The sequence below is a fragment of the Martes martes genome, assembly GCF_963455335.1.
Source record: "Martes martes genome assembly, chromosome: 11".
NCBI classification, from domain to species: domain Eukaryota; kingdom Metazoa; phylum Chordata; class Mammalia; order Carnivora; family Mustelidae; genus Martes; species Martes martes.
The window spans coordinates 18,667,946-18,812,124 of record NC_137899.1 but is presented as its reverse complement, the minus strand read 5'-3'; the positions used below and the strand labels follow the sequence as shown (position 1 = coordinate 18,812,124).

At 38.5% G+C, this 144,179-nt stretch overlaps 1 protein-coding gene, 1 long non-coding RNA gene and 1 gene segment (V, D, J or C); 1 reads left to right on the top strand and 2 right to left on the bottom strand.

Moving 5' to 3' along the window:
- Positions 1–35,897: 35,897 nt before the first annotated feature.
- Positions 35,898–39,271, bottom strand: LOC308352633. The gene is made up of 3 exons (XR_013967669.1): positions 39,032–39,271; positions 36,923–36,999; positions 35,898–36,792 (listed from the first exon to the last, which is right to left on the bottom strand). It is a non-coding gene; the product is annotated as an uncharacterized lncRNA (long non-coding RNA).
- Positions 39,272–39,433: 162 nt separating this feature from the next.
- Positions 39,434–100,841, top strand: STARD3NL (STARD3 N-terminal like). Of its 5 annotated transcripts, XM_080818854.1 has the most exons (11): positions 39,550–39,631; positions 40,338–40,393; positions 72,923–73,028; positions 73,847–74,114; positions 80,236–80,313; positions 82,968–83,045; positions 85,641–85,694; positions 85,808–85,925; positions 86,134–86,229; positions 97,614–97,689; positions 98,790–100,841. In XM_080818854.1, exons 4-10 carry the CDS (start codon positions 73,890–73,892, stop codon positions 97,670–97,672), a joined length of 708 nt encoding a protein of 235 aa, XP_080674980.1. In that variant the 5' UTR covers positions 39,550–39,631; positions 40,338–40,393; positions 72,923–73,028; positions 73,847–73,889; the 3' UTR covers positions 97,673–97,689; positions 98,790–100,841. The 5 variants fall into 5 exon arrangements, with proteins under 5 accessions (XP_080674976.1, XP_080674977.1, XP_080674978.1 ...); XM_080818851.1 differs by lacking the exon at positions 40,338–40,393 and having other exon boundaries at positions 39,443–39,631; XM_080818852.1 differs by lacking the exon at positions 72,923–73,028 and having other exon boundaries at positions 39,443–39,631.
- A 38,784-nt stretch (positions 100,842–139,625) lies between these two features.
- The window catches only part of LOC308352361 (T-cell receptor gamma chain C region C10.5-like), a 34,534-nt gene continuing 29,980 nt past the window's right edge, over positions 139,626–144,179 (bottom strand). The window contains exons 5-6 of the C gene segment in view: positions 143,854–143,901; positions 139,626–141,166 (exon numbers count right to left, since the gene is read on the bottom strand).

Genomic DNA, 144,179 nt, shown 5'->3' with positions numbered 1-144,179 from the left:
AATTGATGAATATTAAAAAAAAAAAAGCTATAGAAAGAGATACACCCCAAAGTACTCTAAATAAATCAAAATGGAATCCTTAGGAATGTTCAAGTAACTCACAAGAAGTGAGGAAAAAGAGAACAGAAAAACAAATAAACAAACAAAAAAAAACCCCATAAGACAAAGAAAAAATTACAAACTTAAGCCTTAACACATCAGCAATTACATGAAATGCAAATAGTCTAAATATGTTAACCTAAAGGCAGAGATTGGCAGAGTGGACTGAAAAACATGTCCCAACTGTATGCTTTCTACAAGGAACTCACTTCAGGTATTAGGATATAGGCAGGTTAAAAGTAAGATGATGAAAAAGATATAATATTCAAATATAAATGGAGTAAAAATAGAAGAAAAATTAAAAGTAGAAGAAAAATTAAAGTGGCTGTATTAAGTAGACCTCAAAGCAAAGAAAATTAACAGAGATGGAGAGAAATGTTTACAATGATAAAGGATCAAATCTGCCAAAGAGACACAGCATTCCTAAATGTGCACACACCAAAACCTGATAGAGCTGAAGTGAGAAATACATAAATCACAATAATTATCTGAGACTTCATCAGTCTCTCAAAACTTGATAGAGTCAGTAGACTAAAAAAAATCAGCAAGGATAAAGAATAATTCATCAACACTATCAACTAACACTATCTAATCAACACTTACAGAATACTTGGATTCAAAAATATCAAAATACATATTCTCTTCAAGTGCACGGAATCATGGATTAACATAGACCACAGACTATAAAATGACAAATGTAAAAGAATGTAAAATGTAAAATGTAAAATGTGAAAGAACTAAAATGAAAAAGAGTGTGCTCTCTGACCATATTAGAATCAATAATAGGAAATCTTCAAAGCCTTGAAAACTAAAGAACCCTTCTAAACAATTCATAGATAAAAGAGGGAGTCTCAAGAGAAATTTAAAAAAATCATTAAATTGAATGAAATGGAAATGCAGCATATCAAAAATTGGGGACATAAATAGAGCAATGCTGAAAAGAAATTTTACAGCATTAAATACACACTAGAAAAAAAGGAAAAGTTTCAAATCAATAATCAAAGCTTCTACTTCAGGAAAATAGGAAAAGAAGAGCAAAATGAAGCCAAATCAAGCAGAAGGAAGGAAGTAATAAAGATAAGAGCAGAAACCGATGAAATTGAAAACAGAAAAACAATAGAAAACACCAATGAAAGAAGAGATGGTCCTTTTAAAATGTCACTAAAATTGGTAAACTTCAACAAGACTGATAAATAGAGAAATGATACAAATTATCCATATCAGAATATCTCTACAGACTTTCAGGAGAATAAAAGGATAATAAAGAAATACTACAAATAGGGGGTGCCTGGGTGGCTCAGTGGGTTAAAGCCTCTGCCTTTGGCTCAGGTCATGATCCCAGGGTCCTGAGATTGAGCCCTGCATCGGACTCTCTGCTCAGCGGGGAGCCTGCTTCCTCCCCTTTCACTCTCTGCCTGCTGCTCTGCCAACTTGTGAATTCTGTCTGTAAAAAAAAAAAAAAAAAGAAAGAAAAGAAAAAGAAAAGAAAAGAAATACTACAAACAAATGCTATGCTCATAAACTGAACAATTTAAATTCTATAGACCTATTGCTTGGAAAAGCAAATTACCACAACTCCACCAGAATGAAATAGTTTGAATAGTCCTATAACTATTAAAGAAATAGAATGTATATTTTAAAAGAAATATCCAGATCCAGATGATTTCTCTGGAGAATTATAAAGCTACACTAAGTAAGACACTGTGTTATTTGTATAAAGACAGACATATAGATCAATGGAGTAGAATAAGGGTTCCAAAAATAGACCCACATACATAGAACCAATTGATTTTCAACAGAAATGTCAGAACAATTCAATGTGGAAAGGATAATTCTTTCAATAAATGGTGTTGGAATATTTGTATATCCACAATTAGAAGAGCCTCAATCTATAAAATAAAATAAAATCTAGAGAAAAACAAAGGATAAAATCTTACTGACCTAGGGTTAGGCAAAGGTTTCTTCAATATGAATATAAAATACACAAACAATTAAAAAAATAGGTAAATTAGACATTATCAACTAAGAAACTTTGTCTCCTCAAATGGCAGTCTTAAGAAAAGTGAAAAGGCAAACCACAGACTTGAACAAATTATTTGCAATACCTATATTCAACAAAGAATTTCCTTCCAGAATATGTACTGAACACTTGTAACTCAACAATAAACCAATCAACACAACTAAAAATTGAGTAAAATATTTAAGAAGATAGTTTAGAAAATAAGGTCTAGGGTTGGCTAATGATCACTTAAAAGGAAGTTCAATGTCTTTAGCCACTGGGAAAATGCAAATAAAACCACAATGAGAAATCACTATATGCATATTATCATGGCTCAAATAAAAATACCTATCAAGTGTGGAAAATACACAATTAGTATAAATTCTTGTACACTAAGCAACTGGAACTTTCACAGATTGCTGGTAAGAATATAAACCATACAGTCATTTTCAAAGTTTGGAAATCTCTATAAAGTTATACATACAGTGACTATATAGCCCAGAAACCCACTCTAGGTATTTGCCCACAGAAAATAAAAATTTGTGTTCCTGCAGAAACCTGCACAGATGTTTATAGCAATTTTAATAAACATCCAAATGGGAAGCACAAATAACCAAACAAGCCTTTATATATTTATATAATATAATACTGCATAATAAATAAAAAGGGACAAACTATGGATACATGAAACAATGTGGATTCATGTTAAAAGCATTATGCTATGAAAGAAGCCAAATAAAAAGTAGTACATACAGTATCATTCCATTTTCAAGAAATTCTAAAAGAGAAAAGTACAGTAATAGAAAGCAATTCAGTAGTTGCCAAGAGCTAGGGGATAGAGAAAGGGCATAAGGGAACTTTGGGGGTGACAGAAATGTTCCATATTATGATGATGATTATATTTGTCAAAGTAATCAAATCTGCACTTAAAAGTTATAAATTTTTTAAAAAGTTGTAGATTTTATGTACACTAGATCTCAATAAAATAATCTCCCAACACAAAACTAGTGAGTAAAAGAAGCAAATAGGAAAATGAGCAGTTCACCTACATTGCCTTCAAAAATAGACAAAACTTAAGTTTTGCTAAAGGATAAAACATACATAGGAAAAAAAGCAGTAAGAGTCGGGAAATAAGGAGTTAATATAAATTCCTGTATATTGATTATCACTAAAAACAAGGGAAGGAGAATAATCCAGGAGGGTACCATAAATAGATTTTAGGGATGATGATACACTTTTCTTTTTGGCCTTGGAATAGGTAAAGATGTGGACATTTTATAATTGTTCTTTAAACAAAATTAATATATTCTCATACACTTCATTTTTTAGAATGTTATATTTCTCTGTATTTTTTTAAAAAACTTAATGATAGGCATTGAGGAATAGAAATACAATCTGCAGCTTCAAAATTAATAAAGGGGAAAAAGGATTATAGAAACTTTATCGATTTGAGGCAGGGGAAGATAAAATATAAAAAGACACGGTTGATATTGAAAACAAGGCAAACATCTCTCTCGATCAGAAATTGAAAAAAACTTGCAAATGGTCAGCAGGGCTGAATCTACAGGCCTGCTGAGCTCTGGGTGTGGAAGCGGAGTCTGGGAGTTTCAGCTATGTAAGGTAACATACCAGAAAAAGATCCATCCAAGACAAGAAATTAGAGAGCTAGACTCATGACTGAATGCCAGGGACTGGAGTGGAGTTGCCTTGGTCATGAAAGTGCAATGAGAAGGGAAAAAAACAAATCAAAACAACCAACAAACCATGGCTGACCAACACACCATGTGGCCACAGCTTTTAAGAAGCTATGGCCTACACTCTGGGAAACAGTATGGAGGTTCCTCAAAAAGTTGAAAATAGAGCTACCCTACAACCCAGCAATTGCACTACTGGGTATTTACTGTAAAGATACAAATGTAGTGATCCAAAGGGCATGTGCATCAGATTATTTATAGCAGCAATGTCCACAATAGCCAAACTATGGAACAAACTTAGATGTCCATCAACAGATGAATGGATAAAGACGATGTGATATATATACATATATACATGTATATATAAGATGTAAGATTATATATATATATAATGCAGCCATCAAAAAACCCCCAAATCTTGCCATTTGCAGTGATGTGGATGGAACTAGAGGGTATTAAGCTAAGCAAAATAAGTCAATCAGAGGAAGACAATTATTATATGATCTCTCTAATATAAGGAATTTGAAAGGCAGGGCAGGGGGTCATGGGGTGGAAGGGAGGGGAAAAAATGAAACAAGATAGACAGGGGAGGGAGACAAACCATAAGAAACTCTTAATCTCAGGAAGCAAACTGAGGGTTGCTGGGGGGGGGGGGTTGGGGTAGGGACAGGGTGGCTAGGTGATGCACACTGGGGAAGGTATTGCTATGGTGAGTGCTGTGAATTGTGTAAGCCTGAAGATTCACAGACCTGTACCTCTGAGGCAAATAATACGTTATATGTTAATAAAATTAAAAAAAAAAAACTTAAAAAATCATACTGAGAAGAAAAAAAAAAAAAAAAAGAAGCTATGGCCTAAGGAAACAGGAAGACACCTAAACAGCCTCATAAACAAGAATGGTAACCAACCACCGTCTCAGATCTTGATCTGCTTTATGTCCATGTCACAGAAGAACATGAGCATTAACCCCTCATTATATTACACAGATTTGGTTCTAGACTGGGAAGCCATATGATTCTACTGCAGTCAACCACACACCTGAGACAAAAAGACTGAGAGACTGAGAGAAAAACCTTTCCACTCCAAATGAAGCTGCAAACTAAATTCTAAAACACAGAAAATAGCTAAAGACAGACAACAAAATCACTAATCAGAATGTTTTGACAAAATCTTTAAAATCAGTGTGTTCTGAATACCCACTGAAAATAGAAAGGAACAAAGTTCTGACACAAGCTATGATATGGATAGACCTCTAAGGTCTTATGCTATGTAAAGTAAACCAGATGCAAAAGGACATATGATTCCATGTAGGTATCCAGAATAGATACACCAATGGAGACAGAGAGTAGATTACTCATGATCAGAGCCACGGGAGGAGTAATGGGGAGTTGCTGCTTAATGGTTATGGAGTTTCTGTTTGGACTAATGAAAGTTTTGGAAATAGCAGTGATGGTTACATAATACTGTGAATGTAATTAATGACACTGAATGGTACTCTTAGAAATCATGAAAATTGTAAATTTTATGTTATGTATCTTATCATGATAAAAATATATAAGGCAAAAATGGAACTACAGGGAAAGAGTATACATCCACAATTATAATGGAGAATGCTTACATGTACCTATCATAAAATGATAAGAGATAGTAAACAAAAATTAGAACGGATACAGTACACTTAACTAACAGAATTAACTGCTTGATTTGGTATATTTACATAAATGTGTACATAAAGATTACTCCCCAAAACCACATAAAATATATTATTTTAATGCGTACATGGAATATTTAGAAAAGCTGCAATGCATTGCTGGTATCTGGCCAAAGAATCATTAGCATGTAAATTATGATCTTTGACTGTAATACAATAAAAGTAAAAATAAATTTAAGATTGTTTAAAAGGAAAATTTCCTTTAACACTCTGCATTTGAAACCTAAAAATGTAAAGAGGATATCATAATAGAATAATTATAAATGAACATCTGTGAAAGTACTATATTAAAGTTTATGAGATGCAGTTAAATGGAGTTTAGAGGTAAATGTATACAATTAAATAAATATATTAAAAAAATTAGATGATTTAAAATTAATTAGTTCAACATTCAAATAAGAACACTAGAGGGTATTATGCTTAGCGAAATAAGTCAATCGGAGAAAGACAACTACCATATGATCTCCCTGATATGAGGAAGTGGAGAGGCAATGTGGGGGATTTGGGGGGTAGGAAAAGAATAAATGAAACAAGATGGCATCAGGAGGGAGATGAACCATAACAGACTCAATCTCACAAAACAAACTGAGGGTTGCTGGGGGGAGGGGGGTTGGGAGAGGGTGGTGGGGTTATGGACATTGGGGAGGGTATGTGCTATGGTGAGTGCTGTGAAGTGTGTAAACCTGGTGATTCACAGACCTGTACCCCTGGGGCTAATAATACATTATATGTTTATAAAAAAGTAAAAAAAATTATTTAAAAAAACACTAGAAAAGGAACAAGAATAATACAAAGAGAATAATAAACTTGAAAGAAAAATAAGTGAAATAGAAAGTTTTAAAAACAGGGAATTCACGTTGCCTTTGTTTTTTGTTTCAGGTGTAGGATTTAGTGGTTCATCACTTACAAACAACACCCAGTGCTCATCACAAGTGCCCTCCTTAATGCTCATCACCCATTTAACCCACCCTCCCACACACCTCCCTTAAGCGACTCTCAATTTGTTTTCTATAGTTGAGAGTCTGTTTTATGGGGGCACCTGGGTGGCTCAGATGGTTAAGTATCTCCCTCTGGCTCAGGTCATGATCTCCAGGTCCTAGAATTGAGCCCCAAATCAGGCTCCCAGGTCAGCAGGAGTCCACTTCTCCCTCTCCACCTATTTGTGCTCTCCTGTCTCTTTCTCAAATGAATAAATAAAATCTTAAAAAAAAAAAAAGAGTCTGTTTTATGGTTTGCCTCTTTTTTCCCCCCTATATTCACCTGTTTTGTTTCTTAAATTCCAAATTTGAGTGAAATCATATGGCATTCATTTTCTCTAACTGACTTATTTGGTTTAGCATAATACTCTCTAGCTCTGCCTACGTCATTGCAAATGGCAAGATTTCATTCTTCTTTATGGTTAAGTAATAGTCTAGTGGGGTGATGTGTGTGTGTGTACCACATCTTCTTTATCCATTCAGCAGTCAATGGACATTTGGGCTCTTTCTACAATTTGGCTATTGTTGATAATTCTACTATAAATATCAGAGTATGTGTATCCTTTGAAGCAGTATTTTTGTGTCCTTCTGGTAAATACCTATTACTGCAATTGCTGGGTCATAAGGTAGTTCTATTTTTAGCTTTTTGAGGAACTTCCATAATGTTTTCCAGAGTGGCTGCAACAGTTTGCATTCCCACCAACAGAGTAGCAGGGTTCCCCTTTCTCTACATCCTTGCCAACATCTGTTGTTTCCCCTGTTGTCAATTTTAGCTATTCTGACCGGTGTGAGGTTATATCTCACTGTACTTTTGACTTCTATTTCCCTGATGATGAGTGATGTTGAGCATCTTTCCATGTCATATTGGCTTTTAACAGTACGCTAGTTAAAACAATAATAATAATAAAAATGTGATACAAGAATTGAGAAATAAGAGCCAAAACTGTTTCTATTTTAGATTCTATTTTTGGCTACATAGAAAATTCAAGAAAATTTACAGATAAACCCTTAGACTCAATAAGAGTGGTTAGTGATTTTGCTAGATACAAAGAAAAAAATCTATTGGACACACATATATATATATATATATATATATATATATATATGTCCAATTATATATTAGACTTTTCTACTACTATTAGGGTTGTAGAAAAAATATTCCATTTATAACAGTGGCCAAAACTTATGGGTGCCCAGAAAGAAATCTAATGGTTTTTTACAAAGTAAACCACAAAGCGCTTTTGAAGGATGGAAAAGAAAATCTAAATTAAGAGGAAAAAGTACCAACTCCAAAACCTGGAAACCTCTCCAGAAATTCTCATGGAGGACATTAGGAGAAGTAGAGGAAAAGTGAATTGGGGGAAGTTGGAGGGGGATACAAAGCATGAGAGACTGTGGGCTCTGAGAAACAAACTGAGGGTTTTAGAAGGGAGAAGGGGGGGATGGGTGAGCCTGGTGGTGGGTATTAAGGAGGGCATGTATTGCATGGAGCACCCGGTATGGTGCATAATCAATGAAGCTTGGAACACTGGAAAAATAAGATTAAAGTTTAAAAAAAGGAAAAGAAAATGTTCTGACACAAAAAAAGAAGAAATTCTCTTCATGTAAATCTACAAATTAAATATAAGCATAAAGTCTCATCAGACTTTTCCAAGGAAATTGACAAATAACCAAAGCTCTCAAAGACAAATTTGAAGAACAGGAAGAGAAACATGTTATAAAGCAATAGTATTTGAGATTGTCTAGGGATAGATAAATCAAGCAAATAAGACAGAAGTGAGCAGTAGACTCAAAATAGCCCTTCTCTCACATATATATGGAAAACATGAATGACAGATATGTGCAAATGGATTGAGCATTCAAAAAAGGGGGGGGGGTCCAGCTGATTATGAATACAGAAAGAAATCACACTACTACCTAACATAATACAGAAAATAAATCCCAGTTGAAAAAATACCTAACTGCAAAAGGAAAACTAAATGATTTAGAAAAAAAGATAACATATATATATCAGTATTGATATTGATAATTTTTATTTACATTGCAAGACTTGTGATAAAAAACAAAGACTATAAGATAAAATGACAGTCTACTGACATCTCCTAGCTCTTATTGTAGTAAAGCTTTTGAACAGGTGGCCTTTGAAGTTGCCAAGAAAGAGGAGCAGAGAGATGACAGAAGTTCACTGCTTTTAGCTGGTTTGGAAGTAACATGTACTTCCACTTCCACTCCATTAGTCATGATTAGTCCCAACTTCACTACAAGGGAGCAGGGGAAATGTAGGGGTGCACTTGGAACCTGGTTTGTAGGGGTGACTAATACCTGTCTCCTCTACAGGTTATTGATCTATGGCCTCTATATTTCATTTAATCAAACACTTATTAATTTTCTATTGTTGCTGTACCAAATTGCCAAAAATTCAATGCCTCAGAACACCCCAAATTTATTGCATTGCACTTCTGGAGGTCAGAAGACCCAAGTGGATTTCATTGGTCTAAAAACAAAGATATTGGCAGGGCCATATTCCACTGGAGTCTCTATGGGAGAATCAATTTTACTTGCCTTTTTCATCTTCTACAGACTGCCAATATTCCTTGAACCATGGCCTTGACCACCAATCAGATAACTCTAATCTCTTCTTCTATCATCACATCTGCCACTCAGACTCTCATGTATACCTCTTTCATTTATAAGGACCTTCATGATTAATTGGACATACCCAGGTAATATAAGACAATCTCCCCATCTTGGTATCCTTAACTTAATCATATCTTCAAAGTCCCTTTTGCCAGGTAAGGTCACATATTCACAAGTTCTGAGCATTAGGATGCGGACATTTTTGTAGAGCCATTATTCTGCCTACCTCACATGGTATGATCTCATTTTTGTAAAAAAACCAAAACCAAAAACCAGAAAAACCAGAAAAACATGCACACACATACATACACACATAACTGGAAATCTATATGTGCCCATAAATGCAATTCTATATGTGTAAGCAGGATGTTAAATTTAAATATGTGAGGTTATATTCTAAAAGGCTTACTAAACAATATTCAGAATTTGAAATTGGGTAAGTAAAACTGGTTAAAGTTGAGAGAAGATTTTGCAAAAAATAGTTCTTTAGAACAGACTATACCTGTCTGTGGAAGAGTATAGATTATTTTAGAAGATACTAACATTCTCAAGAAGGAGTCCTGTAAGAGCACTCAGAGGGCATGTTATGAGTTCTCTGGGAGTTGTGTGGTTGGGTGTCATAGAAAACTAATACCTGGCAAAGCCCTCAGAGCTCTAATGGAGAGAAGTTGTAGCTATCACCTTGGGGTTACAGAACTAAACATACACTGCTGTGGTGCAAAGGATGCAAGAGTATTTCCTGTGGATCACAACACACAGGAGAGAGAGCAAGCCTGGGACCTTTAAAAATCCTACTCATGAGGTTGACCTTGAGATGGGACCCCGGAAGAATATCAGAATGGAGTGCACACTAACAGAGACTGAGGAGTACAGAGATGCAAAGATAAGAATGCATTACTAGCCTTACAGGAATAGCAATTTTATATGTGTAAAGAGGATGTTAAATTTGGAGATAAAATAGATGTATATTCCAAATTACTTACTAAATTATATACAGAATTTGAAATAGAGAAAGTAAAATTGTCAGTGAATGAGGAACATATAAAGAACACCCATGCCCAGGAGTGACAACAGTATGATGGTAGAATAGGAAGCCCCAGTTCCCTGTTTCTGCATAGAGACACCAGCTCAATGATGTATTTGCTAAATTGCCTTTGTCAGAACTCAAGAAACCAGTTAAGAGTTTGCAGCACTCAATGAGAGCAAAGTCAAGAAGAGCCACAAGGAATCTGGTAAGAAAGTTTGTTGCATTGACCTGCCACATCTCTTCCCCTTCTGCAGCACAGAATAAGCATATTGGTAGAAAACTTCCAACTGATGGCTCTTCCCTAGGAAGAGTAGAGAAGAGTAGAACATCTATCAAACACATTGACCTTTCAGAGGGCTTTTCCAAGGACAGTTTTTGTCACTTAACTCAGTTCTGAAAGGAACTAATAAAGTTGGGATGACTTGGGGCCACCTAGAGCAAAGGCTAGGATGGTGGCTTGTTGCAACACCAGAGAGACTACATTACCACAGACAAGCAGGTAAAGCAAAATATTACAAGCTCCTGAAAAAGAAACAAGTTCGAGCTTCTTTAACACAGAAATTACATGCACAATCCCAGAGAAGTCACATATGCCTAAAACAGGTAAGATGCTCCAGAGTCTCTAGTCAGCTTGGTTGTTGAAGATCTTCCCCTGTACAAAGCCAGTCCATAAAGACAGGGAGAGGATGCTCTTTTTTCAAATGCCCCAATTTCAATAAAATCAGAAGACATGCAAAGAAACATGAAATATGGCAAAATCAAAGTAATAAAACAAATCTCCAGAAACCAACCTTAAAGAATTGGGGATCTAGAATTCCCCTGGGAAGCCAGGTGGCCCTGGACTCTTCTTTGTGGGGAGACTTTTGATTATTGCTTCAATTTCCTTCCTGGTTATGGGTCTGTTCAGCTTTTCTGTTTCTTCCTGATTCAGTTTTCATAGTTTATACATTTCTAGGAATGCATCCGTTTCTTCCAGATTGCCTAATTTGTTGGTATATAGTTGCTCAAAATATGTTCATATTTATTTATTACTTATTATTTTAAAAATTTTTTATTAAGTTCAATTAGCCAACATACAGTACATCATTAGTTTTTGATGTAGTGTTCAATGATTCATTAGTTGTGTATAACACCCAGTGCTCATCACATCATATGCCCTCCTTAGTACCCGTCACCCAGTTACCCCATCTACCTTCTGTAACTCTCAGTTTGTTTCCTGGAATCCAGAGTTTCTCATGGTTTATCTCCCTTTCTGATTTCTTCCCATTCAGTTTTCCCTCCCTTCCCCTATGATCCTATATGCTATTGCTTATATTCCACATATGAGTGAAACCATATAATTTTCTTTCTCTGCTTGATTTATGTCACTTAGCATAATCCTCCAGTTCCATCCATGCCGATGCAAATGGTAGGTATTCATCCTTTCTGATGGCTGAGTAATATTCCACTGTATAGATGAACCACATCTTCTTTACCCATTCATCTGTTGAAGGGAATCTTGGTTCCTTCCACAGTTTGGCTATTGTGGACATTGCTTCAATGAACATTGGGGTGCATGTGCCCCTTCTTTTCACTGCATCTGTATCTTTCAGGTAAATACTTATGTTCTTATAATAGTATTTCTTTGATGTTGGTTGTGATCTCTCCTCTTTCATTCATGATTTTATTAATTTGAGTCTTTCCCTTTTCTTTTTGATAAGTCTGTCTAGGGGTTTATAGATCTTAATTCTTTCAAAGAACAAGCTCCTGGTTTAGTTGATCTGTTCTACTGTTATTTTGGTTTCTATTTCATTGGTTTCTAGTCTAATCTTTGTTAATTCTCTTCTCCTGCTGGGTTTAGGATTTCTTTGTTGTTCTTTCTCCAGCTCCTTTAGGTGGAAGGTTAGGTTGTGTATTTGAGACCTTTCTTGTTTCCTGAGAAAGGCTTGTATTGTTATATACTTTTCCTCTTAGGACTGCCTTTGCTACATCCCACAGATTTTGAACAGCTGTTTTCATCTTCATTTGTTTCCATGAATATTCTTTATAAATTATTCTTTAATTTCCTGGTTGACCCATTCATTCTTTAGTAGGATGTTCTTTAACCTCCATGTGTTGTTCTTTCCACATTTACTTTTATGATTGAGTTCAAGTTTCAAAGCATTGTGGTCTGAAAATATGCAGGGAATGATCCAAATCTTTTGGATCATTGGTTGAGACTTGATTTGTGACCCAGGATGTGATCTCTTCTGGAGGATGTTCCATGTGTACTCAAGAAGACTGTATTCTGTTGCTTTAGGATATAATGCTCTGAATATATCTGTGAAGTCCATCCGGTCCAAGATGTCATTCAAAGTCCTTGTTTCCTTGTTGATCTTCTGCTTAGATGATCTGTCAATTGCAGTGAGGGGGGTGTTAAAGTACCCTAACATTATTGTATTACTATTGATGTGTTTCTTTAATTTTGTTAGTAGTTAGTTTATGTAACTGACTGCCCTCAAGTTTGGAGCATAAATATTTACAATTGTTAAAACTTCTTGTTGGATAGACCCTTTTAAGTATGATATAGTGGCCCTTTTCATCTCTTATTACAAATGTCTTTGGTTTAAAATGTAATTTGTGTGATATAAGATTGTTACCCCAGCTTTCTTTTTATGTCTGTTAGCATGATAAATGGTTCTCCACCACCTCACTTTTTTTTAATTGTGTTATGTCAGTCACTACACAATACATCATTAGTTTTTGATGTAGTGTTTCAAGATTCATTGTTTACATATAACACCTACTGCTCCATGCAATATGTGCCTTCCTTCATACCCACCAACAGGCTCACCCATCCCCTACCCCCACCCCTCAGAAACCCTCAGTTTGTTTCTTGAAGTCTATAGTATCTCATGGTTCATCTCCCCCTCTGATTACCCCACTTCACTTTTCCTTTCCTTCTCCCAGTATCCTCCATGTTATTCTTTATGGTCCACAAGTAAGTGAAACTATATGATAACTGACTTTTTCTGCTTGACTTATTTCACTCAGTATAATCTCCAGTCCCATCCATGTTGATGCGAAAGTTGGGTATTCATTCTTGCTGATGGCTGAGTAATATTCCACTGTATATATGGACCACATCTTCTTCATCCATTTTTCTGTTGAAGGGCATCTTGGCTCTCTCCACAGATTGGTTATTGTGGACATTGCTGCTATGAACATTGGGGAACATATGGCCCTTGTTTTTACTACACCTGTATCTTTGGGGAAAATACCCAGTAGTGCAATTGCCAGGCCCTAGGGTAGCTCTATTATTAATTTTTTGAGGAATATCCACACTCACTTCCTTACTTTCAATCTGGAGGTGTCTTTGGATATCAAATGAGTCTCTTGTAGACAGCACATCAATGGGTCTTGGTTTTTTTGTTTGTTTGTTTGTTTGTTTTTTTTAATCCAGTCTGATACCCTGTATCTTTTGATTGGGGTTTTTAGCCCTTTTACATTCAGAGCAAGTATTGACAGATATGAATTTAGTGTCATTGTGTTAACTGTAAGGTCACTGTTTCTGTACATTGTCTCTGCTCCTTTCTGGTCTATGTTACTTGTGGGCTCTTTCTTCACTTAATGGATCCCCTTTAATATTTCTTGCAGGGCTGGTTTAGTGGTCACAAATTCTTTAGCTTTTTGTTTGTCCTGGAAGCTTTTTTCTCTCTCCTTCCATTTTGAATGACAACCCTGCTGGATAAAGTATTCTTGGCTGCATATTTTTTTCTAATTTAGCACCCTGAATACATTATGCTAGTCCTTTCTGGCCTGCCAGTTCTCTCTGGATAGGTTTTCCTGCCAGTCTAATGTTTCTACCTTTGTAGGTTATAGACCTCTTGTCCCGAGCAGCTTGCAGGATTTTTTCTTTGGTTCTGAGACTTGTAAGTTTTACTATTAGATGATGGGTTGTGGACCTATTTTTATTGATTTTGGGGGGGTTCTCTGTGCCTCCTGGATTTTGATGCTTATTTCCTTCCCCAAATTGGGGAAGTTCTCTGCTATAATTTGCTCCAATATACCGTCTGTCCCCCTCTCTCTTTCTTCATCTTCTGGGACCTCAATTATTCTAATGTTGTTTCATCTTATGGTGTCACTTATATTTCACATTCTCCCCTCATGATCCAGTAGTTGTTTATCTCTCCTTTTCTCAGCTTCTTTATTCTCGAGCATTTGGTCTTGTATATCACTAATTCTCTTTTCTGCCTCATTTATCCTAGCAGTAAGAGCCTCCATTTTTTATTGCACCTTATTAATAGCTTTTTTGATTTCAACTTGGTTAGATTTTAGTTCTTCTATTTCTCCAGAAAGGGATTTTATTTCTGCAGAAAGGGATTCTCTAGTAACTTCTATGCTTTTTTCAAGCCCAGCTAGCATTTTTATAATCGTCATTCCGAAATCTAGTTCTGACATCTTACTAATGTCCATATTGATTAGGTCCCCAGCCACTGGTACTACCTCTTGTTCTTTTTTTGGGGGTGAGTATTTCCACCTTGTCATTTTTTCCAGAGGAGAATAGATGAATGAATGAACAAAATGCTAAAAGGGTAACAACGACCCCAGAAAAATATACACTTGCAGAAAGTGGTCACTTTTCTGTTCATAGAATTGCTGCTATTCTTTGAGTTTGTAGGTGTTTAGAATGGTTTGATAACTACCTAGCTAAATTCCTGGGACCAGACAAAATTTATGTCTCCTATTCCTCCACCATTTGATCCTCATGCTGTTGGTCTATTTTTATTGATTTTGAAGGGGGTTTTCTGTGCCTCCTGGATTTTGATACCTGTTTCTTTCCCCAAATTAGGGAAGTTCTCTGCTACAACTTGTTCCAGTATACCTTCTGTCCTTCTCTCTCTTTCTTCTTCTTCTGGGATCCCAATTAGTCAACATGGTTTTGCTTTATGATATCACTTATCTCTTGAATTCTCCCCTCATGATCCAGTAGTTGTTTATCTCTTTTTCTTAGCATCTTTGTTCTCCATCATTTTCTCTTCTATATCACTAATTCTCTCATTTATCCAAGCAGTCAGAGCCTCCATTTTTTTATTGCATCTCATTAATAGCCATTTTATCTTGACTTGGCTAGATTTAAGTTCTTTTATTTCTCCAGAAAGGGATTTTATTTCTCCAGAAAGGGATTCTCTAGTATCTTCTATGCTTTTGAAGAAGAATTAATACCTATTTTTCTAAGGCTGTTTTAAATAATAGAAATGGAAAATTTGAAAACTATTTCTATGAAGCCAGCAATACCTTGATCCCAAACCAGACAAAGATGCCAACTAAAGGGAGAATTATAGACAAATATCTCTGATGAACAATGATGCCAAAATTTTCATCAAGAAACTAGCCAATAGGATCAACAGTACACTGAAAGGATTATGTTAAAAATAGAACTACCTTATGACCCAGAAACTGAACTACTAGGGATTTACTGTAAAGATACAAAAGTAGTGATTCAAATGGGCACCTGCACCCCAATGTTTATAGCAGCAATGTCCATAATAGCTAAATTATGGAAAGAGCTGAGATTTCCATCAATGGATGAATGGATAAAGAAGATGTGTTATACACACATACACACAAACACACAGAATGGAATACTACTCAGCCATTAAAAAATGAAATCGTGCTGTTTGTAACAGTGTGGGTGGAAATAGAGTGTATTATGCTAAGCAAAATAAGTCAGTCAGAGAAAGGCAATGATCATATAATTTCACTCATATGTGGAATTTAAGAAACAAAACAGAGGAGCATAGGGGAAGGGAGGGAAAAATAAAAGAAGACAAAAATCAGAGAGGGAGACAAACCATAAGAGACTCGCAGCCATATGAAACTGAGGGTTGCTGGCGGGGAGGGCTGTGGGGGGATGGGGTAACTGGATGATGGATATGAAGGAAGGCATGTGATATAATGAGCACTGGGTATTATATAAGACTGATGAGTCACTAAACTCTACTTCTGAAAATATTAATACAGTATATGTCAATTAACTGAATATAAGTTAAAAAGAAAAGAAAATTTAAAAAGAAAAAAAAATAAATGGGATCTATGAATTACCTGACAATGACAATGAGATTAAAAATAGCCATTTTAAAGCTGCTTGATGAGTTAAAAGAGAATATTTATGGAAAAGTAAATGAAATCAGGAAAATAATGCATGAGTAAAATGAGAATATCAACAAAGAGATACAACCTATTAAGAAAGGGATCAAAGAGAAATTCTGAAGCTGAAGTATACAAAAACAGAACAAAAAATTCACTAGTAGGATTCAACAACAGTCTTGATCAAGCAGAAGAAAGAAACAATAAACACAAAGACAGGTCATTTGAAATTACACGTGAGAATTTTAAAAGAAAAAAGAACGAAAAGATGTGGTAGGAGCCAAGGGACTTACAGGACAAGATCAAAAGGAGTAATATATGCATTATGGGAGTCACAAAAAAGACAGGGAAAGGGACAAAAGGTCTGTATGAAGAAATAAAGGCCAAAAATGTCCCAAATTTGAGAAAGGAAATGGATATACAAGGTCAAGAAATAAAAAGAACTCCAATTGGGATAAATACATAAAGGGTCATGCTGAGACATATGATAATCAAATTGTCAAAAGTCCCAAAGAGAGAATCTTGAAAGCAGCAAGAGAAAAGTGACTCGTTATATATAAGGGAGCTCCCATGAGATTATCAGTGGATTGCTCAATAGAAATCTTGCAAGGACAGTATAGTCAACATGATGAAAGAAGAAAATGGCCAAACAAGAACATTGTAACTGGCAAAGCTGTCTTTCAAAAATGAAAGAGAAATTAAGATTTTCCTAGACAACAAAAGGCTGAAGAGGTTCACTGCTACAAGAACTGCCCTACAGGAAATGCCAAAGGTGTTTTTCAAATTGAAGTAAAAAGACACGGGACAGCAACATGAAAACCTACAAAATTATAAAGCTCTTTGGTAAAGATAAATATATAGACAAACATAGAATCCTCAAGTACTGTAATGTCAGCTCATAAATCACTTTTAATTCTGGCATAGAATTTAAGTGACAGAGGCATAAAAATAACTATAAACCTATATTAATGTATATACAGTATAAAAAGATATACATTTGTGATATCAAAAACATAAAGTTGGGTGAAAGAGACGTAAATGGATAGAGTTTTTGTATGCAATGTAAGGTAAATTGTTATCAGTGTAAGACGGATTGTTATGGGTAGGGGAGATGGATGAAATGGGTAAAGAGGATTAATGGTAGGATTAAGAGCACTTTATCTTGATGAGTCCTGAGTAATGTATAGAATTGTTGAATCGCTATATTGTACACCTGAAACCAATACAATACTGTATGTTAACTATACTGAAATTAAAATTAGGAAAAATAGAAAAGTAAAATAAAATGGATTGTTGTAACTTTAAGATGCTTTATGAAATCTCCATGGTAATCACAAATAAAGTACTATAGAAGATACATAAAAGGAAATGAGAAAGAATCAAAGTATGTAACTACAAAAAAAATCAATGAAACACAAATGAAGGTAGTAAGAGAGGAAGAGGGACAAAATAGGTACAAGACATATGGGAAACCATTAACAAATGGCGATAGTAAGTCCTACCCTATTATTAATTACCTTAAATGTAAATATCTTAAACCTCCCAATCAAAAGACATTGAGTTACTGAATGGGCTGAAAAAACACAAGATCCATCTATATGCTGTCTACAATACTCACTTTAAAATCTAAGGGTATACATAGGCTTAAAGCAAAAAGATAGGAAAATGCATAATGTGCAAATAGTCAATAGGTGGGGTGGAAATAATTATAATATAAAACAGGTAAGTCAAAAACTGTCACAAGAGATTAAGGACAATTTATAAAGATTAAAGGGGCAATTCATCAGAAAGATATAAGAATTATAAATATATGCACTTAACATCAGAGCTCCCATATATATAGGAAAAAAGTTGTCAGAATTGATGAGCGAAATAAACAGTAATAGAATTATAGTAGGAAATTTCAGCAGCCCTCTTTTAATAATGGCTAGAACAATCAGACAGAAAATCAATATGGAAACAGAAATCTTGAACAACAGTGTAGACCAATTAGACTTAACAGGCATATACAAAACATTCCACCCAAGCACAGCAGAATACACATTCTTCTCAAGTGCACATAAAACATTCTTCACAGTAGACCAAATGTTAGGCCACAAAACAAGTTTTAACAAATCTAAGAAAACTTAAATCTTGCCAAAGATCTTTTCCAACCACAATGAGATGAAACTAGAAATCAATAACAAAAAGAAAAACTGTAGTCTTAACAAATACATAAAACTTAACACACTCTTAAACAATCAATGGGTCAAAAATTAGTCACAATATCGTTAGACCAAAAAAAGAAAGAAAACAGCATACCAAAATTTATGGGATGCAGTGAAAACAGTATTAAGAGGGAAGTTTATGATAGTAAATAATTACATTAAAAATGAAGAAATAAATCACTCAAATCAACAACCTGACCTTCTACCTTAAGGAACTAAAAAGGATCAAACTTAATCCAAGTTAGCAGCAGGAAGAAAATAATAAAGATTAGAGAAGAAATAAATGAAATAGAGAAGAGGAAAATAGAAAAAATTAACAAAACATGCAGTTTTTTAAAAAAGAAATCAACAGGGCGCCTGGGTGGCTCAGTGGGTTAAGCCGCTGCCTTTGGCTCAGGTCATGATCTCAGGGTCCTGGGATCGAGTCCCGCATCAGGCTCTCTGCTCAGCAGGGAGCCTGCTTCCCTCTCTCCCTCTCTCTCTGCCTGCCTCTCTGTCTACTGTGATCTCTCTCTGTCAAATAAATAAATAAAAATCTTAAAAAAAAATCAATAAAATTGGCAAACTCAGCTAGACTGAGAAAAAAAGAGGACCCACATAAATAAAATTAAAAAATAAAAGAGAGGTGCCTGGGTGGCTCAGTGTTCAACTCTAGGTTTTGGTTCAGGTTATGATCTCAGAGTCATGAGATGGAGCCCTGTGTAGGGCTCCCTTTTGGGTGTTGAGTCTACTTAAGATTCTCTTCTCCCTCTCCCCCTACACCTCCCTTCCCCACATGTTCTCTTTCTCTATAAAAAATTGTAAAATAAAAGTACAAAAAAACAAGTAAATAAAAGAGGAGATATTACACCTAATGCCACAGAAATATAAAAGATTTTGAGACCACTATGAATAGTTAAACACCAACAAACTGGATAATCTAAAAGAAATGGATCAAATTACTAGAAAGATAGGCCCTAATAAGACTGAATCATAAAGAAAAAAAATCCAAACAGACCTATAATCACTAAGGAGACTGAATCAGTAGTCAAAAATCTCCCCAAAAAGAAAACTTCAGAACCAGATGGCTTCTTTGGAGAATTCTACCAATATTTAAAGAGGAAAATATGAATACTCTTTAAACTCTTCCAAAAAATTAAGGAAGGAACACTTCCAAACTCGGTTTGGGAGGCCAGAATTACCCTGAAACAAAGCCAGAGAAAGACTACAAGAAAACTAGAAGCAAAAATCTTTGATTAATATTGATATAAAAATCTTCAACAAAATACAAGCAAACTGAATTCAATAGGACATTAGAAGTACTCCACAATGACCAAGTGGGATTTATTCCTGAAATGTCAGGATGGTTCTACACATGAAAACCAATTAATTTAATATATGACATTAACAGAATGAAGGAAAAAAAACTCCACATGATCATCACAATTGATGAAGAAAAATCATACAACAAAATTCAACACACTTTCATGATAAAAACACTCATAAAATCAGGAATCAAAGCAAATTACCTCACATAATTAAGCCATATATGAAAAGTCCACAACTAACAGTATACTCAATGGAGAAAAACTGAAAGCTTTTCTTCTCAGATAAGGAACAAGAGAAGGATTCCCATTCTCATCTCTTCTATTCACCATATACTAGAAATTCTAACCAGAGGAACTGGTCAGGAAAAAAAAAAAGACATCTAAATAGGAAAGGAAAAAATAAGATTATCTCTGTTTGCCAAGTGACATGATCTTGTATGTAGAAAACTAAAGAATAAACACAGACACATACACACAGACACACATACATACAAATGCTGTTAGAATAAACAAATTCAGCAAAGTAGAAGGATATAAAAATAACACCTCAAAATCAGTTGCGTTTCTATAAATTAACAACAAACAACCCAGGAAGGAAATTAAGAAAACAATCCCAACTACAATGACATTAGAAAGAACAGCATACCTAGAAATAAACTTAACCAAGATGGAAAAAGATTATACACTTAAAACTACAAAGCATTGCTAAAAGAAATAAAAGAAGATACAAACACATGGAAAGACAACACATGTTTATGAATTGGAAGATTTCATATTGTTAAAATCTCCATATTACCCAAAGCAATCTACAGATTTAAATCAATCTCTATGAAAACCCCAATGATAGCTTTGTAGAAATAGAAGAAAATTCCAAAATTCAGATGGACTCTCAAGGTAACCCAAATAAATCTTGAAAAAGAACAAAGTTGGAGGCCTCACACTTCTTGACTTCAAAACATATTACAAAGCTACAGTAATCAAGACAAAGTGGTACTATGTAAAGACAGACGTATTGACCAGTAGAACAGATTAGACAGGTTAGAATAAATCCTCATGCATTTGGTCATATGACCTTGGACTACGTTGCCAAGACCACATAGAATAGTCTTCAACAAATTATGCTGTGAAAACTAGGTATTCACATGTGTTCTATATGTTTCTATGATTTGTCCCAGGTAACCAATCACCTGGACCTGCATGTACACAAGCAGGCTAAGAAATATTGTTTTTGAGACTCATGTTATATGAATAACCTGGGGAGCCTGGTTATTTCAAATATTTATTATCTGGCCTCCAGGTCAGAATTGGCCCTTCTATTCTGGACTCCAAGAACTACAAATCTTGTCTCACATCCCCTCCTGCTCCAGGCTGGGCTGGCCCCCCAGAATGGAATCCTGGAGGGGAGGCAGACACATACAGCTCAGCTACTTGAAAATATAAATACATGATAACATAGAAATACAGCTCACTCCAAACTGCACGTAGGCAGACTAATGTTTACCTTCAAACCCTGTCATTTGCCCTAAAAATATGGCCCTTATGAGGGATGGTCACTTGGAAGTCTCATTTGAGGTGAGGATGCTCCACCCAGGTCTCTCAATTGGGACTCCAGCTTGGGTGTTTCTATGGGGCTTCCCCAGCTAATGAGGTTGGATGTTGTAATTTGATGTAACTTTGCCTTATTCTCATTTATTGCCTACTACTACCTTCATCTATGTGTAGATTCTTTTTCTCTTCTGTTTCTACCAGGTTTCAATAATAATAATAAAGTTTTCTTTCCTTTTCAAAACCAAAACACAGCTGTTGTGAATCTTTTATTCAGAACATGCAAAAGAATGAAGTTGGACCTTTAGCTTATAGTATTCATGAAAATGACCTAAAAATGTACTAAAGACCTAGAGGTAAGACATAAATCTATAAAACTATAAAAAAATATGGGTATAACTTCATGACAATGGATTTGGCAAGAATTTCTTAGATGTGACACTAAATACACAGGCAAAAAAGCAAAAATAGATAAATGGGACTACACTAAACTTAAAAACTTCTGTCCATCAAAGGAAGCAATCAACAGAGCAAAGACAACCTATAAAATAGGAGAAAATATTTGCTAATCATATATATGGTAAGGGGTTAATATCTACAATATACAAAGAACTCCTATGACTCAACAACAATAAAAACAAAACCCTGATTTTAAAAATGTGCAAAGCACCTGAACAGACATTCCTCCAAAAGAGGAATATACACAGAAAATATACAGATGGCCAAAAGCATATGAAAAGATGTCGACCATCACTAATTATTAGAGAAATGCAATGAGGTATCAATAAAAAACCCAGAGAATAACAGTGTTGGTGAGGATGAAGAGAAATTGGAACCCTATGCACTGTTAGTGGGAATATAAAGTTTCTCAAAAAGTCAAAAATAGAATCATCGTATGACTCAGCCACCCCACTTCTGGGTATCTATCCAAAAGAATGAGACAAGGATTGAATACATTCTGCACACTCATGTTCATTGTAGCATTATTCACAATGGCCAAAAGGTGGAAGCAACTCAAATGTCCATTGAAGGATTAATGGATTAAGAAAAAAAGGGGCATATACATACAGTGAAGTATTATTCAACCTTTAAAAAGAAGGAAATCCCAATACACTCTATAACATAAATGAACCTTAAGGACAATATGCTAAGTGAATTCAATCAAAGAAGACAAAGAAATATATAGTACTTACAAGAAATATCCCATGTAGTCAAACTCATACAAACAGAAAGTAAAATGGTATTTGTCAAGGGTTGGAGGAAAGGGGATATGGGGAGCTGTTATTCAATGGTACAGTTTCCGTTTTGCAAAACGGAAGAGCTCTAGAGAGCAACTGCACAACAATGTAAACACAGTTAACACTATGGAATGGTACACTTAAAAATGGTTAAGATGGTACATTTCATTTTTTTTTTTTAATTTTTTATTTATTTTCAGCGTAACAGTATTCATTGTTTTTTCACCACACCCAGTGCTCCATGCAATCTGTGCCCTCCCTAATACCCACCACCTGGTTCCCCCACCCTCCCACCCCGCCCCTTCAAAACCCTCAGGTTGTTTTTCAGAGTCCATTGTCTCTCATGGTTCACCTCCCCTTCCAATTTCCCTCAACTCCCTTCTCCTCTCCATCTACCCTTGTCCTCTATATTATTTGTTATGCTCCACCAATAAGTGAAACCATATGATACTTGACTTTCTCTGTTTGACTTATTTCACTCAACATAATCTCTTCCAGTCCTGTCCATGTTGCTACAAAAGTTGGGTATTCGTCCTTTCTGATGGAGGCATAATACTCCATAGTGTATATGGACCACATCTTCCTTATCCATTCATCCGTTGAAGGGCATCTTGGTTCTTTCCACAGTTTGGCGACCGTGGCCATTGCTGCTATAAACATTGGGGTACAGATGGCCCTTCTTTTCACTACATCTGTATCTTTGGGGTAAATACCCAGCAGTGCAATTGCAGGGTCATAGGGAAGATCTATTTTTAATTTCCTGAGGAATCTCCACACTGTTCTCCAAAGTGGCTGCACCAGTTTGCATTCCCACCAACAGTGTAAGAGGGTTCCCCTTTCTCCACATCCTCTCCAACACACGTTGTTTCCTGTCTTGCTAATTTTGGCCATTCTAACTGGTGTAAGGTGGTATCTCAATGTGGTTTTGATTTGAATCTCCCTGATGGCTAGTGATGATGAACATTTTTTCATGTGTCTGGTAGCCATTTGTATGTCTTCATTGGAGAAGTGTCTGTTCATATCTTCTGCCCATTTTTTGATATGATTATCTGTTTTGTGTGTGTTGAGTTTGAGGAGTTCTTTATAGATCCTGGATATCAACCTTTTATCTGTACTGTCATTTGCAAATATCTTCTCCCATTCCGTGGGTTGCCTCTTTGTTTTGATGACTGTTTCTTTTGCTGTGCAGAAGCTTTTTATCTTGATGAAGTCCCAGAAGTTCATCTTTGCCTTTATTTCCTTCGCCTTTGGAGACATATCTTGAAAGAAGTTGCTATGGCTGATATCAAAGAGGTTACTCCCTATGTTCTACTAGAACTCATACAGCAATTCAGTAATGTAGCAGGATACAAAGTCAATGTCCAGAAATCAGTGGCTTTCTTATACACTAACAATGAAAATACAGAAAGGCAAATTAGAGAATCGATTCCATTTACTATAGCACCAAAAACCATAAGATACCTCGGAATAAACCTAACCAAAGAGGTTAAAGATCTGTACTCGAGGAACTACAGAACACTCCTAAAAGAAATTGAAGAAGACACAAAAAGATGGAAGACCATTCCATGCTCTTGGATGGGAAGAATAAACATCGTTAAAATGTCTATACTGCCCAGAGCAATCTATACTTTTAATGCCATTCCAATCAAAATTCCACCAGTATTTTTCAAAGAGCTGGAGCAAATAATACTAAAATTTGTATGGAATCAGAAGAGACCCCGAATTGCTAAGGAAATGTTGAAAAACAAAAATAAAACTGGTGGCATCACGTTACCTGATTTCAAGCTTTACTACAAAGCTGTGATCACCAAGACAGCATGGTACTGGCATAAAAACAGACACATGGACCAGTGGAACAGAGTAGAGAGCCCAGATATGGACCCTCAACTCTATGGTCAAATAATCTTTGACAAAACAGGAAAAAATATCCAGTGGAAAAAAGACAGTCTCTTCAATAAATGGTGCTGGGAAAACTGGACAGCTATATGTAGAAGAATGAAACTTGACCATTCTCTTACACCGTACACAAAGATAAACTCGAAATGGATAAAAGACCTCAACGTGAGACAGGAATCCATCAGAATCCTCGAGGAGTACATTTCATTTTTTTAACCACAATTAAAATACAAAACACCCAGGCCTAAATACCATGGAGCCTTCTTTTAAAATTCAATAAAAGTTAACACTTTCCTACCTGCCTACCTCCCACACTCATCTCTCTTTCTTCCCTATTTCCCATGCCCATGGCTCCAACTAGAGTGGGTCAAATATCACTGCCAGTAAGAGGGAAAGAAGTACTAAAAAGAAGGGAGAAGAGGGGCACCCTTTCTCTATCAGCAGGTGATCTACTGCCCAGTCAAGGGAAGGAGGGATGGCTTGTGTTTGGGAGACTGAAGTGCTGATCAACATATAGTGTTTAGCATCCTAATTTCTAAGATAGGATTATAATTTATAATTTAGAGTTAACTAGGAAGGAGCATAAGAGTTAATAGATATGCGCAGTTTTAACCTATTGACAGAGAAAGAAACTTGCCACTAAGCCTGTTTAAAGATACAACAGGAAACAAAAATAAAGATGTTTTCAATGTATATCCAATGTTTTTCACCCGTCCAGTATACCGGTTTCAAATGCTAATGTATATCTTGCTACTATACAGAGGAGGGGGAGGGGAGGATGGGTGAACCTGGTGGTGGGTATTAAGGAGGGCATGTATTGCATGGAGCACTGGGTGTGGTGTATAAACAATGAATCTTGGAACACTGAAAAAATAAAATTAAATTAAAAACATAAGAATCAAAAAATAAGAATTCTATAGGCAATTTGCAGCTGATTTTCAAATTATGGTATGTTATTGTCAACAAATCCAATAAAATCAATAAACTGTAAAAAAAAAGTTGGGAAGGCTGTATACTCAATGGATTAATAGACATCTTTAGGGAGCATTTGAAAGATTTTTAATCTTCATTCACTCTACATCTATAATATTTGGATTATTTTCAAGAAGCATGTATTCATATATAACTTATGTAAGTGATATGGGATTTTTAAAGTCAGAATTTGGAATTAACATATTATGCAGGTTTATTTCATACAGGTAATGAATCTGCCTAAATATTGTCCCCTTTGTTATAACCAGACATTAGAGAACTTCATGGGAAAGACAAACTTTTTTTGAAATTATTGGTATCCAGCATTTGAAAATGAGGCCAGGTGTGAAGACTGTGTTTTCTAACATTTTTTCTTTTTCTGTAGCAAAAGGAGGAAGAAGGAAGTAAAAAATAAAGTACAGAAGGAAGGAAGGGAGCATGAGTTAAGTCTAACCTTTTCCTATAAATTCTTAAACAGGAAAAAACAAAACAAAACCCTTACTAACTCTATCAGTTTTTGCTAATAGTGAATTTCACCGAGTGAACATTAGCATTACAGTTCTGTCTGTATTATTTCTTTAAAGCCTCTTTATGAATAGCACAACTTTATGGAGAAATTTTACATCAACATGGTGCTTTCAAGAATTACTAACAGTGCCTTTACTTCTTTTTTTTAACACAGAAAGGACATCAGCTTACTGACTCTTTTATAAAAAGACGAAGAGAACCTCCAGTAGGTCAAAAAAGCAATCTGGAAAACTTTCTTTGAACATAATTAATGATAAATGGTAAACATTGTTTTCCTGGATATTCTGCCATTATTTTGGCCTTTCCTCACATGTTACCACTAGAATCTTATAGGAGCTGCTTCCTGCCAACATAAGCATTGTGTGAAAACTTTAGAAACATCACTGGGAAGAATAAACCAATGACCTCTGTATGACTTCTTAACAACTTTGCAAGACAGAGGCCTAATTTGACATGTGGATTTGGTGGTTTGCCCAGCCTTGGCTAACATCAGGTCCACATGGAAGAGGGGTGTGCAGTGGCTTCATACCCCAGGGAACCAGCTCAGTCTCATGTGCCATGAGTCACAGTGGCAGAAGAGAGCCTCCTTCCTGGCTGTCTTGACTCACTGTGGAGCAGAAGAGGATGCTCATCGGGGTTGTGGTCCCATTACGTGAGAGACCGCGGTGAGCTAAACAACTTCACCAAGATGCAACCAAATCCCTCAAATTAGGAGAGAACAGGATGAGAAAGTTGGCAAGATTCTATGAAAGTCTAATATTAGCTCTGGGCTCATAAATCATGTTTTCCTGTCTTCTCGACTTCTAGTAATTAAATTGCTACAATTGAATTGTCTTTTGAATAAATTCTATAGGAATTTCCATTCTGTTTAAGAGTGAATCAACATTTAAATTCTATCCTGGATCAGACCTAATGCCCCAACTTGCCTCCAAATCCATGTCTCTTTGGATAGTACATATACTGCCCTTCCCAGTAGCCATCAATTATTGTGTTCTTCTCCAGTATTGGGGTATAGTTTTTTAAAATTAAAACCTCCAATGCCAGGTTTTTAACTTTTTACTTATATGGTAGTATCATTTTATGGGAACTAAACTGTACTGTATTCTCATGATTTGTCAAATTCCTAAATTACTAGAAGGATTGTCCCTTTAGATAAACTCTTCAGGCTGTTGTAGTTGCAAACTAAAAAAATAATAAAAGGAATATAAGGAAAACATTAGACCAAAATGTGTTAATCCCTCTTTTCATTGTATGACCAAAGATAGCTTCTCTCAAAATCTAAAATGATTTATCAGGTTAGATAATAAAGGGACCTATAGTTTTATGTATCATTCAGTCAAGGCTACCCTCAAGGCTGCTCACACATTGTTACATCCTTTTCTTTTCCTATAATCCTTGTTCTTCTTCATCTTCTGCTTACTTTCTTACTACTTTATATTACATCCTTAAGATCCAAGTTACAATTAATCATATATATATGTGTGTATATAATACATATACACACATACATACACATATATATACATATATATGTGTGTCTCTGTGTGTGTGTGTATTCATTTTAGAGAGAGGGAGAGAGACAGGAAGAGAGGTGGGGAGCAGAGGGAGAGAATCTTCAGGTAGACTTCCCACCGAGCAGGGAGCCTGATGCTGGACTCAGTCTCATGACCCAGAGATCATAACTTGAGCCAAAACCAAGAATCAGACAGTCAGCTGACTGAGCCACCCCGGGCTCCCCAAGTTACAATTAATCTCTTTAATTAAATATTGGCATAGGTGCCTCACTCTGCTAGGATTTCTATTCTGTATTCCCTTATTATTATTTTTGAAGTATAATTAACATATAATGTATTAGTTTCAAGTGTACAACATACTGGTTTGACAATTCTATACATTACTCAGGGCTTAGAGAATCACTGTACATGTTATTACAATATTATTGCTATATTCCTGATGTTGTACTTTTCATCAACATGACTTATTTTATAACTAGAAGTTTATACCTCTTAATCCCCTTTATCTACTCACCTCCCTTCTGGCAATCACCAGTTTCTTCTCTGAATTTAAGAGTCTGTTTGTTTCTTTGTTCATTTGTTTTGTTTTTTTAGATTCCACATACAAATAAAATCATACAAATAAATAATAAATAAATAAATAAATAAAATAATAAATAATAATAAATAAATTAATTAATGTTTTTTTAGATTCCACATACAAATAAAATTATACCTTCTAGGTCCATCCATGTTGCCACAAATGGCAAGATCTCATTCATTCTATGACATACAAGACATACAAGACATACAAATGGCCAATGAAAATGTGCTCAATATCAGTAATCATCAGGAAAACGCAAATCAAAACCACAATGAGATATCAGCTCACATCTGCCAAAATGGCTAGAATCAAAAAGCCAAGAACTAACAAGTGTTGTAAGGATAGGGATGCACTGTTGGTGGGAATGTACACTGGTGCACCTTTTTGTAGAAAGCAGTATGGAGATTGCTCAAAAAATTAAAACTAGAAATACCCTGAGATCTGATAATTCCACTCCTGGATCCTTACCCAAAGAAACACTAACATGAAAGATATATTCTGTATTCCTTTAATTCTTTCTCACTCTGATTTAAATCTTTACCACATGATCATTTTTAAAACATGGCTTTCTCTGGTCACTCATGACTCTTGGCACGTCTCTGATCTCTGAATTCACTGTGTCTAAGTTACCTTTTGGTCTCTTCTGCTTTCACCTACTCCTTAACTGATGATATTCTCAGGATTCTGCCCTGGGTTGTCCTCCTTCTCAATATGTGCTCTTCCTGAGTGATACCATCCTGAAGTGTCTCTCCTGAACTATGTAGGTTTATTTTATTTGTTTAAAGATTTATTTATTTGAGAGAGAAAGAGAAAAGGAGAAGGGGGGCAGAGGGAGAGGGAGAATCTTAAGCAGACTCCCTGCTGAGTGCAAAACACCACACAGGGCTGGATCCCAGGATCCTGAGATCATGACCTGAGCCAAAATCAAGAGTCAGACACTCAACTGACTGAGTCACCCAGGTGCCCCTGAACTCTCTCGGTTTATAATCTAGATGCCTACCAGACACAAAATTCCAAAAGAACCACAAATATTTCAAACAAAATGTTCAAAAGGGAGTTTATAACACAAACCCTATTCAATCCAACTTTATTCCTGAATTCCTGATGAAGTTAATGGTGAAATTCTCCAACAAATCCCCCCTTCTCTATTCTTATTTTCCCAAGTAAATAGTCAAATCTCGTCCATTCTATTTAACAGTTTACACACGTATTCATTGCTTTCTTTTCAAGCCATATGAATACATATTACTGATTTCTATTATAAACATAACTACTGCAAGCCTGCAGGCTTTCATCGTATCTAATAGAGACTAACTAGTGGCAGCATAGAGGACAGATTAAATGGAAGCATTGTATTGCATGAGCATTGTAAAATGCTTATTCATTGTATCAGCATTCAGCAAATATTCCTAAGCACCTAATCTGGGACAGAAAACAGGTGTAGCTAGCCAAATGGGAAGTCGGAGGAGGAGTGGCAGATAGGTTGGGCATACAGTGGTAGAATTTTCTGTATTAAGTTCTATTTTTACATTTACATTCTGCTGTAAATATGTTTCATGTAATTTAGGTGTAAATTAGACAATTCTTCCACATTTAAAATAGCTATAGGTCTTTCCACTACCTCAAATCCATGGATGTTTGGGAAAGAGATGAAAACTCTTTTAAACATTTTTCTTTGGAGTGGGGAGAGGTCATTGAATCACTACTTTTTAAACTGAAGTGAAATTCATATAACATAAAATTAACATTTTAAAGTAAACAATTCAGTGGTGTTTATGTACTCCAAACATTGTGCAACCACCATCTACCTAAAATTCTAAAACATTTTTGTTATTCCAAAGGAAAACCTCTTATCCCTCAAGTGCTTGCTCCCATTCTACTCCCCCTTCCCTGATAAGCATAAATGTACATTCTCTCTATGGATTTACCTATTCTGGATATTTCATATAAATGGCATTATATAATACATGATATTTTCTATCTGATTTTTTCACTTAGCATACTGTTTCCAGGTTTATTCACATTGCAGCATGTTTCAGTACTTTATTTCTTTTTATGACTAAATAATATTCCATTGTATGTATATACCAAATTTTGTTTTACCCATTCATTTACTGATGGGTATATTAACTGTTTCCACCTCTTGGTTATAGTGAATAGTGCTGCTGTGAATATGTGTGTACGTATATTTATTTGACTGTTTTTTTTTTAATTTTGTGAATGCACCTGTAAGTAGAAATGTTGAGTCATACCATGTATAAGTATTGAAGAATGCCAAACTGTTTTTCAAAAAAATTGCATCATTTTACATTCCTAGCAACAATGGACATGGGTTCCAATTTTTCCACATCCTTGCTAATACTTTTATTTTCCCTTTTTGTTGGGGGGGGCTGTTTTTGTTTTGTTTTGTTTGCCATTCTAGTGGATGTGAAGTGGTACTTCACTATGGTTTTGATTTTCATTTCCCTAACAATTAATGAAGGATATTGAGTATCTTTTCATGTCTCCTTGGCCAATTGTATATCTATTTTGAGTAAATGTCTATCAAATCTTTTGCCTATTTTTTTATTTGGGTTATCTTTTGTGGCTGAGTCATGGGAGTTCTTTATAAAATCTAGATACTAGACTCTTATCAGAAACATTATTTGCAAATGTTTTCTACAATTCTGCAGGCTGTTTTTTCACTTTCTTGATATTGTTCTCTGATGCACAAAAGTTTTTAATTTTGATGAAGTTCATTTTATCTATTGTTGTTTTTCAAAATTTTGTTCTCAAAGCTAAGGATCTACTGTTAAGACCAAGGACATAAAGATTTATCCCTATGTTTTCTTCTTAGAGTTTTATGGTTTTAGCTCTTATATTTAGGTTATTGGCTCTTTTTGAGATAATTTATATGTATGTGTGTGTGTGTGTGTGTGTACATATATGTACACACAAAATACATGTATTAGTGAGTTAGGGGTCCATTTCTATTCTTTAGCATATATATGCCCAGTTGTCCCAGACTGATTTGTTGAAGAGACTATTCTTTACCCTATTGAATGGTGTTTGCCTCTTTGTTGAAAATCACTGTGTTACAGATGTTTGGGTTTATTTCTGGAATCTCAATTCTATTCTATTGATCTATATGTCTCTATTCCAGTATCACACTGTCTTGATTATTGTAGTCTTGTTTTAAGTGTTAAAACCCAAAAATATGGGTTCCTCAAGTTTATTCTTCTTTTTCAAGACTGATTTGTCTATTTGGGGCCCCTTGCAATTCTATATAAATTGGAAGACCAGCTTTTCCTTTCCAAAAAAATGCTATTGATATTTTAGTAGAGATTGTACTCAATATGTAGATGATTCTGAGAAGTCTTCCATCTTAATAATACTAAGTTTTCAATCTATGAACATGAGATGTCATTCCATTTAATTAGTTCTTAAATTTCTTTCAGCAATGTCTTACAGTTTCCAGTATAGAAGCCTTTCACCTCATTGGTAAATTCATTCCTAGCTTTTTTAATGCTCATGTAAATGGAACTGTTTTCTTAATTCCATTTTTTTATTGTTTATGCTAGTGAATAGAAACACCTGATCAGAAACATACCTGATTTTTTGAGTTGATCTTGTGCCTGCAACTTTGCTAAAATCATTTATTAGCTCTAGTTATTAGCTTTACTTTTCTTCCTTTCTAATTTGGATACCTTTTATTTCTGCTCTGTTCTTTTTCTACCCAAGGACCAGGGTCCCATACTGGGAACACAGGTTCCCATTTTTAAGACCACTATAGAACCTGGAAGAGCCTGGTCAAGGGCAAGTGAAAACACCCAAAACTATTTTACCATTACAAAGTTTCCTTTTCCTTAATTCAGCAGGTGCTTGTGTTGTAAAATTTTGTCTGTTTTCCAGACTTCTGAGAGAGTTGATTCCAACAGTTTTTGCTTAATTTTTTAATGTTTCTGTAGGTAAGTAGGTTATTGGAGCTGCCTACTCCACCATTTTCACCTTTGCCATTCCAAATATTTTTCTTTTGGTGCACATCACTATTCTAGGCCAAGGGACACCAAAATAATATTATTCACACCTGTCAACATACTCGATCCATTTTGAGCTATAATTGACGATTTGGTATCAGACCAACTTCCTACCAAGAATAACCACAATGCTGGATTAAGTTTGAAAAGAAAACAGTTGCATCAGAGAGTAACCAAAACAGCCAGCAGAGACAGCAAAGGTATCTCATCTTAGGTAGTGCAGTAGAGATTTTTGTCACCAGCGGACATACTTTAAAACTTAACAAAGAATGCAATGATTTCAAATGTAATCCCAGAAAAGCAAAAAGTAATAAAAGGCAAAGTAAATGAAAATATATGGATAAATATAAATTCTTCTATGTGAAATAAAATAATATTTTGTTGGGTTTTTAAATTTAATAGAATTTAAAATACATGACAAGGGAATACCTGGGTGGCTCAATCAGTTAAGCCGCTGCCTTTGGCTCAGGTCATGATCCTAGGGTCCTAGAATTGAGTCCCACATCAGGCTCCTTACTCAGCAGGGAGCCTGCTTCTCCCTCTGCCTGCTGCTCTCACTGCTTGTACTCTCTCTCTCTGACAAATAAACAAATAAACTCTTTAAAAAATAAAATAGATGACAAAAAATGCCCCCAAACCAGGAGTTGGGTAAATGAAATTAATGTTCTAAAGTCCTTGAATTTTCCAAAAATTAGAAAAAGTATTAATTGTAGTACATTCTAGTAAAATGGATATTTTATAATGATAAAGTAAGCCACAGAGTAATAAAAATATACACAATACATATATCTGACATAGGAATCATATCTAAAATGTAGAAAAACCTGAAAACGACACAGGTAGTCTATTTTTAAATAAATAACATAAAGTATTATTTGTTTCAGGGGTATAGGTCTGTGATTCATCAATCTTACACAATACACAGCACTCACCACAGCACATTGCCCAATTTTAAATTGGGTAAAAGACTTGAACAAGTGGCATATAGACATATGAAAAAGTGCTAAACTCTTTTTGTCATCCAGGAAATGCAAATTAAATCTACAATGTGATACCCCTACATATGCATCAGAATGTATAACATCACAAAAAGACTTTCATGCAGTTTTCCATAGTGGCTGTACCATTTTACATCCCCATGGTGTACACGAATTCTAATTTCTCCATATCCCATCAACACTTGTTATCTTTTGTTAATATCCATCCTAACTGGTGTGGAGTGTATATCTCATAGTGATTTTGATTTGCATTTCTCTGATTAGTAATGTTAAGCATATTTTCATATATCTATTGGCAATCTGTATGTCTTCTATTGAGAAATGTCTACTCAAGTCTTTTGTCTTTTTTTTTAAAATTGGGCTTTTTTTTTTTTTTAATTAAAGAGTTGTAGGGGTTTTGTGGGGAGGGGGACTATATAAAGAGTTCCTTATATATATTTTGCAGAGGGGAGGTTAACACCTTATAAGATACATGGTTTTCAAATATTTTCTTCCATTTTTAGGTTGCCTTTCCATTGTGCTTTTTCCCCTTATTATGAAAAAGCTTTTGTTTAATGTAGTCCCACTTGTCTACTTTTACTTTTGTTTTGTTTTTGCTGTCCAGTCCAAATAGCCATGAAATCATTGCCAAGACTAGCATCGTGCAATTTTTCTCTAGAAGTTTTACAGTTCCAGGTCTTATATTTGAAGCTTCAATCCATTTTGAGTTGGTTTTTGTGTTTGTTGTGAGATAGGACTTTATTTTTATACTTCTACATGCAGATATCTAATTTTTCCAACCCTGTTTGTTGAAGACACTATGTTTTTCCCATTGTGTATTCTTGACACCACTGTTGAAGATTATTTGCCTATATATGTGTGGGTTTATTTCCAGGCTCTCTAGTATGCTCTATTAGTTTATAAGTCTTTTTATGCCAGTATCATATTAACTTCAGGTGCTTTGTACCTGCAGTTTTGTACCTATATTTTGAAATTAGGAAGTGTGATGCCTTCAGCTTTGTTCTTTTTCAAGGTTGGTTTGGCTATTCTGGGTCTTTTGCTGTTCTACATAAATTTTAGGATTATTTTTCTATTTCTGTATAAAATGCCACTGTAGTTTTGATGAGAATAGCACTGAATACGTAGATTGCTTTGGTAGTATGGTAATTTTCTTTCTTTCTTTATTTATTTATGTTTAAAGATTTTATTTATTTATTTGACAGAGATCACAAGTAGGCAGAGAGGCAGGCAGAAGAGAGAGGGAGCTTGATCCCAGGACCCTAGGATCATCACCTGAGCCAAAGGCAGAGGCTTTAACCCATTGAGCCACCTAGGTGCCCAAGTATGGTCATTTTAATAATATTAAGCCTTCCAATCTATGAACACAAAGTGTCTTTTCACTTTTTAATGTTTTCTTTAAAAAAAAGATTTTATTTATTCATTTGAGAGAGAAAGAGAGTGTGTGTGTGCATGTGCAAGAGAGCACAAGTTATGGAATGGGAGAAGCAGGCTGCCCATCCAGCAGGGAGCCTGATATGGGGCTTGATCCCAGCAGCCTGTGATCATGACCTGAGTTGAAGGCAAATGTTTAACCGACTGAGCCATCCAGGTGCCCCTGTGTTTTCTTTAATTGGTTTCTTTAGTGTGTTATCATTTTCAGTATACAAAACCTTCACCTCCTAAATATTTTATTGTTTTTGGTGCTAATGTAACTGAGAACATTAACCTAATTTCCTTTTTGGATAATACATTGGTAGTGTATGGAAATGCAAATTATTTTTTAAAAAGATTTTATTTATTTGAGAGAGAGAGAGAAAGAGAGTGCAAGCAGAGGAAGAGGGAGAAGCAGGCTCCCTGATGAGCAGAGAGCCCAATGCAGGACTCAATCCTAGGATCCCTGGATCATACCTGAGATGAAGGCAGATGCCTAACCAACTGAGCCACCCAGGTGCCCCAGCAAATGACTTTTATAAGGTGATTTAAAAAAATTTTTTTTAAGATTTATTTATGTATTTGAGAGAGAGAGCATGAGCAGGAGGGGCAGAGGAAAGGGGGAGAGAATCTCAAGCAGATTCCATGCTGAGTGCAGAGCCCAACAGGGATCTTGATCTCAAGATCTCAAGATCTCAAGATCTCAAGATTCAAGGTTCATGATCTCTTGATGAGATCATGACCTGAGCTCAAACCAAGAGTATATGGTGATTTTTATAACCTGCAGCTTTCCTAGATGCATGTATTCATTCCAACAAATATGTGTGTGTGCATGCATGTATGTATAATCATTAGGGTTTTATATATATGATCATATGTGATCATATAATCTGCAAACATAGACAATTAATTTATTTCTTTTTGAGCTTGGATGCCTTTTCTTTCTTTTTCATGTTTAATTGCTCTGGCTAGGTCTTTCAGTATTATGTTGAATAGGAGTGGTTGGAAAGGACACCTTCATCTTGCTCCTGATCTTAGAGGAAAGGTTTTTAGTTTTTCAGTATTAAGCTGGAGTTTAGCTGTGGGCTTGTCATATATGGCCTTCATTATGTTGAGGTGTGTTCTTTCTATACCCGATTTAAAAGTTTCAACAACATGAAGGGATATTGAATTTTGTCAAATAGATTTTCTGCATCTACTGAGACAATCATATGATTTTTATTCTTCATTCTGTTAAAGTGTTTTTCAACACATTCTGGCATCCCAGGAATATATTTTATTTGATCACAGTATATGATCCTTTTAATATGCCATTGAATTCTGTTTGGTAGAATTTTTGTCACAAATTTTTGCATCTAGACTTTTTTTTTTTTTTTACAGATTTTTGCATCTATGTTCATCAGAGAATTGGGCCTGCAGTTTTGTTTTCTTGTAGTGTCTTTTTCTGGTTGGTTTTGGTGTCAGTGTAATGCAGGCTTCATACCATGAGTTTGAAAGTGCTGCTTCTCTTTAATTTTTTGGAAGAGTTTGAGAAGGAATGGTATTAATCCTTTATACATTTGATAGAATTCACCAGTGAAGCTATCTGGTTCTGGCCTTTTCTTTGTTGGGAGGTTTTGATTATTGATTCAATTTCCTTTACTTGTCTATTGGTCTGTTCATATTTTCTATTTCTTCTACCATATGACCCAATAATTCCATTTCTGGGTATATATCCAAATTGAAATCAGGATCTCAAAGAGATATCTGTACTGCCATGTTTATTGCAGCATGATTCACAAGAATCATGATTTAGAAGTAGTCCAAATTAACATCAGCAGATGAATGAGTAAATACATTGTGGAAGATGCATACAATACAATGTTATTCAGCCTTAAAAAAAAAGAAGGATATCCTACCATTTGTGACATCATGCATAGACGAGAAAACATGTATTTTTTAAGCATTTAACAAGAAGTGCATATTATCTATACCTCTACATTTTTATCAAAATCCATTTCTCATTTTAAATGTCCTTTCATCTAAGTAACAATTGCTTTGAATCAAAAGCTAAAGTGCTAATTCATGCATTTCTGGGCTTACAAATTTAATTGGGTAAGAAATGATTGCATTATCTAGTTCTAATTGCTTAAAAGTGGCCTATCATGTGATAGGCCAGTTACACAACCAGAGACATGTTCTTACCCTGATTTGTTTTACTCAGTTCAATCATCACTTTTTCTTTACAGCATCTGGCTTGCCCAGGCAATTCCTAGGGATTTCTGGAATACAAAATCCAAGGCCAAAACTTGTCCCGGACATCCAGGCAAACATGGATCCCTGGAGCCTGAACCAGGAAGGAGCAGAGAAATTTTCAGGCTTAGGTGGTAGGTCTGGGGAAGTCGGAGGTGAGGGATAAGAGGGGCTGCAAATAGAAAGGAGTAGAAGGTGACCGACTGCCACCACAGCCCTCTTACCTGCTGTGATTCCCTCACAATGATTATCCTCAGGACAGACACCGAAGACCAGCCCAGTTTGGGGCTTTCATGAGCTTCTGTGTGAGGAACAGGAGATATCATATCACCATGGAAAACATTATGCCTGGAAATATGTCAGTCACAGAAGAACAAATGCTGCATGATTCCACTTACATGAAAAATCTATGCTAGCCCATAGTTAACAACAGGGTGCTATGCACTTAAAAACTTGTTAAGAAGGTAGATCTTATGCTATGTTCTCTTACCAACAAGAGCAACAACAAAAGCAAGGGACACAAGAAATATTTTAGTGGTGATGTATATGTTTATTATCTTGTTTGTGGTGATGGTATCATGTATATGCATACATCTAAACTCATTAAGATTTCTGTATTAAATATATGCAACTTTTTGTGTATTTGATTTGTCTCAATAAAATTGAAAACAGAAAAAAAGAGGATGAGCACAAAACAAAAATGAGAATATCAAATGTTGGCAAAGATGTAGAGCAACTCACTGCTAGTGAGCTGTAAATTGGTAAACCAAAACAAAACACTATTTGGCAGTTTCTACTAATAGTGAATACAAGCATATCCTGTGGCACAGTAATACTATTCTTAGGGATATACCAAAATCAAATGTGGAACTATGTGCATCAACAGAGATCTACAAGAATATTCATAGTACTACCACTTGTGGCCACCCCAACTTCAAGCAACTTCACTTCAAGCAATATTAGAATAGAGAATAGAATAAAGAATAGAAGAGAATAGAATAGAGAAACTTTGGAAGTATATACAAAAATGAAAACAAACAACTACATTCTTTAATATGAATCAATATTATAGACATAGTACTAAGCTAAAAGAGCCACACAAGAGCACATACTTCCTCTGTCCATATACAAAGTTTCAGGCAGGCAAAACTAATTTTGGTAGTAAAATTCAAAATAGTAGCTATTTCTGTATAGGAGTACAATGACTAGAACAAGGATAAGGAGAGATTCTATGTTCCTGGTAAATTTTGAAAATCTTGATCTAGGAGATGCTTACACAAATTCATTCACTTTCCTACTAAGACATACACTCATGATTACTGCACTTCTTTTGCACACGTGTTATCCCTCAAAATTTTTTTCAGACTGATCAATTCAGAAATTTTTTTAAATTATTTTTTTTCCATTTTAGCAAGGAGTGCAGGGAGTTGCTCATGTATTACAGGTAGGAATGTAAGTTGTAACAGCTACTTAAAGGAGCAAATGAAAGAATCTATTACGAAGATTTAAAATCTGCTATGAAGAATCTACTCTGAAAATTCTCTATCCAGCACATTCACTTGCTAGTATTTCTACCCTGGAGAACACCTGGATACAGGTACAAAAAGGAGTAGCATGTATGTATGTATGTATGTATGTATTTTCAGCATGCATTTATGTTCAATGTAGCAATCCTTCTGATAGAAAAACAAAAAAGAGATTAAGTACATATCGAACGGTAAGGAAATAATAAATTGTATCTATTGGTTCCGAGGACTGCCATGAGGTAGATCTATATAGAGAAACGGAAAAATCTCCAGAATATAATGTTGATTGGAAAAAAAAAAAGTTACACATATGTAAATGCATGGGAACTAGAAGTCATCATACAGGGACTGGGTTTGTAATAAGTTCCTGAAAAGGATTTTAGCCTACTTGTAACGTTTACATTTACTATTATGTGTAATTTAAAATTAATCATGGCACTTAGAACGTCTACTTTGAAAGGCTATCCATCCAGAAAGTAACAGTGGTTCCCTCCAATAAGGGAACTGAATGCCTGAGAAACTGGAAGCGGAAGAATTTTCCCTCTATGACCTTCTACACCTTTAAATATTTGAACTATATATCATCTATTGGTAAAAAGATCTATTAAAACTTAAAGGTAATTTGAATTAAAACAATCGTTAAAAGGCGCCCCATCTCGTGGAAAAACAAATATAATTATATGTGACTACTGTTAGTGTTAATTATGCGACAGGAGAACAGAGAAAGGGTCTCCTAAATAAGTCTGGGGGCTTTGAGGAGAATTCAAATTGGAGGTGACGCTTCAACAGATAAATGAAAGGTCCTACTTTTTCATTCCTGGAGAGCACAGTGGGAGGTGCCAGGGACCCTGAAATCCAGGCCATGACTATTTTCCACGAACTGGAACCTAAATCTCCACCACGAGACTGCAGGAAAGCGAAAGAAGCAAAATCTCCCACAAGGGGGAAGCGGCCCATTAACAAAACACTGTGGGACAACACTCAGGCAAATCCAACCAGCTCGAGGCTCTCAAAACGAAGTCCAAATTCACACCCTCCCCTCGGGCCAAGCCAGCCCGCCCTCTCCCTGCTTCTCGTGTCGCTTACTGGGCAGCAAATGATCGACAGACCCGTGCACCAATCGCTGGCTCTGTTACGGGGGGCACGCAGGCCTCAGCCCAGTCTTTGGTCCCTCCGGCGAGATGAGCTTCTGTGCGTCGACGTCAGCGTGTTGACGTCACGGGCCGGGTACTCGAGGAGGGCAGGGGGTGGCTGACTGCCGGCGGTGGGCTGCGCGTCCTCTGCGAGGCTTGGTGCCCGGGCCCGCCCCACCAAGCCCCGCCCCTCCGCCCGCTTGGCGCGGGCGCAACCACGGAACCGCTGTCCCCGGGCCAGCCTGGGGCGGCCGGCCCGAAACCACCCGATAAGGTAGGCTGGGGTTCTCGTCACCCTATTTGACAGATTGGAAAACTGAGTCACCCGGGATCAGATGACTTGCCCGGGGCTCACGGTAGACCCGTGAACGGAGGCCAGAGCCGGAGCGTCGGGTGTTTGCGGAGCGCCCGTGGTCCTCGGGGAGGAGGAGGGGCTAGGCAGGCTGTGTTTATAAAGGATGCAAAAGTGAAGTTGCAGAATGCTGAGCCCCACCTCGTTCCAGCGCTTAGGCTGGGATGCTGGGACGGGATACAGGTAGTGAGGTCTGCATTCCTTCCCCCTGCGGACCTCGAGGAGTCCTCGGTGGGGTCCCGCCCAGTGCTGGCGCCATGGGCCCTCCGGAGTTAACCACGAACGGTGACTAGGGTGACTAGGGTGATGCGTGGGTTATACAGACAAGGTCGATCGTTGGCCTCTTTTACTCATTAAGAAAATCTGTGTTCAAAACAAAACGAAATTGAAAAATCAAAGCCCAAGTTATTAGTGTTGTGGTCCTAGTTTCATTTCACTGCCTTGCCCACTCATAGTATCTGGCCATATTTTGAAATCAAAGTAGCATGCTTATTTTTGTTTAGGATTTTCTAGGAAGAGGTCCCCCCCCCCCTCTTTTGTTCAAATATGGGTTAACATTGTGGAACTTTTCTTACCCTTCCATTAATGTGCCAGTTATTCACCATGTCATTTGTCTTCTATTTCACAGATGGAATCACTGAATTCATCACTTGACTCAGTAATAGTTTGGATAAGTTTAGCAAGGTAACAAAGTAACAGGTCTAATCTCTCAAATATACTGGACTTAGTTCAGATTGTGTACCTCAGAATCTTTGTTGAGAGAGGTTCTGAAAGATAATTCCCATCTATGTACCATCTACCCATCTACTCTCTTTCTAAAAGCAGGATCTCAAAAAATAAAACTTTTACTACCTTTGCTTTATGTATAGATTCATGCCCATAAAGTGAAAATGTGCGGTGTACAATATGTACATACATATATAATATTTTCATTAAAAATTCATTCTCTTTAAATCTTGGTAAAACATTGAACTTTTAAGTCTGCGTGATTGCATAAAACTGCATTAAAGAAGTGAAATTGAAGTCACTTTGGGGGACTTTTCCTTACTTATGTTCACAGGATGGCAATTTCAATCATTTCAGTTTATTCTTTGAACAAGTTTATCAGATGAGTACCTCATCTGTGCCACATTTTGGTTTGAGGTGTTGGAGATTGAAAAGTTTACTTAGGGTTCCTGCCCTCAAAGACCTTCCATTTTGGTGGAGACACAATAAACATGTAAAGAAAAATGACTATTTTAGATAATGATAAATGATAGAAAAAATAGTTCAGGATAAGGGGATAGAGTGTGACTGAGATATGGGGGAGTAAGAGAGAATTTAGATATGGTGACAAGAGAAGGTTTCCTTGAGGAAGTTATACAGTTTGATGAGACCTAAGTGTTTAGAATGAGTCAGCCATGGGAAGATCTGGTGGAAGTTTCCAGGCAGACACTGCAGTGCAAAGGAGCTAAAGGAAAAATGGGCTTAGTGTGTACCAGGGGTGGAAGAGAAGCCATGTGGAATGGATTGAACCTTGGGGAGAGCGAGGTGGGGGGAGATGTCACTTGAGAGGTGGGCTTGAACTGCATCGTCTAAACCCAGTGCAGTCAGGCAAAAGGCATAGGATTTGTGTGTTGCCAAACCCCTCTTTATTTAATGATGCTCATAGACTCTAGCCGGCTCTCTGTTTTATTTTGGTTATGAAATCATTGCAGCAATTTGTTATATATATATATATATTCACCAGTAGTTTTCTCTCTTAATGAAAATACATCTTACCTTGAGCACCTTGTCTCATGCTGTTTTTTTCCTGTTCATTATTATGTGCAGGACTCTCAGCCTCTGCTTGTCTTCAGCTCCCTGCTTTTATCCTTCCTTCCTATGAGGCCTCCAATCTTTATGTGGGGTCGCCCTTTGGAAAGGACTGGCAGTCACTCCCTGCTCTTGTCCAAGCTGAGTTCTAGGAAACTGCATGGTCAAGTGGATTACCATTTTTCATCAGAGCTTTTAACCAACCAGAGAGTTAATGTCTGCCTTTATTTAGTGCCTACACTATGCCAGGAGCATTACATACATTCTTTCCTTCCAACATATTGCAAAGGTAAATATTAATCCTTCTTGATCAGAAGGGAATCTTGTACTTCGGCCATCCAGCTAGTACTGAGTGAGCATAGATTAGAACATTCCAGTTAGCCTGACCCCAACGCCTAATCCATGTTACTCTACCTCACTGCTTCCCCGAATACATAGCTACAGCTCCAAGTCTCTATTATTTGAAGTTATGTATTTTTTTGAAGTTATATTTTTTGAAATTTTTAGAGATCATGATTTAGTCCTCTCATTTTATAAAGATTTTATTTATTTATTTGAGAGAGAGAGCGGTAGAGTAAGGGGCAGGGCAGAAAGAGAGAGAGAAGCAGGCTTCCTGCTGAGCAGAGAGCCTGATGTGGGCTTGATCCCAGGACCCGGAGAATCAGCACCCTAGCCTAAGGCAGACGCATATCCGAATGAGCCACCCAGGTGCCCCCAGTCCTCTCATTTTAAAGGTCAGGCTGTAGAAGCCCAGATTTTTAAGGCATAACTGGTACCAAATTCTCACGTTACTGATTCTCAGCCTAGTATTTTTTTCTATTATATGTCATAAAAGTTCCATCACAGTGGGTTTCTACATATATGAAAATATACTTTCTCTCTCTCTCTCTCTCTCTTTTTTTTTTTTTTTTTTTTGGAGAGAGAATGATTGTGGGGGAGATAGGAGGGAGGGACAGAGAGAGTGGGAGAGAGAACCTGAAGCAGGCTCCAGGCTCAGTGCAGAGCCTGAAGTGGGGCTCAATCTCATGACCCTGAGACATGACCTGTAAGAGTCACATGCTTAACTGACTGAGCCACCCAGGTGCCCCTGAGAATACAATGTTTTTGTTAGTAGATTACAGATTTTTGTTAGTAGACAGCGGTTTCAAAATGACTTTATTTTATTTTTTTTTAAGATTTTGTTTATTTATTTGGCAGAGAGAGAGAGAGGGTACACACAAGCAGGGGGAGCAACAGGCAGAGGGAGAGGGAGAAGCAGGCTCCATCCCAGGACCCTGGAATTATGACCTGAGTGGAAGGCAGACACTGACTGAGCCACCCCGGTGCCCATCAAAAATGACTATAAAATTTAAGGTTAATTGCACACATCTTTTTTTTTTTTCCTTTTTAAAGATTTTTATTTATTTATTTGAAAGAGAGAGGGAGAAGCCAGATCCCTTCTGAGCAGGGAGCCCAATGCGGGGCTTTATCCTAGGACCCTGGGATCGTGACCTGAGCTGAAGGTAGATGCTTAACTGAGGGAACCACCCAGGTGCCCCTAATTGCACACATCTTTGAAAGGGAGTTCAAAATTTGTTACTGAATTCCTAGCATTAACCTTGTGCTTACAGGTGTGGGAACATTGTGTAGAGCTGCTGGCTCATACTCTGTTAGCAAGTGGAGTTTCTTTGGGTCAGCTTTGGGATATAACTTCTCTTTCTTGGTACTATATAATCATTTTAAAAAATTAAGTAAAAATCAGTTCATGGATTTTATGGTTAAAAAATGGGTTGCTATGTTCCTCCAATTTAAAAATACTCATTATTTGTTTCCAAGCTTTGCTTATTATGACTGGGATATGGTAGGTGAGTAATAGTAAACTAACAAATAGTTCAATTTACTTTCTGGTGATTTCTTGACTCTCCTATAACGTAATAGGGATTGTCTTTCATTAGTTGAATTTAGAATTACGTAAATGCACTTATCTTCTTTCTTACACATTGGAAAGTCTTAAATTTGGGCAATAGAGAGCTTTTGCTCTTTAAGCCATTCACTGGGTATTTTGACTGAGTTTCTCTGTCCTTCAAGATTGTTCATGCAACCGATCCATGTCCATGTTCTGAAGATCTAGGCTGTCATGATTTGGTCTCAGACTCTAGCGCCATCCTTCCATGAACCCAGTGCCCCAGACTGAACTGGCTGTTTCAGCTTCAGTGTCTTTGCTTGTGTTCTGCCTGGAATGCCTCATATATGGACAAATCCAGCCAAAGTTCTGCCTGTCCTTTCGTGTCCATTTGTGCTGCTTATTTAATGGGATATTTCCTGTGTCTTTAATGGAAGCCTTCTCTTTCATAATACTTTTGGGAGTCTTTCTTTGTGATGTAGTTTACCAATCCTGGTGTCTTTGGTAATGCACTCTTTTATACATGGGTGTTCAAATATATGTTTGCTTGAGCTTAGGAGACACTTAACTATTCATGTTATACATGCAAAGTTTTTTGTAGATTGTAGAGCCCTTTAGTTTTATTTATACTTTTATCATCTCATCTTTGAGAGAAGCACTGTTCTGTTTTTCTTGGCTTTGATTCAACAGAACCTCTTTCCTGTTTCAGTTAAGGGTCTGACTTCTGCAGTTACCAGGGGATCCTTTGAGAGGAACTCAAATCTTCGGGTTGTAAATGGTCACAAGTAAAAATCATTGTTGCCTGTGTTTATGGTACTGGATAATGTAATAGCAGTTCCAGCTTTTGAGTATTAAAGATTAGAAAAGGCCCAGAGAGCCTAGCCAGGGATGCATGTGGTGCTGGGCTAAGAAGCCTGGTCCGTATACCTGGCTGGAGACAGTGGAGGCTTGCACCGGATGTTATGGGTTCTGCTGTCCTGCAGAGCTCAAGCCTTTCTGAGCTATTTTACTTGCTTTGGTTGTTCTCGATCTGGATCTTGAAGGTACCTGTTGTGATGACTCCCCATCACAGGACCCCTGCCAGCCTGCAGGATATTCCTGCACAGGCACTGGGGTAGTACTGGGTTTGGTTGACTCTTTAGTTTAAAACCCTTCTCTTCTACTTCTCGTCTTGTTACAGTTTTCCAAAAACTATCTTGGGACCAGTGGGCACCCTCAGTGTATAAAACTTGGAGTGGAGAGGAATTTGGCCTAGTTCTAAGTTGCAGTAGTCACTGGTTTCCACCATCCATTTGTTTTAGGACAGTATGCTTTTCAAATCCTGTGCATTATTGCTCACCCAGGTGTATTCTTGTTTGCTTTTTGTTTTAGGAAAATAGACTCTCATGTTTTTGTTTTTGTTTTCTTTAAATTAACCACTTGCTTGTTGAGCGAATATGCGGAACCAGGGAATTTCAGGTACATTTTGCTATTTGTGTCGTACTTAAATTCATCAAGCAAGGAGCTCCTGAGCTATCAGAAATTTCTCCAGCTGAGATAGGAGCACCAGCCAGTCCTCGCATTGGGCATTATTGATAAGAGCTCACACTTAAAAGAGGGCTTCCTCTGAGCCAGCTGCTGTTCTCATTGCTTTGTGTCTGGATTGCTCATCCTGTTGACATTTTGGGCTGGCTATTTGTTGTTGTTATTGTTGTTGTTGTTGTTGTGGGAGCTGTCCTACAGCATCCCTGGACTCTAACTAGATGTCAGGGACACCTCCCCCAGTTGTGACAACCAAAAACTTCTCACCGGCCCCAATACCTGCACAACCGCTGCTTTATAGAAACTAATGTATTCCTCGCAAAAGCCCTCTGAAGTACATTACATCATAATTGTCCTCATTTTACAGAAGGAGAAGCTGAGGCACAGAGAGGTTAAAGTAGCTTGTCTAAGGTTACACAACTAATAAGGAGAGGACTGACACTAGGCAGTGTTCTTTGTCAGCCCTGTCCTTCCACAGCCAGCTGAGACTGGACCCCAACTATTGGGGATCCAAAGACCATGCAATCTAGGAGCCCAAACAAATGCCAAGAAGGACCAGGCGGGGCTGCATGTAAGTGAGGTGGCAGGGTGTCATACTGGGGAGCTGGGAAGTATTGCCAGGATTGCCTATATTTGGAGAGAAACTAGAAATTTGGATCTGTGAGGGGGAAACTCTCATATTTTAATATTGGCAATTCGGTGTTTATAAAACATCATGTGGGCCAGCAGTCAGATAAACACTGTCACCTATATATGGACAAGGTTTAGTTCCGGGGCATCAGTTGGGAGTCTTTTTTTGTGTAAACTTTGCAGCAGTGCGACTTATAGAAAAGTGTGCATGCAGGTGATGGGGGAAATGTAGTTTCTGTGTGGAGGGCGGGTTTCCCTGTGAAGACTCTGGAAATGAGGGTGGGTGGGAAGGTGCTTCCAGACTAGAAGGCATTGTCTTGCTGTTTTTTTAAGCCAGAAGAGTGTGAGAATTAAAGCTGGCCCTCCAACACTCTTTGAAATTATAGTGCTCTGCTGCTCAGAGCTGACCATTTGAAAGTTCTGGACTCCTACAGCCTTCAGCAGTGTTTGTACCTGTTTCTCTCTTGCCCTTTGCCTGTACAGGTGGTAAAATACATATTTTTATAGCACATGGAGAAAGCATAAATTCTGGAATCCTGGAATGATTGTATCCTTGGAGAAGCAAACCACAACTAGACCTCACTTTGTTGGCAACCAGAAACCCGTTGAGTCTGGTTTAACGCTTTGAAGAGCATCTCTGCCTGCATTTTAGTAGCCAATGGATGGCTGTGGTCTTTGAGGCATTTTCCTTGTCCTCAGACTCTGACCCCCTTAGTCGAGCCTGTGTACCCTCATGCCCCAGCTCTAGGTGTGAAAAGCGAGCCCTCACTCCCGTGCTGACCATCCATGGCCCTTGTCACCTGTCCTCCTTCCTGGCCCAGCTGCACCCTCTGCGGCGTGCTCACATGGGGTCCCTCCCAGACCGTCCATGGCTCACTGGTCCTGGACATGCTCCTGCGCCTCTGTTTGTAATTTACTCCAGTCTTCCCCTCATTCACAATATGCATTTCCTTTCCATTTCTTGCAAAGTCATACATTTACTCTTGGGTCAGCTTTTTCATGAAGCCTTTTCTGGTCACCACAATCTAAAGTTCAGTCTTCTCTGTATTATAATTATCTTAGGCTTTGATTTCTAATTATTTGTATAACCATTTTAGCTCCTTTATAAAACTATTCTACTTGAGGATCAGGGGCATGTCTTTCCCATTTTGGTTTTCCTCACAGCTTCTAGCATAGTGTTTTACTTGTGGTAGATTTTAATATCTTTCTACTTGGGTCCCATTCCTATAGTGGTTTCTTTCTCTTTTTCCATATATTTGTATCAGTTTATGTAGTGTGTTGTTGGAATGACTTCAGTAAATAGCATTGAAAATGCATTGGAATAAGAGATGACCAAATTAATTAATTTGGGACATTTTGATTCATTGTTTTGTCAGTTACAGTAATTAAAGAAAGTTCAAATATTCTTGGTTCATTTAATGTAATATACTGAAATCCCGGACATGTGTATAAACTTACCTAATTTTAGATAACAAGCACCCAGACCCCAGACTCTCATATGATGATATTTGTGATTCATGAATTAAACAAACAAATCAAATGCATAACCCATAGCTAGGCATTTCCCTAGGTGCGAAGGATTATATGTCTACGTGTCTTGTAGGAACTGTTGGTCTAACACTGGGAAAAGGACATGTGAACAATGTGTGAAAGATTAGAGGTGCCATTAAAGATGCATGACATGTGTGTCATCCAGTGAGGTTATGGAAGGTTTCTTTGAGGAAGTGGTACTTAACCTTCCTTAAACAGTGAACTGGCTTTTATTGTTGTTGTTTAAGTGCTCCGATGATAAGACTCTCCAGGAAGATGGAGCATTAGAGCAAAGGCATGGATGGTGAAATTTCCTCCTGCACAGGGAACTAAAAATAGGCCCCTGTGGCTAGAGCCCTTGGGTATGAGAGAAAGGGGATAAAATGGTTTGTTCGAGTTTTCATTTAAAAAAAAAAAAAAAAAAACTAGCATGATACCAGCATGGAAGATGTTTCAGAGATGGGTGAGTCTGAATTATTGAGTAATGTGAATGAGTGATAATTGGGAAAACTGGAAAAGTCCAGTAAGAGATATTAGGGGAACGACATGGTCACCAGTTCAGAAGACGAAGCTCACAGCAGAATCAAATTTAATGCTTGTCTTCATAATAAAAGCTGTACACAAGAAATTATGGGTTATTATTTGTTAGTTTTTCCTTCCTAAATATTTTTTGAAGTATTTACAGGTAGTATGTATGTTCTACACCAATATCTGTATTTTTAAGTCATTCTTAGAGTTTTGTTTTTGACTTTTTAATTACTTATCTCTTGTTATATTATTTGAGAGCAAATAATGAGCTGGTTTCAAACCTTTTTGAGAACCTTGAGAGCTTAAAGAGATCCTACTACTTTATATTTTTTAAAATATTTTATTTATTTGACATTATATGAGATTTGAGATTATAAGTAGGCAGAAAGGCAGGCAGAGAGGGGGGGAAGCAGGCTCCGTTCTGAGCAGAGAGCCGGATGTGGGGCTCGATCCCAGGACCCTGGGATCACGACCTGAGCCTAAGGCAGAGGCTTTAACCTACTGAGCCACCCAGGCACCCCAAGATCCTACTACTTTTATGATGTCCTCTAACTCTGTAACATTCTCTGAATCCATTCTCATTATGAGGCTTTAACTCTGTTTCCTGAGTATATTAGCCTATAGCTGCACTGAGTCTTATAATTAGTGGTCTTTGTTTTTGTGATTCTGTTTGCTGAAGCATAAGCTAAAGTCATCCGATGCTGATCTTCTGAAGGTCAGTTTCCTCTATGACCACCTACGAAATCTGATGAAAGAAGGAAAGGTTACAGTTTTTTTTTTCCCCTTCAAATCCAGACATCAAGATTTTGCCATTGATTTTCCTAATCTGTCATGTGCACCAAGCAGACCTTCACCCACCGTAAAGATTAGTAATTATGTTAGGAACTATGTGCCATTTTGTATACCGAAGAGTAGGAGATGACATGTGTAACTTCTGCCTATTGGTAGATACTCCTGGGCAAAGATGTGAATGACCGTTCCTTCTTTTGGCTTGTCCTGGTTTGTGAGTTAGGGAGTTGTCCTTGGATAACGCCAGGGGCAGTTGATACTCTGTCTTCCCTGGCATTGCTCTTGGTATACTACTTCTCCCAGTGTTGGAGCCACTAAGGAGCAGTGAGGAGAGGATGGCTTTGTCAGCTAGAGTGACATTTGCGGGAATGCTTATCTCTCCTCTTTCACAGAAGGAGTCTTGTGCCTTTGAATAAAGGGAAACCCTGCTCACTTCTGAAGAGCCACCTTAGCTTTGCTGCCTACTCGTCAGCTGGCCAGGTACAGCTGGCTACTCTACAGGAGTAGAGTAGAGGAGATAAGTTTGGGGAGGGCTATGGAGAATGTGTGAGGAACATATTCTTAATTCTAGTCATTGAGATGAAGAGAGATGGTTACTAAAAGAAGTGTCCACTTGTAGCCACTTGCCTATGATTCGTGGGAGGTCATTGAGCTCACTGCCTTGGGACATTACTGATTTTCAGATAGAGATCAATAAGATCGCAGTTCTGTCCTGAGAACCGAAATCCTCTTTTTGAAAATTGCTTGCAGTGAGCACTGACGAAATGGCAGTACATGGCGCAGAGATGTCTTCATATGCATTGGAAAATATTTAGGTTGCATAACTGAGGGATTTGTTGGTTTACAGCTTCCTCTGGAGCTTCTGGGGTGTAATCTGAGAGTGGCCGCTGTGTGTGCAGGGCAGGGACAGTGAAGAAAGAGGCAGACCATTTCACATTTGCCGTGGCAGTTGTAGGGATGAAGGAACTTACTTACAAGGCTTGTCTTGAGCAGTTGCAGGATGAGTAGTTTTCCTCGCCCGGCCTCCAGAATCTTAAAAGTTTATGTCAAGGCCTCAAGTGAGTTCAGCCAGTCACACACACCCAGTCCAGATGGTCTCAGCACCGCAGTTCTATTTCAAGGCTGTATCTTTGGAGCAGCTTCTGAGAGTGAGGAAGACGAGCAGAATATGCATTCCAAGGACAGGAAAGGGGGTGGGGAGTCTCCCGGTGGCCAGGTCCAGCTCACAGGTTGGCTGGTGGTCACATCTTGATGATTGCCTCCAAGGGAAGTAATATGATGGTTGACTCCATTGTTGCTAAAGCTGGCAGCACATCCTGAAGAGGAAGTTTTAAATATTCATGAGAATGTGTGCAGTAAGGAGGAACATGGTTGCTCTGAATTACCACCTACTGATGGTTGAGAGTACTAATGAATTCAAAATCGGGAAAAATAGTGCTAACTCCATAATAACCATAATAACTGATTTCCTGTGATTTTTTTAGGAAAGCTAAAAGTAGATTTTGTTCTGTGGGAAGAAGAAAAAGTTCTGGAAAATGGTGGGTAGTCAGCAACCAAGAAAATCAGCAGTCTTTTATACCTGTGGAAATGACTTTGTTTGACTCATGAAGGGAAATGGGGTTATGTATAGCTTCTGTGACCTAGAAGATTAAAATAAAGTTGTTTCTAGGTGAGCTGTGAAGGCTCTATATGAGTATAGAAGTTAGAGCCGAAGCTGTGAAAGGGAGAAAAGCTGTAAAAGTCTATTTGAGCACCCAAAGAGATCTACTGGGAGGAGACTCAGAGTTTGGAAAGAGACAGTAGAAGTTGGAGGGAAGTAGCTTTAGAGACCACGTTGTTCCAGTTATTCTGGCCGCCTGATAGCTGTTTCTGAAAAAGATGAATATTCTTGTTTGCCAGAGCCCATCTTGAGAGAGATTTTTTAATTTGGGTGGTGATGAGATGTGGCTGTAACCTGCCAGCCATCTGACTCAGCCAGTGCTGGTGGCATAACTGTCTACCGAGTTGTCAACCCTTGCGGAGGTAGTGAGCGGACAACATGAACTGCCCAACGTGACTGGCCATTCCATGGCATGCTGCCGTTTTGCCAGCCTGTGATCTGTGGAAGAACAAATCGACATTGTCAAGTGTCCTTCCTCTCTCCAGCTGGCTCATCTTCCTTCAGACCAGGCAACACCCAGGGGCATGGTTATTGTCAGGGGTACTCACTTGACTGACTTCCTTCCTTCTTCTCTTCCTTTTCCTCCCTCTCTCCCTTCCTTTCTTCCTTCCTTCCCCTTCGTCATTCCCTCCTATTATTGATCTCTGTCTCCTCAAGTAGATGGAAGTTCTGCCCAGAGCAGGGGAACACTTAACATTGCTTTTTGAAGCCTTTTAAATGTCCTTGGGGTTTTACATTTTGTAGGTGTTCAGTGCTTATAATTTAATAAAATGGGAACTTTTAGTGGACTTAAAGTGGGCCCCATCTTAATTATTTTCTGTTCTACAGATAAAGGAACTTTGTTTTTTTCTCATCTTTTATGGAAAGAAGGGAGAACATTCAAATTTCTGTTTTATTGAATGGTTCTAACTTCATCCCTAAGCTACTAACTCTAAAATTTCTCTCTCTAGTTCATACCTCTTCCCTGAACTCCTAACTTCTTTCTGGCTATTTACTTTAATAATAATTACTGTCTACTTGGATATTAATAAGCATTTCAAACTTTATGTGTCCAAACTGAACTGATGTTCTTCCTCGAAGTTGCCTTTCCACAATCGTCTCCATTTCAGTAAATAGAAGCTCCATCCTTCAATTTCCCCAGGCTGTAAACCCAGCAGTTCTCTTTTCACCCTTCCTTTATCCTATACCCCACACCTAGTCCATCAACAAGTGCTTTTGGCTCTATATTTAGAACCAGTCTGTTCTTGCCACCTCCATGCTACCACGCTAGTCTACTAAGGCAGAGTTTTACCTCCTTCCCGAATTTGTTACCATATCTGCTGATTGGTCTTCCTGCTTCTATGGTTCTCTCAGCTAGAGAGCCTCTACTGAAAACCTTCAGTGTCTTCCTGTCTCATTAAAGTCTTTACAGTGGCCTGTAAGGTCTTCTGTCCCTTCTCAACTTCTCTCTTATCCTCTTCTGCTGCTCTCCAGTTTTTTTTTGTTTTTTGTTTTTTGTTTTAATTTGACAGAGATCACAAGTAGGCAGAGAGACAGGCAGAGAGAGAGGAGGAGGCAGGCTCCCTGCTGAGCAGAGAGCCCGATGTGGGGCTCGATCCCAGTACCCTGGGATCATGACCTGAGTTGAAGGCAGAGGCTTTAACCCACTGAGCCACGCAGGTGTCCCTGCTCTCCAGTTCTGTTACTTAGCTACAGCCACGCTGAAAGCTAATGACTGTCTGTCCTCCAGGGTGGCCAACTCCACCCACCTCAGGGCACTGACCTTACTCTTCCCTCTCCCTGCAATGCTCTTTGCTGGTCTTTGCTCCACCTCGTCAGTGAGGTCATCCTAAACACGCAGTTTAAATGTACAGTGCTTTTTTATTTACCCCCTGCCCCCTTTAGAAAGTCTGCCTTCCAGAGGGAGTGAGAGAATCCCAAGCCAGTTCCCCACTAGTGGGCAGCCGGATGTGGGGATGGATCCCACAACCCTGATTTCATGACCCCAGCCGAAATCAAGTCAGACATCTAACCAACTGAGCACCCACGCACCCCTGATACAACTTTTTTATAAGCAGCTTTTGATCCAATAGCCTATTCAGTTATTTCCACTGGTGATCAATCATATTATTTTCAGTTTTTATGTGACTCTAACCCAATAAACATTCTTGTGAATAAATCCTAAAAAAAAAAAAAAAAAAAAAAGTCTGCCTTCTGCCCAGGTCATGATCTCAGGGTCCTGGGATCGAGCCTCGAGTCAGCCTCCCTGCTCAGCAGCCAGTCTGCTTCTTCCTTTCCCTCTGTGATCTCTCTCTCACTCTCGCTCACTCTCAAATAAAGTCTTTAAAAAAAATGAAAAAGAAAGTAAGCTCTGTGAGCATAGAAAATATTTTTTATTTTGTTCGTTGCCACATCCCATGTTCAGAGGAACACCTGGCACAGCTTTTTGGTGGTTGACACGTATTTGTGGAGTAAATGAAGTAGACATGGTATATTCCTGGCAACCTTTGAATTTTCAAAAATTATCAAGTGCAATTTTCAAATTTTGTAGTACACATCTAGATTCAGTTTCTCAGTATATGTTTGAGTTCACCTCATAAATTATGCAAACATCAATATGCATTATTCAACCATCTTTAAATCTTAATATTTCTATGTTAAGTGTCCAATAAAAGTTCACTAATATTTTTACTGTTGCTGTAGAAATAGATTGCTTAGAAATTAAGTTTCTATAAAAACAGATTTGGGTTTGGGAGATAAATTAGTGTTGTTAGAAGACTGACTTAAAAATACTATAGCATATTTGGGGTGCCTGGGTGGCTCAGTGGGTTAAAGCCTCTGCCTTCAGCTCAGGTCATGATCCCAGGGTCCTGGGATCGAGCCCTGCATTGGGCTCTCTACTCAGTGGGGAGCCTGCTTCCCTTCCTCTCTCTCTGCCTGCCTCTCTGCCTACTTGTGATCTCTGTCAAATAAATAAATAAAAATCTTTTAAAAAAATACTATAGCATATTTGTTTTTTGCTTTAATTTTTCCTGGTCATTGATACCAATTTCTAAATAAATCTTAGTGCTGAAGCATATCATTGAAAGGTTAAGTCCTGTTTATGCACATATGGTTACTTTGATCTGCTGATATTAGAAATTATTGAGTGATACAAGGCTGCAAGAAGTGACAGAGGTTTTTAATAGAAAGCCTTAAATGTGTGTGTTGGGGGAGGTGGGGAGGAGGAGGGCGGAAATAGCAGCAAAGAGAGAACAGATTTATCAGAATGGAATTAAAGCTTTCATTATATCCCAAGTGAGTAAACAACACTAGAAAAGACCTAGAAAATAAATATTTGGAATGAAACAATGGAAAGTATATAGAGAGATACTACTATGGAGTCAGACATTCTAAATTCTTAAAGAGAAGTAAGAGAAAGAACAGAAGGAAGTGGTGTTGAAGTGTAGCCATCAGTGGTCATATAATAAATCAGCTGCATGAATTAAACAGCATCTGGTATGCCCAAGCCTTGGTGGATGGTGCCTTATAAAAAATCTCTCTCCCCAAGTCTGGGAAGAGTTTGGGTACTAATACGTGGAACCAAGTGAAGGACAGATTTTGCTTCTAAAAGCTTATAGAAAAGTGATTATCTTGTGCACATGTTCATTAAAGACCTGAGCAGACTTTAGAGCCCAGACTGTTGCTCAGTATATTCTCCACTGTTCCATTTAGGCCTCAGGACAACCACCAGAAAGGCCATTAGTAGGGGTTTGACTGACACTGGCTGAACGTTCAGACAGAATGACTGCTATCTTCAGTCACAAGTACTTAGGAAGTCTTCAACCAGTTTTCATTTGTGGGGGGATAATTTGATAGTTACATAAAGGGCAAATTTATTTGCATGCCTCTTACAGAGGTTTTCCTTTTAGTCTGTCACGTAAACTGTCTTGTACAGCAGAGTTATGCAAATGTGTGCAAAATTCATGTGCATTCTGTTTTATAGAATGATAAATGGTTTCCTAAGATGATTCTGGTTCCTTTGTGCCCCGAAAGGTAGCTTACAGTGTGGCAGAGTTAATTTAATGATTTTTTTTGTAATGAAAATTTACATTTGCTCTCTCTAATAGCTGTGTGCTACATGTTACATGTATGTACATCTACATGTATATTTGTACATGTATATACATTATATTTAAATATATATCATGTATGTTTATAGATACTGGATGGATGGATAGATACATAGAAGCAACTCTGTTGCAAAACATCTTTCTGTCCTGTTTTCTGAACTATTCATAAATTAAGCCGTGTACTTCATGACGCTTACTACTCAGTACTTCAGCATGCGTCTCCTAAGAATAGGGGCATTCTTCTACATAACCAGGAGGCAGGACTATAATCAATTCTCCAATTGTTTTCTGTAAGTTTTTCTCTTCTCTTTTCTCTCTTTCTTTTTTTTTTTTTCTTTCAAATTCAAGATTCAATCTAGGCTTGCGTATTGCATTTGGTAGTTGTGTCTCTTGATGTTAAGTTCAAAGAGTATCCACAACACTTTTCCTTTTTCCTGTTCTTGTTTTGTTTTAACCATATCGACTTCTTTAAACAGTCTGCAATACCTGTCTTGGAGAACATCCCAAAAGCTGTGTCTGCCTAACTGTTTCTTTACGACTAAAATTAGGTTAAACATTTTTGCTAGGGTATGCCATGGTAGATAAGTGGTGTTGTGTACTTCTTACTGCATCACATCAGGACGTATATAATAATGTCAGCTTATTCCAATATCCATGATGCTGTTTGATTGGGTACAGATAGTGGCTGCCAGATCTCTTCACTGTAAAGGCGTATTATCCCCAGTGGACTTACTGGATAATCTTAGGGATAATACTTTTGAGACTGTGAAGATCCTATTTCTCAACAACTTCTTAATAATTTTTAGCATCTGTTGAAGATTCTTACATGGCTCAGTTACTCCAATTGTGGGTTACAAATTGCTGATATTTCTAATTTCATTATCTCTTTTTTATCTGACTTTTTTTCGATAAAGAAGAACTTCTGCTGCATCTTTCCCTCTCCCTCCCTCCCTCTCTCTCTCTGTCTCTCTCTCTCTTTTACAGTACTACTAATGGACTTCTGGAACTTTTAGATTTTTCCAGCATTACTGCCATTACTTATTTTCATGTTCAGGTCTTTCACATTGGCCAGTGGGAGCCCCTCAAGACAGCCTATACAATTATTTTAAATGATTTTGGTTTTTTGTGTCTTCGGTAGGAAATCTTTGCTTACAGATATGTTTAAAAATACTCTCCTATACATTCTTATTTTTTGCACAGTGTGAGTCAGGGTTCAAAGTCCTTTTCTTTTTTTCATCTTCAGTTTTGATATCTGGTTCTCCTGGCATTATTTGTTGTCTTTTTACTGTTGGATTGCTCTGATATTTTTGTCCAAAGTCAAGTGATCATTTAAGTGCAGGCTCTCTTTTGTGTTCCGTTGATCTATTTGTTGACCTTTATGTTAGTGCCATACTGTTTTCATTACTGAAGCTTTATAGAAAATCTTTACGTTAGGCAGTGTGAGTCTTCCAATTTTGTTCTTTTTTCTCAAAATTGCTTTGGATATTCTCATTTCTTTGCATTTGTATATATGTATTTTAAAATTAGCTTGTCAATTTCTACCAAAAAAACTTGATGGGATTATTACTGGGATTGAGTTGTATCTATAGATTGATTTGGGGAAACTGAAATATTAACACTATGAGTTCTTCTACTCCATAAACATTATATATCTCTCCATTTATTTTCATCTCTATTTTCTAAGCAGAAATTTTCAGTATTGAGATCTTGCATATATTTTGTTAAATTTATTTTAATGTTTTTGATGCAATTTTAAATAGTCTTTCTTTTGGTCTGTATTGTTTTTAAAAGTTTATTTATTTAATTTTGAGAGAAAGAGAAAGTGCATGCAGAGGGAGGGGCAGAAGGAGACAAGCAGACTCCTCACTCAGCGGAGAGCCTGATGCAGGGCTCAGTTCTAGGACCCTAAGATCATGACCAGAGTCTAAGTCAAGAGTCAGACGCTTACCTGACTGAGCCACCCAGGTGCCCCTTGTCTGTCTGTCTTTAATTTCTTCTCACTCTCACTGTCCAGAATGAAGGGACTGGTAAATAGGTGAATCCCAAAATTTTAAGCAAACTTTTGCTTTAAAAAAAAATGAAATGCACTGTTCTCCAAAGTGGCTGCACCAGTTTGCATTCCCACCAACAGTGTAAGAGGGTTCCCCTTTCTCCACATCCTCTCCAACACACGTTGTTTCCTGTCTTGCTAATTTTGGCCATTCTAACTGGTGTAAGGTGGTATCTCAATGTGGTTTTGATTTGAATCTCCCTGATGGCTAGTGATGATGAACATTTTTTCATGTGTCTGGTAGCCATTTGTATGTCTTCATTGGAGAAGTGTCTGTTCATATCTTCTGCCCATTTTTTAATATGATTATCTGTTTTGTGTGTGTTGAGTTTGAGGAGTTCTTTATAGATCCTGGATATCAACCTTTTATCTGTACTGTCATTTGCAAATATCTTCTCCCATTCCGTGGGTTGCCTCTTTGTTTTGATGACTGTTTCTTTTGCTGTGCAGAAGCTTTTTATCTTGATGAAGTCCCAGAAGTTCATCTTTGCCTTTGTTTCCTTCGCCTTTGGAGACATATCTTGAAAGAAGTTGCTGTGGCTGATATCAAAGAGGTTACTCCCTATGTTCTCCTCGAGGATTCTGATGGATTCCTGTCTCACGTTGAGGTCTTTTATCCATTTCGAGTTTATCTTTGTGTACGGTGTAAGAGAATGGTCAAGTTTCATTCTTCTACATATAGCTGTCCAGTTTTCCCAGCACCATTTATTGAAGAGACTGTCTTTTTTCCACTGGATATTTTTTCCTGTTTTGTCAAAGATTATTTGACCATAGAGTTGAGGGTCCATATCTGGGCTCTCTACTCTGTTCCACTGGTCCATGTGTCTGTTTTTATGCCAGTACCATGCTGTCTTGGTGATCACAGCTTTGTAGTAAAGCTTGAAATCAGGTAACGTGATGCCACCAGTTTTATTTTTGTTTTTCAACATTTCCTTAGCAATTCGGGGTCTCTTCTGATTCCATACAGATTTTAGTATTATTTGCTCCAGCTCTTTGAAAAATACTGGTGGAATTTTGATTGGAATGGCATTAAAAGTATAGATTGCTCTGGGCAGTATAGACATTTTAACGATGTTTATTCTTCCCATCCAAGAGCATGGAATGGTCTTCCATCTTTTTGTGTCTTCTTCAATTTCTTTTAGGAGTGTTCTGTAGTTCCTCGAGTACAGATCTTTAACCTCTTTGGTTAGGTTTATTCCGAGGTATCTTATGGTTTTTGGTGCTATAGTAAATGGAATCGATTCTCTAATTTGTCTTTCTGTATTTTCATTGTTAGTGTATAAGAAAGCCACTGATTTCTGGACATTGACTTTGTATCCTGCTACATTACTGAATTGCTGTATGAGTTCTAGTAGTTTGGAGGTGGAGTCTTTCGGGTTTTCCATATAAAGAATCATGTCATCTGCGAAGAGAGAGAGTTTGACTTCTTCCTTGCCAATTTGGATACCTTTTATTTCTCTTTGTTGTCTGATTGCTGTTGCTAGGACTTCTAATACTATGTTGAACAAGAGTGGTGAGAGTGGGCATCCTTGTCGTGTTCCTGATCTCAATGGGAAGGCTGCAAGCTTTTTCCCATTGAGGATGATATTTGCTGTGGGTTTTTCATAGATAGATTTGATGAAGTTCAGGAATGTTCCCTCTATCCCTATACTTTGAAGCGTTTTAATCAGGAACGGATGCTGGATTTTGTCAAAAGCTTTTTCTGCATCAATGGAGAGGATCATGTGGTTCTTCTCTCTTCTCTTATTGATTTGTTCCATCACATTGATTGATTTGCGAATGTTGAACCATCCTTGTAACCCAGGGATGAATCCTACCTGGTCATGGTGGATAATCTTTTTAATGTGCTGTTGGATCCTGTTGGCTAGGATCTTGTTGAGAATCTTAGCATCCATATTCATCAGTGATATCGGTCTGAAATTCTCCTTTTTGGTAGGGTCTTTGCCTGGTTTGGGGATCAGGGTAATGCTGGCTTCATAAAAAGAGTCTGGAAGTTTTCCTTCTGCTTCAATTTTTTGAAACAGCTTCAGGAGAATAGGTATTATTTCTTCTTTGAAAGTTTGATAGAATTCCCCAGGGAATCCGTCAGGTCCTGGGCTCTTGTTTTTTGGGAGGTTTTTGATCACTGCTTCAATCTCGTTACTAGATATCGGTCTATTCAGGTTGTCAATTTCTTCCTGGTTCAATTTTGGGAGTTTATAGTTTTCCAGGAATGCATCCATTTCATCTAGGTTGCTTAGCTTATTGGCATATAACTGTTGATAATAGCTTCTGATGATTCCTCAGGAAATTAAAAATAGATCTTCCCTATGACCCTGCAATTGCACTGCTGGGTATTTACCCCAAAGATACAGATGTAGTGAAAAGAAGGGCCATCTGTACCCCAATGTTTATAGCAGCAATGGCCATGGTCGCCAAACTGTGGAAAGAACCAAGATGCCCTTCAACGGATGAATGGATAAGGAAGATGTGGTCCATATACACTATGGAGTATTATGCCTCCATCAGAAAGGACGAATACCCAACTTTTGTAGCAACATGGACAGGACTGGAAGAGATTATGCTGAGTGAAATAAGTCAAACAGAGAAAGTCAAGTATCATATGGTTTCACTTATTGGTGGAGCATAACAAATAATATAGAGGACAAGGGTAGATGGAGAGGAGAAGGGAGTTGAGGGAAATTGGAAGGGGAGGTGGACCATGAGAGACTGTGGACTCTGAAAAACAACCTGAGGGTTTTGAAGGGGCGGGGTGGGAGGGTGGGGGAACCAGGTGGTGGGTATTAGGGAGGGCACAGATTGCATGGAGCACTGGGTGTGGTGAAAAAACAATGAATACTGTTACGCTGAAAATAAATAAAAAATTGGAAAAAAAAAATGAAATGCAAAAATAATCTTGATGCAGCATAATAAATGTCGTTACGGAAGTCTGGGTATGATTTTCTTTGCTCGGGCAGCAGGGTGTGGAAGAGTGGGAAGAAGCCAAAGCTTCCCTGAGAAAGTAACCTTTGAGTTAAGGCTTACAGGTTGAGTAAGCCATAGAGATAAGGAGAGTAGCACTCCAGGTAGAGAGAGAAGAACAAGTAGAGCTTCCAGAGAATTTGATTCCTTTAGGGAAGTGCTTAAATTTCTAGCGTGAAGTGGTTCTGAAGAGGGAGGCAGAAGTAGACCATGTGTTAGGTTAGGCAACATTAAAGAGTTTCAGGTGTGTCTACCTGAAGGTCCCAGGAAACTTTAATAAATGATCATATCTCAAATTTGCTTCTCTAAAAAATTTACAGGTGTTTGATGAGAATTCTTTTTTATTAGTTTATCAATAAATTTCTTTATCTTGTGTGCCTTGTCTTTCTTTGCCCATTCTTCCAGTTGAATTTTAAGGTTTTCATTATGTCTTCAATCACCTTTAAGTTTCACTTTCTAAGGTAATAGAGGGAAGCTTTTGATTTTTATGTATTCAGATGTTTCTCTCTGTAGATGTTATTTTAAATTCCTCATCCTAAAAACATTTATTTACCTGCAGTTTCTTCTACTGCATAACACATTCAAATGGTTTTGTTTCATTAACTTTTTAAAAATTTATTTTTTTTAAAGATTTTTAAATTTATTTATTTGACAGAAAGAGAGGTAGCTTTGATAGAGAGAGAGAGGTAGTGAGAGCAGGAACACAGGCAGGGATGGTGGGAGAGGGAGAAGCAGGCTTTTCCGTGAGCAGGGAGCCCGATGTGGGGCTCAATCCCAGGATCCTGGGATCATGACCAGAGCCAAGGCAGACACTTAATGACTGAGCCACCCAGGTGCCCCTTGTTTTGTTAACTTTTAAATGGAACCTTCAGTATATTTTGATGTATTGATTTCTTTCTCCATGAGCCAGAATGACTAATAGTTTCTTTCTTTTGTAATTGAATTTAGATGGCATTTTTATCATCTGTAAATATTTTTTGCAGAAAAGCTTAAAAGTATAGGCCAGATGGCTTATAGGTAATAAGTTTTCCTTGATCTTTAGTGGTTTTATATTTTTTTTTAATTGAACTAATACTTGGTAGTTGGTTAATTTTCTTTCACAGTTAAAATTTCTGACTTCTGATAAATCAGCATTGTGACCTCTCTGTCCACTTGTGTGGCCCATGAAGATCAGCACACACTCCTCTTCTGTCTCCCTGTTGTTCCTTGTCTACAGGCGCTGATTATACTTGCCACTTTTTTCTTTCAGTCTGCAGTAGTTTTTCTTATATCACTAGTATATTTCCCTATATCTCTTTCAAAACCTGGAGAATAAGGGACTTGAAAGGGCCACGCTTTAAAGAAAGTGGAAGACAGCAGGTCAATATGGAGATGAGTCCCACAAAATTTGAAATCATGCCAGTCCCCCAAATTGAAAACCAGTCAAAATTTACATAATTTCAAAGCTTTTTGGCCCACATGAATCATAAGTTGTATTCATGCATGCTTTTCAAATGCAAAGAAACGGAAATAATCTGCCTCCTTATTAGGTTTAGTTTTTATTTATATGAGTTTTGACTAATTTATGTGATGTTTCAGAAATACATTCAAATATGGGAGTCTTACTCATGGGAGCTGTTGTGAGGTTTAAATGACTCCAATGTAAATTAAGTGCTCCGTAATATGCGCAACTCAGTTTGCACTAACAAAATTACTCATCTTGCTATTAGGTTAATATGTGGTATATATAGTGTTATATACATGGTCATAGGTAGGATTAGTTAATACTTGTGTTCTTTGTTCTTGTGTGTTTTTGGACAGATAATGTCAGGATTATGCTAGTTTTATTTAATAATATGATAGCTCTTTTTTTTAATGTTCTAGAGTAGTTTACAAGATTTTATCTTTTTTTTTTTTCCTCAAATTTTGAAATACTGAGCAAACTGTTTTGCTGTAGTTCCTTTTGCTAGGCAATTCTTTGTCAACTTTTTAACTTTTCTTTTTAGGATGGCTCATTCTTTTTTTTTTTTTTTTTTTAAGATTTTATTTATTCATTTGTCAGAGAGAGTGAGCACAGGCAGACAGAGGGGCAGGCTCCCCTCTGAGCAAGGAGCCGGATGTGGGACTCGATCCCAAGACCCTGGGATCATGACCCGAGCCGAAGGCAGCAGCTTAACCAACTGAGCCACCCAGGCGTCCCTAGGATGGTTCATTCTAATCAGGCCATCGTCTTCTTGATAAATCAAGAATACTAAAATATTTCCAGAGTATTACCTTTATGATGCTCAAATGTAATTAGTGTTAAGTATCATTTATAGCTTGAAAAATAACCTCTCCTATAGTGGTACTTTTGCTTCTTTCGTAACTCTCTCTTGCCAATCTAGGTTTACCTATTTGCCTATTTCTTGGGTTTACTTTATATATTTTAAATCTGTGGAAATGTTCCTCCATGTACAAAAGTAGAGAGTTGAGTATAATGAATCACATTGTACCCATCCCCCAGCTTGGAACATTTACCATTCTCCTTTAGGACTTTATTTATTTATTTATTTATTATTTTTAAATTTTTTAATAAACATATAATGTGTTTTTATCCCCAGGGGTACAGGTCTGTGAATCGCCAGGTTTACACATTTCACAGCACTCATCATAGCACATACCCTCCTCAATGTCCATATCCCCACCACCCTCTGCCATCCCCACTCCCCCCAGCAACCCTCAGTCTGTTTTTTGAGATTGAGTCTTTTATGGTTTGTCTCCCTCCCGATCCCATCTTCTTTCATTTTTTCTTTTCCTACCCCCCAAACCCCCCATGTTGCATCTCCACTTCCTCCTATCAGGGAGATCATATGATAGTTGTCTTTCTCCAACTGACTCATTTTGCTAAGCATAATACCCTCTTAGTTCCATCCATGTCGTCGCAAATGGCAAGATTTCATTTCTTTTGATGGCTGCAGAGTATTTCATTGTATATATATACCACATCTTCTTTATCCATTCATCTGTTGATGGACATCTAGGTTCTTTCCACAGTTTGGCTATTGTGGACATTGCTGCCATAAACAATCAGGTGCATGTGCCCCTTTGGAGCACCACGTTTGTATCTTTAGGATATATACCCAGTAGTGCAATCGCTGGGTCATAGGGTAGCTCTATTTTCAGTTTTTTGAGGAACCTGCACACTGTTTTCCAGAGTGGCTGCACCAGCTTGCATTCCCACCAGCAGTGTACGAGGGTTCCCCTTTCTCCACATCCTTGCCGGCATCTGTCATTTCCTGACTTGTTAATTTTAGCCATTCTGACTGGTGTGAGGTGGTATCTCATTGTGGTATTGATTTGTATTTCCCTGATGCCGAGAGATGTGGAGCATTTTTTCATGTGTCTGTTGGCCATCTGGATGTCTTTGCAGAAATGTCTGTTCATGTCCTCTGCCCATTTCTTGATTGGATTATTTGTTCTTTGGGTGTTGAGTTTGCTAAGCTCTTTATAGATTTTGGACACTAGCCCTTTATCTGATATGTCGTTTGCAAATATCTTCTCCCATTCTGTCAGTTGTCTTTTGGTTTTGTTCACTGTTTCCTTTGCTGTGCAAAAGCTTTTGATCTTGATGAAATCCCAATAGTTCATTTTTGCCCTTGCTTCCGTTGCCTTTGGCGATGTTTCTAGGAAGAAGTTGCTGGGGCTGAGGTCAAAGAGGTTGCTTCCTGTGTTCTCCTCAAGGATTTTGATGGATTCCTTTCTCACGTTGAGGTCCTTCATCCATTTTGAGTCTATTTTCGTGTGTGGTGTAAGGAAGTGGTCCAATTTCATTTTTATACATGTGGCTGTCCAATTTTCCCAGCATGATTTGTTGAAGAGGCTGTCTCTTTTCCATTAGACATTCTTTCCTGCTTTGTCGAAGATTAGTTGACCATAGAGTTGAGGGTCTATTTCTAGGCTCTCTATTCTCTTCCATTGATCTATGTGTCTGTTTTTGTGCCAGTACTATACTGTCTTAATGATGACAGCTTTGTAATAGAGCTTGAAGTCTGGAATTGTGATGCCACCGACTTTGGCTTTCTTTTTCAATATTCCTTTGGCTATTCGGGGTCTTTTCTGGTTCCATATAAATTTTAAGATTATTTGTTCTATTTCTTTGAAAAAAATGGATGGGATTTTGGTAGGGATTGCATTAAATGTGTAGATTGCTTTAGGTAGAATAGACATTTTCACAATATTTGTTCTTCCAATCCATGAGCATGGAACATTTTTCCATTTCTTTGTGTCTTCCTCCATTTCTTTCATGAGTACTTTATAGTTTTCTGAGTATAGATTCTTTGCCTCTTTGGTTAGGTTTATTCCTAGGTATCTTATGGTTTTGGGTGCAGTTGTAAATGGGATTGACTCCTTAATTTCTCTTTCTTCTGTCTTGTTGTTGGTGTAAAGAAAAGCAACTGATTTCCGTGCATTGACTTTATATCCTGACACTTTACTGAATTCCTGTACAAGTTCTAGCAGTTTTGGAGTGGAGTCTTTTGGGTTTTCCACATATAGTATCATATCATCTGCAAAGAGTGATAGTTTGACTTCTTTGCCAATTTGGATGCCTTTAATTTCTTTTTGTTGTCTGATTGCTGAGTCTAGGACTTCTAGTACTATGTTGAACAGCAGTGGTGATAACGGACATCCCTGCCGTGTTCCTGACTGTAGCGGAAGAGCTTTTAGTTTTTCTCCATTGAGAATGATATTTGCTGTGAGTTTTTCATAGATGGCTTTGATAATATTGAGGTATGTGCCCTCTATCCCTACACTTTGAAGAGTTTTAATCAGGAAGGGATGCTGCACTTTGTTAAATGTTTTTTCAGCATCTATTGAGAGTATCATATGGTTCTTGTTCTTTCTTTTATTAATGTATTGTATCACATTGATTGATTTGCGGATGTTGAACCAACCTTGCAGTCCTGGAATAAATCCCATTTGGTTGTGGTGAATAATCCTTTTAATGTACTGTTGGATCCTATTGGCTAGTATTTTGGTGAGAATTTTCGCATCTGTGTTCATCAAGGATATTGGTCTGTAATTCTCTTTTTTGGTGGGATCCTTGTAGGACTTATTTATTAATAGTACTTATTGTTTTTTCTTTTTTGATATTTTTCCCTATAAGATACATATAGTTTTTGTAGCCTTAAAATTTAAGTGCCTATTTTAAAAATTTTGTTGCTTATTTAAAAAGTAATTAAAGTACTTTAAGAAGTGAATTTGATGATAAGCACAACTTTGACAGCTTTCCACTGCTTTTACTGTCATTTTTAAAAAATTATACAACCTAATTTATTTTTTTTTTTTCAGAGTAAGATGTTTTACTTTCATTGAATCTACTTCTCATCCTGAGAGGAGAAAATGGGTATTTGCATTGAATATCAGAGAGTTTGACATGTTCTTACCTAAATCCTTCGTTAGTTGGACATTTTCAGAATTAATTTTTTTTTAAGATTTATTTATTTATTTGAGATGGAGAGAGAGCAGGCATGAAACAAGCAGGGAGGTGGGAAGGGCAGAGGGAGAGAGAGAATCTCAAGCAGAGGACCTGACCCAAATTGAGTCAGATGTTTAACCAGTTGAGCCACCCAGGTGCCCCTTCAGAATTCTTTTATAAACACCTCTTTAAACATTTTCCTAAGGTCTTGCTGTTGTTTTTTAAATATTATTTAAAAAAATTTTAAATATATTTACTTCAAGTATTTTAGAAAATAATGCTCTGATTGTCTGTTAAGTGTTGTTTTTTCTATGTACAGTTCCTAATTACAAGACTTATTGAATTAGATTTTATTTAGCAATACAGTTTTATGCTAAATTTTATAAGCATAACATATATCCTCAAAAAAGCATATTGTCTGTGATTGAGGGGTTAAAAAATAATTATCAGTCTTTAAAAAATTATGTATTCAAATAATCTGCATCCATATGTATGTCTTTAAGATACCAAATAGATTTTTTTAGAAAAGTAAACTGTCAACACTTCCATTTCATTTTCTTAGCTTTTACATTTTCTTCATTTTCAAGTTGGGCTTTTTTCCTCTGTTCTTTCTGATAGGGCATACATTATTGATACTGAGTGGTAAATCTTGAATCTGATTACAAATGTATTATACTTCTCAACTTTTAGAAATCCAAATATTAGCTATACTTGCTAAGTTGAGAGGATATATGTCAGAATCTATGTACTTATTAAGAACCTTTTGCTGAACTTTCCCTGCTTTTTAGTGGTTATAAATTAGTAATCATACTTAAATACTTGTAGGTCAGATTTTTTAAAAAAGCAAATGTACTGTGTTACCATTACAGAGTCAAGTTCAGTTATTCTAGCTTTGTTTTGAGCCTGATAACTGTGGTCCTCTTAATAATTTACTTGCAGTAAAATATGGATAACTGCAGGTCAGTTCGCAAATCAGTGCGATACACTACGTTAATAAAAGAAGAATAAAAACCATATGATCCTCTCAATAGGTACAGAAAAAGCATTTGACAAAATATATCATCCTTTCTTGATAAAAACCCACCACCATGTAGAGATAGAGGGAACATACCTCAGGATCATGAAAGCCATATGTACGAAAGACCCATGGTGAATATCATCCTAGGTGGGGGAAATCTGAGAGCTTTTCCCCTGGGGTCAGGAACATGACAGGGATGTCCGCTCTCACCACTGTTGTTTATCATGTGAGTTGTTAAAGGTATATTGGAAGAATACTGGAGTGAAAGTACAACTTTCTATAATTCTCTTTTGCTTTTGGAATGTCACCACTTACCCACGATACATAAGATATGGTAATATTTAAAGGTGACTGTCTCTAAGGTGGTATCTGAATGGTATCTGTAGGAGTTCTCAAAGAGCAGTGCTTTTATGGGTCATCAGGAGACATCTAGACATCCACTTCCCTAGAAGTTTCTCAATGGCATCACACTCACTTCGTTAATGTTATATAGTCCAGCCCTCTTGTTGCCCAAGAAACCTGGTTTGTCACCATCTGTTTCCAGAGTCCCATGGAGAGTGGCTCTGCCTCATGTGGGTCAGCTCACATCCCCAGATCTTCAGTGAACATTCAGTGTAGACTGAATGACTATCTCAAGCTGATCAATCTCTTGTTTCTCTACCTACACTGTGACATTTTAATAAGAAACAGAGTAACATGGAGGACGTTAGGAGAAGGAAAGGGAAAGTACATTGGGGGAAATTGGAGGGGGAGATGAACCATGAGAGACTGTGGACTCTGAGAAACAAACTGAGGGTTTTGGAAGGCAGGGGAGCCTGGGGGATGGGTGAGCCTGGTGGTGGATATTAAGGAGGGCATGTATTGCATGGATTAGAAAAGAAAAAAAAGAAACAAAAAAACAGAATTTTAAAAAGATGGTAGGAGGCATGCCAGGAATTATTAAATTGTTCAGTGACAAAAGGCACTGATGATATCCTTGCGCCGTCATATCAGTCATAGGAATAATCTGGCCTGCGGACTGGAGATACCTAAAATCCAGAGGGCAAGGTACTCCCCCTTGAAGATGCCAGCCTGGACACAGCTTCCATTTGCTGTGACACTCCTGTTCCTGTGCTTTCTGAACTGACCCATCCCCTTTCTGATGGGCACATTTCCTCCTCTGCTCTTGAGAGCTGAATGCATGCCCTGTCAGTGTTCTCCTATCTTGTCTTGCAAACCATTTTGCTCCTTCAGGGACACCGTACATCTACTCTGATTCCTTATGTGTGACTTTAGAGTTGAACTCCCAGAGAGCAGTCTTACTATAATTGTTTCACACATCTCCCCTCTGCTCCCCCATTGTAGCCCTGATGATATGGGCAGATCTGTAAAAAGCCTTGCAGACCTTCATACATGCATGTACATTATTTTCTTTTTCTTTTTTAAGTATTTCACTCAGTAGTCAAATTAATAGGGATCTACTGGCAAAATTTGACGCTGACCGAGGAGTTAATTTTTATTTGTACCAAACAATAGGGTGATGTTATTTAAATGCTTTATAGAGTTTTTATTTAATCCTTTGCAATAACTGATTTTTGCCCCCAGATTTCTCTATCCAGTAATCTGTATTTCTCTCTATCCAGTAATATCCTGTTGTTTCAGCTGCTAATTTGAATGTGATAGGTAGGTATTTTAAAACTCAATCCAATATTCATCTGTTTTGTTTCTTAAATTCCACATATGAGTGAAATCATATGGTATTTGTCTTTCTCTGACTGACTGACTTTGCTCATCATAATGCCCTGTAGCTCCATTCTGCAAATGGCAAGATCTCATTCTTTTTGATGGCTGTAGAGAACAAACTGAGGGCTGCCAGTGGGCGTTGGGCTAGCTGGGTGATGGGCATTAAGGAGGGCACTTGTGATAAGCACTGCGTGTTGTGATGAATCACTGAATTCTACTCCTGAAACCAATATTACACTGTATGTTAACTAACTAAAATTTAAATAAAAGCCTGAAACAAAATAAAAGATAATAAAATTCAATCCAGTAGCCTAATTTTTAGAAACATTTTTCTAGACATTGTATTTAGTTTGAAGTATATATGGCATAAAGTAAGCCAAGACTTTTTTGAAATGCGAACATAGTGGTAGTGGGCAATTTGCCAAAAAAAGGTTGGTTTGATCTTGGATTTGATCTTAGTGCTTTGATGCTGATTCTCCAGCTCAGGAAGCTGGAGTGTTGCCCAAAGGTGTCAACTCCTTAAACTTGTCCCCTGCTAGTCTTTCTGAAGCCACTTTCATCAGAGTTCTGCCTGGCTCTTACTTTCCAGGGTAGAATCAAAAACATGAAGTATAGGACAATGAATCGTACTTTTTTCTTTGTTTAGAACATCTTATCTACAAACAACTTTGGAAGTTTTAAAAAAATATAAGCAGCCTCATTTAAGCAAACATTAAGTAGAAATTTTTATTTTAGGAAAGGTTAATAATTGATTGCATTTGACATTAGGTTATCGAGCTCTTCTTAGGCATGGCAGAACTTTGCTCATCTCATACTGATATCCTTAAAATACGAAGGTGGTTTTATGTTTTCTGATACTTCAAATTAGCTGTGGCTTCCTTCCCACCTCCTCTCTTTCTGCATATATTTATTTTCTAAAGCCTCTATCTTTCTTACACTGGTAAGGTGTGTCAGGTTATCCCCTCAGTATTCCTATTTCCCAGTTCTAGCTGTTTCATCTTGGAACCTTTAGGCTCTAGACAGGATTCTACCACAGTAAACTAGGTCTTATCCCATGTGGGCCTTGCAAGAGGCTAGCTAGCTGGGGCTGCTCCCTGCTCCCAAAGAAACCCAGTCCTCGGATAGAGTGGGCATAGCTGGGGTAGCCCTGTCTTTAGGGACTCTCAAATTCGATGCCTGCATCCCCAAGTCCATTTAAACACCTGCTGATGTACCTCCTGTTTCCTTCTAGTAATCTGGAAGGAGGCTGAGTGACGGGGAGGAAAGAAGTAGAAGACCTCAGTTTTAATCCTAAAATATATCTTAAAATATCTTTTAGGTGGGCACATCCCTATAATCCACAGAGGCCTCAGATTCTTCCTTCTTTTTTTTTTAATCTTTAAGCATACGTTTGTTTTATAGACAAAAATAACTTTGATAACAAACATGAAAGCTTTGAAACAATATGATGAGAGAGTCTTCAGGTGTTAATGCATCTTCTTGCCTTTAAAACAAGAGAGTGGAACTAGATTAGAGTGAAAAAGTTAAATGCCTCCAGGCTAGGTCAAAACTGAGGCCAAGTGGAAAGGGCATCCTACCGCCTCTAAGGAGGTCAGCAGCTTCTTGGTCTTATTGTCATGGTAAGGAAATGCAGGCCTAGTGGTTCTATGTTTAACTTTTCAAGAGAAGCTAGAAATCTGGATTTTTACATGAAAATTCATTATTTAAAATGTCTGCAATTAGTTCAAAATCTTGAGCAACACTGTGCAAGACCAAGCAAAACATGTCTATAAGGCAATTCTGCTCCCTAGGCCTTTGGTTAAGATGATGGCTAAAGTCTGTCTGAAAGAAACGGTTTTAGTGTCTGTTATTTGACACTCTCTTCAAGGAGAACATACAATGTCCTGGCTGTTGCCAGAAGTAGTGCAGAGAAGGAGTCTGGGTAGTTGGGTTGAAAGATGTGGTTTGATGCCACTAGTGGGTGCCCAGAGGCTCTCTCTCCTCCTCTAGGAAGGTACAAGAAACTGTGGGACTCCTGTATGACGCTAGCAGTGGTAGCCAGTGCCCAGAGCAGCTGCTCTTTACCATCTGATAGTATCAATTCTGTGCTGAAGCCCATGGAGTTGAAGTTGTGGCTCAGCCTGGGGATGGGTGCTGTGGAAGAATCCCAGAGATGTAAGCAATTCCTCTTGGAAACAGAAAGGATCTGAGTTCTTTTTGTTTTGTTTTGTTTTTTTCCATGTGGGAAGAATGTCATCATTTAAGAAACTACCAACGTAGATGGGACAGAATTCTTCTCCAATTCTGGTAGTATGGAATTAAGGAAAGAGAATTAAGACAAAGAGCAGCATGTTGATGCTGTAAGCGCTGCTGAAGTGGCCCCAGGGAGCCAACATACGGTCTGTCCCTAACCTGTGGTGTCACTAGAACAACCAGTGGAGAAATTAGAATGAATCATAGGTTCTTGCCAGTCATACAATCAGAGCATGCATTGGAAAAATGAATATTCATCAATTAGCCTATTTTTGCTAATCTAAACAACTCTAAATCTCACCTGGGTCTCCTTTATGAAGCTAATGAAAGCAGTAATCCCTCTTTCTAGAAAAATGCCCATAGTAAAGTATGGTTTCTGTTGGGACAATTCACCTCTGCGTCTTCATGTGAAAGCATCAATAGACTGGAAGAATGGGTGTGGTGGTGTTCTGATAAAACCCGGTATTCAAAAACAGGCAGCAGGCCATATTTGACCTTCAGGCTATAGTTTGTCAACCCCGGGTTTAGAACATTGATAGCTGTGCTAGATTGTAGTATTAATCAGCAAATATTCACTTACATTCTCCTGCTCTTTGAGTGGAGTGTACATGCCAGCTCTGCTGCCTTTGGGCATGGCCTTGAGGTATACTTTGGCTAATAGACTATGAATAGACAGCATGTATATAGAAATTTTAAATGTACTTACATGATCTAGCTTGTTTCCTGTGCTCTTGCCGTGAAAAGAACATGACCCTCCTGGTCCAAGGAGGAAGACAAAGATCAGACCTAGATCCAACATACAGTTTGAAGCCAGTTCTCCTGCCTCCAGAAGCAGTTTCCCAGCTGAGCCCCCACTAGAACAGCTGAACTTCAGGCAACCTGTAGACCCATGTGCTTGAGAATAAAGGTAGATTGTGTTAAGCCACTGAATTTTGGGGGAGGTGTCAATACAGCGTGATTGTAGAAATAGCTGGCTAATATTATAGTTATTCATCTAGAGAGGAAGACATGAATCTCATTTTCAATAACTGAAGCAACAAAAGGAGATTCTTATCTCCTCACACAAATCCCAGAAAAAAATAAGGAGATGTTTTTCTTTTTTAAGAATAATTCTCCACCCTACTCCTCCTCCCCCATACTTTCCCCATGGTGGGACTAAATCTTGAATTACAGATTTAGGTTCTGGTGCATACAGCTAATCAGTGCTTAACACCATCTTTAGAGAGGCTTAGTTTTCCTTAAGCCAACCCCAGAGAAGTTCTCGGTACCAAGAACTGAATATTTAATACTTCCAAAATTATATCTGAGCTCTTCCTTAGGAAAAAAAAAAAATAGTTGTAGTCTCTTCAGAGAATGTTGAAAGCTGACTCTGCTAATCTTTGTGATAGATGGTAGAATTAACTTAGTTGACCTGTTGTATTGTTCCTGCTGTGTGCCCTATATTGTGGTAGTCCATGGGGCACAGGAGTGTGCAAATCAAATTCAAGGCCTTCATGGAGCACAGTGACTAGCAGGAGAAAACAGGCAAATAAATGGATAATTAGGGCACACTGTGGTAAGCAGTAGCAGAAGTGGCATATCCACAGTCCTAGGGGAACTTGGAGGAGATGTATTTGACCTTGCCTGGAGATTAGAATGTGGGGAGCGTTTCAGTGAAGTCTTCCTAAAGGAATTCACACTTGAATCTTTGGGGATTCAAACAGTGTTAGCATGAAGTCCTATGACCGTAGAGTAAAAAGGGGCTTTATATAGTATCCTTTTCTATACATTAAAAGGAAGCTCTCTCCCTTTTAGGATTTCCCTCTGTCCTAAATCTGATAGGAAGCTGCTCACAACAGTCTGTGCTTTGGGTAACTATTGTTGAAGGTATGCAAGTATCTGTAAATTCTAGCTAGTTAGCAGTTGTGTGCATGCCCCTGAAAAATAGTGTAATGATTCTCATTTCTCAGGGCAGGTGTATATCATTGTATGATGTCAGGTTTTAGTTTGAAATAGCCTCAGGTTTCTAGGGTTGGTGTTTTGTTCTGTTATCATTTTTTATTCATGAGGAGTGGATTCAGGGAAGGAGGACTGGATGAGATTGAGAAAATGATCTAATTACCTTAGAAGTGATTTTCTTCCTAAATACAGTCCTGAGTTTCAGTTGTGAATTTGTTGGATTGTCTATACAGTTTAGTAGACCAAGAATTTAAATTAATTTTTAAATATACTTGCTAATAGAATATTAGATTGGCTTAAAAACTACTTGGATTGCTTTTTCTTATGTAGAATGCATGGCTACAGAAATATGTCTATATTTATCCCGGTTGAAATTTAGAGATCAACTGTGGTATCTTTTTGAACTTTGAAATGTGTGTTTCATCACAGAAAACACAGCTACATTCCTTTATACTTATTGTTCCAGAATTAACTCTTAGAAGCCTGGCAGATAAATTTAGTGTTTTGAGAGCTTTGTTTTAAGAGCAGCTGTACTGGGGAATATCCCACTGGTATTCCTTCCCCTAGAATGGTAATGATCTCATTGAGAAATAAATTGTGTAGAAATGCTTTCAATTTTTGGAAATTTGTATTTTATTTTACAGAGCACTGAATTGGACTCCTATTGAGCTTTTCAAAATGTCCAAAGTGATGTTATCTACTGTCACCCAGATGTGTTGAGAAGGGAGGGAAGAGACTTATAGAGTCCTGGGACATCTGTCCAGGACTATAACAATTTTACATTTTAATATAATCCTTCCTACTGCAAATACAATACGTGCAAAATAAGGAATCTGAGAATATGGAACAGGTAAAAGTGTGGGGGGTTCTGATATCAGGCAAAGGTAATCAGTACTTAGATTTGGTATGTTTCATAAATACATTCTTGTAAAAATTTGGTTTTATTTTTACGAAGTTGTGAACATACTCTGTGTTCCGTTTAATATTCATATTTTAGTCGAGTTACTATTAAAACAAACATTTTTCTAAGTTACACATACTTTCTAAGTATTTATGTAATGACTACTTTGTCTGTACTATGATTTATCTAATCTCTTGTTAGATATTTAGATTGTTTTCTAGTTGGAACTGTTATAGATGTATAATGATAAAGTCTACTTAACAGAGACATGTGGACAATATATGTGTACATACATAGGCATACAGCATTTTGAATATTCACAAATCAATACACCGCTGAAGCTACTACCTACGTCAGTAGATTATCACTAAGTGGGCAGAGCCATGCTAGCACTACTCAGGCCAAGAAATGGAATTTGACCAAACTTGTGAGCTCTAGTCACTCTTCCCTCCCTCTTGCTCGAAGATAATAACTAAGCCAACCTCTAATGACATAGATTTGAAAATTCTCTTCTTTATCTGGCCATTGTCAGTCACTGTGGCAAAAGCAAAGAGAACTAGTGCATGGTTCCTGGATCTGGACAAGAGTGGCACATGAACTTCTGCTTGCATTCCATTGGCCAAAGAAAGGCACACGAGGTCAGTAGAGCCTGGGGTATAGAATCTCTGATGGGGAGAGGTGCTATAGGAGGGAAGCAGGAATGTTTGGCAAACCGTAATGCCATCTACCATACTGTTTCATGACTTTGCATCATCCATGAGGAGATCAGACCACTTAGATGACTAATCTTTTAGTTGTATTGTAGAAGCACATCTTGGTCTTAGAGAAGGGGGTTCCTGGATCTCTAGATAGAGCTGTAACTTGTGTATTTAGCACAGAGGTATTTGGAGAATGCTGAACTTAAGGGGTGTGTATACTTCTTTTCCAAGAAGAGGCCTGGAAACATGCTTATTCATTATGAGGTGATGAGGAAATGCTAAAGTCAGTTTTTTAGATACTTTCTTTGGTGGAAAGCAATTCCTCTTTAGGAAACACATTTTTTCCTGTCTTGTTTACACATTCTGGTTACGAACTCTCTGGGGAGCTTTCAGGAAATGGATTCCTGGTTCAGGAGTAATGACAAGAGTTGGAGAGGTTTTCTCCAGGGCCCAGCAAAGGAACCAGCCTTCAGGTTATCATTGAGACCTTTCTTGATGTGGTTAGCATCCTGTCTTCTGTCTTTAATTCTGTAAATTGCATTCTTCTTTATTTCATTCATTTCTGAATGAAATAAAGCTCTTTTGTAATATTGATAACATCAAGAATTGCTTCTCATTTCACTTTCTCTTCATGTCTTCATCAGAACAAATATCTTCGGTTAAGACACTGTTTCTCAGAGAAACAGTTGCCCAATGGTGGGGGTGGCATGGTGGTCTTAGGTGAGCTCTGATTTAACACAAAACTCTCTTCTCTCTAGGGATGGTGAAGTTGGAGAAAGGCTCCTTTAACCCTCCTCCAGGATGAACCCCCTGCAAGAAGACATGGAGAACGCTCTCACAGGGAGCCAGAGCTCTCACGCTTCTTTGCGTGATGTTCATTCCATCAACCCCACACACCTCATGGCCAGGATCGAGTCTTATGAAGGAAGGGAAAAGAAAGGAATATCTGATGTCAGGAGGACTTTCTGTTTGTTTGTCACCTTTGACCTCTTATTTGTAACATTACTCTGGATAATAGAGTTAAATGTAAGTGGTTTTCCCCATGACTCTACATAAGAATTGTTTCCAGACACAAGAAACAATTTTCCTATTTTTTTCATCATTTCTTTCTCATTTAGTGAGTACTGTCTTTTTTCCAGAGGGAGTAATATTGCTCTTTTCCAGCTGATTTTGACTTTTCTTGTTCTGTACTGTCATGTTTTAAAGCAGAGCTCGTTCATTTAAAACTCACTTTGGAATTTGAATTCACGGTATTTTGCTCTATATCAGGAGTTAGCAAACTATAGCCTGGGGCCCAAATTCAGCTGTCCTGTTTTTATAAAGTTTTATTGGAACACAGCCCTGCCCTTACTGTTTGCCTATTGTTTATGGCTGGCTTTTGTGCTAAGTGGTTGAGTTGAATATTGGGCCACAAAGGCAAAAGTATTTATTTCCTGGCCCTTTTCTTGCCTCTGGAATATGTTTTAGATGTTACATCTACTTTTCTAATCCCCATGTTTAAGATTTTCCATACATTTATTCTTTACTTTTTCACAAAGAGATTATTAATATTTTATTGAAAAAATGTTCTAGAACCTTTCGGAAGTTTGTCCCCTTCTCATCAAGTCTTTGCGGTTATATTGCCAAATAAAATTATCTAGACCAGTAAGTACTATCCAATGGCAATATAATGTAAGCTTCGTAGATGATTAAGTTCTCTAGTTGCTATATTAATAAATGTAAAAATAAACAGATAGAATACATTTTAATAATTTATTTAACCCACTATGTCTGTTTCCCCCCAAAGCCTTGGCTCTGTTTACATTCCTTACCAACAAATAGGTAACTTTTCCAGAATGCTTCCCTCACAGGGAAGAATTGTTTAAAATCAAACAAGCCAGTGATAGGACACAGTAATTTAAAGTATCTCTTTTTATTTTTGTTCCACATGTATACATTAAAGACAATATTTAAATTTATGTATTTTTCAAAGGAGTAACATGTTTTCCAAAATCGAAAACTAGTTTTGAAACTAATCCATCATTTAACAGGAAAGCACAGTAGCAGTTTTCAGGGAGCTCACGTAAAAGTTATTTTAATAATAGCACAAAATTAAAGTATTTATTGATTTACCACTAATATCACTCCCTGCTTTAAGTGATGGAAATCATGGGGGTAGAACTGTGGTGGGGTTCATGGATCACATTCTCACTTCCCTCCTTTCTTACTGCTTCAACGAAATTGAAATGGAAGTGAAGTGGACTGCACGCTGTTCTTGTGCATCAGAGGGGATCAGTGTTCATCTGTGTGCAACATGTTATAAATGAAAAAATCACCAGACCTAGCAATTAAGAAATAAAAATTAATTTCTATTTAATTTTTTATTGACGTATAATGAACAGTGTTATCACAGTTTCAGGTATACAACGTGAGTCAGCATTCCTCTACATTACTCAGGGCGTGTAATCAGTTTGGTCATCATCTGTCTCCAAGGAACCTTATTGCTGTCTTACTGACTATATTTCCTGTGCTGTATTTTTTATCTCTGTGATTTACATACTTCGTAACTGGAAGTTTATACCTCTTAATCCCCTCTATCTGTTTCACTCATCACCCTACCCAACCTCCCCTCTGGCAACCATCAGTTTGTTCTCTGTATTTAAGAGTCTGCTTTTTGGTTGTCTCTTTTTACTTTTTGAAGATTTTATTTATTTGAAAGAGAGAGACATAGAGAAAGAAGGAACACAAGCAGGGAGAGTGGGAGACAGAGAAGCAGGCCTCCTGCGGAGCAGGAAGCCCAATGTGGGGCTCGATCCCAGGACTCTAGGATCATGACCTGAGCCTAAGGCAGAGGCTTAATTACTAAGCCACCCAGGCACCCCTGTTTGTCTCTTTTTTGTTTGTTCATTTGTCTTATTTCTTAAATTTCACATGTGAGTGAGATCACTTAGTATTTGTCTTTCTCTGAGTGACTTAATTTCACTTAGCATATAATAACCTCTAGGTCGATCCACATTGTTGCAGATGGCAGGATCACATTCTTTTTTATGGCTAATACACTGTGCGCGCGTGTGTGTATATAACATATCCATTCATCTGTTGATGGACATATCCATATCTTGGCTATTGTACAATGCTGCAGTAAACACAGGGACACATATATCTTTTCAAATTGCCCCAGTTGTAAAATAAGAGGATCATACAAGAATATATGATCTTGGGGTGCCTGGGTGGTTCAGTGGGTTAAGACTCTGCCTTCGGCTCAGGTCATAATCTCAGTGTCCTGGGATCAAGCCCCATGTCAGGCTCTCTGCTCAAGGGGGAGCCTCCTTCCCCCCTCTCTCTGCCTGCCTCTCTGTATACTTGTGATCTCTTTCTCTGTCAGATAAATAAAATCTTAGAAAAAGAGAATATATGATCTTTAGGATAGCACATCTTGTCTTTTTTTAGCAAGCTCTTATTTTTTTATTTTTAAATTTTTTTTAAGCATTCAATTTTTAGTTCTGTTTGTTTTAGTTGTCAATCCTGACCTGGGTTTTTCATTACATACCATGCCTTTACTTTTGTGGTCTGTCTATAAATCTCTAATTACTCAAATCCATTGTTCTTTTTTCATATCTATACATGTACTGAGTTCCAGGGCATAGGCTTCAGATTCAGGTATGGCAAGTTCCACAGAAAAATCATATGAGAGTTGAAGTTTAGCTGAGGGGATAGAACGCATATACTGCCTTGTGGCGTTAGTCTTGAAAAGAGAAAAGAAATAGCACAAACAGTGTTTAGGTCTTCAGAAGAGTAATGGAACCCAGCTGTACTGTGCAATTTTAACCATAACCAAAATATTTTGCCTTCATATATGACTTCCACATTAGCTGATTTTCCTCCTTGCTTCAAGGAAACAAGATGCCGAGGCCAAATATGAAGACGCATCCTTGATTAATTTGGGTGTTTGTTTTGTATTTCTCACACTCCATATCCAGTTGAAAAGCAAGCCCTGTCAGATCTGCCTGCTAAATGTATCCAAAATGTGACCTCTCCTCTCCATTTCTACAGTTGCCCCCTCAACCCAGCCAGCGATATCGCTCCTCCAAACTACTGTACCAGAGGCCCAACTGGTTTGCCTGCTTCCACCCTTGCCCTCCTAGTACCCATTCTCCTCATAGAAGCCAGAGGAATATTTATTTCTTCGATTTAAATATTTTATTTATTTATTTGACAGAGAGACACACACAGCAAGAGAGGGAACGCAGCAGGGGGAGAGGGAAAAGTAGGCTTCCCACTGAGCAGGGATCCCTATGTGGGGTTTGATCCTAGGACCCTGGGATCATGACCTGAGCCAAAGGCAGACGCTTAACGAATGAGCCACCCTGGCGCCCTCTAGAGGGACTTTTAAAAGTAAAAAACGAATCAGGTAGTGCTACTTTCTGTTTATAACCCTGCACTGCCCTAGCAGGGCACTTTGAATAAAAATTGCCTAATTGGCTTGTATAGCCCCAAGAAGCCTGTCCAGACTTCCTTCCCCACTCTCTGTTCCCAGCCTACCCAGATCATCCCAGATTTGCCTCCTGATCTCACAATGGAACAAGCTCCCTTCAGTCTTGGACCTTCATATGAGTTGTTCCTTTTACACAAAATGGTTCACTTCCTTTATCTTGATGCAGAGTCTGACCGCTTATCATGCTGGTGTCCGTCAGTTTAAATATCACCACAGGGAAGGCTTCCATTTACCACCGGTCCCAGAGCAGTCAACCGTTACCCGTTCTGTCTGTCCCGCTGTCCTGCTTTGTTCTCTGCAGAGCACTTATTTTCTTGTTTGTCATCTCTCCTTGCTAGAATGTAAGTTCCAGAAAGACAGAGATACAGTTTTGTTTACTAAAGAATTTATTGTATTTAGGATCATACTTGACCATAAGTGTTCAGCAAATACTTGGTGAATTGATAAAGATCTTGTGGCAGTGGTTTACGAGTTGGATTCCGTCAGGGACAGATTGGCTCTGAAGCTGTGAAAGGAATCCCATGTAAGGTAGTGGGAATAGAAAGGAAAAAAACGATTTGAGAGACATACTCAAAAAAGAAGTATGCTGACAGACTTACGGATATGCTGATTTTATTATACCTTGTGTCCAGAAACGACTCTTAAGATTTCTAACAATGGAAGGTAGAAGAATGGGCGAGCTCTGTCAGAACTGTGAGAAGAGGTTCCATATGAAACTAAAGATGAGTCTAAGGGGGACATTTTGAGACAAAGATTTTGAAATAAGGAATTTAGAGTACAAGTTGGAGCTAGAGATGTAGATTTTAGATTTCTCTGTTTAAAGGTAACACAAAATCAGCGTCTTTTATTTTATTATTATTTTTTAAAGATTTATTTATTTTAGAGAGGGAAAGAGTGGGAGAGCACGAGTGGGGGGAGGGGCAGAGTGAGAGGGAGAATCCCAAGCAGACTCCATGCTGGGGGTGGAGCCCGATGTGGGGAGCCGAGACCAAGAGTTAGTTGCTTAACTGACTGAGCCCCCAGGTGACCCCTGCCCCCAGTCAGGGTCTTTTAAAGTACAAATGTCATAGAAACCCTTTTTCTACTGGCTGTTTATTAAAGACCGCATCAGCAGGTTCATTGCTGTTCTCTCAGCTAGGAGGGTAGTCTCTGTGCCTTAGAGAACCCCTCTTTGCTATAAATCATTTGGAATAATCATTTTTTTAAGATTTTATTTATTTATTTGAGAGAGAGACAGTGAGAGAGAGAGCATGAGAGGGGAGGTCAGCAGGAGAAGCAGACTCCCCATGGAGCTGGGAGCCCAATGCGGGACCCAATCCTAGGACTCCGGGATCATGACCTGAGCTGAAGGCAGCCGCCCAACCAACTTGAGCCACCCAGGCACCCTGGAATAATCATTCTTTTAATATTTTAGGTAGTGCTAAGTTTTCTTAGTCTGGAGAGACACAGTGATAAGACTACATTGGTTTTCTCTTTGCTCCCAAGTTTTCCATTCTATTTTCTTGTAAAGATCTGTGTTCAACCAGGTCAGTAGGCAATCTGCAGAAATTATGCAGAAATCTAAACCTCCTTAAGGGAGTTTTAAAGTACCCAGTGGTGTTTATGGCATACTTTCATTTGAATAACAAATGCAAATACTTTTAAAGTTTTCCAAGCCAAGAGGATCCTTTTTCTTTGTTGGAACTTTACCTCCAGTTTGGCCAGTTAACAAACCTTGCAAAGATGTTCCCTATTAATTTTCTCCCCCTTTATCCAGGTCTTGGGTCCACTACCCTTCACTTTGTCCTTTTTCAGATCATGTCCATCAGTTTGCCAGGACAAACAATGTCTGTACTCCAGACTGGAAATGGGAATTTACGTCATGTTTCCTAATCCACGGGCCCTAACAGTTCTAGTGTCTGCTTGGGTGCTGCCTTAGCTGTCAGACACACATTCCGTTACTTGATTTAAAAAAAAATTTTTTTCTGTAAGTGTAATATGTAGAGTTCTGAACTTGGTCACTTAAAAGTCTTCTTGATAGGAGAATTGGGAGAGGACAGAAAGTTTGTCATCTTAGGTCTGATTTTCATCACTTAACTGTAACTTCTGCACATATGATTATAGGTCTAGTCTGTTCCTTATTTCATTATCTATCAAATTAAATATCTATATGAAAGTTGATGAGAGTACAAGATTTTCAAATGCCAGGAGCAAATTAAAAAAACCAGGGAGAATATCTGTACTTCTATCTCGTGTCATTGACCTTTGCTAAGATCAGAGGAGCTGTTGGCCTTCCAGGGGCTGAAACAGTGGAGTGTGGTCAGAGAGGGCAGAACTGGATGAATGTGAATTGTCTTCCTTAAAATTATACATCGGTTTGATTGAAGACTTTATCTTAGAAGAGAAGAAGAATCATTTTTTTAACATTTTTAGTTTGCCAAAATAGGAATGACAAACAAGGCATTGTTTCTCATTATGTATACGCATTTGTCGAGTGAATGAATGAAGAATTGAAGTGGGAAATGCTCTTCTGACATTTTTCTATCTGAGTTAGGAGTGTTTTGTTCCTCCTGTTTCAACATTCCAGGGTTCTGAGAAGGTAGGCAGGAGAGTGCTTACAATGCCTTACTTGTATGTTTTCTTGTATTGTTTTCCCACACGAATCTCATTTTTACTTCTCACTCTGCTTCCCAGGTGAATGGAGGCATTGAGAACACATTAGAGAAGGAGGTGGTGCAGTATGACTACTACTCCTCTTACTTTGATATATTCGTAAGTATTTCCTGTTTTACTTTTCATTTCAGATATGATTCATCTGTAACCAGCAGGCAAATTTCCTCTGAATAGATCACACATTCTATGCCGTTCTCTTTCCCTCACTGGAACACTGGCCTTCCTTTCCCCTGAGTTTCTGGCCCAGTCAGTGCACTTGCGCTCTCTTTATAAGGAATTGTCTGGTCACAGGAAAGAAGGACATGATTAATGAGAGATAAGAAAAGGCAGCAGAAGGAGCCATTCTGCTTTTCTTGGAGGAGAGCCTTCATTCTTTTCATAGAAGCCAGCGACATACCCTAATCACTAACAGGAAAATTCCCCTTTTTATATAATAACACGAAGAAAATGCCATTCCTTTTCTGCCTTGAGATAGATTTGTGAGTGTACTTTTGATAATAATGATACAATGTTACATTTTTCTGTAATTGGAGTTCTTGAGGAAAGTGAGCTGTTGGTAATCCTGGGCAACACCAGCCAGTTGTAGAATTGCAAAGATTCAATTCTTTGTCAATGAGGCCTTCATTTCATTCAAAGGAATGCTTACAATCTTTCTAGGACATACTGTGACTCTCACTGGGCTTGGTACACCTCCCTGGTATTTCTTTATAGTTGATGGTGTAAGTAAATCAGATCCTAACGTGTTAGATGCAGTGTGGGCAATATTCACAGTGAATTCTTCCAAATTCATTTTACCAACTTGTTTTATTACTTTTAGAATCATTATGCGTAATGGTTAAGAAGAGCAGGACACTTAAAGTCAGAAAAACCTGGGTTTGATTCACAACACTGTCACTGTTTGTATGTCTTTTAATATATTGGGTCTAAACTTCAGGTTTTTTGTATGTAAAATGTGATCATCCTAGTTCTGAAAAGTAAATGAAATAATGCATGGAAAACATTTGCCCAATGAGCATACATCCTAGAAGCTCAGAGAATCACATCAATCACTACCATCATCATTATTTTTGGTTGAGAATTTTAATAATTGAGTAATTATATTTTTGGTGGTTTTCAAACTACACTAGAAAGGCTTTTTTGTTGTTTTATTTCTGAAGGGACCTGCAGAAGTGTGTATGGAGAAGGAGGTAGGACTCCTAATAAGTAGAGGTTAGGGTTCCCTTTCATCAGCCTTGTGTAACCCAAGTAGTTTTGTTTTAATCTGTACGGTCTGTTTCCAATAAGATTGTGTTGAACAGGTGTTTGGTTGCTACAGAATATTTAGAAAACCGCTAATATAATTTAATCCCCTCATTTTTCCAGATGAGGAAAATGAGTTTCTTTGGTGCAGTGTCTCAACCCACCCCAGGTCATTGAAGTTGGGGGCGGGGCATGTTAGAGCCCATTTCTTTCTTCTAAAACTATTGACATATAATAGCAAGATTGATTTCTCTTTTTTTCTCTTCTTTCTCTTGCTGAATTTATCTTAAAATAGCCTCAGCCAGGAAACCAGGCTAATCTACCAGCCAGATCTCTGAGGGTTGTCAGTCTTTTATGCTTGAGAAGTCAGTGGTAATGGCCAGATAGGCAGGGCCCATTAGTTTAGACTGGAAGGACTGGCATGTCTGGCCTGGGAAATGGACACAGCCTCCAGGAAACCTTGGGGCCTGGGAGACTTTGAGATAGAGGGCTGATGAAGACTTCCCTTTTTGCCAAACGCAGAATGCAGGGATAGAGCTGGAATGAATAGAGAAGCTAAACAGTTTGCAGACTGTTGGAAAACACATTTTTAATGAAAACAGCAAATTAAAAACAAAATGTAACTTGTGACCTTCATTTACGTCAAAGAATTGTAGTGTAGTTCTCTGGTCAGTGGCCTCGAAAAGACTGTCAGCCTCCAGCCTTTGGGCAGAGTTGATTAGTGAGGAACTTTTGGCAGACCCCTGCCCTCAGGCACTGCTCAAGAGTCACCTGACTTCTCCCTACCCACAGTAGGCATGTCTTCCAAAGGGAAAATGGGTAAAATCTTATTCTATGTGTATTTCTTACTTGATGAGAATTATGAAGACAGCTGTGACGTAGTGGCTCAGTAGAGTCTGGCTGCTGGGGTTCAAGTCCCGGCTTCCCCTCTAAGGAGTTGTGTGACCTTGTACAATTTTTCTACCACCTTATGTGTATAATGGGATTAAGATAGTAACTGATGCATAGGATTAAGGAAGGGATTACATGGGATAATAATACACATAAAGGGTTTCACAAAAGTCCCAGAGCCACCCTGAATAACCAGGTGGTAGCTACTTGGATAGAACTGTCTCGATACCCCCATAACCCAGAGCTTTACAGTGGACTTTGCTAAGAACCTGGTATCTTCCAAAGGTGTTTATACCAGGAGTGGAAAAGTCAACTTTCAGAACATTTTCTCCAGTCTTAAAAGGATATCAGAAATATATGTGCACTCAAACAGAAAGGAAAAATAAAACATGTAATTATATATTCTTGTGTTGATAATGGGACAAGAATTTGAATTCTCATTTGGGCAGTGCTGCATAGATTCTAAAGCAGAGATCCAAATATGGGTCTACAACCCCGTGCCCATCTTCAGTTAAATCAGAATAATAAAGACGCTCTGGTGAGTTCTACATAAAACTCAAGTATTTGATATTTGTATATCTTTTTTAAAACTTACCGTGTCTTTTTTTTTTTTTTTAATGTAGCTCTTGGCAGTTTTTCGATTTAAAGTGTTAATACTTGCATATGCTGTATGCAGACTGCGCCACTGGTGGGCCATAGCGGTGAGTATGTCTGTGTGACTGGTTCATCTCGTCCAATGCTGGTGGCCCAGGCCTGCTCACAACAGGGATAGGCTGGGAGAAAATGTGCTTTTCCTCTGGGCTGAACTCTGCTGGCGTTTCCTGAGTCCCCTTCCTCCACCCTTCAGGAGGTTCAACGTGCTGGGGCTTCTTTCCAGTGGTGATGAGTAACTAGCTTCGTCTCAGTGGACACTGAGCCAGATGAGGAACATAGAGCCCCAGCAGTGATTCTTGGCCAAGCACCAACGCACCCTCTGCCTCATTTTGCACATGAATGGTGAAATCAGCACTGGTGCACAAAGATATTTAGAAAATTTCCCCTTTGGTTGAAACTGCTTGGTAATTTTTCATGACTTGCTCTCTGCTTATTTTGATAATTGGCTTTCTTGCTCTTTTATCCCCTCCCTTCAATATTAAAGGGAAAAGTTCCATACTCCTTTTTGTTGTTGCCTTCAGGCTTCTTGAAGGCAGTGACATTTTTATTTCTTTTTTTTTTTAATATTTTATTTATTTTTTTGACAGAGACAGATCACAAGTAGGCAGAGAGGCAGGCAGAGGGAGAAGGAGAAGCAGGCTCCCTGCCGAGCAGAGAGCCCGATGCGGGGCTTGATCCCAGGACCCTGAGACTGTGACCTGAGCCGAAAGCACAGGCTCAATCCACTGAGCCACCCAGGTGCCCGGGCAGTGGCATTTTTAAAGATTTATTTACTTTAAAGACAGAGAGAGAGAGAATGCGGGGGGGTCGGGTGGAGGGAGAGAGAGAGAGAGAACCTGAAGCAGATTCCCAGCTGAGCGCTGAGCTGGACACGGGTCTTGAACTCTCAACCCTGAGATCAGGACCTGAGCTGAAACCAAGGGTCGGACACTTAACTGACTGAGCCAGCCAGGTGCCCCGAAGGCAGTGGTGTTTTTGCTCGTCTCTGTTTCTTGTATCTGGCATGGAGCTTGGCACCTGCTCTTCACTGTCAGTAAATATTAACTGGTTAAAAGAAGAATTATAAGCCATTCTGCCTCAGTTATTTTTGCCATTTCCACAGATGTCTGAACACTCACCCTTTGGAGTACTCTGCTAATAAGGCAGGTGTATGGGGGGGAATGTTGAACTCCCCCAGCTGGAGAGAGCTGCCTGTAGTCCTGCTCCTGGAGTGAGGTGTGTGGGGGCCCGCATGGCTTGCCCAGCTGGGGACAGACTCCCTTCTAAGACCAGTCCACCAGGAGCTGCTCTGGCCTGGGGCATCTCTCCTGAACATCCACAGTATCATAGGACCGACATCAGACCATCAGCTGATCCCCATGCTAATGTGTCTCAGATGTAGGCTAACAGTATTAGCCAGACTTGATTCCCTTTCCTGAATACATTTTTGCTGATAACAAACTGCTGTGATTGTCCGTTCCCGGTTTTCTACAACCGTCCCATTTAAGACGTTCTACTCCAGATCTCCTTAATGTACACTAGTGTTTGTCAGACTGTCAGTCTCAGTATTTGTTTCAGAGGAGAGAGTGACTTTCAGTGAAAGTCTGAACTTTTTAGGAAGTATGTTCAATATCTAGTTTAAATTTTTTTAATTTTTTTAAAGATTTTATTTATTTGTCAGAGAGGAAGAGAGAGAGAACACAGCAGGAGGAGCAGCAGGCAGAGGGAGAGGGAGGGAGAAGCAGGCTCCCCACTGAGCAGGGAGCCTGATGCAGGGCTTGATCCTAGGACCCTGGAATATAACTGAGCCAAAGGCAGACACTTAACTGACTGAGCCACCCACGCATCCCAAGTATCTTCAATATCTAAACCAAGTTATGAAGCGATGAATCATCATTAGCACATCCATTTGATAATTTTTGATTTTTCATTTTAAAAACATTCGCAGTGAGGAATCAGGCAGCTGAAAGGAGGACTCACCTAGTACCTGAAAAAGTACTAAATGTCAGCCTATAAAGTTAATGAGTGTCGGAATGTAAAATGCCTCCTCTTCCAGATAGCTTACTTTGACTGGGGTGTGTATGTGTGTGTGTGTGGGTACGTGTGTACATACACTGTGAATTGCTAACAAATACTGACTCTGCAGCTGTGTTAATACGTACAGAGCTTCACATCCGATGTCCCCCGACCCCCATGCTGTGAGTCGGGCTACTGTTGGCATCACTAGGGGCAGCTCTCCTGTTACTAGGAGTCCTAGTTGGTGGATGGAGGGACAAGGCCCAGGTCCTGTGGGATGATCTCTGGGTCCCCAACCACTAGGGGGAGCGCCGCCTCTGCATTTCAGGGCTCCCTTCTGTGGGGAGACTGCCTTTGCCTGTTGCACCTTGTCGGGGACAAAACTTAGTTTGCCAACACACTAGCCTGCGGGACCCTGGGAGGAGGGAGAGCACCAGCAGCCAGGGAGGGATGGAGTGCCACGGAGAAGCCCACGTAGGCCCAGCGCATGTTCAGGAGCTGGAGACAGAGTGATGTGGGCAGGAGCCAGGCCTGGCAGAGCTTTTCCAGGCATTAGAAGCTTCTGGCTCAGACAGGTGTCTTGGGAGCAGCTGCCTTCCCAACGTCAAATGTCTAATTCAAATGGTGCTGGATTATGTGTCTTTCAGTTGACAACAGCAGTGACCAGTGCCTTTTTACTCGCAAAAGTGATCCTCTCAAAGGTACAGCCTCCTACGTTTTCTTACAATTACCGTCTATGATGGCGAAGCCTCGTGTTCCAGTGTGAGCTTCTGGTAACTGCATTTCCCTCTCCTGGTCATGTCTGTCCTTCCAGCTTTTCTCCCAAGGGGCTTTCGGCTACGTGCTGCCCATCATTTCATTTCTCCTTGCCTGGATTGAGACGTGGTTCCTGGATTTCAAAGTCTTACCTCAAGAGGCAGAAGAGGAAAACAGTAAGTGTTTCCCCAGGTTAGTCTCCTGAGAGTGGATAGGGAGCAGGCTAGAAGGAAGATTCTGGTAGTCATGATTTGAACAGAGCTTAGCTTTTTGCTAAGACTTCTTTTTAATGTAATGACAACAGCATTTTATTGTGGTTAACTTTGCCAAGAAGCTCCCAGAATTGTGCCATCATCCCCAGCAACTGAATTTCTTCTCTTCCAGGACTCCTGATAGTTCAGGATGCTTCAGAGAGGGCAGCACTTATACCTGGTGGTCTTTCAGATGGTCAGTTTTATTCTCCTCCTGAATCTGAAGCAGGTAAAATAATGTGATTATCATTTGTGTTTTCATCCATCACTCAGTAGCTCAAAAGCTCGGCCCTCCCTCCCTCCCCCCGACCCCCCACTCTTAGAACCTGAGCAGACATTGAACACAGCAGGCATTGAGACATGGACTTGCTGTGGGACCCGTGGTGAGACCCAGAGTGTAAAATAAATGTAACCAAGGGTCACAGACCCTGTGACGTGCGATCTGCATCTCAGAAGACAGAGCAGGGGAAGGGTCTTGACGCTCTCCTACTCCCTGTCATCCCCTCATCTGACCCACTGTGTGAGGAGGGAGCGCTGTCCTCCAGGCTGCCCATGACAGAGACCAGGGCCTCCCTGGGGAGCTGCCCTTTCTCAGGGCCCCCATCCCATCGCTCCCCTGCCATTTCCATCCTCCGTGTTCCTGCCTCCTGTGTCTCCGGCTTTGTACCACGTCCCGTGTCCCCCACCTTCCACTCAGCTCTCCCTGCTGCGGTTCCTGCACCAGCTCCTGTCTCCCTGCCTCAGTCAGCCTCTCCCCGCCCCACCAGAGCACTGTGGGACATAGAACACTGCATTGTTCCACGGGATCCTCAATCCACTCTAGGAGGTGGAAGTCTCATCACCCTATTTCAGTGATGAGCAGATTAAGCCACAGGGAAGGGAATAATTTGTGCAAGGCCATATGAAGAGTGAGAAGGGGAGCTCAGATTTGAACCCTGGCTCACAGCTAATCCATGTAGGGCTCTCAGTAATTATGGAAAGGCTGCATTGATCCCATCTTCTTCTGTTCAAAATCCTTCAGTGGCAAAAAGGATAAGGGAAGTGATGGGTCCTTGGTCTGGCAGCAAGCACCATGTGACTTCACTTTGGCAGTTGTCCAACCTCCCCGTAGCATCTCCTTGTGTTCTCTTCTGAACTTTGCTGAAGACCTTGTGCGCCTAAACCTTCAGGCCATTCGGCAGCTTGCTTTCTCTGTCCTTCACGCTGTTGCTCTGCAATCCTACTCTCCACTCCTGGGAGAGAAGCCTTCTCCCACCCAACCCCATCCCCTGGCTGCTGGGAGGTGTTCTCTGCATTTCCTTAGGAACTCTCCCCAACGTTGTCGTGTGCTGGCTGCACTGCCCTCAGCACTGACCTGGCCTGTTTCCACCACTGGGATAGAAACCTGAGTTAGAGACTGCATTATGTTATTGCCAGCATTGACCCTAAGTAAGTAATGAAACACACACACACACACACACACACACACACACACACACACACGATAGTAAAGCAGATTCCAGGCAGAAAGACTCAAAGATCAGAGGCATGGCAGTGGGACAGTGAGTCAGGGGAACTCTAAGTAACTTGGTATTCTGGGCTCTTGCTGTTGGATCTAAAAGCAGATTAAACCATGAAAGCACAGAGTTAGATAATATACAGATATGAGCTAGCAGAAGATCTCTTTTTCAGCCAACAGTAACTGAAATAAGTGTTAAACTTCTGCTTACCTCATAAGAGAATTATTTCCTTGAGGTTTGTTTTTTTTGTTTTTTTTTTTGTTTTTTTGGTCATAGGACTCCTTTTGAAAAAAGGAAGTTTACATTGTTGTTCATGCTTTCATGTAGACTTTATTTTTCTAAGAGTAATAAACGTTCTTAGTAGTAATGTATTTACTTAAGTTAGAAGTTCAGAGGACCAGAATAATAACAGGAGGAATACCACTTAGACATTCTTCATCAAGCTTTCTAGTTCTGAATCTATGGTTGTCTTCCTGCCTCTGACTTTTACCCCCACCTAGTGGTGGTTGGCAGCATTACCGTTTTGTTGGATCAAGTTGCTGAGCTAGAACATTGTCAGGGTGTTGTGCTTTGTTCAAGACAAAATGCAGGTGAGTAGCAGGCAGAGAAGGAGTGTTCGAAGTACTGACTTTACTGTATTAGATTTTCATTGTCTGACCATCAAGTTAGGAAATTATTAAAATTAAAACTATTATTGGGATAAGGTTCCTAGAATGTAAGATTCGACTCTAAAGCACCATGGGCTCTTTTGGCCAGTGGCTACAAATGAAACAGGACATCTGGGCTCCTGCTGCTCTGGGACGGATCCAGTGCTGATGGGCCCCTGGTAGAGGGGAGGGCGTCTGGGGGCTGCTGGCCTTCTGACTTTCTTTCTCTAGCACCTAGTGAGGCAACGGCACAGAGTAGATGGATAGGTGTGGAAGGAATGGATGAGAAGAGAAATAAATCAAAATCACCAAAAATTAAAATGTTAGCACTTTTCCTTGTAAAGTGTGATGGGTTGAGTTTTATTATCATAGAGATTTGGAAAATTAGCACCTTTTGTTAGATGTACTTTGAAGGGTTATAACTGCGGTGTGTTTGCCTATTTGCATATTGGTCTAACTGTGTCCTGCTTCCCTATGTATTCAGTGGAAGGAACAGGGAACCACAATCCTCTGTCAGACAGTTGGGCTGAAGGTGTTATGTGGGGTCAGACAGCTGAAGTGAACCGGTTGTGATGCTGAGAAAAAGTTAGCCACCTTGTAAATCATCAAAAGACTTAATTTGAAGAATAGTTCAGTTGCATAATACAATCTGTGGTAAGCAAATCTAGAGAAAGACACTGTAATTATAATTTTACACTTTCTAATAGCAACCAGCCATACTGGTTTGCCCTGGACAGTCTTGGCTGACTCCTGTGGTTCCATATAGTTATTACTAGAACTCCTTTGATCTATAGGAAATGTTCTCATTTAGATGATCAATTCTATAGTCACTCGATGTGTAATCAACAGATTTGAAACATAGTTTTTCTACTTTTTATTAAAAAGTTTGAAGTGTATTAAAACATCACTGCTGAAGATACCATCTAACCTTGATTTAAAAAAAAGAGTAGCTTTAATGAGTTATAATTTGGAAAACATAAAATTGATCCATTGTAAATATACAATTGCATGATTTTTGGTAAATTTATACTTTTAAGCCAACATCACAGTATAATTTTAGAGCACTTTTATTATCCAAAAATATTTTTTAACTAACCCTCACTCCTACTTCCAGTCCTAGATAAACCACTGATTTACTTTCTGTCTTGAAAATATGCCCTTTTTGGACAATTGATATCAATATCACAGAATATATAATTTTTGCATGTGGCTTCTTTTACTTAGTATAATATTCTTGACAGCCATTCATGGTGTGGCATGTATAAGTAGTTCATTCCTTTATGTGACTTGATACTATTCCATTTTAGGGACATACAGTTTTTTCTTTATGTATCAGTGGTTAGACATTGGAATTGTTGGGCATGTTTGCTATCATGACTAATCCTGCTATGAACTTTTATGTGCATGTCTTTGTGAGGACATTTGCTTTTATTTTTCTTAGATTCCTAGGAGAGGACTCACTGGATATTAGGGCGAATTTCTTTTTCTTTTTTTTTTAATTTTTCTTTATTTTTTAAATTTCTTTTCTGTGTTCCAGAATTCATTGTTTATGCACCACACCCAGTGCTCCAATGCAATACGTGCCCTCCACAATACCCACCACCAGGCTCACCCAACCTCCCAACCCTCTTCCCTCCAAAACCCTCAGTTAGTTCCTCAGAGTCCACAGTCTCTCATGGTTCGTCTCCCCCTCCCAATTTCCCCCAACTCTGTTCTCCTCTCCATCTCCCCATGTCTACTGTGTTATTCCTTATGCTCCACAAATAAGCGAAACCATATGATAATTGACTCTCTCTGCTTGACTTATTTCACTCAGCATAATCTCTTCCAGTCCCATCCATATTGATACAAAAGTTGGGTATTCATCCTTTCTGATGGAGGCATAATACTCCATAGTGTATATGGGCCACATCTTTCTTATCCATTTGTCCATTGAAGGGCATCTTGGTTCTTTCCACAGTTTGGCGACCGTGGCCATGACTGCTATAAACACTGGGGTACAGATGGCCCTTCTTTTCACTACATCTGTATCTTTGGGGTAAATACCCAGTAGTGCAATTGCAGGGTCATAGGGAAGCTCTATTTTTAATTTCTTAAGAAATCTCTACCCTGTTTTCCAAAGTGGCTGCACCAACTTGCATTCCCATCAACAATGTAATAGGGTTCCCCTTTCTCCACATCCTCTCCAATACTTGTTGTTTACTGTCTTGTTAATTTTGGCCATTTTAACTGGTGTAAGGTGGTATCTCAATGTGGTTTTGATTTGAATCTTAGGGTGAGTTTCTGTTGAACTTTTCAAGTGATTGCTAAACTGTTCTTCAAAGTTCAAAACGTACTTCAAAGTTCAAAAACGTACTTCAAACTTCAAAGTTCAAAAACGTACCATGTCACATTCAGCAGTGTGTAAGGATTTCTTTTTCCATGTACTCTTCCATTCCTGGCAGGGGCTTTTTGATTATGGTTATCCTAGCAGGTGTGAAGTGCTCTCTCCTTGTGGTTTTCATTTGCCCCTTAAGGACTGATGGATAACCTTGAGAACCTTTTTATGAGCTTATTAATTAGTCATATATCTTCTTTGGAGAAATGTCTATTTTACCACCTTTTTTTTTTAAAGTTATGTTGTGTGTCTTCTTATTGAATTGCAAAATTCCTTAGAAATTCTAGATAAAATAGATAAAAGTCCTTTTTCAGGTAAGAGTCCTTTAAATGACGTACAAGTATTTCTTTCGCTGGCTGTAGACTTTTCATCTTCTTCATGGAACCTTTTGAAACACGTGTTTTGGTTTTGATGAAGTCCAGTTTATCAGAATATATTCTTTTATGGATAATGTGTTTGCAGCCATATCTAAGAACTCCTTGCCTTAGTCTTGTATCCTTCCTATGTTTTCTTCTAGAATATTTTATAGTGTTAGCTCTCCCACTAAGTTTATGGCCCATTGTGAATTAATTTTCATGTATGGAGGAGGTAGGGAATTAAGTTTATTCTTCTGCCTTTTGAATATCTGGCTGTTGCAGTACAATTTGTTCAACAGACTTTCCCTTTCTGCACCAAATTAACTCAGCACATTTGTCAAAAACCATTTAACCATCAATGTAAGGGTTTATTTCTGGACTCTCAGTTCTCTTTCACTGACCTGTATGCTCTCTTTGCGCCAGTACCACACTGGCCTTACTCTGTAAATTAATCTTTCTGTAACTTCGAAATCAGGTGCTGCAAGCCTGTGCTTAAAAGGCCCTCCCTGCTGTCCCCAGGACCTCATGTGTCAGTGATGGAGTGATGGAGCTTTCCACACCCTCTGTGTGTGCGGCATCATCAGTCTCATCATCCAAATCAAATTTTGGGTGCAGGCCTCCCCCCAACTTTTTCTGTAGGGTGACTACATCAGTTCTCCAACGTTGTTCTTTTTCAGCATTATTTTGTCTATTCTAGGTCTTTTGGGTCTTCATGGCAATTTTGGGTTGAGCTTGTTAATTTTTGTGAGTAAAGCCTATTACATTGGATTTATAGATGAATTGGGGAAGAATTGGCATCACAATATTGAATCTTCTAATCTATGAACATGGACCCTCTCTGGATTTATTTAGATATTCTTTAATTTTTCTCTGCATTGTTTTATAATTTTCAGCATATAAGTTTTGCTTTTCTTTTGTTAATATAATTCCTAAGCGTTTTATCCTTTTTAGTTCTATAGTAAATGGAATTGTTTCCTTAATTTCATTTTCAGTTTTCCATGCTAGTGTATAAAAATCTAACTGATATTTTGTATTTGGAACGTGTACCTTGTGACAATGCTATAAGCTTGTTCATGAGTTCTAATTTTGGTTTTGTGTACATGTAGATTCCATGGTATTATCTACATACAAGATCATGTCATCTGTGGTTAAAGACTTTTTTACATTTAATTTTCTTCTGTTAAATATATATATATATTTTTTTCTAGCCGCACTGTTAAATATATTTTATTTTTTTTTCTAGCCGCACTAACACCGTAGTACCTTGTTAAATAGAGATATCAAGAGCACACATCCTTGTCTTGTTCCTGGTCTTTGGGGGGACGTGGTCAGTCTTTCAGCTTTAAGCTGTGGGTTTTCACAGATGCCCTTGATCAGGTTAAAGAAGTTTGCTTTTAGGGGCACCTGGGTAGCTCAGTGGGTTAAAGCCTCTGCCTTCAGCTCAGGTCATGATCCCAGCATCCTGGGATCGAGCCCCGCATCGGGCTCCCTGCTCAGCGGGGAGCCTGCTTCCTCCCCTCTATCTCTGCCTGCCTCTCTGCCTACTTGTGATCTCTGTCTGTCAAATAAATAAATAAAATATTAAAAAAAAAGAAGTTTGCTTTTATTCTTAGTGTGAGAGTTTTTATCATGAATAAGCATTAAACGTTTCACCTGCTTTATATGCATCTGTTGAATGATAGTATGGTTTTTATCCTGTATTCAGTTGATATGATGATGCACATTAAGTACTATCTGTATATCACATCAACTGTTTATATATAAAGGATAAATCCGATTTGGTCATGTTGTATAATCCAGTAGTAGTTTTCTGGATTTGATTTGCTAATATTTTCCTGAGAATGTTTGTACATATGTGTACATATAAAACATATGCTCATGATATTTTACCTTTTGGTCTGTAATTCTCTTATTAAGTCCTTAGCTTTAATATCAGTAATGCTGACCTCATAGAATACATTAGAATGTCTTTCCAAACATACTGTTTTCTGAATGAATTCTTCTTATGAATGATTAATATTATTTCTCCTTTAAATGTTTGATAGATTCATCAATGAAACCATCTGGAACAAGAGTTATCTTTGTGAGAAGACTTCTAATTACTCATTCGGTTTCTTTACCTATTATGTATAGATGTATTCAGATTTTTTTTTCTTCTTGAGTCTTTGATAATTTGTGAATTTATAGGAATTCATAATTTTTTCAAAATTGCTTAGTTGTTGACATATTTTCAAAAAACCAACTGGTTTACATTGGTATTTCTCTCTTGTTTTTCTGCATTCTACTTCAGTTATTTCCGTTCCAGTTTTTATTTCCCTTATTCTGTTTGGGGGGGGGGGGTTAGCTTGCTCTTCTTTTCCATGTTTGAGTTTACATTTTTCTTCTTTTCTGATGTAGGCATTTAAAGCTATAAATTTTCTTCTAGACATTGCTTTAGCAACCTCTTATGAGATCTGATGTTTTATGTTTTTATTTTCATGCACTCTTGGCTTTCAGAAGGTTGCCTATTAGGTGAATATATTTGTATACATACTAATTGGTATTCCTTTACTTTATTAGACTTATAGATTAACATTTCTCAACAATATTGGGCGTGTTAGCCATAAGGGGGTTTGGGCCATTGTTTCTTCAAACATTTTTCCTGTTCTTTTTTTTCTTCTGCTCTATCTGGGAGTCCCATTCCATTAGTGCTATCTCATTGGCCTCTGAGCTCTGTTCAGTTTTTCTTCAGTCTTTTCCTCTGTTACTCAGCTTGGATAACATACAGTGCTGTCTTCAGGTTCACAGATTATTTCTTCTGCCGATTTGAATATTTTCTTAAACTCCTCTAGAGAATACTTTACTTAAGTTATTATATTTTTCTATTCTACATTTTACTTCTAAAGAATCTTTTCTTTTTTATAATTTATGGCGTCCTTTAGAAGATCTGTGTGTTCATTTATTGTTGTCATACTTTACTTCTTTAAACATGGCTTTCCATATTTTTTAGAACATATTTATAATAGCTGCTTTGAAGTCTTTGTCAGCTAAATAAAAAACCTGGACACACTCAGAGACAGTTTCTATTGAATTGTCAGGGTTTCTGCCACCTAATTGTTGATTCTTTGCCTTTCTTTTTATTTTTTTTTAATTGAAAAATATTTTGTGGAAAAAACATTTTAGCAACTCTAGAGTCTGACTTTTTCCCCCAAAAGGTTGCTTTTATTGTTCTTCTTTTGCTTAAAAAATTGCTTAGGCTAAATCTGTGAAGTTATGTCCCCTGCAGTTTGTATCTCTTAGTGGCTCTACTCCTTTATTTCTAAGCCTAGCTCCCCAGGACCCCTCTGTATCTACGTGGTTTAGTCATAGCCAGTGACTGGTGAAGGTTGTGCTCAGGCACCTTGATAAGACTTCCAGCCTCTGTTACGTGAAATAAATCAGTTAGAGAAAGAAAAATACCATACGGTTTCACTCATTTGTAGAACATAAGAAAGAAAAAAAAGACCAAAAAAACAGACTTTTAAATACAGAAAACAAACTTTTTACCGGAGTGGGAGGTAGGTAGGCAGATAGGTGAAATAGGTGAATGGGATTAAGAGTACATTTATTGGGATAAACACTGAGTAATGTTTGGGATTGGTGAATCACTATATCGTACATCTGAAACGAATACAGCAGTATACATGAATCATACTGGAAATTTAAATAAAGACTTCCATCCTCTGACAGATAGTTATGTGTTTATATTGAGTAGCATATTCAGATTTTAGGGAATTTCAAGTTTTCCTCTGCTTGTACTATTTGCTGAGTCTTTTCACATCTCCTCTGCAATATGTCCAAAGCCTCAGGGTCGAGCAGGAAGTGTGCAGCTGGTTTGGGCTCTTTTGAGTCCCTGCTAAGCACGCACACAGCTTCAGTCGAGCATATGCTTGCGGCAGTCATGACCCCAACCGCAGACCAGCAGAGCCCCTGGCCTTCCTGCTTGCACACCACACAGCTTGTCAGCTCACCTTCGCATCGCTCCCATCCCAGATTAACCCAGCTCCTTACTCTGTGTAATTAATTGTACTGCTAGTCCTCATGGGCCATCCTGTCTTAGAAGAACCGTCATGCCCGTGGACCTGGGTATTGGGAGGTGATGAGGAATGGGCTCAGCTCTAGGCGAGAGCATTACTGTTGTTTCCAATCTGCAGTTTTTCAAGCAAAATCACTTCTGATTGTTGTGTATTTTGGACATTGCCCAACTGCTGAAATGGTTAATTTTGTTCATCTAGTCCAGTTTTATAGTTGCTTTTCAAGGAGATTTGTTAACTTCACTTGACCATAACCAGATGGCCTTGCTAGCATTTATTTTTAAATTATGTAAAACATACATATTCCTATGTTTTAATTAAAAGTTTGGCTTTATTTAGGACTCCCAAATAATTACAAGACATGTCAGCTCCGGTGGCTCAAGTGCCATTTGTCTGACAGGTGGACAGTTAAGTCCAGAAGCAGGAAGACTTGGTATGACGATCTGCCTTAGACTCATTTCAAAGTGAGAAGGCATTTAGTCTGCCCCAGGGTGACTATGATTTACAGCAATTTAATAGGATGAAAAGTGAAGCCTTCTAACCCCTATACCTTCATCTGTGTATGTTACCACAAGCTTAACCTGAGCCATGTGACATTTATGAGGTTAAGACATGGGGTACAATCTTTTCTTAAGATTCTCTGCTAACTGTTCTCTTTTTTTTTTTAATTAAATTTTTAATTTATTTTCAGCGTAACAGTATTCATTGTTTTTTCACCACACCCAGTGCTCCATGCAATCTGTGCCCTCCCCAATACCCACCACCTGGTTCCCCTACCCTCCCACCCCCCGCCCCTTCAAAACCCTCAGGTTGTTTTTCAGAGTCCATAGTCTCTCATGGTTCACCTCCCCTTCCAATTTCCCTCAACTCCCTTCTCCTCTCCATCTACCCTTGTACTCTCTATTATTTGTTATGCTCCACAAATAAGTGAAACCATATGATACTTGACTCTCTCTGTTTGACTTATTTCACTCAGCATAATCTCTTCCAGTCCTGTCCATGTTGCTACAAAAGTTGGGTATTCGTCCTTTCTGATGGAGGCATAATACTCCATAGTGTATATGGACCACATCTTCCTTATCCATTCATCCGTTGAAGGGCATCTTGGTTCTTTCCACAGTTTGGCGACCGTGGCCATCGCTGCTATAAACATTGGGGTACAGATGGCCCTCCTTTTCACTACATCTGTATCTTTGGGGTAAATACCCAGCAGTGCAATTGCAGGGTCATAGGGAAGCTCTATTTTTAATTTCCTGAGGAATCTCCACACTCAGCCACAGCAACTTCTTTCAAGATATGTCTCCAAAGGCGAAGGAAACAAAGGCAAAGATGAACTTTTGGGACTTCATCAAGATCAAAAGCGTCTGCACAGCAAAAGAAACAGTCAACAAAACAAAGCGGCAACCCACGGAATGGGAGAAGATATTTGCAAATGACAGTACAGACAAAAGGTTGATATCCAGGATCTATAAAAACTCCTCAAACTCAACACACACAAAACAGATGATCATATTAAAAAATGGGCAGAAGATATGAACAGACACTTCTCCAATGAAGACATACAAATGGCTACCAGACACATGAAAAAATGTTCATCATCACTAGCCATCAGGGAGATTCAAATCAAAACCACATTGAGATACCACCTTACACCAGTTAGAATGGCCAAAATTAGCAAGACAGGAAACAACGTGTGTTGGAGAGGATGTGGAGAAAGGGGAACCCTCTTACACTGTTGGTGGGAATGCAAACTGGTGCAGCCACTTTGGAGAACAGTGTGGAGATTCCTCAGGAAATTAAAAATAGAGCTTCCCTATGACCCTGCTAACTGTTCTCTTGTACGAAATTAGTTCTTGGCTCTAATGAGGCAGACATTCTCAGAAGCAGAAATGTGCTGTTGGAGGTGTGGTATCTGACCGGAGGAAAGCAACAGTGAGGCAGGCTGCTCCTTTGTGTGTGAGTCGGCTCTATCCCTCACCCACTACCTTGTCTTTCCACAGATCCCTTTTTGTGTTCCTTCCCTGACTGTGAGAGTAACATATGCTTTTATAAAAATGTGCACAGAACAGCAATCACAGAACCTGTCCATCAGACTCTGTGCCACATCAGTGTAGACAGCAGTTTGTCCTCCTGCTGGTTTTGTGTTTGTAATTCCACATAATTTATTATTATGGGTATAAAGGGTATAAATAAAGTATTTATTTAGACCCTTTTAAAAAAATTATAATTTAGAAATTACAAAGTCAGTTTGTTGTACACGTTTTGGAATATCCAGAAATGATTCTGTCCTCTGGTTATTTTCTTGTAGGCTTTCTGATTGGCACATATGTACTTAGTTTTTTATTTTTGTAATTATGATCCTATTGGATATAGTTCTTTTCATTATGTATTTGCTCTTACTTCATAAAATGTGCATTTTCCATGCTGTAATGAACTACATAAATGCAAGTGGATATGAAATATTTTGTGGAAATGAAATAATTTTTAAATTTTTCTTCTAGCCTCAGACATCTAGATTTTTTTTCCTAATTTTTAGCAAAATCTACTTAATGAAAAACAAGTATCATTTCGTTAGACATACTTCCTAAACAAATAATTCCAGAGTGAAATGGTGGGCTTGAATGTATGAACGATATAAGGTTCACCATTTTTTTCTCTCCTTCCCTTTTCCCTACCTTTTAGGATCTGAAGAAGAAGCTGAAGAAAAACAAGACAACGAAAAACCGCTTTTGGAACTATGAGTACTACTTTTGTTAAAGTAAGTGTTTGAAAGTGAAAGTGTAACAAAAAACTGGATCATTTCTTTGGGTACTTTCAAGGTCAAATTCAATAATATGAGTACAAATATATAGTCAGATTTATCCTAGTCACATGAATTTATAATTATATTTTATTCATGTAAAATTTAACATTCTTTTGCATAGATGTGAATTTGTAAAGTATGCAAAATACCTCAGAGTTCAAAATTTCTTTTTTGAGGTGAAATTGGCATATAACAGGTAAGTTTCAGGTGTATAACATTAGAATTTGGTATTTGTATACAGTACAAATCACTGCAGTGTGATCTCCATCGTAAGTCTAGCTACCATCTACCAGCATATCTCTGTGTCAGATGCTGTTCAGTTACAGGCCCTAATAACTGTGTGAGGGTAGCAGTGGGATGGGATGTGGGGACCGAGTGTCTGTCTACATCTGAGCCCGTGGGCCTAGAATGGTGAGTGACCATCCCAGGCAGCACGGCAGGCAAGGGGCAGAGCTGGGACTCAGGCCCGCCCAGTCTGGTACCAGGGTCTGCCTGGGCCCTGCACCCCGATGTCCCCTGCATGCTGTGGAGCTTCTGAGATGAAAACATGTGGTCCAATCAGAGCAGGAGGTGATGAGCTTCAAGGTGGGGCCTATTGTTCAGATCATCAAAGGGAATCACTTCAGCCTCAGAAATGCCTGCAAATAAACACAAAGTGAACTGTAGTAGCAGCAGCTCTGCCTAATTATGTGAAGACAGAAGGAAAGTGGTGGCTGACTCGGAGATGCTGAGCAGCGGGGACAGGTGGGGACTGGCTGCAGAGCAGCCTGGGCCAGTGAGTGAACCCTGTTTCTCCACCCCCAGGGCCCCCATATGCTCAAGACATGCTTTCCGCATCGATGGTTGAGACGCAGCAGAGATGGGGCCCTGTGAATAGTAAAGCTTTAATACGCCTTATGATAAATTCTTGTGTGGCCACACCCAGGTCTTTTTGTGTCTGTAACAGCCCATCTTCAGCACACAGACTTTCTCATAAAAACATAAGGCAAAGTGTAGCGCTTTACTTTGTAACACTGCAGCTTAAATATTTTTATGTTCTTGTCTTTTTTTCCAAGTGTGAAAATTCATCACTGAAAGTCACTGGAGGAAAAAAAAAAAAGGACCAGAGCTGGGGGCTTGCTTTTGAAAGTTGAAGGTGACATCCACTGCTGACTTTAATGAACAGTTAATAAAGAATTTATTTATTGTAATACCTCATAGACATTGTACCAGATCACATACATTTAGGACCTGTCTGTGGCTGGTAAGATAATGTGATGATCCATCCCGTGTTCAGTGAGACTGTCTGATCTGTTCATGAATAGTGGGAGCAAAGTCTTGTGCTATATTCCTGATCAAAAGACTTCTGAATATATTGGAATAACACTTTTTTAGTAAGCAAAATATCTTTTTATTTGATCCGCAGTTTGGAATTTTTTGTTTCATGTCTCAGATTTCTTTTGTATTTCTTTTTTAACATCCAACGTTTCCCTTGTGTTTTTTAACTCACGCTTATGCGCTTTTTGTACAGTTTTAAAAAGTAATAAATACCGACATATCAAAATGGTTCATTTTATTTTTCTTGTTTTTCATTATGTATTTGGCTTGCAGTATTGGAATTACCAGAGGGGGCCAGTAGGGAACGTGAGTACATATATAGCATAACCAGACATTTTTGTTTTATTTTCATTATGAATAGCATCTTTCTTTTCAAAATAGTGTGAGACTCTTATTTTGAATCCACAGTCTGAAATCATTGCCATCATTTCTCCTTGTGTGGCTAATTTGAATGAAAATAAAGTAAATTATATTGTGAACTCTTTCTTTCCAGCATGACTATTTCCCTTAATGCTTCGTGCGAAGACACTGTGTCTCTGTTTTCTTTCCTTATTCATTGTGTTCTTCAAGGAAAACTCAGTTGTGAGTACTGACTGGGGCTGGTTTGGCTGGAAAGTGACCTTTGTGCAGGTCGGATCAGGTCTGGTCCCCCCACCCACCCCCGCACACTTCCCTGATGTGCATGTCTTCTGTGGAGCCTGGCTCAGCCTGACTCTACTGAACGCACTGAGATGACTCAGCCTGTGACATCCAGTGACATAGTTGAACTCAGGGCCTCCATATGTCTTTGTTCTTGTGAGGAAAGACGCACCTGCTGTTGTGTCGACTACAGTCTACCTTTGTTAGTAGCTTAACGGCAAGGATCTTGTGTCACCCTGCCTACACTGACAAAATGAGACTGAGAATAGAAGCCTCAGTAAATCACCTGCCATGGAAAAGCGCAGATCCTGGTGGAATGTCGGGAATCACTTAGTACTACAAGGAGTGTGCATGTTCTTTCCTTCAGAACAGTGTCATCGGAGTGGACTGAGGGAGCAGCATCTCGACAGTCCTGGTCATACGATCCCAACTCACATAGCAGCTACTTGGAATGAACTCAGTATAAAATAGGGGACCCTCACCCACAGCCTGAGAGTATGTTTGACAGCAGGAGCATGCATGTGCGATGGATATGTTTTTTCTAATAGTTGTGGCCTTTAGGAAGTGAGCTAGTTGGCTGTGGTTTAACTGTCCTTATTTGATCTTACAACACCCAAAGCCAATGCTTGCAGAGCTCCAACCAGCAGGGACCGGTTTGACTTCAAGCATTTTCCACGAATCAACCACATTTGACAGAGCACATAGATAAAACAAGCCTGAGAAAATAGAACGCCATCGCCACACCAGGGCCCTCCTGCCACCCACAGGATCTCCAGCACCACCACCCTCCTGTTCTCTGCACCTCCCAGTCCAGGACAGCTCAGGGCCAGTTGGGGAAGGGATTTGGAAGCCACAGGAGACACTGCCTGGGAGCCCCAGCAGTGACATCAGCCCACAGAGCTGTAGGTCATTTGTTAGTTTCCCCTCTATGTCTCTGTGCTTTCCACATGTGGAAACAGGTTCAGATCTCTAAGTAGAGGCCAGGCATTTGCCCTAAATAAGTCTGATCACATTCTTGAGAATCAATGAATAGAACAAAATTAAATTTCCACTTTCTTGTATCTGATGGGTCTTAATGTTGTTTCTATATGGGAACCTCTACTTGGTTTCCAACAGAACCTGTTTCACAGAAAATTAAGCTGATTTTAAGTAAAAAAAAAAAAAAAAATCCTTCCCAATTTTAAATGAGGTCTTGTTTTATTCTAATATATAAAAACTTCTACTTTAAATGGATTCATTAGAAAAGAAGAAAAACAACCACTTATTTGTTCATCTACTAACCACATATTGAACGTTTTCTTTTATACTCATGTTTGAAGAGATAGACACACATATAAATGAGTGTCATACTTGTTATTATTATTACTCAATAGAAATTGTGGTCAAGGGACTGAATGAATATTGCACACACAAATATAAAAAACTCAAAAAATGAAAAGATGGTTATCCTCATCAGAGACAAATTCAAAACATGGTGGAATACTGGTTTTCATGTGTCAGATTAGCAAAATCCTGATGTTTGGCAGCAGTGTCCTGACATTCACCTACATTGTAGTAGAAATGCATGATGGGGCTATCTCTATCGGGTAAGCTGACAGTACCTATTAAAATGACCAGTCCACATGTCCATAGTGACATAAAGCATATATTGACATAAGGCAATATTATAATTTCAGCTTATTTTATAATAGTAAAAGATTGGAAATAATCCATTGGTCTATCACAAGGAACTGACCTTATAATGTCTCTTAGAAAGTTTAGAGTCACCTGTGAAATACTTTGGAGCAAAGTGTCCCTGTATACTGACATATAAAGAGCTCAAGGATACATAAATGAGAAGTGCAGAATAATGTATGTTGTATACTCCCTTTGTGTTAGAAGGAAGAAAATTAGTTCATGTGGATTTGTTTTTTATATGTACATTCATATTGCATAAATAAAAAATTGGAAGGATGCACAAGAAACTAACGTGTGACCTGTAAGTGCTGGGGAGGTTGATACAGTGGTTGAAGGAAGATTTCCCAGTTACATTTTTAGAGTGTTTTGATTTTGGAACCATGTGAAGTTGTACTCTTAAGAATTTTAGAAGGGGGTGCGCCTGGGTGGCTCAGTGGGTTAAAGCCTCTGCCTTTGGCTCAGGTCATGATCCCAGGGTCCTGGGATCGAGCCCCACATCGAGCTCTCTGCTCAGCGGGGAGCCTGCTTCCTCCTCTCTCTCTGCCTGTCTCCCTACTTGTGATCTCTGTCTGTCAAATAAATAAATAAAATCTTTTTTTTTTTTTTTTTTTTTTTTTTTTTTTTTTTTTTTTTTTTTTTTTTGAAGATTTTATTTATTTATTTGACAGAGAGATAGAGAGTACAAGTAGGCAGGGAGAAGCAGGCTCCCTGCTGAGCAGGGAGCCCGATGTGGGGCTCGATCCCAGGACCCTGGGAGCATGACCCGAGCCGAAGGCAGCCACTTAACTGACTGAGCCACCCAGGCGCCCCAATAAATAAAATCTTAAAAAAAAAATTTTAGAAGGGTCCTGGCATGCATAGTTCTTCAGCAACACTTTCTGATTAATTTTACATTTCTCTGACAACCTATATTTTTTGTAGATGCATACTGCTCCATCATATAATATCATTTAATTATTTTTTAGTTTCTTACTGGGCATTTGAGTGAATTTGGGACCTTTGTGAATGGTACTATGGTATCACACACAAATCTTAGTGCGTACCTTTTGTATGTGTGTGGGGGGTGGGTGGGTGTGTTAGCTATTATTTCTAAAGTAGAGCTGCCAACAGTAGATGCTAATGCTGCTGAGGACTCCCATGTATCCCCAAAATTAACTCCTCTCATCCACACAACCCCAGGAGACAGGACACATTGTAACTCCATTTGACAGATGAGAAAATAATGGTACAGAGAGTTCAAATAGCTGTAGACCAAAGATTTCAATCCAGGCACGTGGAGTTCAGAGTCCAAGCACTTAACCCCTCCCCCACCCTACCTTTCCAGTGTTAGTGCCACTCTCATGGGGTTCTTGTGAGATTGGGAACATGGTGCCCGTGACACACTGGGACAGGTCTGAGTACACCCACCAGTCGTGCGACAGGTTATACTGTCACCACTGGAGTGTCTTCAACCAAATGAGTGAATCTGCTGACCTTTGAAGGAGAAATACGAGGGCACCTTCACTGGCTGTGGCTCCCTTGCAGCGGGTGCCCCCAAAGAAGGCATCATAAGGACCACCTCAGAGAAAAAATTAGAAATGTGGAATTGACCATTACTACAATCACTGCTGAATTGGAAGGCTCAGTTGTCATGCTGTCCCTCACATTGGACTCTCAGATTGCACCAAGTGAAAGTACACAGAGGCCAAAGTAGACATTTAATTGTTTTTATTGTGCCTATTTTGTAAAACAGTACAAATTCAGGTAGCAAAGATTGCAGCTTATGTGTAGAATAAAAGGCTTCTTTTAGTCTTTTATTCTTTGGATGTGCAGAATAAAAGGCTTCCTGGCAATTATCTGGTTAAAGAGCCCCAGGGAAGAAGCTGCATGCTGGCTGTACTCAGAGGCACAGGGATTGGGTGGCTGAGGAGCTGGTGGACATTAAGGAGGGAGTGGTACTGAAGACACTGTGGATGCCCCATGGCCCCACCTCTGCATCATGGCAGAATTTGTTCTTGCTGCAGACTGAAAATTTCTGTTTGTCCAGTGGTTTGTAAACCCATTCTGCAGCAATGACACAATTGAAAAATGTATGTATGAACTGAAATAACGCAAACCAAGAAAGCAAGATTTTTAACGACAATAGCCAATGGAGAAAAGTGGATCCTTGGTGCCACCATGTGCTAGGAACTCTTCCCATTGCCACCTGAGTGCTGGTCTCCCAAACAGATAGATGGTGATGATGGTGGAGCAGATCAGGCTATTGAAGAAGAGGAGGAGGTAGGTGTAGTAGGCAGACGTGGTCTTGAGCTGTAGCTGCAGGGTGGCTAAAAGAGATCATTTATTAGTTTCACATTTTTTTTTGAAAGACCAGGTTTTATTAATGGGGGGGGTCATATTATACATTTCCGAATATCTAGGTTGAAGGGACCCCCCCACCACAAAACAACCAGAGAGTAAACATCTATCCACCATCACCACCAAGGCAACTCAGAACCCAGCTTGTACATCAAGTTAAACAACAACCTGTGGGAAATTCACTTAGCCCATTCTCAAGTATTAAAAAGTAAGATTAGGTCTTAGATGCATGAGTCAACCTGAAAAAAGCACTGGTGGCAGGCAGCTTTTATCATTTCTTCACTCCTACCACGTCTGTAAGTAATAATAATAGCACATATGCTTTAACCACTAACTAAATGGCAGATGTTTAATTTTAGAGGTTTGTGTGCAAAGCTCTAATCTTATTTAAGTTCTCAATATCCTATGAGATTATTTTCATTTCCATTTCACAGATAAATTGAGGATAGAGAACTAATTTGCCTGATGTCAAACAGTAAGTACCAAAAGCCAGATTTTATCCCAGCAACATAATATTCAAGAATACATTTACCTACTCTGTAATTCTGAACCTCCACATTCAATAAACAGCCCTGACAACAGTTAAGCATAAATATAAAGATATGAATTGCTGATTTATTTTTATTTTTTTTAAAGATTTTATTTATTTATTTGACAGACAGAAACCACAAGCAGGCAGAGAGACAGCCAGAGAGAGAGAGGGGGAAGCAGGCTGAACAGAGAGCCCAATGTGGGGCTCGATCCCAGGACCCTGGGATCATGACCTGAGCAGAAAGCAGAGGCTTTAACCCACTGAGCCACTCAGGCATCCCTGAGTTGCTGATTTAGAATCATCTCAGCCATTACATATCGTGCATCAATGAGATTCCTATCAAGGGTACAATCAATGGAAATTTGATTGTGTTCATAGTAGGTTCATAGTTGATTGTGTTCATGGAGGGTAGATCAGTAGGGCTAGAGTCAATGGTCCTAGTCACATTCTTTGTACATATGCAGGGAGAAAGGGCTAGAAACCAGTACTTACAATGTATCAGCTAAATGAAATACCCTATGCTAGACATTCCACATATGTGACATCATATCTTCAGTAACAGAGTGAAGTGTTATTCATGTTATTCCTCGTTGGCTCAGAAAATGTTAACTACTGTACCCATATTCATGCAATTAATATTTAAAAGACTGTTGTTAATGTCTAGTGTGTGGCACTTAAAGCCCTGCACTCACTGCCCCCCATCCCATGTGTACACCTGTCTCAGGGCCTTAGCTTTGGGATTTCTTGTTCTATGATTACATCATAGAAGAAGAATAGAAAACTGAATAAGTGTTTGGATTGTTGATTCAGAAGGTCTGGGTTGAAGCCCCAGATCTCGCTGTGTGGCACGGTTCAAGGGACTTAATTAATTTCAGTTCCTTGCCCTCATGTGTAAAATGGGAATAAAATCCTTCACAGTGAGTGTTAAGAGAATTAAACAATATGCACTCATGGTGCAGCACAACACCTTCTGTACGAGAACCTCTTGGTGTTCATGTTATTAACCACCAGCAAGAACAAAGATTTTAAAAAGCACTAGAAGGAACTTAATACCATGTTTCCTTAATCAGTAGAAACAAAGGCCCCAAAAATGAAGTCCATTGTTGAAAGAATTCAGATCACATCATTGCACCCCTATCTTACAGTCCTCTCACACCCAAATAGCATTTGCTGTGTGAAGATGACTTCACATATCACTCAGTCTCTTTTGCAAGATCCAGCTATTATGAGGTTTCTACATGAAGCCAGGGTATTTCAAAAGTTAAGTTGATCAGGAGGAAAAAATACTACAGCATAACATAAAGGCAAACATAGACAAAAACTTACCATCTTCGATTTTTGTAGAATCAATAGCAGTGAGCTCTAAAATAAATGAGAGCAAGTATTATTCAAATGTTCACATCTACTATTAGACAAGTGTCTGTGTTGTGGATAGATGGATAGGTAGATGATAAATAGATAACAATTAGTAAACAGAGAGGAGAGATCCATTGCAAATATGAGCCCCACAATTCCTGTAATGTTTGGTCTGATTCTATGTAATTCAGTATATCAATTCATATATTGTATTTCTACACATGAAGTTCTGCTGATCTACCCTCCATGTCCAAACTCAAGGGGCCTGTGGACCTTAGCTAACATATTACCAGGCCAAGGGCAAGGAGTTAGGAGTACAGCACCACTCAAGGTCCCTTTCCAGGCCAAGGGCTAATGATTCTGAATTTCTGATTCTTTGGAGATAAACACATAAAAGAAATTTCCATATGAATAGACTCAGCTTGATTATTCATTGAGTAGACAACTTGTCCCACCATTGTTAGCATTAATTATTTCTTGACATCATGTATTTCCTAAAAAAATTCAAAGGATAATAAATGTAAATTATCATATAACATTGTGGCTAAAATGAGGGTATTCAGGAAAGACAAGGGAATGAGTTTGACCTCCTAAAGTTGCAGAAAATTTGGTATTGGCCCTTTCTTGCACTTTATTTTATTACTTTTAAAATTTTTATTTAAATTCCAGTTGGTTAACATATAGTGTAATATTAGTTTCGGGTGTACAACATAGTGATTCAACACTTCCATACATCACCCAGTGCTCATCACAACTAAGGTCTTTTTTACTAAAATCTCCCACCCAAGAAAGAATACTTCTTTCTCAATCAAGCTTGGTTGAAAGTTTGGACCAGATAGTTTATCTCTTCAAAATCACTTCATCGATTTGGGCTTCCGTGTTCTATATATTTTTAGTTTTCATCAAAAACAAAAGGAACAAACAAGAAATAGTAATAGAAATTTGCTGAGGAAAGACATTAACAAAATGGCCTCACTAGATTTTTTGCTATGAGAAGACTTTGGGAGACATTCCTTTCATAATTTAATTCCCAAGTAAAACGCATCATAAATAAGAACTTTTCCCTTTGTTACAATCATCACCATGGAATGTTACTATAGTATATTTTTACATTGATCAGTATAAATATCAATACCTAAAGGACTTCAGCCCAGTGGTTACATTAAACTTATGCTTAGCTCATTTGCCTCCTCTCTGTTTCTTAGTTGTAGAAATAAAAAGAATTCAGACTGTTTTCAGTCTTACTTTGGTTATTTTAGGGAAGAATATACAAAAATACAATAAATATATGAATAAATGTATACATGTTATGTCTTCAAAAACAAGCATTTTCACTGACATTATTGTGCTTCTTCTTCATCACATGCCAGGAAAAAAGGAAGATAACTGTTCCACCCCAATTTGGTTGTTAAAAAACTAAAGATCCAAGAAGATAAAGAATCACCTCAGCAATTCAGAGTAGTATACTGCAAAGGTCTTTGCACATCTTGTTAGTGTTTGTTCCCTGCTGCTCTCCAAAGGCTTGTGAACCACAGAGAGAAGTACAAACTCGTTCCTTCTTATGGGCCCTCTAGGTCTTGGTCTGTGAGGTTAATGCCAGCCCTTCACTGAGTCTAGTGGGTTACTGGATCACCACAGGGCCCGGGCGTATTCAGCCGTTTGCCCACACTGTCTAAATATATCCAGTATCCGCACCAATAAGGTTCATTTGGGACACCATGCCTGAATCACAAGTGACCCAGAGTGTTTAGGAAAAGCATGTTCTCTCTACTGTAGTGATCCTCCTTGGGACAGTAGTTCATCCTGCATCCCTCCCAGGCCTGGCACACACTAGGACTGCAATAATGTTGCTGAGAAGCTTTACCAAAGGTAAGAAATACATTCATTGGGTTGAATGAAGAATGTATGTACACGTTATTCAATCTTTAATTACCAAATTTCACCTTATGGTGTATATAAAGTTCAAATCTAAAAAACCCAAGACCATACTAAAACTTCAACATGCAAATTCTTCTGTTTTGGTTTTTGTTTTGTTTTGTTTTTGTTGAGTTGGGATCTGGTTCTATCAACTGAATAGCATTTTGTCACCAATTCATTGTTGATGGGTTATACTTTGAATAGACCAGGTTGAAATAAGAGGGACTTTGACTTCTGAGTAGAACATTCTTGAAAGATGTATAATTGTTTTTATTTCCTGACTAAGTATGATCATCAAAAGTGGACTCTCGGGGCACCTGGGTGGCTCAGTGGGTTAAAGCTTCTGCCTTTGGCTCAGGTCATGATCCCAGGGTCCTGGGATCGAGTCCCCCGTCGGGCTCCCTGCTCAGTGGGGAGCCTGCTTCCCTTCTCTCTCTCTGCCTGCCTCTCTGCCTACTTGTGATCTCTCTGTCAAATAAATAAATAAAATCTACTAAAAATTTTTTTTTAAAAAGTGGACTCTCTTTTTAAGCATATATGGTGTGCAAATTTGCTAGATGCTTTCAGGTGTATTGTTTCATTTAATCCCTACAATGACCCTAAAAAAAATCATTGTACCCTTCGTATTTTGGATGATAAACTGAGACGAGAAAGAATAAGTGAATTTTTCTTTTTTAATATTTCAAAGCCCATATTATTTCAATTCGCTGGAAATAGCAGGACATTTATGCTACCATTAAAAGTAACAACATTTAGAAAGATTTCTATTTGTTTATTTTCATTAGTATTTCACAGAAAAGGTGTGGTATTTCCTTTGGAAAAAAATAGGTAACGGGAGGTTATATTTCCATATATGCACATACCTTTTTTCATTGAACGAAAAACAATCTCTTCATCAATCCCTACTTTATTACTCTCGTGTGTGATGACACATTTTTGTTCTTTAGCCAATGACTTTCTAGCCACGGTCAGCCAGCTGAATTTCACGTATGTGTCCTTAGTCTTCATGGTGTCTCCCTGCTGGGATTTCAGAATTGTTTTGCCATCCTTTTCTTTCCAATGTATCTTGATAACTTAGGGGAAAAAATTCTCAAGAAGACAAATATATGTACCAGACATGTGGAATTTTATTTCAGCAAGTGAAGGGGAAAAAATTGTGGGCTTGGGGAATATGTCTGCATCAAGGCTTTTGTCTGTAGGGGAAAACAGAATAGCAATTAAAAACATTATTAGAGAAATACGAACATCGTGTGGTTTGGAACTCCTAGCACAGAGTGAAATGAGGGGGGAATTTGCTCTAGAATTAGTGCTTATCATGGTCCTTCATCCACAGTGGGTTATGAGGTATTGATTGTTCTTAGTTTCAATGGGAAAACAGATTCAAGAAGTCATATAACTTGCCCAAAGTCACAGCTAGTAAGAGTTAGAGTCTGGATTAAAATGTGAGATTTTTTGAAACAGTACATGCTCACTTTTTGAATGGGTTCTACTAACATGTATTTGGCAATCTATCAAGTTGACATTTAACTCTTCAAATATGGATCCCATGCCCACTCTGAAGTAGTGGAGGTCTCCTTCTTAATTCCTGATTTTATAAAATACCTCAATCTCACATCTGAACGACTCCAGGTTTTTAAGTAAGACAATGTTTAAAACTGTACTTCCCAATTATTCATAATGCCTTGAATTTAGAAGCAAAGGGGCAGTATTTCAAAACTGCTATTAAAAAGCTTATTTTCATGAATGCTTTTATATTAACCTTATCAAGTAACACATTTTCAGAATTTTGTTTTGTTTTGGAAAATTTTTATTGAAAACACATTTTACATTGGAATTTCATTTGTATTTTAGGTATAACTAAGAAGACACCCTAAGAAGACACACTATGAAGAATTTGGACTCTCAGCATCTCTCCTCACAGTTGAATCTGCTCTACAACACTGCTAAACATTTTTAGAATGCCATAATATTCTGTAATTTCACCTGCTGAATAAAGTAGATATATAACTAGTAGTATAAAAGTTATGGTTCCAGACTTTCTTGAAATAATGTCAAAATGTTTAACAAAACATCATAGTTTTAAAGGTTGTGTCACTTGAATGTTGGTATTTTACTTGATTATACATTTACTATTAATTTAATGATTGAAATTACAAATGTTAGAAACCTTTTAAAATTGATTTCCAAATGAAATTCAAGTACTTTTCTGATATTCTCTTTGGGCTAGTTTGGAGTTAGTTTAATAATTCAATTTCTTAAGGAAAGAGGAGTTGGATTTCTCATTTAAGAAGAGAAGGAAAAAGTTCTTTTGAGGGGGGTTTCTTAATATTCTGTTTTTTTTTTTTTTTCAAAAAAAAATTCATGAGAATTTCTACCTTTGTAGCAAAGCTCCTGATTTCCATACTAATTCAGTAAGCAAACAATGAGTTCTTATTCATGGTGTAAGTAGAATTAGATAATAACATACTTATTTTAAGTTTATACATCTTGCTTGCAGTGCAAATAGTATTTTATTGATTATAATAGTAAGACACTGTATATTGGTCCAACCATACACTTTGTTTTTAATTTAAAAAGCATGTTAAAAATTAATTTTTCAACTGCACATGATAGTTACATAATTTTAACCTCTACTCAAATATTAAGGAATCTAATTTTCATCTTAGAAACTTTGTATTTTTTTAATAGGAATACTTCTGATTCATTATAGTAAAGAAATTGAAAATCAAATGATGAACTTAAAAAGTTTCTGGACAGTAACATACTGTTTTTTATCTTCTGTCCCTTTTCCTCATTTAGATTCTTGGTGTTTTATTCTCTTGGATAAATGTGTCTTGAACTTCCACAATTTTCTCAGTAGAATAGTGAATTGAGCATTATTTAATTTGATTGCTAGAATACACATTGATTATGTAGTCAGTTGGAAAAAAAAGAGGACCAGAACCTTGTTTTTCAGTTTAGGAATTCATATGTGCCTATCATCACAACCACTAAGAAAAGCAAAATATATACTTTCTTTCATTTTTTTCAATGTTTTACTGCCTTTGTGAAAATTCTTGAAAACTTTTATTTGTGCAGACCCAGTATGCTAGAAACTTGCCTGTGAGATGTTCTCCCTCATCAGGCAAAATTTCATCTCTAAGGCTAGTGAAGAATGAACAAATTTAGTAGATTGAATTTAGGGGGAAAAACTTAGCTTATACCATTCTTGAATATGTTTACACAGTTAAGTATTTTGATACTTGATATTAGTCATCTTCTGGCAAATGAAAGTTTAGCAATTTTTTGTTCTTTTCCATTGGTTATTTTTGAAATCAAATAAATAAGATGTATAAGCCTCTTTACAAAACTTTCAACACAGAAATCCCAAATTACCCTAAGATCTTAGAAACCCTCAGTTGTTGCAGCTAGTTAGCTCCTTGCTAATATCCTCCATGCTAGGTCAAGCAGCAATTACCCCCAAGGACTGGGATGGAATTTCCTACCTCTCCAAGGATCCTGCTGCTATTTGTGACCAAACTGGGACCAAAGCCTAGAATTCTGAGGCAGCAACAGCACCTAGTATGTGGCCCCTGCATTGCCAGCCTCCCCTCCCTACCTTATACTGAAGAATGTAAAGAAATTTACCTGTAACCCTGAGCTTTGTGCCAGGACCAAACACTCTGATTCTGCTCCAGCCATACTAATCTCACCTGAAAAACTTTTACAGCAATCTCTCTGTGCCTCTTTTAAAATTGTGCCCACATTTTTTTTCAGTATTTACATAAATTTATAAAAATGGACCTTGTTAACATTAAACAAAGATAAAGCTCAGGCAAAATCACATTAGATATGAATGCAGTTGAGAATGGAAGAACTGACCCCTCTCTGCCTGGACAGCTTGGGTCTGTCTTTTCCAGCTCACTCACATGAGTTGGGGAGTATGATTTTACTTTTCCTCACCATTTTCTTGACCCTTAGCTATCTCTTCCTTTAAAGGGTTATCTTGTGAGATATCACTTCTTTTACTAGAGATAACTTACAGCTATTATTTATTTTGTTTTAAAAGAGGAGCAAAAAGTATTTAATAAATGAATGTTCAATGTTTTTACAGATTTTTTTTCTTTCTACATATTGAGGGGTGAGTATTTTGTTTGATTGTAAAGTAAGCTCTTTCCAGAATGCAATCCCCACTAATTAGAGATAAGATGAGTTGTTACAGAGTCTGAAATATTAATGATGATCCTATAACATATTTATTCCTGAAAGACTGCTTCTTTGAACTTGAAATTACCCCCTAATAAATTCCAGGGTATTGGTTTACAATTCAGAACAGCTCATCAGGATAATTGATGTTCTATTGTCATTTACCGTAAGAGTTATTTTTTTTTTTTGCACTGCTGTTAAAAATGAGATCAAAAGTGATCACATACATTTTGCAGGTTATTAAAGAAAGGAACACTATTCATTAAGAAAGGAACACTATTAATACCAGAGGTACTTAATCAAAGCGTTTCTCATTTAAGTGACCAATTAGAAGAAAACCATTTTGGATCCCAGCGGCCTGGGATAGAGCCTTGCATCAGGCTCCCTGCTCATTGGAGAACCTGCTTCTTTTCTCTCCCTCCGTCTGTAGCTCCCCCTGCTTGTGTGCTCAATCTTTCTCTCTCTATTTGTCAAATAAATAAATAAAATCTTTAAAAAAGAAGAAAAGCATTTTGAACCAATAAGTCACACCAATGGTTTGTAGGCACAGTCTTAAAAATAATTTTAATTTCAAGCCTGTGTCTATTTTTGGGTGTGTATGTATATTCTAAAAGTAGAATTTTAATCTGCTTATACACAGGGAAGTAAATAAACCATTTGCAAAATAGTTTTATTTCCATATATAGTAACCAGTAGCTGCAAAATTGCTGTCCAGATGCTGAGGTGATCTTACATTGTTTTTTCTAAAAAACATCTATCAGTTTACCATTTACAGGGTCAAAACAGATCAGAGTTACTTACCTGGGGGACTTACTATGAGCTTAGTCCCTTTTGCAAATATCTTGACCCAGCCTGAGTTATCACACTGGTTAGAGGTTCTACAAAAACACCAGCTTTCTCCTGAGCTTCATGGCAGGACCAGCAGGTAGAAACCTTGTACTGGCGGGGGGAGGAGTCAAGATGGCGGAGAAGTAGCAGGCTGAGACGACATCGGGTAGCAGGAGATCAGCTAGATAGCTTATCTAACCATTGTGAACACCTATAAATCCAACGGGAAATCGAAGAGAAGAAGAGCAACAATCCCAGAAACAGAAAATCGATCACTTTCTGAAAGGTAGGACCTGCGGAGAAGTGAATCCAAAGCGACGGGAAGATAGACCCCGGGGGGAGGGGCCGGCACCCGGCAAGCGGCGGAGCGACGGAGCACAAAATCGGGACTTTTAAAAGTCGGCTCCACTGGGAGACATCGCTCCAGAGGCTAAACTGGGGGGAAACCCAGGCGGGGTCAGCATAATCCCAGGACCCGCAGGGTCACAGAAGGACTGGGGATGTCTGAGTGCCGCAGAGCTCGCAGGTATTAGAGCGGGGAAGCCGGCTATAGCGACAAAGCCGAGGAGTGAGCTCTAAGCCCGGGGTTACCTTGTGCCGGTCGCAGGCTGGGTGGGCTCGGAGCGCGGCCGGAGGCCACGGAGACAAAAGCGACCCGGCGCTTTTCTCCAGCTCCAGCAATTGACTGCTTTCCTCGAGGCGTGACCGCAAGCCAGGGAGGCGGGGCTGTTGGGCGCTTTGCTCTGAGAGCGCACTGAGGAGCGGAACCCCAAGCTCTCGGCTCCTCCGGGCCGAGAGATTGGGAGGCCGCCATCTTCATTCCCGTCCTCCGGAACTCTACGGAAAGCGCTCAGGGAACAAAAGCTCCCGAAAGCAAACCCGAGCGGATTACTTAGCCTGGCCCCTGGCAAGGGCGGTGCAATTCCGCCTGCGGCAAAGACACTTGAGAATCACTACAACAGGCCCCTCCCCCAAGAAGATCAACAAGAAACCATCCAAAACCAACTTCAGTCACCAAGAACAGCGGAATTCCACAGCAGGAGAAAGCAAATCCTACCTGGACAAAATGACAAGGCGGAAAAACTCACCTCAAAAAAAAGAACAAGAGGCCGTACCGAAGGCTGGAGACCTAATCAATACAGACATAGGTAGCATGACAGATCTAGAGTTCAGAATGACAATTCTCAAGGTTCTAGCCGGGCTCGAAAAAGGCATAGAAGATATTAGAGAAACCCTCTCCGGAGAGATAAAAGCCCTTTCTGGAGAAATAAAAGAACTAAAATCTAACCAAGTTGAAATAAAAAAAGCTATTCATGAGGTGCAATCAAAAATGGAAGCTCTCACTGCCAGGATAAATGAGGCAGAAGAAAGAATTAGTGACATAGAAGACCAAATGACAGAGAATAAAGAAGCTGAGCAAAAGAGAGACAAACAACTACTGGAACACGAGGAGAGGATTCGAGAGATAAGTGACACCATAAGACGACACAACATTAGAATAATTGGGATTCCAGAAGAAGAAGAAAGAGAGAGGGGAGCAGAAGGTATATTGGAGACAATTATTGGAGAGAATTTCCCTAATATGGCAAAGGGAACAAACATCAAAATCCAGGAGATGCTAAGAACGCCCCTCAAAATCAATAAAAATAGGTCCACACCTCGTCACCTGATAGTAAAATTTACAAGTCTTAGCGACAAAGAGAAAATCCTGAAAGCAGCCCGGGAAAAGAAGTCTGTAACATACAAGGGTAAAAACATTAGATTGGCAGCGGACCTATCCACAGAGACCTGGCAGGCCAGAAAGAACTGGCATGATATATTCAGAGCACTAAACGAGAAAAACATGCAGCCAAGAATACTATATCCGGCTAGGCTATCATTGAAAATAGAAGGAGAGATAAAGAGCTTCCAGGACAAACAAAAGCTGAAAGAATTTGCAAACACCAAACCAGCTCTACAGGAAATATTGAAAGGGGTCCTCTAAGCAAAGAGAGACCCTAAAAGTAGTAGATCAGAAAGAAACAGAAACAATATACAGTAACAATCATCTTACAGGCAATACAATGGCACTAAATTCATATCTCTCAATAGTTACCCTGAATGTTAATGGGCTCAATGCCCCAATCAAAAGACACAGGGTATCAGAATGGATAAAAAAATAAAACCCATCCATATGCTGCCTACAAGAAACTCATTTTAGACCCGAAGACACCTCCAGATTTAAAGTGAGGGGGTGGAAAACAATGTACCATGCTAATGGACATCAGAAGAAAGCTGGGGTGGCAATCCTTATATCAGATCAATTAGATTTTAAGCCAAAGACTATAATAAGAGATGAGGAAGGACACTATATCATACTCAAAGGGTCTGTCCAACAAGAAGATCTAACAATCTTAAATATCTATGCCCCTAACATGGGAGCAGCCAACTATATAAACCAATTAATAACAAAATCAAAGAAATACATCAACAGTAATACAATAATAGCAGGGGACTTTAACACTCCCCTCACTGAAATGGACAGATCATCTAAGCAAAAGATCAACAAGGAAATAAAGGCCTTAAATGACACACTGGACCAGATGGACATCACAGATATATTCAGAACATTCCATCCCAAAGCAACAGAATATACATTCTTCTCTAGTGCACATGGAACATTCTCCAGAATAGACCACATCCTGGGTCATAAATCAGGTCTCAATCGGTACCAAAAGATCAAGATCATTCCCTGCATATTTTCAGACCACAATGCTCTGAAGCTCGAACTCAATCACAAGAGGAAATTTGGAAAGAACGCAAATACATGGAGACTAAACAGCATCCTTCTAAAAAATGAATGGGTCAACCAGGAAATTAAAGAAGAATTGAAAAAATTCATGGAAACAAATGATAATGAAAACACAACAGTTCAAAATCTGTGGGACACAACAAAGGCAGTCCTGAGAGGAAAATATATAGCGGTGCAAGCCTTTCTCAAGAAACAAGAAAGGTCTCAAATACACAACCTAACCCTACACCTAAAGGAGCTGGAGAGAGAACAACAAAGAAAGCCTAAACCCAGCAGGAGAAGAGAAATCATAAAGATCAGAGCAGAAATCAATGAAATAGAAACTAAAAAAACAATAGAACAAATCAACAAAACTAGGAGCTGGTTCTTTGAAAGAATTAATAAGATTGATAAGCCCCTGGCCAGACTTATCAAAAAGAAAAGAGAAAGGACGCAAATAAATAAAATCATGAATGAAAGAGGAGAGATCACAACCAACACCAAAGAAATACAAACAATTATAAGAACATACTACGAGCAACTCTATGGCAACAAATTTGACAACCTGGAAGAAATGGATACATTTCTAGAGATGTATAAACTACCACAACTGAACCAGGAAGAAATAGATAACCTGAACAGACCCATAACCAGTAAGGAGATTGAAACAGTCATCAAAAATCTCCAAACAAACAAAAGTCCAGGACCAGACGGCTTCCCAGGGGAATTCTACCAAACATTTAAAGAAGAATTAATTCCTATTCTCCTGAAACTGTTCCAAAAAATAGAAATGGAAGGAAAACTTCCAAACTCATTCTATGAGGCCAGCATCACCTTGATCCCAAAACCAGACAAGGATCCCACCAAAAAAGAGAATTACAGACCAATATCCTTGATGAACACAGATGCGAAAATTCTCACCAAAATACTGGCCAATAGGATCCAACAGTACATTAAAAGGATTATTCACCACGACCAAGTGGGATTTATTCCAGGGCTGCAAGGTTGGTTCAACATCCGCAAATCCATCAATGGGATACAATACATTAATAAAAGAAAGAGTAAGAACCATATGATACTCTCAATAGATGCTGAAAAAGCATTTGACAAAGTGCAGCATCCCTTCCTGATTAAAACTCTTCAAAGTGTAGGGATAGAAGGCACATACCTCAACATTATCAAAGCCATCTATGAAAAACCCACCGCAAATATCATTCTCAATGGAGAAAAACTGAAAGCTTTTCCGCTAAGGTCAGGAACACGGCAGGGATGTCCGTTATCACCACTGCTGTTCAATATAGTACTAGAAGTCCTAGCCTCAGCAATCAGACAACAAAAAGAAATTAAAGGCATCCAAATCGGCAAAGAAGAAGTCAAACTATCACTCTTTGCAGATGATATGATACTATATGTGGAAAACCCAAAAGGCTCCACTCCAAAACTGCTAGAACTTATACAGGAATTCAGTAAAGTGTCAGGATATAAAGTCAATGCACAGAAATCAGTCGCATTTCTTTACACTAACAACAAGACAGAAGAAAGAGAAATTGAGGAGTCAGTCCCATTTACAATCGTACCCAAAACCATAAGATACCTAGGAATAAATCTAACCAAAGAGGCAAAGAATCTATACTCAGAAAACTATAAAGTACTCATGAAAGAAATTGAGGAAGACACAAAGAAATGGAAAAATATTCCATGCTCATGGATTGGAAGAACAAATATTGTGAAAATGTCTATTTTACCTAAAGCAATCTACACATTTAATGCAATCCCTATCAAAATCCCATCCATTTTTTTTAAAGAAATAGAACAAATAATCCTAAAATTTATATGGAACCAGAAAAGACCTCGAATAGCCAAAGGAATATTGAAAAAGAAAGCCAAAGTCGGTGGTATCACAATTCCAGACTTCAAGCTCTATTACAAAGCTGTCATCATCAAGACAGTATGGTACTGGCACAAAAACAGACATATAGACCAATGGAACAGAATAGAGAGCCCAGAAATAGACCCTCAACTCTATGGTCAACTAATCTTCGACAAAGCAGGAAAGAATATCCAATGGAAAAAAGACAGCCTCTTCAACAAATGGTGCTGGGAAAATTGGACAGCCACATGCAGAAAAATGAAATTGGACTATTTCCTTACACCACACATGAAAATAGACTCAAAGTGGATGAAGGACCTCAATGTGCGAAAGGAATCTATCAAAATCCTTGAGGAGAATGCAGGCAGCAACCTCTTTGACCTCCACCGCAGCAACTTCTTCCTAGGAACATCGTCAAAGGCAACAGAAGCAAGGGCAAAAATGAACTATTGGGATTTCATCAAGATCAAAAGCTTTTGCACAGCAAAGGAAACAGTGAACAAAACCAAAAGACAACTGACAGAATGGGAGAAGATATTTGCAAACGACATATCAGATAAAGGGCTCGTATCCAAAATCTATAAAGAGCTTATCAAACTCAATACCCAAAGAACAAATAATCCAGTCAAGAAATGGGCAGAGGACATGAACAGACATTTCTGCAAGGAAGACATCCAGATGGCCAACAGACACATGAAAAAATGCTCCACATCACTCGGCATCAGGGAAATACAAATCAAAACCACAATGAGATACCACCTCACACCAGTCAGAATGGCTAAAATTAACAAGTCAAGAAATGACAGATGCTGGCGAGGATGCGGAGAGAGGGGAACCCTCCTACACTGTTGGTGGGAATGCAAGCTGGTGCAACCACTCTGGAAAACAGTGTGGAGGTTCCTCAAAAAACTGAAAATAGAGCTACCCTACGACCCAGCAATTGCACTCCTGGGTATATATCCTAAAGATACAAACGTGGTGCTCCGAAGGGGCACGTGCACCCGAATGTTTATAGCAGCAATGTCCACAATAGCCAAACTGTGGAAAGCGCCTAGATGTCCATCAACAGATGAATGGATAAAGAAGATGTGGTTTATATACACAATGGAATACTATGCAGCCATCAAAAGACATGAAATCTTGCCATTTGCGACGACGTGGATGGAACTAGAGGGTATCATGCTTAGCGAAATAAGTCAATCGGAGAAATATAACTATCATATGATCTCTTTGATATGAGGAAGTGGAGATGCAAGGTGGGGGGGGTTGGGGGGAGGTAGGAAAAGAAAAAATGAAAAGATGGGATTGGGAGGGAGACAAACCATAAAAGACTCAATCTCAAGAAACAGACTGAGGGTTGCGGGGGGGAAGGGGGATGGGAGAGGGTGGTGGGGAAATGGACATTGGGGAGGGTATGTGCTATGATGAGTGCTGTGAAATGTGTAAACCAGACGATTCACAGACCTGTACCCCTGGGGATAAAAATACATTATATGTTTATTAAAATAAAAAAATTAAAAAAAAAAAAAAAAAAAAAAAAGAAACCTTGTACTGGCAATTTGATCTTCTGCACTCCCCTGAAAGTCTTTGAATATAATCTTCATGGCATCTGATATCTTATAAGTTTTCCTCAAATTAACTGACAATAATATCTGTTTTGCAAGGAGGCAGTAATCACAGAAACAATAGAAAACAGAAATAAAAAGAGCAAAAGAACAGAGAGAGAGGGAGTAACTCGTCAACCAACTACTTATCTAAATTACCAGGAAAAGTATTTGGTCAATTAAGAGGTTTTGATTTCCAGGTATTCAATTGTGTGAAAATGCTTAGAGAAGCATAAAAGGAGAAGCCCCTCTGTTCTCACAAAAAACGATCCTGCTCCGTTAGCAGTTTGGGATTGTATTTCTAAAGGAGGAAACTCTTTAGTAATCCAAAATGCAATTATATCAACAGATATCTACTTGAGAATTGTAAACAATGTTCTTCATTTTGTGACCAGCTACTTTTATGACTTGGCAAAATTATTTTTTTACCACATAATGTAAAATGAGAAATATAATTTGTGTAATGACATATTATTCCTGGAATGAAGGAATAAATTTGTAGAACTCTATCTTCCATGAAATAATAGATTCCTATTTAAACCAAAATTTTGAAAACAAAACCCAGTTCTCTGATATGTTGAAAGAAAAAGCCTCTTGGAAACTATTCTGTGATCTTCAGAAATGCACATGTAGCTCTGCCTGTGTGGTTAACTAGCTTTGGATAAGGTGTTTGTCATCCTTGGGACGCCACATCCCATTTGCTTTGTGGACATTGGGCTATGTATGTCCAAAGGGCTCTTCCTGTTCCCACAGCTTATGAACCAGTGATTAAGAGCAGTGTTTTTTGCTGTGGCTGCTTAAGTGAGAAAGGAGTTGAAGGTTAGTAATGGAGAAGGTTTTCCTGCAGGTCCCTTCTGAATCTGTGACATTGTGAGATCCCAGCGGGCACAATGGCAGGGGGCTTCCTCAGACTTGAGGACATTAAGGATTATCAAGTAAAAGACTCTGTTGTCTTTCTCACCTGTGCCCAAGCCAGAATTGGGCTGGTCTTACAGGTAATACTGGTTGAGCCACATAGGATTAATTTCAAGGGCTCCCTTTCTTTTTGTTGGTACCATGCATAATAGCCTTCTCCAGGGAAACCCCAGACAGCTTGCAGCCCTACGTGCACTGTTCTCGCATGTCTTCGGTTAAAGGAAACTTGATCCTGAGAATCTCATTTTGCTATCTACATTGTAAAGCAAAAGAGGAAATCAGAGATACTTGAACAAGTTGACAGTGGACTAAAAACATGAAAAGACAAAAATGGAATATAGTCAACCTACAAACCTAAGCCCAAGACACATGTATATCCATGGGGTTGGTACTGCCAATGACTTGTCAGAATTTTCTCCAAGATGGTCATGCATCAGAATTGGGGAGGCAGTGGCAGTCCTGTTATTCAAAGGCAAGGAGAGGGAAGGAATGTTTGCTTTAGCACCAATGAAAGACCTCAGTATGATCTGTCTTAGTGTTATTATGTTCCTGGTATAAAGAACTATCAGAACTCAGAAGACCTCACCAAACACCCATGTTATAATAATTCTTTGTTATCTTCCCCCCGGGGACAACACTCTTGCATTGTCCTTTAGGTTTTGCTTCAAACACACCATCTTTGCTTCAAACACTGTGATGTGTTGATCCTGTGCTAGAACTGTCCTGTATACAACCTTCTTCTGTCCCCAGCAACCCTAGGAGAAAGATTGTGTAACTTTCCTGGATTGTGTCAGTTAAGTGGCTGAGTAGGAATTTGGAATTCAGATTTCTCTCTTTCATTCCTTTCTTTTTCCTTTCTTCTTCCTCCCTCCCTCCCTGCTTTTCTCCCTCCCTCTCTCTCCCTTGCTTTTTCTCTCTCTTCCTCCCTTCTTTCCTCCCTCACTCCCTTCCCCACTCTCTTTTCCTTCCTTCCTTCCTCTCTCCCTCCCTCCCTCCCTCGCTGCCTGCCTCCCTCCCTCCTTCTGTCCATCCCTCCTTACTACACCCGTGCCCTCCCTCACCCTTCCTTCCTTCCTTCCTTCCTCTCTCTCCCTTTTTTTCATTCTTCCTTGACTTTACTCTTTCTTTCTTTCTTTCTTTCTTTCTTTCTTTCTTTCTTTCTTTCTTTCTTCCTTCCTTTCTTTCTTTTTCTCTTTTTTCTTTCCTTCCTTCCTTCCTTAGTCAGCACACCATTTTGCACATTAGGGTTGGCTTCTTTCCAAAGAAGCTTCTAATAGATGCAGAAATAAAAAAAATCAGAACTAACAAAAGCCAGCCTAGGCCCCAGAGAGGTAAATAGATGATAACTTGTCCTAACTGAAAGAAACATCATATATTGGGTCTGAGGGTCCTAGGTCAGACCTTGCTGAGGACACAGATGCAGGAGAAAATTCCTGTATGCACATTAGTCAGGTCCCTCTGGGAGGTAGAAAGGGGCATGTAAATGTTTGCAGGGGTATGCAAGTGTGGGAGGACTTTTGTTCAGTGGCCATGGAGCATTCCCATATAGTGTCTCCCAAAAGATACAGTAATCCAGCCCAGTATCTGCCTCATTAACTCCATGTATCCATTCACTGGTAAATTCCTCTGTTGTTTCCTGGCTTCAAATCTTTCCTCACTAACACCTTGCTCATGGACCACATTTTCATTTGCAGAAATATACAGAATGCAGAATGGATTTTAGAGGCTGGTGTGGTTTCTGTTGGAGCTAGGGTTATATACATTCTTCTTTAAGACACCCATTTTTAATATGGCATTCTAAAAACGCTGTGTTTCTTTGTTTATTGATAATAGATGACATGAGTTGTGTTATTAAAATACACGCATTTGTATCTGAAAGAAAACAAAAACAACAATTAGCAAAATTTTGACATTTGTTAAAATAGTACACATTTTTCTCTTAAGGAAACCTTGGGGTCTGAGGTTCACTTTTTTTTTTTTCCTGAAGAATTCAATGTCATGGTGAAATTTGCCAGCTTAGTTTGAATGATCCTATGGACTTTCTTCTGCCCACATGGGCTGACTTGATTGTGCATGCTTTCTATTAGCTTTCTTCACTGAGTAAAATCTGCCATGGGTAAAGCCACCCACAACTCCACAGGGAGGCCACCACGATGACCTGTAGTGGAAGCAGTATCCTGTCAGCTCTTCTCAGGACAGGTGGTTGAATACTGGGCTGATCACAGAGCAAGTCTGACTGATGTAGTAAGAGGAAGTGGTGCTCTGAACACACAAGCTAAGACACAGAGAGTGCAGAGAAAGGGGCCCACAGTATTTACCACAAAACATCCTGCAGAATAGGGTTACTACTCCCTTTATCAGCAGATTTCTCTCTTCACTGTGTGACTGTTACCATCCAATGATATTAGTGTAAAGAGACTATTTTCTTGTTATAGTAATACAGTCCTTTATTGATTCAAATCAGAGAGCGGGAGAGGGAGAGAGAGAGATGGGGAGCGTTCTTACAGTTCTCTTCTTCTATGAGTTATGATTATCTGCTCTCTCTCTCCTTCTCTCTCTCTTTCTGACTCTGTCTCTCTCTCTCTCCATATGTCCTTCCATTGCAGTTTGGGTAATTTCTAGTGGTCTGTCTTAATGTTAACTAATTCTTTCCTCATATCTCTTAAATCTACTGGTAAGCCTTTCAGGGCATTCTTCTTTTCTGTAACTGTGATTTATTTCTTACCTTTAATTTGGTTGTTTCCATCTCTCTACTAAAATTATCTGTCTAATCTTGAATACTGTTTACCTTTTTTATTAGATTAGAACCTTTAAGATATTAATCATAGTTATTTTGAATTCCCTGATAGTTCAATATCTGTGTCATGTCTCACTCTGTTCTGGTGACTGCTTTGTGTCCTCAGACTGTGTTTCTTCTTGACTTGTTGTATGCCTCTACATTTTAGGTTGGAAGGTGGAGGTTCTATGGTATAGTAGATACTGAGGTAAATATATTTTGTGCTTGGAAATGAGCACAACTTTTCCTCTAGGCCTTTAGTGTAGGGGTTTGTGTTAACTGGTCAGAAGTTAGACTGTATTTGAAGTTTTTCGTTTTTTTTTTTAAGACTCATGAGGGGAGACCCACCATGGTTGTGGCAGTGGTCACTGGCTAGAGCTCACAGCAGTGACCATCTGAGATTTCCCTTGGCATTGGGAAGTTCTCACCACACTCACTCACTGGGTATAGTGATTTTTTTAAAATAAGTAGATTAGAGTATTTGTACCAAAGCTCACAGTTATTTGTACTTGAAAAGCATATGCAAGCTTGTCAGCTAAGAGGTGGAGGAGAGTAGCAGAAGTAGATAATAGTTCTTAATCCATATAAATATTTGTAGTAGTACAGAAGTGACATCCATTTTGACAGGTTAGCATGAGTTAGAGATTTTGTTTTAAAGGTTTTCCTCCTATAAGGAGGAATAAATAAATAAATAAATAAATACAATAAAATAAGACTTTATTTTACAGTTACAGTTTTTCAACCTAAATCTCTTGAGGGTTAAACCTGTGTATCTTTGGAGGTCTTAAAATTTGATGCACATATATTGTAATATTAAATAACTTATGTTATTCCTGAATGGAATGTGATACTTTTCGTCCTCTTCTCAACTAAGTAGGATCTGAAGAAAAAGCTGACAAAAAGCAGGACAGTGAAACACTATGCTTAGAACAGTTTTAGAACTTATTTTAGTTGAAGTAATTATATGAAACAAAACAGTTAAAAATGGACCATTTCTTTAAGTAGATTTAGGGTAAATTTCTTTAAGTAGATTTAAGGTAAAATTCAAAGAATATGAGTACAGGTATATAACATTTTTTCTGTTCACATGAATTTAAGGTTTCATGTTATTCATGAACAATTTCTTGCCACTTTTTTCTTTTTTAAAAGATTTTATTTATTTATTTATTTATTTGACAGTGAGAGACACAGCAAGAGAGGGAACACAGGCAGGGAGAGTGCAAGAGGGAGAAGCAGACTTGCCGCTGAGCAGGGAGTTCAATGCAGGGCTCGATCCCAGGACCCTGGGATCATGACCTGAGCTGGAGGAAGGGGTTTAATGACTGAGCCACTGGGTTCCCCAATTTCTCACCATTATTTTGCATTGGTATGAATTTGTAAAGTACGAAAAATAACTTTCTTTCTGTCTTTGTTTTATTGAGATAAAATTAGCATACAACATTATATAAGTTTCTGTAGTATATTACAATTCAGTATTTGTATACACTACAAAGTGATCACAACCATAACTCTTGTTACCACCCAAATTACTACACGGTAAGATTGAGTTCATCTTTGTCTTCTTAGCCAGCATGTGTGCCTATGAGTTGTTTTTCACATATGTGTGCTATGATGGTAGCAGTTATATGGGATGCAGGTACCATTAGTGTTTTGGTCTACCCCTGAGCACATAGGACTAGCATGGTGAGTCACTGTCCCAGGCAGCACAGCTGGCAAGTGGCAGAGCTGGGACTCAGACCCACCCAATGTGGTACCAGGGTTCATCCTAGCCCTGCACCCAGATGTCCCCCAAGTGTTGCGGAGCTTCCAAGATGAAACATGTGGTCCAATGAGGGAAATAACTTGATGGGCCACAAGATGGGGCCTTTTGTTCAACTCCTTCAAATCACCAAGCAAAACTCTTCAACCTTTGAAATGCTCACAAATAAAAACAAAGTGAATTGTAGTAGCGACAGCTCTACCTAATTATGTGAGGACAGAAAGAAAGTGGCGACTGGCTCAGAGCAGTGGAGGGGCCTGTACAGGGGGGACTGCAAGTGGGATCCATGCCTACACCTCCAGGGCTCCACAAGCTCTGGCCGAGCTTTCCTTATCAGTGGTTGAGATACAGCAGAGATGGGAGCAAAATAATAGTAAAATCCTTAAATACTTTAAAACAAATTCTTGTGTGGCCACACTCAGGTCTTTTTGTGTCATAACAGCCCATCTTTGGCACACAGACTTTCTCATAAAAACATAAGACAAAGTGTACCATTTTGCCTTTAACTGTACATTTTAAATAATTTTGTGTTCTCCCTTTTTCTAAGTATGAAAAGTCATCATTGAAAGTCACTGGAGGAAAAAAAAAAAAAAAAGGACCAGAGCTGGGGTCGTCCTATTGAAAGTTGAAGGCGACATCTGCTGCTGACTTGAATGATTGTTAATGAAGAATTTATTTATTGCAATACCTCTAGACATTGTGCCAGATCATGTACATTTAGGACCTGCCTGTGGTTGGTAAGATAATGTGATGATACATCTGTGTTCCGTGAGACTGAGTCTGATCTGTTCATGAATAGTTGGAGCAAAGTCTTCTGCTATATTCCCAATTAAAAAACTTCTTAATATATTAGAATAACAGTTTTTTTTAATTACACAAAATATCTTTCTTTTTAAAGATTTATTTATTTATTTTAAGTGAGCGAAAGAGCATGTGCATGAGAACAGGGAAGGCGGGGGAGGGTCAGAGGTTGAGAGAGTCTTTAAGCAGATTCTGAACTGAGCTGGAGCCCAGCACAGGACTCTATCTCACAACACTGAGACCAAGACCTGAGTCTAGAATGGGACACTTAGCCAATTGTGCCACCCAGGCACCCTAAGAAAGTATCTTTTTAATTTGATATGCAAAATGGAATTTTTTTTTATGGCTCAGATTTCTTTTGTATTTCTTTTTTAACATTCTTCATTTCTTTTATGTTTTTTAACTCATGCTCATGTGCTCTTTGTACAATTTTAAAAAGTAATAAAATCCAACATATCAAAATGATTCATTTTATGAATCATTCTCTTGATTTGCATTATGTATTTGGCCTGAAGAGTTGGAATTACCAAAGGGGGCATGTAAAGTGTAACCAGACATTCTGTATTTTCAACATGAAATACCATTTTTCTCTGAGAAGTATGGTTCTCAAATAATGTGAGACTCTTATTTTGAATCCACAGTCTGAAATCATAGCCATTGTTTTCCCTTTGTGTTTGGCACATTAAAAAAAAAAAATAGCGTGTTTCACTAATTTAAATTAAAAGGAACTAAACCGTATTTTGAGCCCTTTCATTCAAACATGAATGTTTACCTTAATGCTTCACAGGAAAGTAATGTGTTGATTAGTTTTCCTTCTTTATTCATTGTGTCCTTCAAGAAAAACTCACTTGTTTGTTGTAGTGGCAATGGTGCTGGTCTGCATGGAAACTGACCATTGATTTGTGCAGGTCAGATCATCCAACTGTGCTTGTTCTGAGAATGGACCAAATGATAGAAGTGCCACTGGGAAGGGTGTGGGAGGTTGAGGCCTAACTAGAAAGAGCTTCTTATGGTGGAGAATGGGGTGAGGAAGGTGGAGGTTTGGCCTTGGGACCCAAATTTTAAGAGTCAACGGTGTGGTCAGTTAGAATATCCTGTCTCAGGAGGGGAGCCACATTCACTCCAGACCCACAGGTGATGCCTAAGCCAAACTTAAGTGTATAACTTACTCTGAGAAACTGCCTTCACCTACACATGGTAAGCTGAACCTGTAGCATTTGGTCCATGCTCATGGAAGTCAAGGCTCACCCAGAAGTTGGATCTCAAGCACAGAGCAAGAGGAGTGAAGTCTATGGTGAGAACGTGCTGTGAAGTCAGACTGTGAAAGCCTGGGGTGGTGATCCCAGGAATAGAGCTATACTTTGCCAGGAAATGGAAAGATTGGGACCTTGGACTGGGCACCATCTCTGTTCCGTGCTTAGGTGGGGTGAGGGTGAGGACACTTGCTCTTTGTGCTCATATTTCTGAACAGCCCTCTGCTCCACTCCCAGCACACTTCTTTGATGTGCGTGTCTTCTATTCAGACTTGTTCTAGGGAAGTGAGGAAGATGCCAGAGGAATAGGAGACTCTAATTTCTTCTGGTCCTTTGACTTGAGCTACATAGCTATCATATCATTCTGGACACCTGTGAACTCAACCTGACATCCAAGAAAAGAATTTCTGAAATTCTATAAATAGAAAAGCAACCACTTTTTGCAAGGTAGGAGGTGTGGAGAAGTGAATCCGAGCAGGAGACTCTGAAAGCCAGCACCAGAAAGTGATACAACAGTGGGGAGAAAAATTGGAAGTTTAGAAGTCTGCTTGGGAGAAAGAGAGGGATATCCCTGCCTGAAAGGTACTCAGGTGGTGAAGCAAGCACAGACCTAGATGGGGTAGTGTAGTCTCAGGATCGTGGGGGGTCACAGAAAGAACAGGGGTGTCTGAGTGTGACAGAGTTCCCAGGCATCAGAGTGGAGAAGCCAGCTGCAGTCAGCAAGCCCAGGAGTGGTCTTTCAGCTCAGTATTGCCATAAATTGGGAACCCTAGCACAATCAGTGACTTCTCTCTGAGCAGGACTCAGCAAGCAGAAGAACTATGATGGGATGCACCCCTTTCACTGGGAAAAGTGATACAGGTATCAGCCCCAAGACTCTGCAGGGTTTGGAGACTCCAAATGGGGTCAGGGTTGTGTGCCTGAGATAGAAATGCTCAGTCACAGGCTGGGTGGGCATGGTGTGCAGACAGAAACCAGGGAGACAGGAGTTATTGACTGTTTTTCCATGAGGGTGCACTGAGGAGTTGAGGGGGTTGCACGAGCTTTCTGTTCTGGGGCTGGAGATTGGAACACCACCATTATCATTTTTAATTCCCATATCCCAAAGTGGTGTGAAAAGCCATCAGGAAACAAAATGGCAAAGAACAATCTGGAGCTGCTGCTTACACAGAACCTGGCCCCCTGAAAAGGGGGTATAATTCTGTCTGGGGCAAAGACACCTGAGAGTCATTGCAACATGCCCCTCCCCAAGAAGATCAGCAAGAACATCCAGCCAATTCCAAGTTTACTGATGACAGAGAACTGTAAAACTCCAGTGCTAGGGGTAAATAGTATATAGAATTTGTGGCTTTTTCTTAAAAAAACATTTTTTTTTTCTTTCTATACAATTTTGGGATCTAATTTCTTCTAACAGACCAAGATACACCAGGTATCTAGAATATTGCTCTGTTCCATTCACCTGTTTGATTATATTCTCTCTTTTTTACTTTTTTTTTTTCTTTTTTCTTTTTTGGTTTCTGGTCTCTTTTGATTTGTTTAAGGAATATTTTTCTGGGGTCGTTGTTGCTATTTTTGTATTTTGTTCTCTCACTCATCTATTCTTCTTTGGATAGAATGACAAGATGGAAGAATTCACTTGAAAAAGAGAATAAGAGGAAGTACTAACTGCCAGGGACTTAATCAATATGGATAAGTGGATAGTAGAGATAGAATTCAGAACAACATCAACAACAACAAAAGAATTCAGAATAACAATTATAAAGATACTAGCTGGGCTTGAAAAAAACATAGAAGACACTAGAGAATCCCTTACTAGAGAAATAAAAGAACTAAAATCTAATCAGATCAAAATAAAAAAGGCTTTTAATAAAATTTTAAAATAAAATTTAAAAAATAATTTAAAATTATAATTGTGATTCTGAATTCTATCTCCACTGTCTTATACACGAAACCCAAAGACACCTCGAGATTGAAAATGAGGGGATGGAGAACAATTTATCATGCTAATGGATATCAAAAGAAAGCTGGGGTAGTAATCCTCATAACAAACAAATTAGATTTATTTAGAACAAACCAAAGATTGTAATAAGAGATGAAGAGGACCACTGTATCATACTTAATGGGTCTATCCAACAAGAAGATTAAAAAATTATAAATATTTATGCTCCAAATTTGGGAGCAGCCAATTATATAAAGCAATTAATAACAAAATTAAAGAAACACATTGATAATAATACAATAATAGTAGGGGCCTTTAACACCCCACTCACTGCAATGGACAGACCATTTAAGCAGAAGATCAACAAGGGAATAGGGGCTTTGAATGACACCCTGGACCAGATGGACTTCACAGATATATTCAGAGCATTCCATCCTAAAGCAACAGAATACACATTCTTCTCAAGTCACATGATAACTTCTCTAGAATAGATCACATACTGGGTCACAAATCAAGTCTCGATTGGGACCAAAAATTGGGATTATTTCCTGCATGTTTTCAGGCCATAATGCCTTAAAACTTGAACTCAATCCCAAAAGGAAATGTGGAAAGAACACAAATACATGGAGGCTAAAGAACATCTTACTAAAGAATGAATGGTCAACCAGGAAATTAAAGAAGAATTTTTTAAAAAATAATGGAAACAAATAAAAATGAAAACACAACTGTTCAAAACCCTTGGGATGCAGCAAAGGTGGTCCTAAGAGGAGTGTATATAGCAATACAAGCTTTTCCCAAGAAACAAGAATAGTCTCAAATACACAACTAACTTTATACCTAAAGGAGCTGGAGAAAGAACAGCAAATAAAACCTAAACCCAGCAGGAGAAGAGAATTAATAAAGATTAGAGCAGAAATCAATGAAATAGAAACCAAAAGAACAGTATAACAGATCAGTGAAACTAGGAGCTGGTTCTTTGAAAGAATTAAGATCAATGATCCCCTAGTCAAACTTATCAAAAAGAAAACAGAAAGGACTCAAGTGAATAAAATCATGAATGAAAGAGGGAGAGGTCACAACCAACACCAAAGAAATATAAACAATTGTAAGAACATATTATGAGCAACTACATGTCAACAAATTAGGCAATCTGGAAAAATGAACCTATTCCTAGAAATATACAAACTACCAAAACTGAAATAAGAAGAAATAGAAAACCTGAACAGACCCATCCCATAAGTAGCAAGGAGAATTGAGGCAGGAATCAAAAATCTCCCAACAAACAAGAATCTATGGCCAGATGGCTTCCCAGGGTAATTCTACCAAACATTTAAAGAAGAAATAAAACCTATTCTTCTGAAGCTGTTTTAAAAAACAGAAATGGAAGGAAAATTTCCAAACTCTCTCTGTGGGGCCAGCATTACCCTGATCCCAAAACCAGACAAAGAACCCATAAAAAAAGAGAATTGTAGACCAATATCCCTGATGAACATGGATGCCAAAATTCTCACCAAGATACTAGCCAATAAGATACAACAGTACATTAAAAGGATTATTCACCCCAACCAAGTGGGATTTATTCCTGGGCTGCAAGTTTGGTTCAACATCTGCAAATTAATCAATGTAATACACTACATTAATAAAAGAAGGGACAAGAACTACATGATCCTCTAAATAGATGCAAAAAAAAAAGCATTTGACAAATATACCATCTCTTCTTGATTAAAACTTCACAGTGTAAGGATAGAGTGAACATAACTCAATATCATAAAAGTCAGATATGAAAATCCTATAGTAAGTATCATTCTCAATGGGGAAAAACTAAAAGCATTTTCCCTAAAGTTAGGAACATGCCAGGGATGTCCACTATCACCATTGTTGTTCAACATAGTGCTAGAAATATGAGCCTCAGCAATCAGACAACAAAAAGAAATAAAAGTCATCTGAGGTGGCAAAGAAATCACACTCTCACTCTTCACAGATGACATGACACACTATGTGGAAAACCCAAATGACTCCACCCCAAAATTGTGAGAACTCAAGCAGTAATTCAGAAATATGGAATAATATAAAATCAACACACAGGAATCTGTTACATTTCTATACATTAACAATGAGACAGAAGAGAAAGAAATTAGGGAATCAGTCCCATTTACAATGGCATCAAAAAACATAAGATACATAGGAATGAATGTAACCAAAGAGGTAAAGGATCTGTACTCTGAAAACTATAGAACACTCATGAAAGAAATAGAGGAAGACAGAAAGAAATGGAAAAATATTTCATGCTTAATAATTGGAAGAACAAATATCATCAGAACAATCTATACATTCAATGCATTCCCTGTCAAAATACCACCAGCATTTTGCACAGAGCTGGAAAAAACAATCCTAAAATATGTATGGAACGAGAAAAGACCCCAAATAGCCAAAGGAATCTTGAAAAAGAAAACCAAAGCTGTGGCATCACAATTCCAGACTTCAAACTCTATTACGAAGCTGTCATCATCAAGACAGTATGGTACTGGCACAAAAACAGACACATAGATCAATGGAACAGAATAGAGAGCCCAGAAATGGACCCCCAACTCTATGGTCAATTAATCTTTGACAAAACAGGAAAGAATATGCAATAGAAAAAAGACAGTCTCTTCAAATGGTATTAGGAAAATTGGACAGCTACATGCAGAAGAATGGAAATGGGCTTCTTCTTCTTCTTCTTCTTTCTTTCTTTCTTTCTTTCTTTCTTTTTTTTTTTTACATCATACACAAATATAAACTCAAAATGGATGAAGGATGTAATTGTGAGACAGGAATCCATCAAAATCCTAGAGAACACAAGCAGGAACCTCTGTGATCTTGGCCACAGCATCTTGCTAGATACGTCTTCAAAGGCAAGGGAAACAAAGCCAAAAATGAACTCTCAGAACTTCATCAAGTTAAAAAGCTTTTGCACAGCAAAGGAAACAGTCAACAAAACCAAAAGAAAACCTACAGAATGGGAGAGGATAATTGCAAATGTTTTATCAGATAAAGGGCTAGTATCAAAAATCTGTAAAGAACTTATAATAGTAAAACACACAAAAAAAGAACTTTTCAAACTCAACACCCAAAGAACAAATAATCCAGTCAAGAAATGGCAGAAGAAGACATGAACAGACATTTCCATAAGGAAGAAATACAAATGGTGAACAGACACATGAAAAAATGCTCAACATCGCTTGTCATCAGGGAAGTACAGATCAAATCCATAAGAGATACCATCTTATACCATGTACACTATGTATACCATGGCTACAATTAACAAATCAGAAAATAACATATGTTGGTGAGGATGTGGAGAAAGGGACAGATGAATGGATAAAGAAAATGTGGTATATACATACAATGGAATATTGGCCAGCCATCAAAAAATGAAATCTTGCCATTTACAAGGACATGGATGGAACTAGAGGGTATTACGCTAAGCAAAATAAGTCAATCAGAGAAAGACAATTATCACATGATTTCCCTCATAAGTGGAATTTAAGAAACACAACAGGGGAGCATAGGGCAAGGGAGGGAAAAATAGAAGATGAAATCAGAGAGGTAGGCAAACAATAAGAGACTCTTAACCACAGGTAACAAACAGGGTTGTTAGAGGGGAGGGGCATGGATGGATGGGGTAACGGGGTAATGAGCATTAAGGAGGGGTATTATATACAACTGGTGAATCACTAAACTCTACCTCTGAAATTAATAATACCCTATATGTCAAGTAACTTAAATTAAATTAAATTAAATTAAATTTTTAAAAAATGGCTTTGCTCTAATTATTCTTGACTCTGCAGTCATTTGTCTCTTTAGAGGCACTGAGAAGATTCAGCTTATGACATCCAATGACACAGTGGAACTAAGGGTCTCTGTATGTCTGTGTTCCTGTGAGGAAAGAAGCACCTACTGTTATAATGTCTACAGTCTACCTGTGCGAGTAGTTTCATGGTGAAGGATCTCATGTCTCCCCGCCTATAGTGACAAAATGAGACTGAAAATAGGAGCCTCAGAAAATCACCTGCCATGGAAAAGAGCAGGTCTTGGTGGAACATCAGGGATCACCTAGTTCTACAAGTCTGCATGTTATTTCTTTCAGAACAGTGTCATCACAGTGGACTGAGGGTGCAGTGTCTCAATACCACTGGTCTTACAATCCCAACTCACATAGCAGCAATTGGAATGAACCTTGGTGTAAAATATGGGGACCCTCACCCACAGCCCAACAGTATGCTTGACAGAAAGAGCATGCGTGTGCAGATGGATATGTTCTTTCCATTAGTTGTGGCCCTTTGGATGAACAAAGTTGGCTGGGGTTTAACTGTCCTTATTTTATCTTTCAACATGGCAACCACCACTGACAGCCTCAACTAGTAAAGGCCGGTTTGACTTCAAGCATTTTCCATGAATCAACCACATTTGACAGAGCACATAGATAAAACGAGCCTGAGAAAATAGAACACCATCACCACACCAGCCCTCCTGCCACCCACACTGGTCTCCAGCACCTCCCCCTCTCTGCATCTCCCAGTCCAGGGCAGTCCAAATCCAGTTGGGGAATGATGGTGCTAAGGAGTTGGAAGCCACAGGAAGCACTGCCTAGGAGCCCCAGCAGTGACATCAGCTCCACACAGCTTTCTATCTTTTGTTAGTTTTCCCTCTGTATCTCCATGCTTTCCACATGCAGAAACAGTTCCAGATCTCTAAGTAGAAGCCAGGCATTTGTCCTAAAGAAGTCTGATCACATTCTTGAGAATCAAGGAGTAGAAAAAAATTAAATTCCCACTTTCTTGTATCTGGTGGGTCTCATATTGTTTCCACATGGGTACCTCTACTTGGTTTCCAACAGAACCTGTTTCACAGAAACTGAGGCTGATTGTAAATAAACAGAAAATCCTTCCCAATTTTAAATGAGGCATTGTTTTATTCTAGTATATAAAAACTTTTACTTTAAAAACATTCATTTGTAAGAGAGAAAAACAATAATTTACTTCTTCACCTGGCAACCATGCATTGAACATTTTGTTTTACACTCATGTTTGTAGAGATATACACACACATATAAATGAATGTCATACTTATTAGCATTATTACTCACAGAAATCATGGTCAAAGGACTGGACAAATATTGCACAAAAGAAGAAATAGAAATGGACGAATATACAAAAAGATGATTATCCTCATTAAAGAACAAATTAAGACATGAGGAGATACTATCTTTTCACCCATCAGATAAGGAAAATTGTGATGTTTGACAGCACTGTCCTGACATTCACCTACATCATGGAAGGAGTGTACACTGGTGCTAACACTACCAGGATAAGTTGGCACAGGGAACTGATCTATCACAGGGAACTGATCTTATAAAGTACCTTGTAAAGAATATAGTCACCAATAAAATATTCTCCAGCTATGTAAGTAGCTGGAGTAGAAGGGTATATAGAAAAGAGTAGAAGGGTATATAAGTCAGAGGTGCAGGATAATGTATGTCATTACTACATGTGTGTTAGAAGGATGAAAATTAGATCTATATGTATTTGTTTATTTTTTTATATCTAAGTTCATACTTGCCTAAATAAAACCTGGAAGGATGGGCAAGAAACAAGATGTGACCTGTAAGTGGTGGGCAGGTAGAGACAGTGGTTGGGGTAAAATTTTGTAGTTCAATTTTTAGAGTGTTTAAATTTTGGAACCATGTGAACGTATAATCTAAAAATTTTAGTAGGACCCTGCCATGCCTATTTCTTCAATAATACTTCCCTTTTTAAAAGTTTTTATTTATTTATGTAATCTCTACAATCTCTTTTATTTTTTTTTAAACATATAATGTATTTTTATCCCCAGGGGTACAGGTCTGTGAATCGTCAGGGTTTACACATTTCACAGCACTCATCATAGCCCATACCCTCCCCAATGTCCATTTCCCCACCACCCTCTCCCGTCCCCCCTCCCCCAGGCAACCCTCAGTCTGTTTCTTGAGATTGAGTCTTTTATGGTTTGTCTCCCTCCCAATCCCATCTTTTCATTTTTTCTTTTCCTACCTCCCCCCAACCCCCCCCGCCTTGCATCTCCACTTCCTCATATCAAAGAGATCATATGATAGTTGTCTTTCTCCGATTGACTTATTTCGCTAAGCATGATACCCTCTAGTTCCATCCATGTCGTCGCAAATGGCAAGATTTCATGTCTTTTGATGGCTGCATAGTATTCCATTGTGTATATGTACCACATCTTCTTTATCCATTCATCTGTTGATGGACATCTAGGCTCTTTCCACAGTTTGGCTATTGTGGACATTGCTGCTATAAACATTCGGGTGCATGTGCCCCTTCGGAGCACCACATTTGTATCTTTAGGATATATACCCAGTAGTGCAATTGCTGGGTCGTAGGGTAGCTCTATTTTCAGTTTTTTGAGGAACCTCCACACTGTTTTCCAGAGTGGTTGCACCAGCTTGCATTCCCACCAGCAGTGTAGGAGGGTTCCCCTCTCTCCGCATCCTCGCCAGCATCTGTCATTTCTTGACTTGTTCATTTTAGCCATTCTGACTGGTGTGAGGTGGTATCGCATTGTGGTTTTGCTTTGTATTTCCCTGATGCCGAGTGATGTGGAGCATTTTTTCATGTGTCTGTTGGCCATCTGGATGTCTTCTTTGCAGAAATGTCTGTTCATGTCCTCTGCCCATTTCTTGACTGGATTATTTGTTCTTTGGGTATTGAGTTTGATAAGCTCTTTATAGATTTTGGATACTAGCCCTTTATCTGATATGTCGTTTGCAAATATCTTCTCCCATTCTGTCAGTTGTCTTTTGGTTTTGTTCACTGTTTCCTTTGCTGTGCAAAAGCTTTTGATCTTGATGAAATCCCAATAGTTCATTTTTGCCCTTGCTTCTGTTGCCTTTGGCGATGTTCCTAGGAAGAAGTTGCTGCGGTTGAGGTCAAAGAGGTTGCTGCCTGCATTGTCCTCAAGGATTTTGATAGATTCCTTTCGCACATTGAGGTCCTTCATCCACTTTGAGTCTATTTTCGTGTGTGGTGTAAGGAAATAGTCCAATTTCATTTTTCTGCATGTGGCTGTCCAATTTTCCCAGCACCATTTGTTGAAGAGGCTGTCTTTTTTCCATTGGATATTTTTTCCTGCTTTGTCGAAGATTAGTTGACCGTAGAGTTGAGGGTCTATTTCTGGGCTCTCTATTCTGTTCCATTGGTCTATATGTCTGTTTTTGTGCCAGTACCATACTGTCTTGATGATGACAGCTTTGTAATAGAGCTTGAAGTCTGGAATTGTGATGCCACCGACTTTGGCTTTCTTTTTCAATATTCCTTTGGCTATTCGAGGTCTTTTCTGGTTCCATATAAATTTTAGGATTATTTGTTCTATTTCTTTAAAAAAATGGATGGGATTTTGATAGGGATTGCATTAAATGTGTAGATTGCTTTAGGTAGAATAGACATTTTCACAATATTTGTTCTTCCAATCCATGAGCATGGAATATTTTTCCATTTCTTTGTGTCTTCCTCAATTTCTTTCATGAGTACTTTGTAGTTTTCTGAGTATAGATTCTTTGCCTCTTTGGTTAGATTTATTCCTAGGTATCTTATGGTTTTGGGTGCGATTGTAAATGGGACTGACTCCTCGATTTCTCTTTCTTCTGTCTTGTTGTTAGTGTAAAGAAATGCGACTGATTTCTGTGCATTGACTTTATATCCTGACACTTTACTGAATTCCTGTATAAGTTCTAGCAGTTTTGGAGTGGAGCCTTTTGGGTTTTCCACATAAACTATCACATCATCCGCAAAGAGTGATAGTTTGACTTCTTCTTTGCCGATTTGGATGCCTTTAATTTCTTTTTGTTGTCTGATTGCTGAGGCTAGGACTTCTAGTACTATATTGAACAGCAGTGGTGATAACGGACATCCCTGCCGTGTTCCTGACCTTAGCGGAAAAGCTTTCAGTTTTTCTCCATTGAGAATGATATTTGCGGTGGGTTTTTCATAGATGGCTTTGATAATATTGAGGTATGTGCCTTCTATCCCTACACTTTGAAGAGTTTTAATCAGGAAGGGATGCTGCACTTTGTCAAATGCTTTTTCAGCATCTATTGAAAGTATCATATGGTTCTTACTCTTTCTTTTATTAATGTATTGTATCCCATTGATGGATTTGCGGATGTTGAACCAACCTTGCAGCCCTGGAATAAATCCCACTTGGTCGTGGTGAATAATCCTTTTAATGTACTGTTGGATCCTATTGGCCAGTATTTTGGTGAGAATTTTCGCATCTGTGTTCATCAAGGATATTGGTCTGTAATTCTCTTTTTTGGTGGGATCCTTGTCTGGTTTTGGGATCAAGGTGATGCTGGCCTCATAGAATGAGTTTGGAAGTTTTCCTTCCATTTCTATCTTTTGGAACAGTTTCAGGAGAATAGGAATTAATTCTTCTTTAAATGTTTGGTAGAATTCCCCTGGGAAGCCGTCTGGTCCTGGACTTTTGTTTGTTTGGAGATTTTTGATGACTGTTTCAATCTCCTTACTGGTTATGGGTCTGTTCAGGTTATCTATTTCTTCCTGGTTCAGTTGTGGTAGTTTATACATCTCTAGAAATGTATCCATTTCTTCCAGGTTGTCAAATTTGTTGCCATAGAGTTGCTCGTAGTATGTTCTTATAATTGTTTGTATTTCTTTGGTGTTGGTTGTGATCTCTCCTCTTTCATTCATGATTTTATTTATTTGCGTCCTTTCTCTTTTCTTTTTGATAAGTCTGGCCAGGGGCTTATCAATCTTATTAATTCTTTCAAAGAACCAGCTCCTAGTTTTGCTGATTTGTTCTATTGTTTTTTTTTAGTTTCTATTTCATTGATTTCTGCTCTGATCTTTATGATTTCTCTTCTCCTGCTGGGTTTAGGCTTTCTTTTTTGTTCTCTCTCCAGCTCCTTTAGGTGTAGGGTTAGGTTGTGTATTTGAGACCTTTCTTGTTTCTTGAGAAAGGCTTGCACCGCTATATATTTTCCTCTCAGGACTGCCTTTGTTGTGTCCCACAGATTTTGAACTGTTGTGTTTTCATTATCATTTGTTTCCATGAATTTTTTCAATTCTTCTTTAATTTCCTGGTTGACCCATTCATTTTTTAGAAGGATGCTGTTTAGTCTCCATGTATTTGCGTTCTTTCCAAATTTCCTCTTGTGATTGAGTTCGAGCTTCAGAGCATTGTGGTCTGAAAATATGCAGGGAATGATCTCGATCTTTTGGTACCGATTGAGACCTGATTTATGACCCAGGATGTGGTCTATTCTGGAGAATGTTCCATGTGCACTAGAGAAGAATGTATATTCTGTTGCTTTGGGATGGAATGTTCTGAATATATCTGTGATGTCCATCTGGTCCAGTGTGTCATTTAAGGCCTTTATTTCCTTGTTGATCTTTTGCTTAGATGATCTGTCCATTTCAGTGAGGGGAGTGTTAAAGTCCCCCGCTATTATTGTATTACTGTCGATGTATTTCTTTGATTTTGTTATTAATTGGTTTATATAGTTGGCTGCTCCCATGTTAGGGGCATAGATATTTAAGATTGTTAGATCTTCTTGTTGGACAGACCCTTTGAGTATGATATAGTGTCCTTCCTCATCTCTTATTATAGTCTTTGGCTTAAAATCGAATTGATCTGATATAAGGATTGCCACCCCAGCTTTCTTCTGATGTCCGTTAGCATGGTACATTGTTTTCCACCCCCTCACTTTAAATCTGGAGGTGTCTTCGGGTCTAAAATGAGTTTCTTGTAGGCAGCATATTGATGGGTTTTGTTTTTTTATCCATTCTGATACCCTGTGTCTTTTGATTGGGGCATTGAGCCCATTAACATTCAGGGTAACTATTGAGAGATATGAATTTAGTGCTATTGTATTGCCTGTAAGTTGACTGTTACTGTATATTGTCTCTGTTTCTTTCTGATCTACTCCTTTTAGGGTCTCTCTTTGCTTAGAGGACCCCTTTCAATATTTCCTGTAGAGCTGGTTTGGTGTTTGCAAATTCTTTCAGCTTTTGTTTGTCCTGGAAGCTCTTTATCTCTCCTTCTATTTTCAATGATAGCCTAGCCGGATATACTATTCTTGGCTGCATGTTTTTCTCGTTTAGTGCTCTGAATATATCATGCCAGTTCTTTCTGGCCTGCCAGGTCTCTGTGGATAGGTCCGCTGCCAATCTAATGTTTTTACCCTTGTATGTTACAGACTTCTTTTCCCGGGCTGCTTTCAGGAGTTTCTCTTTGTCGCTAAGACTTGTAAATTTTACTATCAGGTGACGAGGTGTGGACCTATTTTTATTGATTTTGAGGGGCGTTCTTAGCATCTCCTGGATTTTGATGTTTGTTCCCTTTGCCATATTAGGGAAATTCTCTCCAATAATTGTCTCCAATATACCTTCTGCTCCCCTCTCTCTTTCTTCTTCTTCTGGAATCCCAATTATTCTAATGTTGTGTCGTCTTATGGTGTCACTTATCTCTCGAATTCTCTCCTCGTGGTCCAGTATTTGTTTGTCTCTCTTTTCCTCAGCTTCTTTATTCTCTATCATTTGGTCTTCTATGTCACTAATTCTTTCTTCTGCCTCATTTATCCTGGCAGTGAGAGCTTCCATTTTTGATTGCACCTCATGAATAGCTTTTTTGATTTCAACTTGGTTAGATTTTAGTTCTTTTATTTCTCCAGAAAGGGCTTTTATCTCTCCGGAGAGGGTTTCTCTAATATCTTCTATGCCTTTTTCGAGCCCGGCTAGAACCTTGAGAATTGTCATTCTGAACTCTAGATCTGTCATGTTACCAATGTCCGTATTGATTAGGTCTCCAGCCTTCGGTACGGCCTCTTGTTCTTTTTTTTGAGGTGAGTTTTTCCGCCTTGTCATTTTGTCCAGATAAGATTTGCTTTCTCCTGCTGTGGAATTCCGCTGTTCTTGGTGAGCGAAGTTGGTTTTGGATGGGTTTCTTGTTGATCTTCTGGGGGAGCGGCCTGTTGTAGTGATTGTCAAGTGTCTTTGCCGCAGGCGGAATTGCACCGCCCTTGCCAGGGGCCGGGCTAAGGAATCCGCTCGGGTTTGCTTTCGGGAGCTTTTGTTCCCTGAGCGCTTTCCATAGAGTTTCGGAGGACGGGAATGAAGATGGCGGCCGCCCAGTCTCCGGCCCGGAGGAGCCGAGAGCTTGGGGTTCCGCTCCTCAGTGCGCTCTCAGAGCAAAGCGCCCAACAGCCCCGCCTCCCTGGCTTGCGGTCACGCCTCGAGGAAAGCAGTCAATTGCTGGAGCTGGAGAAAAGCGCCGGGTCACTTTTGTCTCCGTGGCCTCCGGCCGCGCTCCGAGCCCACCCAGCCTGCGACCGGCACAAGGTAACCCTACAATCTCTTTTAAAACTTTATTTATTTATGTAATCTCTAAAATGTCATTTTTAGTTTTTATTTATTTATGTAATCTCTACAATGAATTTACAATGAATGTAAGTTCTTAAGAATTTACAAACCTGAGATCGAAAATCTCTCATTCTTTAAACTGAATCAGCCAGCTACCACCTCAATAATACTTTCTGATTAATTGTCCATTTCTTCAACAATCTATATTTTTGTGTAGATGCATACTAGCCCATCATACAACATTATTTATTTTATTTTTTTAGTTTCTTATTGGGCATTTGATTTAATTTGGGGCTGTTGTAAATAGTGGTATGGTATTGCATGTAAATCTTAGTGCATACCATAAGGGTGTGCAAGCAGGTGTGTTTTCTCTTATTTCTAAAGTAGAACTGCCAACAGTAGATGCTAATGTTGTTGAAGATTCGTATATATTCAACAAAATTAACTATCTCATCTACACAACTCCAGGAGATGGGGCATAACATATCTTCATTTTATAAATGAGAAAGTTGCGGCATAGACAGTTCAAATAGCTATAGACTCAAGATTTAAACCCAGGTACTTGGCAGGTTCAGAGTTCATGCACTTAACTCCTCTACTACTCTACTTTTTCAGTGTTGGTGGGGCTCTAATGGGGTTCTTGTGAGATTAGGAAACATGGGTCTGAGTACACCTGCCTGTCATGCGACAGTGTTATGCTGTCACTACCAGAATGTTTCAAACCAAGTGGGTCTGAATCTGTTCACCTTTGAAGGAGAAATAACCTGGGCACCTTCACTGGCTATGGCCCCGCTGGGGTGGGTGCCCTAAAGAAGGCTTCATAAGTACTATCTCAGGGAAAGATTTGAAATGTGGTATTGACCAATATTACAACCAGTTCTGAATTTGAAAGCTCATTTGTCATGCTGTCCCTTACCTTGGCCTCTCAGATTGCCCCAAATGAAAGTACAGAGATGCAAAAGTAGACTTTTGATTGTTTTTATTGTGCCTATAATGAAAGCAAAGATGTCAGTTTCCAGATGTGTAAAATAAAAGGTTTTGAAGGAATTATCTGGTTAAAGAGCTCCAGGAGATGCACCTAGAAGCTCTGTGTTGGCTAAACTCAGAGGCACAGGTGGCTCTGAGGAGCTGGCAGACATTAAGGAGAGAACAGTGTTGAAGCCCCTGTGGATAACCCCCTGACCCTATGCTTAAGTCATGGCAGAAGTTGTTCTTGCTGCAGAGTGAACTTTTCTGCTTGCCCAATTGTTTGTAAGATCATTCTGCAATAATGACACAATAGAAAGACACATGTGAACTGAAATAACCCAAACCCAGAATGCCCCATTATATACTCAGATGATGCTTTAGGCAACAATAGCCAATGAAGACAAGTGGACACCTGATGCCACCATATGCTAGAAGCTCTTCCCATTGCCACAGAGTGCTGGTATCCCAAGCAGATAGAAGGCAATGATGGTGAAGTAGATCAGGTTCTTGAAGAGGAGGAGAAGGTAGGTGTAGTAGGCAGAGGTGTTCATGAGCTGCACCTGCAGGGTGTCTAAAATAGGTCATTTATTAGTTTTACCTTCTGTTCTTTTGAAGGGCTATAACTTATTAATGGGAGATGGGTCACATTATACATTTCTGATGACTTAGGTTGAAGCGATGTTCCCACAACAGCAAAACCTGGTAGTAAATGTCTACACCATCAACATCACCAGCACCACCACCATTACCACCACCACCAAATAACTCATAATCCAGCTTGCAGATAAAGTCAATCAACATCAGAGGTTCACTAAGAACATTCCAAAGTATTAAGAAGTAAGGTTATATCTTAGATGAATGAGTCAACCTGAAAAAAACATTGGTGAAAAAATAGCTTTTACCATTTCTTCATCCCCACCATGTCTCTAAGTAATAATAATCGCTAATATGCTTTAACCACTAACTAAACTACAGACTAATTTGAGAGGTTTGTGTGCAAAACTTTAAACTTACTTAATTTTTCAATAACCTAGGAGATTATTATTTTCATTGCCATTTTACAAATTAATTGAGAACAGAGAACTAATTTTCCTGATGTATACAGTTAGTAAGTACCACAAGCCAGATTTTAATCCCAGCAACATAATGTTCAAGAACACATTCTTGCGGAGCCTGGGTGATTCAATAATTAAGCATCTGCCTTTGGCTCAGTCATGACCCCAGGGGCCTAGGATTGATCCCTGCACTTGGCTCCCCTGCTTCTCCCTCTCCCACTCCCCTTACTTGTGTTCCCTCTCTTGATGTCTCTCTCTGTGTCAAATAAATAAATAAAATCTTAAAAAAAGAACACATTCTTACCTACTCTGTATTTCTATACCTCCACGTGTAATAAATACCCTCAACAACAAAAGTTAAGCATAAATATAAAGATGAATTGTTGATTTAGAAGCATCTTAGCCATTACTGAGATTACTCTCAGGGGTACAAATTTGGTTGTGTTCATGGTAGGATGGGTGGGAGGTTTTAGTAAAGAGGGCATTAGTTGTGATGAGCACAGGGTGATGTATGGAAGTGTTAAATCATATTGTACACCTGAAACTAATATTACCCTTATATTAAATAACTGAAATTTAAATAAAGTCTTGAAGAAATAATAAAATAAAATGGAAGAAAGGGGCAAATCCAAATTCTCTGCAACTTTAAGAGGTCAAACTCACTCCCTTGTCTTTCCTGAATACCCTCATTGTATCTATGATATTATATGATAATTGCATTTTTTATCCTTTGAGGTTTTGTAAGAAATATATGATGTCAAGAAATTAATGACAATGATGGTGAACCAGACTGGCCATTCAATGAACCACTAGGCTGGGTCTTGAGTCTGTTCATCTGGAAATTTCTTTTTTTTTTTTTAAGACTTTTATTTTATTTTATTTTATTTTATTTTATTTTATCAAAGAGAGAGAAAGAACCAGAGAGCACAGGCAGGGGGAACTGCAGAGGGAAAGGGAGAAGCAGGCTCCCCACTGAGCAGGGAGCCCAACATGGGAATTCAACTCCAAGACCCTGGGATCATATCCTGAGCTGAAGGCAGACCCTTAACCAATTGAGCCACCCAGGTGCACCTGGAAATTTTTTTTTAATGTGTTTAATGTGTTTTTAATGTGTGTTTTTTTTTTTTTTTTTTTTTTTTTTACTCTCCAAAAGAGTAAGAACTCAAGAATCATTAAACCTTACTGTGGAAAAGGACATCAAGTGGTGCTGTGCTCATTGCTCCTTGCCTTTGGTTTGGTAATATGTTAGCTGAGGTCTAGAGGATCCTTGAGATTGGACAGGGAGGGGGAAAATCAGCAAGGCTAGAGCCAGTGCTTCTTGTAGTTTCTTGTAGCTTCTTGTAGTAGAAAGGGCCAGAAACCAGTACTTACAATGTGACAGCTAAATGAGATACCTTATGCTAGACATTCTACAAAGGTGACCTTATGTCTTCAATAACTGAGTGAGACATTATTTGTGTTATTCTGCTTTCTGGAAAATGTAACTACTGTACCCACATTCATGAAACTAAAAAGTAAAAGACTGGGGTTAATTTCCAGTCTGTGGTACGTGAAGCCCTGCACTTACACCCCCCTCCCCATGTGTGCACCTGTCTCAGGGCCTTGGCTTTGGGAATTAGAGAAAGAATAAGAATCCAGTAAGTATTTGAACTCCCAATTCAGAAGATCTGGGTTGAAGCCCCAGATCACTGTGTGGCATGGTGCAAGGGACAGAATTAATTTTAGGTCCTTGCCCCCCCCTACTGTGTAAAATGGGGATAAAATCCTTCACAGTGAATATTAAGAGAATCAAACAACATGGACTCACAGTGCAGTACAATGCCCCATGTATAAGACACTCTCAGTGTCAATTCATGTTATTAACCACCAACAAGACCAAAAACTTAAAAATATCCAGAAGCAACATGTTTTCCTCAGTCAGTAGAAACAAAGGCCACAGAAGTGAATGGAGTCCATTGCAGAAAGAATTCAGAGTACATCACTGTACCCCTAATTTATAGTCCTCTCACACCAAAACCAGCATTTACTGTGTGAAAATGACTCCCGAGAAATGATGGATTGACTTAAAATATAACTCAGTGTATTTTGCAAGATCCAGCCATTCTGAGGTGTCTCCCTGAAGCCAGGGAATTTCAAAAGTTAAGTTGATCAGGAGGAAAAAATGCTATAGCATAACTAAAAGCAAATATAGACAAAAACTTACCAGTTTCATCTTTCAGGGAAGCTTTTCTAGATGTAATAGCAGAGAGCTCTAAAAGAAATAAAGACAAGTATTATTAAATTGTTTATATTCATTATTTGATATGTTGTCTGTTTTGTGGATGGATAGATGGATGGTATATAAATAGATAGGTAGATGATAGAATATGTAAACAGAGAGGAGAGAGCCATTACTAATATGAGCCCCACAATTCCAGAACTGATTGTTCTGAGTCTGTGTAAGCTAGTAGATCAATTAATTTATTGTATTTCTGCACATGAAGCTGTTGAAGTTCATAAATGATGCATTTTTCCTTCTTTTCTCACAAC

Coding starts and splice junctions, on each gene's coding strand:
- STARD3NL (XM_080818850.1), top strand. CDS start 73,890: ATGAACCCCCTGCAAGAAGACATGGAGAACGCTCTCACAGGGAGCCAG. Junction 85,926..86,133: donor AGAGGCAGAAGAGGAAAACA/GTAAGTGTTTCC, acceptor CTTCTCTTCCAG/GACTCCTGATAGTTCAGGAT. Junction 86,230..97,613: donor TCCTCCTGAATCTGAAGCAG/GTAAAATAATGT, acceptor CCTACCTTTTAG/GATCTGAAGAAGAAGCTGAA.